Source organism: Euprymna scolopes, chromosome 8, assembly GCF_053919585.1.
Source record: "Euprymna scolopes isolate OS-2025 chromosome 8, ASM5391958v1, whole genome shotgun sequence".
Classification (NCBI taxonomy): Eukaryota; Metazoa; Mollusca; class Cephalopoda; order Sepiida; family Sepiolidae; genus Euprymna; species Euprymna scolopes.
Genome location: NC_136489.1, coordinates 168,016,849 through 168,161,027, shown reverse-complemented (window position 1 = coordinate 168,161,027; position 144,179 = coordinate 168,016,849).

Below are 144,179 nucleotides of genomic sequence, written 5' to 3'. Positions count from 1 at the left end.
CCTTATTTTCCACGACGACAATACCCGACCGGAAGTTGCTAAACTGACCTGCAGAAGTACAACTAATTGGGCTACGGAACTCTGTCTAATCTGCCATACTCTCCTACCCAATCACCAACCGACTACAACTTTTTCAAGCATCTCGATAGCATTACGCATAAGTAATGCTTCAAAAACCTAAGCAATATAAAAAAAAAGCATTAAACAACTTCATTGCCATCATAACGCAAGATTTTTACGTTACTGACATAAATACGTTTGTTTTACGTTGGCAAAAGTTTGTTGATTGTATAGTGCTTTATTTTATTAATAAATTCTTGTTTGAGCCGAAATATATTAATATAAATTTAAAGTGTAAAAGTGCAAGAACAGAGTTGTCACCCTGGTAGATTAGTTCTATCACAGTTAAGGGAACGTGTACAGTAGTTGTATATGTAATGATATCATGTGAGAATACGTCACAAAAATACTGAAGAAATGATGAATGTGAGAAGTGTGAAAGGCCAACGTTTCCTTCACATTTTCGCCAAGTTTCAGAAAAATCTACTGGATGGGGCAAAAGTTACGAGGGGCTAGCAATAAGTAATGCGCCTGGCCCAGCAACGAAACGGCACAGTTTTTAGTTTTTCTCGAAATAGGAACCACACCGAGTTATGCAATTATCCTATCGTTTGATGCAGCTCTGGAGACCGTTTTTGTAGAACACCCCAGATTAGCCTCCAACCACGACGTGACTTCAGAAATCAAGGCTGCATCATCTGGGAAACGCTTTCCTTTCAAAAACAACTTAATAGCTGGGAAGAGGTGAAAGTTAGAGAGTGCAAGGTCAGGAGAGTAGGGAGGATGGGGAAGGATTTCACAACCACACGCCCGTGCTTCTGTTCTAGCGATAAGCGAGTTGTGGACCGGAGCGTTGTCTGCAGGAGGAGAGTACCTTTGCTGATCTTGCCCCGCCTCTTGATTTTGATAGCTTCCCTTAATTTCCTCACAAATGAAGCATAATAGGCTCCTGTAATTGTGATACCCTTTGCCAGGAAATCTATTATCACTACTCAGTCCTGGTCCCAGAAGACTGTGAGCATGACCTTGCCAGCGGAGGGCTGCATCCTTGCCTTTTTTGGAGGAGGTGAGTAAAAGTGCTTCCACTGTATTGACTGGTTTTGGTCTCTGTATCATAGTGATGGACCCAGTTTTCATCCTGTGTAAACAATCTTTTGAAAAACTTTGACTCATCTTCTTGGCATATCTCGCTCTGGAATGGTGTGAGCAGCCTGGGAATCCATCTGCCAGACACCTTATGCATATGCAAATGGTCATGAATGATAGTTTCCACAGACCCTGTACTAATCTTGACATCTTTGGCTTTTTGGCGAATAGTAATACGTCGATCTTCCAAAATGGCAGCCTCAACTTGACGGACAGATGCATCATCACTGGCAGAAGGGGGGGACGACCAGGTCTGGGAGCTGTTTCCACAGACTTCGGGATATGTTTGAATTAACGATTCCAACATTTTACAAGGTCATATGACGGGGCATTATCACCATAAGTTTCTTTCATTTCATCAAAAGTCTTCTGTGGTGTGCGTCCTTTCAAATATAAAAACCGGATGACTGCTCGACATTCAACAGGCTCTATTTCACACCTGACTCAGTTCAAACGCCTATAAAACAGAAACCACAGTCAGTTCAGAACTGTAATTTGCCACATAACCTGTAGAGATATAAATCATTGCACATGCAAAATTTCAACTAGATCAGCCAACTAAAAGTGGGTAAGGGGTATTACTTATGCTATGAGGTAAAAAGTGTCATTTTCGCAATTCTAGGCAATTTGCGATTACTTCTGAGCTCCTGGGGAAGTCGAATTCGAGTGAAAATGGTCAAACATTGTAGTATAACGCCTAAAGACATGTATATTTGAATTCAACATAATGCAAAACCACTACATAGACATACATATCAACTTTTTGAGTAATATGAAAAAAGAGCTCTAAGTAGGCATGTTTTTAGCCCTAAAAGTCCTAGAATACTGAATGTATATTAAGAACAATGGGTTCCACAGATTGGTTAAGTTTCAGAAAAATCTAATCGATAGATCAAACGCTATGGGGCGAAACGTGTCATTTTGTGCCATTTTGGGCATTTTAAAAAAAAACTTTTTGGAGCCCTTAGGAACGCAACGAGAATTTTCGCAAAAAAAAAAAAATACTGTGCATATCTTTTTAAAGAAATACGATTCGTGGCAAAATTTCAGGAAAAACAAATGGACGGTTATCTGGTAATCTTCCGGAATAACGGACGCACGGACGCCATAGGTCCCTCCCTGATAAATAGGGAGACTAATATCGCCACCATCTTTATACAATATCACAACTCATGATTTGTTATGTGCATATAACATTTCCTAGATATTTTAGTTAGCGATATCAAAAGATGTGTTATATATTAAGAAAGACATGAGTTAATAACGATTCCATTATTATGGTATTAAAATAATTGCCCGAGTGTTAAGTAGGAAGGATCAAACCCGGAGTCATGAGTAAAAGTAGGAAAATAAAGTGTGAAAAAAAAACACATCTGCAACGTTAACAGTTCGGCCACCAAGAAAAGTCCATTCCAGTTGTTTAGGAAAAAAAACAAAAAAAAAAACGACTACGGTAGGTCGGCGCGAACGTGAAAATATAATGTGAATTGTCCAGCACGCTAACCACTACGCCACAGAGCACTGCAGCTTAGTTTAGTGATTTTAAATAACTTCACATGAAAGAACTACGAAGCCAAACCGGTGTTCTCTTCTCAACTGTTCCTTGTGAACGATCCCCAAACGGTGTTAAGTGGTGGCAGGGGGAGGAGGAATTTATTAGAGAGAACATATTTTACCACTTCCATTGATCTTAACCGATGTTGGCCGTGACTTCTCAGCAGAAAAAGTATAGAAATCTAAGATTATGGAGGAATTTGAGAAATAATAAGCCTATAACACACCTCAGATATTGTTCTGCCGTTTGTGCATATTATATTTGCATGAAATATCTTGATTTTTAATCCTATTAAGGTCAAAATCCGACTGGAAAAAATGAGTTAATTTTATTTATTTATAATAATTAATAATTAATAATTAATAATTAATTATTATAAAGTAAAAAGCTAATTTGAAGTCATTTTTTGTAAGTGTTTGGACTGGAAATTGTTGTAATGTTTTTAACGTTTAAAATCGACTATAAATGGAGGTAATTCGTTTCTCATTAATTGATTTTTGCGGTGATATTTTTTGTGACACTGGACTGTGGGGGACCCCGGGAGCTATTTAGTTACCGGTTATATGCTGGTGTTCCCACTTTGTAGGCTTATTATATTTGCAGGTGCATGAATACATTCTATAACGGCCCACATGTTCAATAGCTGCGTTTATCTTTTTCTGTATATTCGTGTACGTGTAAATTCGTGTATGCGTATGCGTCGTATCATTTAGTTGATCGTCTAGTGTGTATATTTTAACATTTATGCAACAGTTCTAACAGAAAACGATTGACGGGAACGTTTCGAAACAGTTGTAGACAACAGTTTCTTTTTAACAGATGTAAATAACACAACACATTCCTTAATTATTTATGAAATTTATTCTCATAATCTGGCCAGCATTTTCAGAGATTACACGTTCTTTACATCGGCGTAGGAACCCCCGAAATTGACATACATCACGTGTTTCTTTACGTCAAATAATTACGTGTCTCAGACCAACCTAATGTAACCCCAATCTAGTTATTTGTTTATGCAAACCCCAAAATAATGTTTCCATCTATTTTCTATTTTCACATTCCTTTTGCGATTTATTATATTATATGTCACTCATTTTTTTCCCTATTAAATTGTTTATTTTTCTAATCATAATCATTGATCCAACGACCCACCGTAACTCGAATTAAATAATAATAATAATAATAATAATAATAATAATAATAATAATAATAATAATAATGATGATGATAATAATAATAATAATAATAATAACAATAATAATAATAATAATAATGTTTTCACGCTTGACCCTGCTTGCCACAGTTAACACAGATAGTACGGTATGATCACAGTCAAAAGGGCCACAACATTACAGGCTGAGTTGAGGACCCAGTTATTGAGAAGGTTGTTCGATTACTAGGAGAGAAGAAGGTCGCTGTCTGCAGATCGTACAGCATAATGAAAAAAACAATCAACAAAATGGTCACGTGTTACAAGTTTCAGCGTGCTTCTTTTCAATGTCTTAAAGACATTGAAAAGAAGCACGCTGAAACAGGATCGTTATTATTACAGGGGGTGTTTGAATGGTGTGAGAAAGTTAATCTGTGTCCACAGTTAAATAATGTTCTTTTAATAACAGTTTACTTATTAATGGTGCTATGTTATAGAAACCTCCACGTTGTTTAATAATTAACACATAATCTCAATCAATAAATTACATAAAAAACACTCATTTCATTTCTGTTACAAACTTATATTTGAATTTCAACAGATATATCTTTTTCCCAATAGAATATAAACTTGCGTTCATAGTTTTAAATTAAATTAACGACTATATGACGTCACTAAAATTTCCTTCTCTTTAACAGCGCCAGCCCCCCTCCTTTTTGAATTTCCAACATCAATTTTCCGTTTCTTTGAAATAGAACTGCGTCACACTGTGCCCGTGAAACATTTTCAAATATTTTGTACTGGTATATTTTTTGGTTTCTTAATCTCATTCATCCAGAGGAAGTCTCGAAATAAAGACGAAACGTTGATGAACACATAATACGGTTTGTTCCTTTTTTAATTTTCTCTATTTTGTCGGAATACTATTTCCATTATTTTCATCATATATATATATGTATATATATACATATATATATAGCTACTTAATTTACTCACATAAAATGAATATACGAAAGTATAGATTTATGTGTAAACTGTAATTATTTACTTCAAAAGTGCTGAATACATAGGTAGAACTAGTTAGTAAGTTATAAAATGTATATGGCGATTAAGCTACACTGAATATTCCGCGTTTCATCCACTCTAGGATTTTTCAGGCATATGCGCATAAGCCTGAAGAATCGTAGAGTGGATGAAACGCGGAATATTCAGTTTAGCTTAATCGTCATATACATTTTATAACTTACTATATATATATATATATATATATATATATATATATATATATATATATATATATATGTGTGTGTGTGTGTGTGTGTGTGTGTGTTACTTCAGAATAATGTAATGAACATCTTGTGATTATCGGTGTTACGAACTATTATTGACAATTTGGATACGAAATTCAATATCCTTTTCAATTGGAGCCAATATATAATTTACCTTACTTTATGATTTAAAAACTCTAAACACTTTTAAGTATGACTTTCTATTTTTATTGTATTTGGCAAATTATGTATAAACCATTATAATATTTGCTAATATTTTTTCCTCTGAGGTGATGCGTATACATCGAAAACCTATTGTTAAGGATATATACTTATTGAAATGTATTCTTTGTCTTGCATATAATATAAATCCTAGATTTGAAATTTAACCATTTCACACCATAAAAATTTAAATAAGATATATATATATATATATATATATATATATATATATATATATATATATATATATATATATATATGTTGTCTCAATAAAATGTATGTACTCTTTAAATATATATATATATATAAGCAAAAGTACCCGTCATTGACTGGATTCAAAAACAGCCTACAGAAAATGGACTCTGATGTATGAAAGTATGATAGGTAAAGAGATAGCTTTGAATTAAAGGGTATCAAAATCAAAGCAAAATATTATGAAAGTAAAAACAAAATAGATAAACCCCATAATTTATTATACTATACCTGTTCACACTGAAACACTTATCACAATATTCTGTGGATCTATATTAAAAAAACAAAACCTTGTTAAACTGACCTATTTCCATTCTATGGAGGTCAGGCGCGAACGAACACCCCATAATTTTATTATACAATATTTCTTCAAACTGAAACATAATTATCAAAGTATACTTACGCAGATAGATATGAAAATTCTTTCGGAAAGTTTGTGCCTATTTCCATTCTATGGAGGCCAGGTACGAAAGCAGACCCCCACAATTTTATTATACCATCCCTATTTAAGTTAAAACATACTAGTATTATTATGTACATCTATATCAGAAACACTTGTAAACGTTTTTTTTTACTTTTAACTTTTTTTATTTCCATACTTTGTGGACCAGGCGCGTACGTAAACCCCACAATTTTAATGAATCATAATAATGCCAGATCAAACATACACATTCCTGTGTCTCGATACATCTTCTATCATTACATATCATCAGTTTTCTATAATAGTCAACCATACAGGAGCCTATTCGTGACCAGACACACAAAAACAGACGTTCAGCTTCATATATATACTAGCGGGGCTACCCGGCGTTGCTCGGGGCCGTATAATCAATGAGAAAATTGAATTTGGTTTTGTAATATATTTGTTATTCTTATGAGAGAGGGATTTTGTATGTTTATATATCATTTATGTATCATTTATTATTTCGAACAAAAGAATATTTTACCTACATAAGACGGGTATTACACATATGAAATAATTGTATCTTACCAAGGGTAGGTCATTTATAGCATGCATATGAAAGGACGGGTAATATACAACACATTAATCTAATCAAATCCCAAGCGATGCCAGGTATTTTACTAATATATATTCTCGCCTATTTCATTCAATCACGGGCAACACAGGGTGTTTTGCTAGTTTGCTCAATCAATCTCATTAAATCCTGGGTGACGCAAGTATTCTGTATTACATTTCAATCAATCTAATTCAATCCAAGGCAACGCCAAGTATTCTGCTAGTTTATATTTGCATCTAGCTCATTATATCCCAGGCGATCGTGTATTCTGCTTGCATACATTTGTATGTATCTCATTGAATCCAGTGTGACTCCGGATAATCTGTAAGTATATATGTGGACGTATCTCGTTATATCCCATAATTCTTGGATTGTTACAAATTTCGACAATTCAACCCACATTATTGCTCACTTGTCTAAAATAATAACTTTGAGACATTGTCTTGGCTGTTTTTTCATTACAAAGACATCATCCAAATAACTCACATTTCATCATTTTTTATAATTTTGTGATATGTTACTAATTTCAACAACCATGTCACGTGGTTTAACTTACATTATCGCCGCCACTCTTACTAAAATAAAAAACTTTGATACATAGGCTATGGTATGTTACTAATTTCGACTATCATTTTTCATGAGTAAATCCACATTATCACCCACATCTAATCTCCCAATTCTTACTAAAAGAATAAATTTATTACATTGACTGGGCTGTTTATTTCATTATAAACACAGCAATCAAATAGTTAAAACTTCATTTTTCATAATTCTTGGATATGTTACTAATTTTGACAATAATTTTTCATGAGTTAATCCACATTATCGCCATCTCCTATCACTAAAATGATAACTTCAGACATTGTATGGCTGTTTTTCCATTACAAACACACCTATCAAGTTACTCACAATTGACCATTTTTCATAATTCTTGGATATGTTACTAATTTCGACAATTATATTTAATGAAGTAACCCAAATAATCGCACCCTTCTCTAACCAACACGATCCCTTTCTTCTTGAAAATAACAACTTTGATACATCTTCTAGCCTCACACTTAATCATTTTTCATAATTCTTGGATACATTACTAATTTCAACAATTATTGTTTATAATTTAACCCACATAATCGACCCCCTCTTACTAAAATACTAACTTTGAGACAATATCTGGTCTGTTTATTTCATTATAAACGCACCAATCAAAAAACTAAAATTTCATGATTTCCCATAATTCTTGGATATGTTACTAATTTCGACAATCGTTTTTTATGATTTAACCCACATAATCCCCTCCCCTCTTGCTAAAATAATAACTTTGTAGACATTGTCTCTGGTTATTTCATGATAAACACACCAATCAAATAACTCACATTTTATCATTTTTCATAATTCTTGGATATGTTACTAATTTCGACAATCATGTTTCATGAGTAAACCCATATAATCTCCTTCCTCTTACTAAAATAATACATTTCAAACATTGCCTGTGCTGGTAATTTCATTACAAACACACCAATCACATAACTCACATTTCATCCTTTTTCACTTTTCTTGGATATGTTACTAATGTCTACAATCATTTTTAATGATGTAACCCGCATAATCGACCCCCTCTTACTAAAATATTAACTTTAAGACTATATCTGGGCTGTTCATTTCATTACAAACACACCAATCCAATAACCTACATTTAATCACTTTTCATAATTCTTGGATATGTTACTTATTTCGACAATGTTTTTTTTTAATTTAACCCACATAATATCCTTTCCTTTTGCTAAAATAATACTTTGTGACATTGTCTGGCGTGTTATTTCATTACAAACACACCAACAAATAACTCGCATTTCATCATTTTTCATAATTCTTGGATATGTTACTAATGTGACATCAATTTTTCATGATTTTACGACAGAATCGCACCATCTTCCTATATGGGGTATTCTGTTAGCACAAATATACACCTATCTGATCCGATCCCAGGTATTCTCCTAGGAAACATCCTACCTATTTAATCCAATCCCAGGCAACGTCGGGTATTTTGCTAGTACATATATCAGCTTTTCTTATAAAATCACGCTGAGTATTATGCTAGTACAAATATCCAGCAATGGAGCCATATCCAAGAACGTTCACTGGCATAATATTACACTGATTGCTTATTAATTTAATGGTATCCGACAACGAGGCTTGGCCAAGATCAAAGTGTAGTATCTGTTCCGGCAGATGCTGCAAGCTATGACTAGCTATGACTAGCAAAGACCAGATGTGGGGGCAACCCCACATGCCTGACAAATAACCAGCTCCCATTTCCCACCTCTCGGGAGCTGGTCCCCTTTTCCCCTTCCCCCTCCCTTCACTCCTCACATTAAAAATCGGCCTTGTGCCTAATTTGCGCGGTGAGGGAGCAAATAAACACCATCTGTTCCGGCAGATGCTGCAAGCTATGACTAGCTATGACTAGCCATGACTAGCAAAGACCAGATGTGGGGGCAACCCCACATGCCTGACCATTAACCAGCTCCCATTTCCCACCTCTCGGGAGGTGGTCCCCATTTTTCCCTTCCCCCTCCCTTCACTCCTCACATTAAAAATCGGCCTTGTGCCTAATTTGCTCGGTGGGGGAGCAAATAAATACCATCTGTTCCGGCAGATGCTACACTTAAGATGGTTTGTACCAGTCAATGGAGGGGAAACCCTCTATACTGGGACAATTATTATTTTTGGTAACCAGAGTGACCCCTTTTAGGGGAGCTGGTTTTTACCTCACATTAAAAACGGCCTTGTGCCTAATTTGCTCAGTGGGGGAGCAAATAAATACCATCTGTTCCGGCAGATACTGCAAGCTATGACTAGCTATGACTAGCAAAGACCAGATGTGGGGGCAACCCCACATGCCTGACCATTAACCAGCTCCCATTTCCCACCTCTCGGGAGCTGGTCCCCTTTTCCCCTTCCCCCTCCCTTCACTCCTCACATTAAAAATCGGCCTTGTGCCTAATTTGCGCGGTGAGGGAGCAAATAAACACCATCTGTTCCGGCAGATGCTGCAAGCTATGACTAGCTATGACTAGCCATGACTAGCAAAGACCAGATGTGGGGGCAACCCCACATGCCTGACCATTAACCAGCTCCCATTTCCCACCTCTCGGGAGGTGGTCCCCATTTTTCCCTTCCCCCTCCCTTCACTCCTCACATTAAAAATCGGCCTTGTGCCTAATTTGCTCGGTGGGGGAGCAAATAAATACCATCTGTTCCGGCAGATGCTACACTTAAGATGGTTTGTACCAGTCAATGGAGGGGAAACCCTCTATACTGGGACAATTATTATTTTTGGTAACCAGAGTGACCCCTTTTAGGGGAGCTGGTTTTTACCTCACATTAAAAACGGCCTTGTGCCTAATTTGCTCAGTGGGGGAGCAAATAAATACCATCTGTTCCGGCAGATACTGCAAGCTATGACTAGCTATGACTAGCAAAGACCAGATGTGGGGGCAACCCCACATGCCTGACCTTTAACCAGCTCCCATTTCCCACCTCTCGGGAGCTGGTCCCCTTTTTCCCTTCCCCCTCCCTTCACTCCTCACATTAAAAATCAGCCTTGTGCCTAATTTGCTCGGTGGGGGAGCAAATAAATACCATCTGTTCCGGCAGATACTGCACTTAAGATAATTTGTACCAGTCAATGGAGGGGAAACCCTCTATACTGGGACAATTATTATTTTTGGTAACCAGAGTGACCCCTTTTAGGGGAGCTGGTTTTTAAGTCACATTAAAAACGGCCTTGTGCCTAATTTGCTCAGTGGGGGAGCAAATAAATACCATCTGTTCCGGCAGATGCTGCACTTAAGATAATTTGTACCAGTCAATGGAGGGGAAACCCTCTATACTGGGACAATCGCCTGGGTAATACCTAGGAGGTCCACCCTCCCAGGCCTTGCCACCGGGCTTTCCGGTGGGGCAAGTTTATTGCTTGCTGCCTGAGGCGCCCTGACCGGGGAATGCCGACGGGGTTACTCAGGCAATTTTTAAAATTGCAGGAGTGCCCCTCCTTTAGGGGAGCCTGCGGGGTTCCCACTTTCCGGCCTTGTGCCACATTTTGCTGAGGTGGGCAGCAAATAAATATCAACCCTCTATACTGGGACAATTATTATTTTTGGTAACCAGAGTGCCCCCTTTTAGGGGAGCTGGTTTTTACCTCACATTAAAAACGGCCTTGTGCCTAATTTTCTCAGTGGGGGAGCAAATAAATACCATCTGTTCCGGCAGATGCTGCAAGCTATGACTAGCTATGACTAGCAAAGACCAGATGTGGGGGCAACCCCACATGCCTGACCTTTAACCAGCTCCCATTTCCCACCTCTCGGGAGCTGGTCCCCTTTTTCCCTTCCCCCTCCCTTCACTCCTCACATTAAAAATCGGCCTTGTGCCTAATTTGCTCGGTGGGGGAGCAAATAAATACCATCTGTTCCGGCAGATACTGCAAGCTATGACTAGCTATGACTAGCAAGGACCAGATGTGGGGGAAACCCCACATGCCTGACCTTTAACCAGCTCCCATTTCCCACCTCTCGGGAGCTGGCCCCCTTTTCCCTTCCCCCTCCCTTCATTCCTCACATTAGAAATTGGCCTTGTGCCTAATTTACTCGGTGAGGGAGCAAATAAATACCATCTGTTCCGCAGATACTGCACTTAAGATAATTTGTACCAGTCAATGGAGGGGAAACCCTCTATACTGGGACAATTATTATTTTTGGTAACCAGAGTGACACCTTTTAGGGGAGCTGGTTTTTACCTCACATTAAAAACGGCCTTGTGCCTAATTTGCTCAGTGGGGGAGCAAATAAACACCATCTGTTCCGGCAGATGCTGCACTTAAGATAATTTGTACCAGTCAATGGAGGGGAAACCCTCTATACTGGGACAATTATTATTTTTGGTAACCAGAGTGCCCCCTTTTTGCCTACTTTAAGGGGAGCTGGTTTTTACCTCACATTAAACACGGCCTTGTGCCTAATTTGCTCAGTGGGGGAGCAAATAAATACCATCTGTTCCGGCAGATGCTGCAAGCTATGACTAGCTATGACTAGCAAAGACCAGATGTGGGGGCAACCCCACATGCCTGACCTTTAACCAGCTCCCATTTCCCACCTCTCGTGAGCTGGTCCCCTTTTTCCCTTCCCCCTCCCTTCACTCCTCACATTAAAAATCGGCCTTGTGCCTAATTTGCTCGGTGGGGGAGCAAATAAATACCATCTGTTCCGGCAGATACTGCAAGCTATGACTAGCTATGACTAGCAAGGACCAGATGTGGGGGCAACCCCACATGCCTGACCTTTAACCAGCTCCCATTTCCCACCTCTCGGGAGCTGGTCCTCTTTTTCCCTTCCCCCTCCCTTCACTCCTCACATTAAAAATCGGCCTTGTGCCTAATTTGCTCGGTGGGGGAGCAAATAAATACAATCTGTTGCGGCAGATGCTGCACTTAAGATAATTTGTACCAGTCAATGGAGGGGAAACCCTCTATACTGGGACAATTATTATTTTTGGTAACCAGAGTGCCCCTTTTTTGCCTACTTTTAGGGGAGCTGGTTTTTACCTCACATTAAAAACGGCCTTGTGCCTAATTTGCACAGTGGGGGAGCAAATAAATACCATCTGTTCCGGCAGATGCTGCACTTAAGAAAATTTGTACCAGTCAATGGAGGGGAAACCCTCTATACTGGGACAATTATTATTTTTGGTAACCAGAGTGACCCCTTTTTACCTACTTTTAGGGGAGCTGGTTTTTACCTCACATTAAAAACGGCCTTGTGCCTAATTTGCTCAGTGGGGGAGCAAATAAATACCATCTGTTCCGGCAGATGCTGCATTTAAGATAATTTGTACCAGTCAATGGAGGGGAAACCCTCTATACTGGGACAATTATTATATTTCGTAACCAGAGTGCCCCCTTTTTGCCTACTTTTAGTGGAGTTGGTTTTTACCTCACATTAAAAACGGCCTTGTGCCTTATTTGCTTAGTGGGGGAGCAAATAAACACCATCTGTTCCGGCAGATACTGCACGCTATGACTAGCTATGACTAGCAAAGACCAGATGTGGGGGCAACCCCACATGCCTGACCTTTAACCAGCTCCCATTTCCCACCTCTTGGGAGCTGGGCCCCTTTTCCCTTCCCCCTCCCTTCACTCCTAACATAAAAAATTGGCCTTGTGCCTAATTTGCTCGGTGGGGGAGCAAATAAATACCATTTGTTCCGGCAGATGCTGCAGGCTATTACTAGCTATGACCTGCAAAGACCAGATGTGGGGGCAACCCCACATGCCTGACCTTTAACCAGCTCCCATTTCCCACATCTCGGGAGTTGGTCCCCTTTTTACCTTCCCCCTCCCTTCACTCCTCACATTAAAAATCGGCCTTGTGCCTAATTTGCTCGGTGGGGGAGCAAATAAATACCATATGTTGCGGCAGATGCTGCACTTAAGATAATTTGTACCAGTCAATGGAGGGGAAACCCTCTATACTGGGACAATTAATATTTTTGGTAACCAGATTGCGCCTTTTTTGCCTACTTTTAGGGGAGCTGGTTTTTACATCACATTAAAAACGGCCTTGTGCCTAATTTGCACAGTGGGGGAGCAAATAAATACCATCTGTTCCGGCAGATGCTGCACTTAAGATAATTTGTACCAGTCAATGGAGGGGAAACCCTCTATACTGGGACAATTATTATTTTTGGTAACCAGAATGCCCCCTTTTTACCTACTTTTATGGGAGCTGGTTTTTACCTCACATTAAAAACGGCCTTGTGCCTAATTTGCTCAGTGGGGGAGCAAATAAATACCATCTATTCCGGCAGATACTGCACGCAATGACTAGCTATGACTAGCAAAGACCAGATGTGGGGGCAACCCCACATGCCTGACCTTTAACCAGCTCCCATTTCCCACCTCTTGGGAGCTGGGCCCCTTTTTCCCTTCTCCGTCCCTTCACTCCTCACATTAAAAATCGGCCTTGTGCCTGATTTGCTCGGTGGGGGAGCAAATAAATACCATTTGTTCCGGCAGATGCTGCAGGCTATGACTAGCTATGACTAGCAAAGACCAGATGTGGGGGCAACCTCACATGCCTGCCCATTAACCAGCTCCCATTTCCCACCTCTCGGGAGCTGGTCCCCTTTTTACCTTCCCCCTCACTTAACCCCTACATGAACAATCGGCCTTGTGCCTAATTTGCTCGGTGGGGGAGCAAATAAATACCATCTGTTCCGGCAGATGTTGCACTTAAGATAATTTGTACCAGTCAATGGAGGGGAAACCCTCTATACTGGGAAAATTATTATTTTTTTTAACCAGAGTGCCCCCTTTTGGCCTACTTTTAGGGGAGCTGGTTTTTACCTCACATTAAAAACAGCCTTGTGCGTAATTTGCTCAGTGAGGGAGCAAATAAATACCATCTGTTCCGGCAGATACTGCACGCTATGACTAGCTATGACTAGCTATGACTAGCAAAGACAATATCTGGGGGAAACCCCACATGCCTGAACTTTAAACCAGCTCCCATTTCCCACCTCTTGGGAGCTGGGCCCCTTTTTCCCTTCTCCCTCCCTTCACTTCTCACATTAAAAATCGGCATTGTGCCTAATTTTCTCGGTGGGGGAGCAAATAAATACCATCTGTTTTGGCAGATGCTGCAAGCTATGACTAGCTATGACTAGCAAAGACCAGATGTGGGGGCAATCCCACATGCCTGACCATTAACCAGCTCCCATTTCCCACCTCTCGGGAGCTGGTCCCCTTTTTCCTTTCCCCCTCCCTTCACTCCTCACATTAAAAATCGGCCTTGTGCCTAATTGGCTCAGTGGGGGAGCAAATAAACACCATCTGTTCCGGCAGATACTGCACTTAAGATAATTTGTACCAGTCAATGGAGGGGAAACCCTCTATACTGGGACAATTATTATTTTTTGTAACCAGAGTGCCCCCTTTTTGCCTACTTTTAGGGGAGCTGTTTTTTACCTCACATTAAAAACGGCCTTGTGCCTTATTTGCTCAGTGGGGGAGCAAACAAACACCATCTGTTCCGGCAGATACTGCACTTAAGATAATTTCTACCAGTCAATGGAGGGGAAACCCTCTATACTGGGACAATTATTATTTTTGGTAACCAGAGTGCCCCCTTTTTGCCTACTTTTAGGGGAGCTGGTTTTTAAGTCACATTAAAACGGCCTTATGCCTAATTTGCTCAGTGGGGGAGCAAATAATTACCATCTGTTCCGGCAGATGCTGCAGTTAAGATTATTTGTACCAGTCAATGGAGGGGAAACCCTCTATACTGGAGCAATTATTATTTTATGTAACCAGAGTGCCCCCTTTTTGCCTACTTTTAGGGGAGCTGGTTTTTACCTCACATTAAAAACGGCCTTGTGCCTAATTTGCTCAGTGGGGGAGCAAATAAATATCATCTGTTCCGGCAGATGCTGCACTTAAGATAATTTGTACCAGTAAATGGAGGGGAAACCCTCTATAATGGGACAATTATTATTTTTCGTAACCAGAGTGCCCCCTTTTTGTCTACTTTTAGATGAACTGGTTTTTACCTCACATTAAAAACGGCCTTGTTCCTAATTTGCTCAGTGGGGGAGCAAATAAACACCATCTGTTCCGGCAGATACTGCACGCTATGACTAGCTATGACTAGCTATGACTAGCAAAGACCAGATGTGGGGGCAACCCCACATGCCTGACTTTTAACCAGCTCCCATTTCCCACCTCTTGGGAGTGGGCCCCTTTTTCCCTTCTCCCTCCCTTCACTCCTCACATTAAAAATCGGCCTTGGGCCTAATTTGCTCGGTGGGGAGCAAATAAATACCATCTGTTTTGGCAGATGCTGCAAGCTATGACTAGCTATGACTAGCAAAGACCAGATGTGGGGGCCATCCCACATGCCTTACCATTAACCAGCTCCCATTTCCCACCTCTCGGGAGCTGGCCCCCTGGTTCCCGTCCCCCTCCCGTCACTCCTCACATTAAAAATCGGCCTTGTGCCTAATTTGCTCGGTGGGGGAGCAAATAAACACCATCTGTTCCGGCAGATGCTGCACTTAAGATAATTTGTACCAGTCAATGGAGGGGAAACCCTCTATACTGGGACAATTATTATTTTTGGTAACCAGAGTGCCCCCTTTTTGCCTACTTTTAGGGGAGCTGGTTTTTAAGTCACATTAAAAACGGCCTTGTGCCTAATTTGCTCAGTGGGGGAGCAAATAAATACCATCTGTTCCGGCAGATGCTGCACTTAAGATAATTTGTACCAGTCAATGGAGGGGAAACCCTCTATACTGGGACAATTATTATTTTTGGGAACCAGAGTGCCCCCTTTTTGCCTACTTTTAGGGGAGCTGGTTTTTACCTCACATTAGAAACGGCCTTGTGCGTAATTTGCTCAGTGGGGGAGCAAATAAATTCCATCTGTTCCGGCAGATGCTGCACTTAAGATAATTTGTACCAGTCAATGGAGGGGAAACCCTCTATACTGGGACAATTATTATTTTTGGTAACCAGAGTGCCCCCTTTTTCCTACTTTTAAGGGAGCTGGTGTTTACCTCACATTAAAAACGGCCTTGTGCCTAATTTGCTCAGTGGAGGGAGCAAATAAATACCATCTGTTCCGGCAGATGCTGCACTTAAGATAATTTGTACCAGTCAATGGAGGGGAAACCCTCTATACTGGGACAATTATTATTTTTTGTAACCAGAGTGCCCCCTTATTGTCTACGTTTAGGGGAGCTTGTTTTTACCTCACATTAAAAACGGCCTTGTGCCTAATTTGCTCAGTGGGGGAGCAAATAAATACCATCGTTTCCGGCAGATGCTGAAAGCTATGACTAGCAAAGGCCAGATGTGGGGGCAACCCCACATACCTGACCTTTAACCAGCTCCCATTTCCCCCCTCTCGGGAGCTGGTCCCCTTTTTCCCTTTCCCTTCCCTTCACTCCTCACATTTAAAATTGGCCTTGTGCCTAATTTGCTAAGTGGGGGAGCAAATAAATACCATCTGTTCAGGCAGATACTGAAAGCTATGACTAGCTATGACTAGCAAAGACCAGATGTGGGGGCAACCCCACATGCCTGACCTTTAACCAGCTCCCATTTACCACCTCTCGGAAGCTGGCCCCTCATTTTTCCCTTCCCCCTCCCTTCACTCCTCACATTAAAAATCGGCCATGTGCCTAATTTGCTCGGTGGGGGAGCAAATAAATACCATCTGTTCCGGCAGATACTGAAAGCTATGACTAGCTATGACTAGCAAAGACCAGATGTGGGGGCAACCCCACATGCCTGACCTTTAACCAGCTCCCATTTCCCACCTCTCGGGAGCTGGTCCCTTTTTTCCCTTTCCCCTCCCTTCACTCCTCACATTAAAAATTGGCCTTGTGCCTAATTTGCTCGGTGGGGGAGCAAATAAATACCATCTGTTTTGGCAGATTCTGCAAGCTATGACTAGCTATGACTAGCAAAGACCAGATGTGGGGGCAACCCCACATGCCTAACCTTTAACCAGCTCCAATTTCCCACCTCTCAGGAGCTGGTCCCCTTTTTCCCTTCCCCCTCCCTTCACTCCTCACATTAAAAATCGGCCTTGTGCCTTATTTGCTCGGTGGGGGAGCAAATAAATACCATCTGTTCCGGCAGATACTGCAAGCTATGAATAGCTATGACTAGCTATGACTAGCAAAGACCAGATGTGGGGGCAACCCCACATGCCTGACCTTTAACCAGCTCCCATTTCCCACCTCTCGGGAGCTGGTCCCCATTTTCCCTTCCCCCTCCCTTCACTCCTCACATTAAAAATCGGCCTTGTGCCTAATTTGCTCGGTGGGAGAGCAAATAAATACCATCTGTTATTCAGATGCTGCACTTCTATTTCTTGTTCTCTTTCGGTGGAGGAGAAATCCTTCACGACTGAGACAATTTTTATTTTTGTACCTTTCCTCCACGTTAAAAAACGACCCTGGTGTCTAACTGGGTCCCGTGGGGAGGCATAGTAAATAGGTACATCCAAGTGATGTCACTTGCATATTATAACAATGATTGTATATTAATCCAATGGAATTCGACAACGAAGCTACACCCAAGGGAGGGCACTTGCATATTATAACAATGATTGTATAATTATCTAATACTATTTAGTCGACAATGAAGTTACATCAAAGCGTGGTCACTCGCATATTATAACAATGGTGGTATATCAATCTAATGGTATTCGACAATGAAGCTACATCATAGGTAGGTCACCTGTATATTATAACAATGATTGTATATTGATCTAATGAAATTCGACAATGAAGCTACATCCAAGGGAGGTGACTCGCATATTATAACAATGATTGTATATTATTTTAATGGTATTCGACAATGAAGCTACATCCAAGGGAGGAAACTTGCATATTATAACAATGACTGCATAATATTCTAATGGTATTCGACAACGAAGCTTCATCAAAGGAGGTCACTTGCATATTATAACAATTATTGTACATTAATCTAATGGTATTTGATAATGAAGCTACACCCAAGTGTGGTCACTCGCATATTGTAACAATGATTGTATATTATTCTAATGGTGTTCTACAACAAAACTACATCCAAGGGGGGTCACTTGCATATTATAACAATGATTGTATGTTATTCTTATGGTATTCGACAATGAAGCTACATCAAAGGGAGGTCACTTGCATATTATAACAATGATTGTATGTTATTCTTATGGTATTCGACAATGAAGCTACATCAAAGGGAGGTCACTTGCATATTATAACAATGATTGTATATTATTCTTATGGTATTCGACAATGAAGCTACATCAAAGGGAGGTCACTTGCATATTATAACAATGATTGTATGTTATTCTTATGGTATTCGACAATGAAGCTACATCAAAGGGAGGTCACTTGCATATTGTAACAATGATTGTATGTTATTCTTATGGTATTCGACAATGAAGCTACATCAAAGGGAGGTCACTTGCATATTATAACAATGATTGTATGTTATTCTTATGGTATTCGACAATGAAGCTACATCAAAGGGAGTTCACTTGCATATTATAACAATGATTGTATGTTATTCTTATGGTATTCGACAATGAAGCTACATCAAAGGGAGGTCACTTGCATATTATAACAATGATTGTATGTTATTCTTATGGTATTCGACAATGAAGCTACATCAAAGGGAGGTCACTTGCATATTATAACAATGATTGTATGTTATTCTTATGGTATTCGACAATGAAGCTACATCAAAGGGAGGTCACTTGCATATTATAACAATGATTGTATGTTATTCTTATGGTATTCGACAATGAAGCTACATCAAAGGGAGGTCACTTGCATATTATAACAATCTAGTGATTAGTGATCTGCATCGATCATTTCTAATCCCAAATAGTCACCCATCTTAAAATGACCAACCTCATTGTTGCTTAACTTTAGTGATCTACATACAGCATTTTGGTATTCCCAATTAGTCACCCATCTGATAATGACCAGATACGTATTGCTTAACTTTAGTGATCTGCATAAGTCATTTGGTAATCGCAAGTAATCACCCATCCTAGAATAACCAGACTACATATTGCTTAACTTCCGTGATCGGCATAAGTCATTTGGTAATCTCAAGTAATACCCATCCTAGAATGACTGGACAAAATATTGTTTACCGTCGGGATCTTCATAGGCATTGTGTAATCCCAAGTAGTCACCCATATTTGAATGACCAGACTAAATATTACTTACCTTCGGGATCTGCATAAGTAATTTGGTAATCCCAAGTAGTCATCCATCTTAGAATGACCAGACTATATATTGCTTAACTTTCGTGATCTGCATAATTAATTTGGTAATCCTCGGTAGTCACCCATCCTAGAATGAACAGAATACATATTGCTAAACTTTTATGATCTGTATAAGACATTTAGTAATCCTGAGTAGTACCCCATCCTAGAATGATCAGACTACATATTGCTTAACTTTTGTGATCTACATAAGCCATTTGGTAATCCTAAGTAGTCACTAATCCTAGAATGACCAGACTACATGTTTGTTAACTTTCGTGATCTGCCTAAGTCATTTGGTAATCGCGAGTAGTCACCCATCCTAGAATGACCGGTTACATATTGCTTAACTTTCGTGATCTGCATAAGTCATTTGGTAATCCCAAGTAGTCACCCATCCTAGAATGACCAGAATACATATATCTTAACTTTTGTGATACGCATAAGTCATTTGGTAATCCCAAGTAGTCACCCATCCTAGAATGACCGGTTACATATTGCTTAACTTTCGTGATCTGCATAAGTCATTTGGTAATCCCAAGTAGTCACCCATCCTAGAATAACCAGAATACATATATCTTAACTTTTGTGATATGCATAAGTCATTTGGTAATCCTAATAGTCACCCATCCTAGAATGATTAGACTACATATTGCTTAATTTTCGTGATCTGCATAAGTTATTTGGTAATCCCAAGTAGTCACCCATCTAGAATGAAAAGACTAGATATTGCTTACCTATGGGATCTGCATAAGTCATTTCGTAATCCCAAGTAGTCACCACTCTTAGAATGACCAGACTACATATTGCTTAACTTTTGTAGTCTACATAAGTCATTTGGTAATCACAAGTAATCAGCCATCCTAGAATGACTACGCTAAAGATTGCTTAACTTTCGTGGTCTGCATGAGTCATTTAGTCGAAAATAAAGAGGCGGTCATGCCTGGCATGTGTTGCTTTTAGTAATCTGAAGTAGTCACCCATCTGTGAATGACCAGAGTAAATATTACTTAACTTTCATGATCTGCATTTGGTAATCGCAAGTAGTCACCCATCCTAGATTTTGTGTATTTTCCGTTGGAAATTGCTAGGTTGATTGTGGAAGTCTAAGTAATCATCACATTATTACTACTTAAATACATAGGAAAAACGAAAAAATGTCACTTTGGGGGGGGGGCTGCAGAAAAACACCCAGCTAACCCCCTTAGACTAGTCATAATCGACCAAAAATTCGATATTTGTCGTCCGAAGGGTGGTGCTTTAATATGATACAAAGCTTGTTAATTTTTGTTCAGTCTGTCAAAGATTTTTGGCTGACATACAAACACACATACTCACACGCGCACATTTTGCTTTTTATACATATTATATATATATATATATATATATATATATATATATATATATACATATATATTATTGATAGTATTGTTTAGTTATTTAAACCAAAAACACAATGTGTCTATCAAAAAGTGTTCAATGTTTAGACAGAGCAATACGAATATGTTGAATATGAAAACTAAAGGCTCCACATATGCAAATATTTGCATATGTGTACCCACTAGTTTTCATATTCAACATATTCATATATATATATATACACTTGTGCCCGATATTATTCATACCCCCCCCTTGAAAATTGAGTTTATTAGGTGTAACTTTGTAAGAATTTATTGTTTACGTCCATATTGATACATATTCTTAATAAACCTCTTCTGATCATTTTCGTCATTTTAAAATCTCGGGATACTTGTAATAAAAGAAATATACAGCTATTTATAAAATCTGCAATGTTCCAAAATAATCATACCCCCTTATTTTTTCAGTATTAATCGAGTTTCTGACTGTTTGTTTCCTGCTTGATTCTTATTTTGAATGCTTTTATACAACCTTTGATTAATTTCATTTCGTTTTTTGCATTTTTCAGAAATTAAAATGATATCAACTGAAAACCAATAAAAGAATAAAAATTATTAGAATAGGGAAGAAAAAAGAGCTTAGTAATGATCTTAGGACTAAAATTGTGAATTCACATAAGGATGGTTTAGATTACAAGTCAATTTCCAAGAAATTTGAGGTCCCTACAGCAACAGTACAGAGCATCATCAAAAAATTCCAGAGCCACCACACAACAAACAACTTGATTGGTAGAGGAAGGAAAAGGAAACTGTCTGCTAGAGCCACCAGGAATATTGTAAGAAGTGTTAATGCAAATCCAACCACCACTACTAAGGACATTTTAGAAAATCTGGAGTCTTCTGGCATAAAAATATCAAGACAAACATTGCAAAGGACTCTGCATTAAAATGGTCTGAAAGGAAGAAGATCAAGAAGGACTCCATTGCACACCGGAAAACACCTTGCAGCACGTCTAAAGTTTGCTAGGACCCATGTGAATTTTCCAGAGTCCATTTTCTCAAGTATTTTGTGGACTGACGAAACAAAAATTGAATTGTTTGGCCATATGGATGCTTCTTACGTTTGGAGGAAGAAAGGAGAAGCTTACAACCCAAAGAACACCATACCCACGGTGAAACATGGTGGTGGTAGCCTAATGTTTTGGGGCTCCTTTTCGGCTAGTGGTCCAGGTAGTTTGGTCAAGATAGATGGAACCATGAAGAAGGAGCAATATTTGGAGATACTCCAGAAAAACATTAGACAGGATGCGGAGAAGCTCCATTTAGGACCAAACTGGGTCCTTCAACAGGATAATGATCCAAAACATACTGCCAAAATAGTCAAGAAATGGGTTGAGGATAATCAAATTAATGTTTTGGAATGGCCTAGCCAGAGTCCCGACCTGAACTCTATCGAAAACCTCTGGCACATATTGAAAACTGAGGTTAAAAAGCGGAAACCTAGAAATTTGAGGGATTTGGAGAACTACTGCATTGAAGAATGGTCAAAAATAAGTATTGATGCTTGTAAAAACCTTGTTGATAAATATCCAAAACGGTTACAGGCAGTTATTAAGAATAAAGGATATGCTATTGACTATTAGTAAGAGAGGTATGAATTATTTTGAACTAGTGCCATTATTGTTTTTCTTTGTATAATGTTTCAAACTTGCATAAATTATTTATTTGTTGAGTTTAAATTAAATGCTTATGCTTGAGTTATTGTTTGAAATCCCTTTAATATTGTCTACCTTCTGGTTTGAGCAATATTCTTATGGAAATCTCAAAGATCCGAGGGGTATGAATAATATCGGGCACAAGTGTATATATATATATATATATATATATATATATATATATATATATATATATATATATATATATATATATATATATATATGAATATATTTAATATATAAACTAGTGGATATACATATGCAAATAGTTGCATATGTATAGCCATTAGTTTTCATATTCAGCATATTAAGTTATAAAATATATATGGCGATTAAGATACACTGGATATTTCGCGTTTAATCCACTCTAGGGCTCTTCAGGATTATGCGCGAATGTTTTGGTTATCTGCGTTTTTATGTACGCACCTTCTATTTAGATTTTAGTAAGCCAATCAACTTTCTAGTATCCACCGCAACCTTCCTATCAGCCAATGAACATGCACCTACCGGACAAATTCCTATTTGACCTCTGGTTGACCTGTTCCTTTGTGTGTGCTCTATTTAACCTGGATATCTAGTTGCTTGAACTGTTTTAAATCTAGGTTAGTTTTTTTATGTTAGGTTATATATATATATGTACATATATACATATATATATATATATATATATATATATATATATATATATATATATGTGTGATAGTTTATGTATATTCATCTTTATTTAATTTATTTATTTGTTTATTATCTATTGTTTACGTTAGTCTTAAAACTTTTTTGTATCGCTATCCTAGAGTAAGTTTTATCTTGTGAACACATTTGTTTGCTATTTCTCTTCTACAGTTTAATAGGTGTTGTGGTTCTTTAAAGTACAGGATAGCAAATTTTTCATGAAGGCATAGTGTACATGCGTCATCTAGGTCTCTACATGTGGTAGCTTGTCTTATTATTTTCCATTCGACTCCCGGCGAATGTCCGCTTTCCTTGACTTCCCAGTATTTATTTGCTAGCGTTGTTTTCATACGGTGTTTTTTTTATTGTTGAATGTACTTTTGTGGTCATAATATCGAGTTTTGAAACCAAAGGAAGTCATAACTACGTAATATTTCTTGTTATTCGGGTTTTCTTCTGCAAATATTGTGGCCTGGTAAACTACGCTTTTGGTTTGACATGTATTTTGAAGTGCGCAAAGTGTGCGGTGTCTACAGTTTAAATTATCTTGTTCGTTATTAGTATTTTTATTTTTATTTCTAGTACGGTTGTTGTTGTCTGGGGTTGGTTTATTATTATTATTATTTCTGCTAGTGTTAGTTTTATTTTCGTCATGGTGTCTACTTTTTATTGTTTATTTTGTTGTTGTTTTCATTGATAGATATGGAAAGAATTAATTTCGAAACATCGCTAAAAAACATCCCCTCACCTAGCAAGCATAGCTATATTATTAAATTAATTAAAAAACAGATGAACTAACACGCCGAATGCGATGGCGTGCAAATTTCTTCCTTAAAAATGAAAACGTAAACAAAAAAGAAGCCTATGGTTTTAAAACACTTAAAAATGCGAAAACAGTAGACCTTTTGATATACTTTGAAATTGACCTTTTAAACGTAATTAAAAACTTAGAATTCAACAATCAACCTAACAATTTCCAACGGAAAATACACAAAATCGTTAGAAACATAAACAACTCTAATAAAATCTTTGTAAAAGCAGATAAAACCAGACACTTTTATAAAATAGATAAACAAAAATATACCCAGCTAATCACAGAAAACATTACAAGGAACAAAAAAAAATAGACACAAATGAATGCAACTACATAGATATAATAAATACTGAAAGTAAACGAATTACCGATAAATTAAAAATAAGCGATAACGTTGGCAAATTGAAACCTAGAGAGTCATACATCCTGCTTAAAGACCACAAATTGGACTTTAATAATAATCCCAGCACCCTCTTGATAAACCCAACTAAACCAGAATAAGGTAGAATTAGCAAAACAATACTTTCTAGAGAAAACAAACAAACTAAACAAAACCTAGAATTAAACCAGTGGGTAAATACTGCGGAAGCAATCACCTGGTTTAAAAATATAAAAAACAAAGATAAATGTACGTTTATACAGTTTGACATCATACTTTTATCCCTCGATATCCGAAGAACTTTTCAACATTGCCCTAGATTTGCCGGATTTAAAAAATATCAAAATTAGATAGATCTTTTGTAGATAAATGCAATACTACGAACTGTATACAACAAAGTTGGTTTTTTTTTTTACTTTTTAAATAAATATAAAAAATAGGTTATAATATGAATAATAAAACATAAAAACATATATTCATAGGAGTACTAGCAGAGAGACCTGGCGTTGCCCGGGATTGAATGATTATCCACGCATATTTCAAACTCCTATATTTTTATTGTAATCGAAATCCGCCTCAATGCAGTAACCTAGTTAAAAAATATATGTTATTCTACATTTCACTCTACTGTTTCTCGTATATTATTATTTTTATTAACTTCTTTCTAGTTAAGGAAAACGGACACATTAAGACATTTACGTGCGGGGTTTGAACCTACAGACCACGTCATGCCAAAAACAAAAAAAAAAACCATAAATTTTCAAGTCTCATAAAATTCTTTCAGTTAATAAAAAAAAATAAAGAAATTTACGCGCGGAGTTTGAACCTACAGACCATGTCACGCAAACAAAAAAGAACACGCTATGAACTAACCTACAGTAGAATTTTCACGTCCCGTTGTCTTATCAATGTTGCTAAGCGACGACATGGAAAAACTGGCTTTACCGATGATAAATAAATTAAAATAACGGTATCAATTATCGATTACCGGTAATTATCGGGGGTATTGCGTAGACCAAACTAAACTAAGATCAAGAAAATCTGTTCAGCCATTTCGGAGTCTATAATGAACGAACTCACACACACATACGAAGTTGCATTTATATATATATATATATATATATGTATATATATATATATGTGATGAAAATAATTGAAATAGTATTCCGACAAGATAGAGAAATAAAAAGGAACACACCGTATTATGTCTTCATCAACGTTCCGTCTTTATTTCATCCAGAGGAAGTCTCGAAATAAAGACGAAACCTTGATGAACACATACTATGGTTTGTTCCTTTTTATCTCTCTCTCTCTCTCTCTCTCTCTCTCTCTCTCTCTATATATATATATATATATATATATATATATATATATATATATATATATATATATATATATTAACCCCAAACAACGCGCTGGCACTTAGAATCATGGTAAAATTCGTGTCTGGAGAGTGGAAGATCGACATATCAGTTGATATTACATTTAAATTTCAGCAGGTTAGAAAGAGGGAAGCAAGGAGGAAGAATCATAGTCTAGAATTGTGTGTGTGTGTCTCTGTGTGTGTGTATGTGTGTATGTGTGTTTTGCTCTCTTCCTTTTCCTTCTTCTCATCCTCTTCTCTCGCTGTGGCGTCTTCTGCTATGTACTTGTTGCTGGCTTTCTCATCAAAGTTTTATTTCCTGTTAATAAACTACACGTCCGCTAGATGTTTTTTAAACGTTCTATTTAATCAAGAATGTTTGAATATATAAGCGAAAATTTCTGTGTGTGTGTGTGTGTCTGTCTGTCTGTCTGTGTACACTTCCCTACCAAATAACTATCAATTTTCGGTCTACAGACTCGAGATTTGAGATAAGGAGTATTGAGATTTGGGAAACTCGTTTTAATAGGGGTTCGGCCAGAAATTTGGCTGTTAAATCCTTTGACCTTTTAAAAACTCTACAAAACTCCTCTGCCAATTTTTGGTCCGAAATTTTAGATATACGTAAATTTTGACATGTATCTAACTTCATAATTTGATTTGAACCCAATACACTAAATCCTAAGTGGTCATAATTGTGGTCAAATTTTTAAAAAATTTGACTTCTGCGGTCTCTACCAAATTACTCAGCCAATGTTCCGTCTAAACATTTGAAATTCTACCAACTTTTCCTTATATAGAAAGATATTCTCGCACATATTCTCACTTTTAATATATACATATGCACATGAAGTTAGAAACAGTACATAGGGCCCGAGCAGAGCCGGGCGGAACTTCTAGCATATATAGCCCTTCTGTAATTTGACAGCCTGCAATCTTTTGGGAATTCTTTGAATCAGGTAGGAGCAATACTCTGGGGAAAAGACATCTCAGTTTTCTTTTATTTTTGTCCAAAGTTTTCCAAATAGGAAATTTTATCATTGCGTAGCTGTTACTTGATGTAATGCTATACGTTTTCCATAGGATTGAGGTCTAGAGATTGTGCAGGCCAATCCAAACACGGAATATCATGCTCTTCCAGGAACGTCTTGATATTGCCTATTGTGTGAATTGGGAGCATTATCTTACATGAAGATGGGGTTATCATCCTAATTCCGACCAAAATAGGGTAGAAAATGCTCAGTCAACATATTAATGTACTTGGTCGATTTAATTCGACGTTGCAAGCGAACTATAGGCTCTGGGCTATTGGTACAAATAATGCTCCACACCGAAACTGAACCTCCACTACCTTGCAGCGTTTAAACTAAGCATCTAGGATTAAATTATTCGTCTTTTCTCCGACGGACGTACTGCCTACGATCACTGCCTAGCCTATCGAACTTGTTTCGTTGTTGAGAAGCACTTTTGACCTATATGAAGAATCATGATCTTTATTGCAGCTGGCGAATCCAGACGGCGCTTCTGTTCTTTACAAAAATCATTGGCTTGCGTCTTGCAACATATCCTCGCAAATTTGTACATATATTAGGCACACGCACACACACACACACACACACACACACACACACACACACACACACACACACACACACACACACACACACATATATATATTTATGGTTCACATATACATGGTTCAACAATATATGGTACATAAATATATGGTTCAAATATATATGGTACATAAATATATGGTTCATAAATATATATATATATATGTGTGTGTTTGTGTGTGTGTGTGTGTTTATATGGTACTTGTTTAGTTTAAGCCAGACATAAAGAAAAATGAAATATATATATATATATATATATATATATATGTGTGTATGTGTTTGTTTGTGTGTTTGTTTGTGTGTGTGTTTGTATGGTACTTGTTTAGTTTCAGCCAGACATAAAGAAAAATGAAATATTGAAAAAAATGTTCGTGCTCATTATGGATTAAAGTTCTCATAAAAACCATTTCACATTTTTCGATCAAGTAGATTTCTTTTACAGGAAAATCAAATTTTAATGAGATCGGCCGTCTTGCGACCATCTTGCCTGTTTCACTGCTGAAGAGGGGGATGCCTTTAAATGAAATACGGATCAACAAATAACAAAAAGAAAAGAAAGGAATTAAAAAAGGCAGATAAATATCGTAAAACAAGAGAAAAAAGAATTCTGCTTTAAAATAATCTCATCATATTTTGACAAACTTTAAGCGTTGATGGAGTTATCGCCCTTGCTTGACACCCTCTCCTCCATCCCCAGTGAAATAGGCATAGCTGCGGCACAGTAAATCTCATTAAAATATGATTTTCCTATGTAAAAGAACTACTTGATTACATAAAGTAGAATTTTTATGAGAACCATCCCAATAACGCATACGTTCAATATAAATCTTTTTGAATGTTTCCATTTTTTAATATTTGTATTAAACATTAAACTAAATAAATAGTACACACACACATGCACACACATACACATATATATATAATTATAAAACACAAATGACCTTGTAACGATGTATGTAACCCACTTTCTGGTTTATGCCATCCGGTTGCGCATGCGCACATCACTTGCACACTGAAATAGTAAGGTTATTATTTCGAAATTAGAATACAGAAACGAAAGATGTAAAACAAAAAAGCAGACAGTATGAACAATTGTTTATTTGGATAATTTAAATACGAAAAAAAGTGAACAATTGAGACACTGAAATATTATCGTTTTGTTTCGAAATTATTATTTAACATGGGAAGAGTGGGGATTTAAATAAACAAAAAGAAAACAAAAGAACAATTGGGACGCTGAAATATTGACGTTATTATTTCGAAATTATTATTTAACATGGGAACAGTGGGGCTTAAAATAAACAAAATATCAATTGGGACGCTGAAATATTGACGTTATTATTTTGTAATTATTATTTAATATGAGAAGAGTGGGGTTTGAAATAAACAAAAAACAAAAGATCAATTGGGACGCTGCAATATTAAGGTTATTATTTTGAAATTATTATTTAACATGGGAAGAGTGGGGCTTAAAATAATCAAAAAAAAACAAAAGAACAATTGGGATGCTGAAATATTAACGTTATTATTTTGAAATTATTATTTAACATGGGAAGAGTGGGGTTTAAAATAACTTAAACGTAATACAGAAATAAACGATGTAAAAAAGAAAAGCCGATATATCAAAATTTGAATTTAACTATGATAAGTATTATGGTATCTGTTCAGGTCACATTTACCTATAAGTATGGCCGACCACTTATAATTCAGTAACTGTAATTTAAAAAAAAAATAATTAATTATAATAAGCAGAATGACTCAGAAATCTATCTATATTCGTTTTTCATTTGAATATACTTTCGTAGAAATGTTTCTGTTATGTAAAATAAACACTATTTTCTTTACTTTCTTTACTCTAATGAATCTTAGACCAAGCTCCTATCTCTACATCATAAACGCTCTGATCCCCATCTGGCATCAATTGAAATGGATGACTCCCGTCTAGGGGAGGCCCCATGTTTTGATAAGCTTCTGGGTTTGACTTTTACTCCTGATCTTTAATGGAACACATACATCAAGTCTGTGGCCAAGGTAGCTGGGAAAATGGTGGGATCCTTCTACCGCTCCAGAAGATATCTCACTGCTGATGCAATTCTCTATCTATATAAGAGCCAAGTACCTCCAAAGATGGAGTATTGCTGCCACATCTGGACGGGAGCTGCTAAAAACAGCCTATCCTGCCTTGACAGAGTACAAAATAGACTTCGTGGCTTGGTCGTGGATGCTCTTTTATCTACCCTGCAACCTCTTTCCCACAGAAGACACGTAGCGAGCCTGTCGTTGTTCTATCGTTATTTCCATGGCAAGTGCTCGTCTGAGCTCCATTCTCTGGTACCCCCTCGCCAATCCTTTTCAAAAAACACCCGACTAGCTGAAATCACCGTCAATAATTCTCCCCACTCCTTATCTGTGCCTAAATCAAAACGTAGATTCCATGAACAACGCTTCTATCTTAGAACTGCACGCCTGTGGAACGCTGTTCCGCTTGCCTGTTTCCCTCCCGACTTCAACCTGGATGTCTTCAAGTCCAACACAAACAAATTCCTGATGACCCCTAAGTAATGACACCTTACCAATTCTCCAATACTATTGCTACACTATCCCATTGATTACTGTACACACAATAACCCTTATCCCCGAGTGGCCATTGAGCCTTGATAAGTGGTGAAATCCATGTAAAAAAACGTCACAAGTGTCACGCTCATACATGAATTCCAAAGCTAACGGGTCACAGGTATTCTAGTATAATATAAAAAATACCAGCGATGGTTGACGTTATGTTTTTTTTTGGAAAAAGAAAAACCGAAAGAACTTATAAAATGGCGAAACGTTTTTCCCTATTGCAGGGGACATCCTCAGGATATTAAAAGGGAAAATTCAGAAGAAAATTATCATAGACCATACGTAAGTGAAAAAATAGGATTCTAAAACTGTTTCCTTTTCACTTACGAATGGTCTATGATCATTTTCTTCTTCTGAATTTTTCCTTTTAATATCCTAAGGATGTCCCCTGCAATAGGGACGAAACGTTGATCACCATTTTATAAATTCTTCCGATTTTTATTTTTTCAAAACAACATTCATACATATATATATATATATATATATATATTATATATATATTATATATATATATATATATATGTGTGTGTGTGTGTGTGTAAGAGAGATAGAGAGAGAGAGAGAGAGAGAGAGAGAGAGAGAGAGAGAGAAAGAGAAATCATGACTGTAAATAAAAATCACGAAGAAAAGTAATTCTTCGACAGAATTACCCTCCTCCATTTTTTTTCTGTCGGACAATAAATTTTCGTGTACATTTTTATATTATAGTCATGATTTTTGACAAACTCTACTTCCTATTGGGTGACACTGAGCATGTTTATCTTTTTTTACATAGGCATCACCACTTATGAAGGCCCAGAGACCACTCGAGGATAAGGGTAAAGAGTGTACATTAGTCAATTGGACGATATAGTAATTGTTAGTAACGGAAATTCGTAAATTATACTTAAGTAGAAGGGCTCGTTAAGAACTTGTTTACGTTGAACTTGAAGACAACCATATTGTAGTCAGCTGGAAAGCAGGAAAATGGAAAACAGTGCCACAGTTCTAAGAAAAAAGCTTTGTTCATGGAATCTACGTTTAGGTTTACGCACAGATCAAGAGTGGGAGAATTATTGATGGTGTTTTCAGCTAGACGGGTGTTTCTTGTGAAAGTTTGGCGAGGGGGTACCAGAGAGTGACACTCAGTCGAGCATTTGCCATGAAAAGTACTATAAAGCAGAGTCAAATTCGTAACATCTCTTCTGTGAGATAGAGGTTGCAGTGTACAGAAAAGGACATCTCCTACGAAGTCTGTTTTGGACTCTATCAAGGGAGTTAAGATCTTTCTAGCAGCCTCTTGACAGATGTGGAAACAATACTCTATGCTTGGACGTACCTGGCTCTTATATAGATAGAGAATTGCATCAGCGGTGACCTGTCTACTGGATTGATAGAAGGGTCCACCATTTTTCCAGCGGTTGGGATATATATATATATATATATATATATATATATATATATATATATATATACATGTAACTCTTGGTTTGTTCGTAATTAATAGTCTAAATAACCACTGGAATGACTGCTTCGGCATTTTAGTATAATATGTTTTCTGTACCCATGCGTGTTTTTATATATCTCTTTTTAATTCATTTTTCTATAATAAATATGTGGTTTTCTTTGTACGGATGGCCCATTTTTTTTGGGGGGGCGGACAATTATTTCACAGCGCGTGCCATCACGTGACACCATTTAACGGAACTTTTATATACCAAACTGACATTTTTCGTTTAAAAATGGAAGTATTTCTCTTTCGTTATTTATTTATTTTTTAATATTTCCTGTTTTATATATAAAGTACAATTGTTGAATGTTATTCCTTTGATTATATTCGTTTGGGAGAAGCACAATTAAAAAAAATATTAAAATGGAGCGAAATTTAAATTTCTATTCACTTTTTTACAAAAACTGTAAACAAGCGCATACTTCGCAAGTTTTATCATAAGTTAACGAGCAACCCATAAAAATCTGGTAGCTGAGTGTCAAATCTGCTTAAAATATTGTAATATATATATATATATATGTATATATATATATATATATATATATATATATATATATATATATATATAACCTCTCCCTAACATACTGGCAATAATTTGGTTTCGTCTTCCCCTTGAGTGTTCTAATAAGAGGGATTGATTTACTAGGATATATACTCATTTATGGATTCTTGTATGTTTAATTCAATTATATAGTAACTAGTTACTATATAATTAGTATATGTAGTAACTAGTTACTATATAATTGAATTAAAGATACAATAATTCATAAATGAGTATATATATACACTACATTACGAATTAAACAAAATACCCCCAGAATGATAATAATATCACTAAAAATAAAATAAATAAGCAAAAAAATAAATACATAAAAAAGCAATGCAACGTTATACATCTAACTGAGAAGAAATATCGGTAACGATTATCCCCCTTAGAACAACCCATCAAGTTGTCTCCCTTTACCAACCGATTTATTCTAAGTCTACGCTGCCACCACCTCAAACAGAACGCAGAAACACAAACAACAAGTAAATTAGTTAATTAAATCTCCTCAATCTAAACATAAACTACTATATAAAATAAATAAATGAATAAAATAAATAAATAAATTAGAAATAAAAATAAGTAAAAGAAAAACAAACAAACTCAATCATATCAAATTAAAAAAAGCCACCAAAAAGGTCCGGACAATTATTTAGCCCGATACTGTTACCGTTTACTATTTACAACAACACGTTTGAACCTAAGATAATCTATTATAAAAAAAAAACAAATAAATAAAATAAAATATAATATAAAATAAATAATTTAGCAATATAAAATAGAATTGAGAAAAAAAAACCTAACCATATACTACCCACAAGTTTCGAGCGATGATTTGCTGCGGTATAGTTACTGCTTCCAACAACACGTTTGCCAAAGTCAAGTAAATATCTGACGAAGAGATCTTTCTCGAAATATCATATTACATTAACATACCACCAGACCGACTTTCCCAGGTGACCACTGTGCAAATATAAATATACTGCGTATATGAAATATGAATATGTACACATGTATTTGTAAGTTGTATTAATAAATTTCTCACCTGCTTCAGCTTGTGTCTTTCCGTTACTTCTGCATTGTACCGCCTTCTACAATTCTATTTAACTATATATATATATATATATATATATATATATATGTATACACATATATAAATAAAATAATTAAGTTATTGACTTTGCGCTACGAAACAGATACTGTCTAGAATTGTATGAGTCAACTGAATTAAAGGAATAAATTATAAGTTGGTCAGCATCATGAATTTTGAAATATAATTTTTGTTATTCATTCTCTATATTTCTCTGTAATTACATTGAGCTTCTTAAATATGGATTAGTATACATTATAAGAATATATATATAGTGGGTGGGTGAAGCAGTAAGCATCCGATACACAGCAAAAAGCTGATTTAATTTTATTACACAAAAACAATAACAAAGTGCTATTCTAATGTATTTTTGTACAATTGATGATACGGGATTTGTATGTATCATACAAAAAAAATTACTTGATCTAAGAATAACGAAATATAATTTTTTAACGCGTATAAGATTCTCAAAACTACATCCGCTGAGATGAATACAGCGCCTTCTCTATCCCTCTATCTAAATTATTGAAAACCTATGTAAACTGGTTAAAACCTCTCATAAAATCTCGGATATGTATGTACATCAACGTTACTACAGGACAATCAATACTGACTATCAGCGCAAATGCTGGAAACTTTTCATGACTTTTTATTTACAGACTTGGTAAACAGGTTTCCATCGTCAACAATAGAGAGTTGTAAAAACAGTCGGTGAAAATACATTATCCGGATCAACGAGATAATCAATTAATCGATGAACAGTAAATACCATCACATATAAAAACTGACATGGTAGAAACTGATTCTGCTTTAGGATGTTCTGGACGGTAGAAGCAAGTCTAATCTAGTCATTTAACAGGGGCATGTATTCATTTGTTTTGTGGACTATCTTATTCAGTTTTATAAATGTTGTTGTTTCACCTTCTGATCCTCCGGCCTTCTTCAGGTGATTAACCGCGATGGCATAGTAATTATGAGTCTTGTGACTCCAGTAATCACTGCCTTCCATAGTTGTTGTTGTCTCGCCACGATTTGGCCAACAAATACTCTAACCTGCTTTTGGAAGGACTGAAACCGTAGTATTCAGAGAATGTTCACATGGAACTGTAGAAACTCACCGCCTCTATCTACGGCGCCATGGGCCCCGAAGAGTAAACAAATAGATACAGAAATTATGAAGACCCTATCTCCAAAAGATTTTTTAAAATGCAAATAAAAACAAGTGAAGCATACATGGGCACCCATGAGTGCACTGTGAACGATGCTTAAACATGACTAAGTTCAGCATTTTCCCCCCTATATAGCTCTAAATATCTCAGAGGACGTTAAATTCTGGTGAAAATTAACAAACGCTGACATTTTAGGCCTTAAGATATGTAAATTCGATTTCTGCATCATGCAAAAAAAGAAATGACCAAGTCAATCATTTGCCCGCCCATTTAGCCCCCAAAGTCTCCAAGGCCTAAACGTATGTAAATTTGAGTTCTGAACCATGCGAAAAAAGAAATGACTAAGTCCATCATGTGTTCGCCCATTTAGCTCCAAAAGTCCGCAAGGCATTAACGTATTTAAATTTGAGTTCAGCACCATGCAAAACTGCTATATTAACATGCACAGAAAGTTTTGGACAAATATAATAAAATTTCCCAAAAATCAAGTGTTTTTATTAGCCCTAAAAGAGCCCCTGGGGGCACACCCAAGAGTTATCGCGAAGTATAGACAAACAAAATTATATATAAATCATTAAGTTACAACTTTTTATATAGGGTTATCAAAATCCAAGGCATCAATTTTTTAATTAGCACAAAAGTGTCCATTTTAGCCATTTTTATACGAAAGGCACCCCTAGAAGGGCAATCAGAATTTTCCCGGAAAATCCGTTCAGTTACTTTTGTACTCGTATCATGTTTAATGTTTGGGCGAAATTTCAAAACATTTCAAGTCGTAGTTATTGAGAACAGTGCGGACAGACGAACGGAGAAAGTTGAATTTACAGCCCCCCCCCTTTGTCGGGGGATCAATAAAAGTGTATAAAAAAATAATAATAGGGATGCAACTATGAACATTTGTGATTGTTTTATTGTTTTCGTTATTCGGACAATTGTTCTCATCTTGAGTGTTATTAACACAACGTTTCGGTCGTTGTAACCTACGACTTTCCTCGGGTGTTAAATCTACGGTTTTTTTCTCTACTTAGGAATGAGGGGTTAGCTCTGCATTGCAAGAATTCGGAGCATGGGTTTGAGGATGTGTCCGTTAATCGTAAAGAAAGTTCAATCTTCAGGGGTCATTAAGATATTTTTTTAAATGAACTTTATCATTGCATGCTATAGTAGAAAATTGAGTTTTGATTTTTTTCTCAAATAGTTTTAAACGTGCCTTCTTAATATTAATATATACAGCGCTTAGTATAACGAAACTGCCACATATCTGGTACTGGCTAGGTTAATCGTTGTTATACTTACGTGATTTTACAACTGGGTTGTCAAAGTAATTATTACGTAAGGCTTATTTGAACTTCTATTAAGTACAATGTTTAGTAGTGTTTATATTTTTCCAATGAAGAGTAATTAATGCATTGTTAGTTCGTTCTCGTTCTTTCAAAAACCATTATTCGTTCTGTTTTTTCTGCTCTGCTCTAACATCTCTGCTGACTTTTTCCACATTTGTCTAGCATAAAAAATATGAAAAATGACAAGAAACAAAACAAGATTAAATCCAAAACTCGAGCTCCCAACACAGTCCACCACTATCAGGTCTCCTTCCTTAAAATCAGAAGACTAAGTTTCAAGCTTCCATGCGTTGAAATCCAATTATAGCAGACTAAGCTCGACCTATTGTCCCTGTGTGAAACTGGCGTAGGACCGACTGTTTTCAGTGGCGTCCGTGCGTCCGTGCGCCCGAGGAATTTCCAGATAACAGTCCGCTAGTTTATTTCCTGAAATTTTGCCACAAATTGGGCATTAAACTCATGCACAGTGATAAAACAAAAAACATTGCGAAAATTTCCGTTGCGTCCCCAACGGCTCAGAAGAGGTAAAAAAACGTCCCAAACGGGTCAAAAATTGCACGTTTAGCTCGATAACTTTTGATTCGTCCATTAGATTTTTCTGATAAACAAATGTGAAGCCCATTGTTCTTAATATAAATCCAATATAGGTAACTGTGGCAAAATTCTGGTTCGCTTCCCCGTGGACTTTTAGTGCTTAAAACGTCCCTTTTTGTGACTCTTGTTTCATATTTCTCAACAGAAACTTGATATGTCAGACTATATAGTGGTTTTTCAACTCAAATATACAGGTGTTAAGCCTGGAACTGCACTGTTATCCATTTATAATGGAATCCGGCGTCTCCAAGGACACAAAAGAGGTAAAAAATGCATAAATGCGGAGGCCATTGTTCTTAATATAAATTTAGTATTGGTCACCCTGACAAAATTCTGGTTCAAATCCCTCTGGGACTTTTAGACTTATTGGGGCTCTTTTTTCATATTACTCAAAAACTTGATATCTATATCTATGTAGTCGTTTTCCATGGTGCTTAATTCAAATATACATGTCAAAAGGTGTCGAACTACACAGTTTGTTAATTTTCACTGCCATTCGGCGTTCTCAGGAGCTCAAAAGGGGCAACAAATGCCCCCAAATTGCAAAAATTGACACTTTTTACCCCATAACTTTTTCCCCATGCATTAGATTTTTCTGAAACTTGAAAAAAATGTGAAAGCAACGTTCGCCCTTTAAATATCTCACATTCATCATTTCTTCACTATTTTTGTGGCGTCATCTCACAAGCAGTACCAGAGGAGGATCGACGTGATGGTGATTAAAAGATATTTAAACTTAACGTCAACATTTGACCCTTTGAATCGTCAATATGTGACTATATTACAGATGGAATTCCATTTGGTGGGGATATTTCCAGAGAAGTTCTTAATTAGCAGCAGATTTTATTCAGAGTAGACTTTTCCCAAAGCACTGCATTCATATTTTCTCTCTATCGCCCCCATAACAGCGGGGTTAATCATTATGAGTATCAACCTATAAATTAGCCACATTCTCTGTAACCATTTTTCGACTTACATTCACGTTTGCGGAGATTTCAATGATCACAATGTTGATTGGTTAGTTCACTCCACCAAGACGGATGAGAAGGGGAGGTACTGTCATGATTTCTCAATTGCCTAAAACAAATGGTTCACGAACCTACCGTATGCCCGACTCCAACAATTTTTCCTTTGTCCTTTTCCTTACAACCTGCCCTCTCAGTTATTAAACTCTTTCTGTCTGACAGACTTATAAGAGTAGTCGTTAGTATGCAGAAATCAGAAACGCATTGTATTAAGGCTGGCCTTCCTCAGATTTTCTTCCTGGTGCTAACCCTCTGACTGATCTTCATCAATGATCCCCCAAAATCACATTGCTAGATCTTCGTAGACATTTATGGAGACGAAACGACATTCTATGGCGACACTTCAAAAGTCAGCAATGGCTAAGGTCTTTCTGATTTTCTCTCCTCTGATCCTGATAACGATAGAATAGGAAAAGGGTGCTTGGTTAACTTTAACGCATCAAAAACCTCTTTCCTTTCATACTAATTGCTATGATTCCCATCATGTCCCATTCAAAATAAATGGCTCTTGTCTTAGGAAGCTGCTATGTCTTGACAAGTCTCTAGGAGTGACTTTCATTCCTGATCTAAAATGGAACACATACATCAAGTCTGTTCCTTAGATCGCTGGAAAAATGATTGTGTCAGTCTACCGCTCCAGTAAAAACCTCACTCCCGATACGATACTCTATCTGCATAAGAAAAAGGTTCGCACTAAAAGTACTGTTGCCACATCTATGTAGAAGCTGTTCGATGTGCTTCTCCTGCCTTGATAACGTACAAAACCGCCTTTGAAACCTCGAAGTTGATGTTTTTGTCCCTTCCCTGCGACCTCTTTCCCACAGACGTGACGTCGCGAGCTTGTATCTGCCCTTTCGCTATTTTCATGGCAAGTGCTCGACTGAACTCTAATCAATGGTGCATTTGCCAACTTTTCACAAAGCACACTCGATTAATTACAATTACTATATATGATTTCCACCACTCTGTGGCTAAATCGAAACGCAGATTCCATGAAAAAGGCTTCTTTCTTAAAACGCCCGCATGTGGAACACGCTTCCGTTAGACTGCTTCCCTGTTGAATACAACATGGTAGCCTTCAAATCCAATGTAAACCAGTTTTTAATCCGTTCTAATAAATAATAAAATTTTGCTGAATTTACACCATTACCAATTAGTACACTACAACCTTACATTCATTAACCTTTATCCTCGAGTGGCCTCATTGTCATGATAAGTGATGATACTCAAGTAATATATATATATATATATGCGTGTGTGTGTATAAAAGTGAAATTGTCTGTGTGTTTGGCTGTCTGTGTATATTTCCCTACTAAACTACTCTGTGAATTTTCAGTCTAGACTCGAGATTTGGCATAAGGGGTATTGAGATCTGGAAACATATTCCAATCGGATTTCCGACATAAAGTTGGCTATCAAGGGGTCAAAGTTCAACAATGTCACCTTCGAAAACTCTACCAAAATCCTCTGTCAACTTCGGGTGTAAAATCTTAAAATTTGACATGTGGGTTACTTGGACATGGACCAAACTTTTAATTTGATTTGAGCTCAAAACAATACATTTGAAGAGGTCAAAATTGGGGTCAAAGTTTAAAAAAATGAGTACTGGGGTCTCTACCAAATTACTAAGCCAATTTTTAGTCTAAACATTTGAAATTTTACATAAAATGTATTCAGACATGAAGGAAGCTTTTCAATCGTTTTTTAGCAAAACATTTGACTGCCAAGGGATCAAAGTTCCAAGGTTTTTAACTTTGCGGTGTCTAGTAAACTAATCAGCCAGATTTGGGGCTAAACATTTGGAATTTTACATAAAGGGTATTCAGACATGCAAAAAGCTGTTTAATCGTGTTTGGGGGAGATATTTGTCTGCCAAGTGATCAAAGTTGAAAGAGTTGACCTTTGAAGATTCTACCTAACTCCTCTGTCAATTGTGGGTCTAAACACTTGAAATTTTAGATTTAGGCTAGCTGGACATCAGTTATTTTTTAAATATATATATATATATATATATTTATTTATTAGTTTTACAGAAGTTCAGAAAAACATTGGTACCGTCGGTTTCCAGCCCAAAACAAAACGGGAAACCGTTAATGGTTTGGGCTTGAAACCGACAGTAACAATGTTTTTCTGAACTTCTGTAAAACTAATAAATAAATATTTAGCTCTTATATCGAAAAAGTTTTGCTTTCTAATCGAGCACTTTTTCGGAACTCTTTCCCCAAAATACAGTTAGAATATATATATATATATATATATGTATATATGAATACATATGCACATATGTTATGAACAGTAAATAGGCCCCCAGCAAAGCCAGACTGAACTGCTAATGTACATATATATTTTTTATTTCATTATATATCTATATAGACACACACACAAACACACACATACACGCGCATATATATATATATATATATATATATATATACATATATAAAGCTGAATGTGTGTGTGTGTGTGTGTGTGTCTGGTCACGACTAGGCTACTATATGGTTGACTATTTAAAAAAAAAAAACTGATTACATATAATGATAGAAGATGTATCGAGACAGAGGAATGGGTATGTTTGATCTGGCAGAGCGGTGGTTCATTAAAATTCTGGAGTCTACGTTCGCGCCTGGTCCACAAATATGGAAAAAAAAAATTTAAAATTAAAAAAAAAAGTTTACAAGTGTTTTGATATAGATGTACATAAGGATATTTGATAAGTATCTTTTAACTTAAATAGGGATGGTATGATAAAATTATGGGGTCTGCGTTCGCGCCTGGCCTCCATAGAATGGAAATAGGTACACACTTTAATAAAGACTTTTCATATCTATCTGCGTAAGTATACTTTGATAATTATGTTTCAGTTTGAAGAAATATGGTATAATAAAATTATGGGGTGTACGTTCGCGCCTGACCTCCATAGAATGGAAATATGTCACAAAGTTTAACAAGGTTTTTTTTATATATATCCACAGAATATTGTGATAAGTGTTTCAGTGTGAACAGGTATGGCATAATAAATTATGGGGTTAATCTATTTTATTTTTACTTTCATCATATTTTGCTTTGGTTTTGATACACCTAAATTCGAAGCTATCTCTTTACAACCCTTCCTTTTCATAACCTATCATACGTTCATAAATCAGAATCCATTTTCTGTAGGCTGTGTTTGAACCCAATCAACGACAGGTACTTTAGCTAGTATATATATATATATATATATATATATATATATATATATATATAACGGAGAGATATTTTGTAATTGTATTATTCTTTTTGGTCGAATTATTACTTCATCTGTTTCGTGTGAAAAGCAAACATGTCACACATGTACTCAGACCGTTTTCGCTGGATTCAGGAAATATTTTTATGTTTAATTTGAATAGTGTGCATAGCACATTAACGTGGAAAGGAATTAGTAGTATCAGTGAATAGTTAATAACGTGTTATAATAGTAAACGTGTTATTTGAACCGTTAGCTCTACAAATTCCGATGTGAGTTATTGAGCCGCATATGAGAGGTGGAAACTTTCTGAATATTGTGACTCTTTGAAAGATGGCGTAGAATATTTCACGGTGATATATATATATATATATATATATATATATATATATATATATATATATATATATATTCAGGTACATTTATTTAAGTATTTTTAACTTTTACAAAATCGGTTTCATTCTGTAACACACAATGATTTTTTTAACTTAGAAAAGGAACAACTATATTTGTTTAGTACGTACTTTATTTTTAGTTTCGTATATGCAAACATGCACACATGCATAATAGATCATAATTAATGGTTTTATTGTCATAAATATTGATACATTTATTACAATTAATTAATTAACTTATTAAATAGAATAATTTTGGCAAAATATACATAAACAAGCTGTTTAGTACGAATAGATAGGTTGAGTGACTTTATTTCTAAATTCAAGATGGCTAAATGGAAACAGATTATAAGATATTTACAGCTTATCTTCCAATTTTCAGATTTTAATCATGTCAAAACGCATTTTATTTTTTTTATTTATTTATTTTTTTATTACATTTTCACCCCAAACAAGGCACATTGCCACTTTGGTGTCGGGGGCTATTATCAGGGGAAACATCTTCTGGGGTACTATGTAGGGATTAGGGCAGCGAGATGTTGGTTCACGTTGCACTTGAACTTATGCATGTCAGTACAGTTGGGGAAGCAGTGACCTGGAATGGAATTCCTAAGTCTAGCAGTTCTTGGGAAGAAGCTACTGGAGTAGAAAGATCTTTTACACCTAGGGATCTCTACAGTGTGGGGTGGGATTTTGCAGCTTGTCGGGTCTGTCGAGGGTGTTCACGTCGTGGGGGCACAAGTGCTTGCAGTTCTTCAGAGCATTCACCATTATAATACTTGTAGAACAGGCAGAGGGATGCAACGTTTCGACGATGGGACAGAGGCTGAAGTTTAGATGCCAGTTTAGGGCCTATCAGATTTGCGACTCTCTTTTGAACCCTGTCAAGGAGCGAGAGACTAGTAGCCGATGCACCGGCCCAAATATGACAGCAATACTCCATACATGGGCGAATAGTGGCCTTATAGAGGTACAGGATACTTTCGGGTGTTAGAAATTTTCTAGCACGGTAGAGAGAGCCCACCTTCCTTGCAGCGGCCCTGGTCTCGATGTAATTGTTCCAACTCATGTTTCCTGTGAACGTTAGGCCAAGGAGCTTGAGAGACGTACTCTCAGATAAAGAGTCGTTGGCCATTGCTATAGGTGGTAGAGAAGGTTTCTTGTAATTATTGAATGAAACCAGTTTTGTCTTGGTGGCATTGAACGTTACCATCCATTTTTGTCCCCATTCCACTACTGATTGGAGGTCATCCTCTAGTGTTTCTGCCATTACTTTAGATATATGTTCATTTGTTTTCCTGTCGTGCCTGCTATAGAGTGTGGTGTCATCAGCATATATACCCATCTCAGAGGCAATTTTGTCGGGGAGGTCATTTATGAATATCAGGAACAGCAGAGGTCCAAGGATAGATCCCTGGGGCACTCCCGCATTTATATCATATTGTTTAGATGTACGACCGTCGAGGACAACCTGGATTTTTCTCTTATCTAAGAAGGATTTAATTATGTTAAGTATTCTACCAGTGATACCGTAAGATCTAATCTTCCTGAGGAGACCCTCATGCCATACCCTGTCAAAAGCCTTAGATATATCTAGAGCTACCGCTCTGCCCTCCCCCGCTTTGTCCAGTGAATGGTATATGCGTTCAGAGATTACAGTGAGGATGTCTGCTGTGGAACGGGCTTGTCTAAATCCATATTGATAGTCGGTCAGAAGTTTAGTATCTGTAAGGTGCTGGACTAGAGCATGGTTAATTAAAGTCTGAAATATTTTGGCAAAAAGTGGGAGGAGGCTAATAGGGCGATAATTTAATGGGTCAGTTCTTTCGCCAGAATTCTTGAATACTGGTACTACAGAAGCAGTTTTCCAACAGCTCGGAAAGCAAGATTCATTAAGGCATTTGTTGTAGAGTTTGGAGAGAACTGGAGCTACTTCGGCTGAGCACTTTTTTAATAGCACAGCTGGGATGAGGTCGGGTCCACATGCTTTGGAAGTGTCAAGGTTTTTTATGATAGCATGCACCTGAGCAGGGGTGATTTTCAGATCGTCTAGCGTGGCGTCTGTCCGCATAGGAAATTGAGGTAGGGGGTGGTTTAGAGGGTCCAGTGTGGAGTTTGAGGCAAACCGACTGGCAAGCATGTTAGCCTTCTCGGTTGCTGAGCAAAGAACCTCGTGATTGTTGGTTAGTGGGGGAATGGTTGATTGCCCATTATTTACTACACTGTTGTAGATTTTCCAGAAGTTACGAGTTCCTAGTTTTTGTGCTTCGATGCGTTTTTTAGTGGTTTCCGTAAATTCCCTCTTAGCTGTCGCTATTTCTTTCTTAACGTTACTTCTAGCTTCTATGTACTTCTGTCTGTTTGAACTGGACTTACGTCGGTTAAACCTGCGGAATGCATGCTGCCTTTGAGCAATGGCAGTTGCGCAAGTCGAAGTAAACCATTGGGGAGGGTGGGGCTTGCTATAGAATTTCCGCATGGGAACATGCGCTTCGATTGCAGTTTTGAACCATTCAGTGGTCTCGGTTGCACACTGTTCAGCAGGAAGAGAAAAAAATATTTCCCCATGGGGCGTCTCTGATAAGATCTCTGATAGCTTCCCAGTCAATAACTTAATTGTTATACCAATTAGTGAAACATTTTTTTCAGAAGAAATAGCAACAATAAATTCGTCAAAAGAAAAGCCAGTGCTCAAAACAACGAGATATTATAAAAAATATCTCGTTGTTTTGAGCACTGGCTTTTCTTTTGACGAATTTATTGTTGCTATTTCTTCTGAAAAAAATGTTTCACTAATTGGTATAACAATTAAGTTATTAATGTTGCACTACGAAACAGTTACTGTCAAAAATTATAAATCTTAATTAATTAAAAGAATAACTAATAAGATGGTCAACAAGGAATTTAGTTTTTTGTAATTTATTCACTACATTGCTCTGTAATTACATTGAGATTCTTAAATAAGGATTGGTATAATTATAAAGAAAATAAAACATATTTCTACAGAAATATATATATATATATATATATATATATATATATATATATATATGATCAGTTTTTTTGTTTGAAAAAGAATTCCAGCAGAGTGCTCAATTAAAAGGAAAATCCAAATTGTAAGGGCGTATTTATATTTTGGAGACGAATATTGGCTGAAGAGAGCTTGATAAGGATACCTTAAACGAGCCTTATTATCGGGCTTGAAACCGACGGTACCAATGATCTGTCTCAAATAACAACTTTCTGTACACAAAATATAAATATAAATATATATATATATATATATATATATATATATATATATATATATATATATATATATATATACTTATTCAGAATAATGAAATACAATAAATCTCCTGGTGTGCAAATTCAGTGATTATCAGTCTTATAAAATATTATTGGATGTATTATTTTATATAAGACTATGCCAGCTAAATCAAATTGCTCGATACACTAGATAGAGCAAATAAATGGCAATTTAAGAATATAAAATTTGTAATTTGAAAAAGTTAAGATTTCGGATAAAGAAATTTTCTTGTATGCAAGACAAAGAATACAGTATAGTAAAATATATTTCCTTAACCCATGAGTTGTCGATGTTTTACATCTCCTCGGGGGAAAATATTAGCAAATATTATAACAAGTTTGCACCTGAGCTAGAAAATTAAATTAAATGTTTTTTAAAGTCTTTTAAGGGGAATTGTATATTTATGCAGCAAAAAGGATATAGAACTGCAAATCGAAAGTGTATGCTATATATATATATATATATATATATATATATATATATATATATATATATATATATATATATATGTATGTATATATATATGATATGTGTATGTGTGTGTTAGTATATGTGTTTGTGTGTGTGTAAGTATATGTGTTTGCGTATACGTGTGAATGAACAGACAGGATATCAGTAAATTGTCACAATTTTTTAGTTTTTGATAATGTGTAATTGTTTGCGACCTTTTTACAAAATTTGCAATTTCTTAAGAAGCCCAGGTGGACACGTAAACAGATTCAGACATGTATATCATAATAATATATATAATAGATTATATTGGGATATTTAGACAGTCTGATTCCAGACATAATTTGAAAATATCCGCTCAAACGATATTACAAAAACATCTAGACACGCATTAAGCAGATGTTTATTTGCATTCGTTTTATTTCTGTTTTTAAATGAATAACATTTATATAAAAACAAAATGCCATTTCATTGTAAACAAAGCAATGAGAAAGAAGACGCGACATCAGACTGAATATGGGAGGGAAGAATCATTAATGGAAGAGAGTCTGAAAAACAAGTGGAGTATATTATAAAACCATGGCAAGTGATAAAGTAAGATAAATTAGAAGAATAGGAGGAGTTAAACTGTGCCTGCTGTCTTGAACGAAGAAGAGATTGCAAGAGAAAATATGGCTGAGAAATATATAGCTAGATTGATATCATGTACACTCGCAACCTAAGGATATTATTATATGTCAGACAGCGGTATATTAATTACTCTATATATTTTAATAGAAAAATTTATTTGGGGGTAGAACATTTATATATGACGGTGAAGAGAGTTCTTTTAGATTACAGACGTCTTTCATTATCCTCGTCAAAGACAAACAATGGGATTTTGCATTTTTTTAAAAAAGAAAATAAAAGGAGGAAGAAATTTGGAAGCCGATTGAGTAGTCATCTTAATGTTCTAGACTCCCTCTGTATTACGCGACTCGAACCCTCTCTATGCAGACAGAAAAGATCCGTTTATACCCTGGACCTTTCGGGTGATGTGAAGAGAAGTTCTCTCTCAATTTTCGTCCTTTCCCGTACATTTCGATGCGGAATAACATTCCTCACTCGTGTTATTTTCCTTTAATAAATATTATATATATATATATATATATACATGTATATATATACATATATATTATATATATACATATATACATATATATATACATATATATTATATATAATTACATATATATGCATATATGTATGCATATATATTATGCATATACATATATATATACATATATACATATATATTATATATATACATACATATATATACATATACATACATATATTATATATACACATATGCATACATATATATATACATGTACATAATATATTATATATATATATACGTTTATTCCACATTTTATTATTTTCTCTTCTCACATTTCTTTTCTCCTTTTCACATTTTTACGTAAATATGTCATTATCTCATTATCACCTTATTTTAAAATTCTTCCCCCTGTTTTCTTTTTTAAAAAAACAAAATGCCATTGTTTGTCCCCGACGAGGATAAAAGAACTCTTTTCTACGTCATATATATAATGTATATATTCATTCTACATATATCAATACGAGAGATAGATTAGTAGAGAGATATATCTATATCTATATCCATATCTCTCTCTCTCTCTCTCTCTATATATATATATATATATATATATATATATATATATATATATATATATATACATATAGTATAAAAAATTGTTGAAATTCAAAGATTTATTTATTTTTTTTTGTAACTTTTTTATTTCATCTTGGACTTCTTAATTACAGCCGTTTCGTAAATGGTATAGCAATTTTATGATTTTATGTGTTCAGAAAAGTCTCCTATCCTCATCAATTTGTCAGATCTTATTTCCAATCGATGTTACAAAAAAAGTTAATTTTGTACATGGTAAACCTTGTGTGTACGTTTGGCGAAAGGAAATTCCTTCCCAAATGTGTTGCAAGTCGACCATCTTAGGTACCGTGCAAGCCAAAATTTCTGTTATAACCCTAATTTCATTTATTTTAATTTTTGGATTTATTTTTAATTTCCAATTTTTTTCTATTATTTATTCTTTTCTATTTTTTTCATAATTTTTATTTACACTTTGATGCGTGTTTATTCTACCATCGTTTTGTTTGGTTTCGAATTCATTTTTATGAGTTAATGCCTTTGTTTCAAGGGGAGGTCACTCTCATGGAATATATTTTCATTACTAAAGTTACTTTCCTTTCATATTTTTCTTTACTTATATTATAGGTTTTGGTTTCTTTTATTTTCTCATTAACGTCATTCTTATATGATCGATTCTTTTTTATTTTCTTTATGATACTTTCTCTATATTTATCTTGTATTTAAATCTAGTCTAATGCGGTAAATTAAGTATCAGTTTCTGTGTAGACATCCGTGAATTACATCTTGTCGTTTCTTTAATATTTTTTCTGCTGATATTGATATATGGTATGCTTCTAGTATGCAAAGGTTGCATATTTTTAATTTGCGAAGTTTATATTTTTTCGCTCTATCTAATATGGAACATCTTAATTCATATTCAATTTTATTTATCTTAAATTCCTTAACCCATACTGTTAATATTTCTGAGTTTTTCTTAGTTTTATTGTTATTTTCGTTCTTATTCCCTTGCTACCTTCGTTATTGTTATTGTTTCTTTTATTGTTATCATCTCTTCTGTTGGTTTGATTTTTATTTAGATTCGTTACTTGTAGTGTTATTTGCTTTCTCAGTGCCTTCTTTAAACGATGTTAGGTGCTTCCTTAAAACAAGTTCTGGTGCTCCCTAGATATGTTTTAGTTTCTTTATTTGTTATAACTTTACATTTGTATACTACCTTTGGGGGTAGCAGTCCCCCCAATGGACATTCAGTAGGGTTCCAGCAGTTACATTCTTTTACCTTGTTAGATTAATTTTTGGTCTTATCTCTATTTTTTCAAAAATTTGTTTAATTTTGTGTTGTTGTAGCATATTTTTGTATTTGTTATGTTAGCAGATATTGAGAAGGATAGTTTCTCTGTGTTTCTATGAATTATCTTACTACCTTGCTGGAAGTTGTGTGTACAATTTTGTAAAGTTTCATCGGGGTGTTATTTTTATGTGGTGGCTATTTTTTTTTTACATCTCTGTCGGTTTCATTTTGGTCTATCTTTTCATTTTTCTTTTTAGTGTTTATTCTATGTTCCATCTATTAGTTAGTTTTTGCTCTGTTTTGCTTTTTTATATTTCTTCATAAGCACGTTGTCAGATATTACCTTTGCGTTGTTTGTTCTTATTACTATACTTATATTATTATTTCGAGTCTCTTTAACAAATTTTATTTGTTCTTTATATCCTCATCTAGCTTTGTTATACTATCCTTTATTTTTATCAAATAATCTTTCATTTTGTGATATTTTAGATATTCTTTTTGAGATAGTAGGTATAATTGCTTTTTTCATACTATTCGGATGGTTGGACTTGTGATCTATGTAGAATAACATTTGGCTAGGTTTATGGTAGGGTTCATAAATGTTGTCCAGGGTTATATCAAAGAAGTTTATACATTTATGGTGTGGGCCTATTTTTATATCTAGGTTAAGCTTACTGAAGAATTGTTTAATTTTTTTTTGATTTTTTTTTCATAAAACCTATTTGTGGATTTCATGTAAACAATGCATCATCCCAGTATAGCCCTCCTTTTAGTCCTGGACTTTTTTATGTAGTTCATTTAATACATAAAGCCAACAAGGACCGTTACTTGTTCACAGACCCGGCCCCCATTGTGACCTTAAAGTTGAGGTTCCTGTTTTTCCTTGTCCATAGTTTGTTATCATATTTAATTAGAGTTCTTCTTGCTTATCTTATGATGTCTAATTCTAATTTTTGTTTATCTTTGTTAGTTTTCTAGCTAGTTCTAATGCTTCGTCAAAGAGATTGGGTGAAATAGAGGGGTGATAGGAATCTATATCAAACATAAGGAATTTTCTATTTTTGCATTGGGGTAGTTTACTGAACGATCCAATGAACTCTTCGCATGATTTCCATAGGTGATGGTGAATTTTGGATTTTATGTTAGGTAGGATTTCCTCTAATATATTTTGCTAATGTTTCCCAAATGTAAAATACATGCAGAAATAAGTTTTATGTTATTTTTAAGGTTTCGGAATTTATACTATTCAGTTCTTCCTTACTTGCTACTCTGTAGTTTTTATTGAGTTCCTTCATAATTAGGTTGTTGTAGGTTTCAAAATTCATGCTGTACGGATTCATGGTTTTGTCTGTTGGAATCATGAAGTTTGGATTATCATTAATCTTTTTAAAAGTATCATTGGTTCTTTTAATTGTTGGGTTCATGTATTTGTGTTTATTCTTGATTTTTAGGTTTTTATTCCATTTTAATATAAATAAAGAAAGTGATAAGGAGAGAAATTAGACACGAGTTGGAAATAGACAACGGTAGATACTAAAATGTTTAAATTGTACACGTATTTATATTATTCATAGATATTATTTATATAGCATATATAACCTATAATATAAATCTCATCTGTCTGTTTACATGTATGTATGTAGGTATGTATGTATGTAGGTATGTATGTATGTCAGGTCATGCCATATGCTACTGGTACCATATAACCCAGTACTACCTGCCCATCGTCGGGTCACTGGCGACTAAACTGGTTCCCCCACCAGACTTGTTTGGTGAGGAGGGCGGATAGTCTCCCTGAAGGATTAAAAACAAGACCTTCCAAAGGGCGAATGAACTCTTTTTCTGGGTCAACGGCCAACTAGCACCGTGTATATTTGTGTGTGTGTATACATATACACACACACAAATATACACGGGGTAGAGAGGGCTCCCGTAAGCCGTGGTAAAGGCAACCTTTCTAGGAGAAGCAAATCTCTGATTTAAAAAAACCATAAAGCGAAGACCAGTACCCGCATTAAGCTGGTCTGCAGTTTAATTTGTTGCTGGCTATCTTGCTCTTGCTTGTTGCTGGATCTCAACATTTTGAACCGAGAGAGAGCCTTAGCTGTCGTGCAAAGCTAAGACTCTGTAACATCATATTTGTATAGATACTCCCTCAGACATTTGGGCTCATGGATTTTAAATTTCTGAGGGAGTGGCACTCGTCTGACAAGACGTTGCAATCATCATCATCAGGTATGTATGTAAAAGCAGTCTTGAGTTGCCAGAGTTAACCTGTGTACACTGCGGGCGAATGTACAAAACAACAGGCGGTTTGAAACGGCATTTGATCCTGCATAGAAAAGAACAGCAAGAACGTGCTGTTAGTGGTGCACATGTCTGTACAATGTGTGCCAAGGAATGCCAGAGTTTAGCAGGGCTTAAAAGCCACATTCATGCAGCCCATCACTGAATGTTTTCGTGTTTCTATATACCTTTTTTTTGTTGTACTATATCGAGTGATGGCAATGTTCGAAAGCGAATTTGCTGCCATCATGTCTGCCTAAAACTTTCGACCAAGCAGACGGATTTTTACGAGATCGGTATCGTCTTGGAGCCCGACCTATTCGGACGACAAATCTTAAATAATTGGCCAACAATATTAAATTACTTCACCCTCAACTAGGCATTTTCTACGGGAGGGATCGCTTTTTTTTCGAAAGTCTTTGCCCCTTTTTTCGATTGCCTTGCCTTATTTTAAACCTAGGTCATTTCATAAATCATATCCACAAAATATACTGAAATATATGTATTTTAGCTTTTACCTGGTTATATTTTCTTGGACAATTAGAGGGTTTGAACATGGCGGTAAACGTAAAATTTGGTAACTTTTACACTTTAGAATTTTTTTAACTCTTTATATTTACTCAGGTGTTGCACATGCGAAATAAATATTTCTTGCTTTATTTAATATTCTTCCATTGTGTTATTCCATGCCTGATCGTATTTATAGTATTTATTAGTTTCAGAGTATATCTAGACCAACGCCTCTATTCGCAAATGGCTACGTTGTTAGGGACAGAATCCTTAATTTTTGACCAACCCCTTTTACAAGTAAATTTATTTTTCTTTTCGTGTATTGTCATTTGTGGTTCACTTCAAACTGTTTAATATCTTTTTAATCTTTACACAGGCTAGTAAAACATTAGTAGGCATTCCATTATCTGTTGGAGTGTTTGAACTTGATAATTCTCAAGTATGTTAAGAATACCGTTCTTATTTCGGAGTCGGTTTTCGACAGCAATCTACGTTCAAATACGAGACATATGCAAATATTAGCCCTAAAAATTTGATAACAAAAATTCATAAGAGTGTTTATTTTTGTCTACGTAAATAATACAGTCCTTGCTATGTTTTCATAAGTTTAAATGCTTCGCTTAAAGAATGGAAATGAATTTGAAAATAAAACATTGTGTAAATAATTTCATTTCAGCAAATTTTTAGAAAAAGTTTGTTTACGTAGTTCATATGTTAAACTATCTTCAATGTCAATAACAGTAATTGAACTCGTTTGAAATCGGAACAGTTTATACGGTCCAAATTATACATGGCTTCATAACATATGGCGCAGTAGGCCAGAGGAATAGTTGTCTGAAACATCGTGAAACAACATCTAAGAAAGATGAGAATAATAATCCGCAAAATATTAATTAATAAATAATACTCATCTCAATAATGAATTCCAATTAAAATAATACAGGGTGAACCCCAAAAAACAGACCCAACTCTAATTATGCCCCGTTTCTATGTGTTTAGTCCGAATGAAATGAGACTTTGGTCATAACTAGTTTATTATATTCAAAACATCACATTAAAACACCAGAGTGTTTGGCCTTTTTTACTCCGTTCTACAGCATATGTTCTAGATATATATATATATATATATATATATATATATATATATATATATATATATATATATATATATATATATATATATATATATATTATGCTTTTTTTTTTTTGGTCACCCTGTATATATATATATATATGTATATATATGTGTGTATATATATATGTATATATATATGTATATATATGTATATATATACATATATATATACACACATATATACATATATATACATATATATACATATTCATATATATATACATATATATACATATATATATATGTATATATATATATACATATAAATATGCATATATATACATACATATACATATATATATACATATATATACATATATACATCTACATGTATATACATATATATACATATATATACATATATATATACATGTATATACATATATATATATGTATATATACATATATATACACATATATACATATATATACACATATATCATATATATACATATATGTACATATTCATATATATACATATATATATGTATATATATATACATATATATGCATATATACACACATATATATACATATACATATATATATACATATATATACATATATGCATATACATGTATATGCATATATATACATATATATACATATATATATACATGTATATACATATATATATATATATATATATATAAATTAAATAATAAAATAAACTTGGATTTATAAAACCAAAAAGTCCAACCTTGATCGGCCTTCGGGGCACGTGGCGCGGTGGATATATACGTTTAATCTCTACGGTTCCAGATGAGAATTGTCTGAAGAAAGCGGTTTCAATCCTGCCCAAAGCCTGCCAAAAAATAATTATGAATAGCAGTAATTGCTGAGAATGCACCCAGGAGACCCGGAGTTCCTATCCCGTCGCTGTTACCACCTGACAAAGGCCAGAGTAATAGTTGGCCAAAACGTTGTAGAAACAACATCTAAGAAAAATGAGGATAATAGTGCACAATAAAATAAATTAATAAATAATACTCATCTCAATAATGAATTCCAATTTAATGTTATATATAGTAGGCAAGTGTTAGCTTATTTTCTCAAATGTATACCACACTGTTTTGAAAGAACGCAAAATTGCATGTTCACAGTTTCTAGCTACACGATAATTTGAATCGTTTTATTGTGCGAGTGATCATTATTTTATATTTTATTTAGTGCGAAGTTTTCTTTACTGCAATTTAACTCTTCTGTTTCAATGCTAATTTTATAGACAGCTGGTCCTGATTTTTCTGCTTCGATATTTTTTCTAACTTCATTATTTCATTTAAATTATTTTCTGATAGGCAATTTATTCTGGCTGAAAACGTAGATGTCCATCGTTCTGCGATTTAAAATCCTATAATATTATCTCATCTATATATTACACCTGAAACACTGACGTATTTGTCTCTCTTTCTGTCTATCTATCTACCCCATTCCTTCTATAAATATGACTAGCAGGATTACTTGGCGTTAATAAAAATTAAGTTACTTTCGAACATTCCTATTATTCATAAGATAGAGGAATTTTTTTATGTCTATGTATCATTTGCTATCTCCAACAAAATAATATTTTACCTATCCTAGGACTGGCAGTACACATGTATGAAATAATTGCACCTTCCCTAGGATAGGTAATTTACAGCACGTATATGCAAGAATTTTACCTTCGCGAGGAATAGTAATGCACAACACATATTTAAAATAATTTTATCTACCCTACTACGGGTAATGTAAATACACATATGAAACTATTTAACCCTACCCCTAACACTCGACAAGTATTGTACAACATATATTAAGTTCTCTTCCCACCAAGGCCATCGTAATTTTAGGAAGATGGATCATTAGAATGTTCAAATTAATTCATAAATACATTGCCTTGGTATATCATTAGGTAACCCTTGCTTCACCAGAAATTTCAACATTACTGGATGCCTTTCTTTCCTCACTATCGATACTATTATTTCAAGAAAAATTATGTAATTTTTGGAAGAAGTCTCAGTAGGATTTTCAAATTAATGCATACATACATTGACATAGTTAGTGATTAGACAACACTTGCTTCCTTATAAAATTCCACACTACTGTGTTTCATTTTCTTTCCACACTAACGACACCAAATCTTTTTGAAAAAAAGGCGTCATTTTCGGAAGATTACTCAGCAGGTTTTAAAAATAAATACACAAATACGCTGAAAAGCTTGGTGATTAGGCAACCCGTACTTGACTAAAAAAATCCACATTACTGTGTTCGTTCCCTCCAGACTACCGACACAGCATTTTTAGTTAAATTATATCATTTCTTGAACATAGCACAGCAGGTTTTCCAAACAATTACATAAATGCATTGATACGGAGGTGATCAATCAACTTTTACTTTCCACAAATTTCAATATTAATGTAGTTCCTTCCTCCCTTCCACATAATAGTAAGAGAAATAATGCCATTTTGGGAATATGATTCTACAGGAATTCTATATTTTTGGAATATGACATTGTGAGAGAGTGCTTTAGAACCCCAAACCGGACATTACTTCTTCGAGGCCCACCCTAAAAAAAAGGTTTGGTAATCCCTAGAGAACTCCAGAGCACGTTTTAAAGGAAAACAATCAAGTTTCTTTCCACACACCACTTCAACATGACGTCATTCCTGGCTGATAGCATTGAAAATTCCGAAAAACATGGATAACCCCCTACAAAAACTGGCCTAGTTCATCTTCACAGTGTGGCACAATGACGTAGCCACTTTTAAGGGAGCTGGGGGGCTGCTACATTCATAACCCCTATATATAGCTTCTAACCTTGTGCCTGACTTTGTGATTAAGTTAAAAACGTTTCATGCAGGTGTTTTGTGGGTTTGAGAATGTTAGATCATGTCGGTTGGGTTTGAGTGACAGGTGTTATGAAACTTTTAAAGGTCAGACTTACACGCGGATATCTGAAGTTGAAAACTAAAACATTGTGTGAAACGCATATTTCTCTCTCTCTCATTCTCTCTCATTCTCTTACCTTCTCTATTTATCTTTTTCACTCCATTTTTCTCTCTTTCGATGGAGAAAGGAAGAAATGAAATAGACTTTCATTTTTTTAAACAGTTGAGGTTTGGTCCCTATACGCGATGGGTTGACAAAATATGTTTCCTACTCGTTAACTGTTTAATAAATTATATATATTTTTTGTATAAAAATGCATCCGTTCGCTGTTTTCATACAAGTGTTCGATTTCAGCATACCATTAATGCCGACGACAGAAAGATGCCTGCAATGACCACAAATAATGCGACCCATGCCAGACAGTTATAGCCGACGACGGATCGACCCGTTTTCGTTGATGTTTCCAGTATGTGTCTATCGTTTAGATATCGATGGATATCATGTATTCCCCGGGCAGCTGGTTCCGTTCCCAAGCCGTTCATCAACCAAGTAACCCTCCTGGGCAGCGATAGTACCACAACAGAACAACGAAAATACATATTAACATAAGTAATTTTGAGATTGTAAACGGTTTCAGCCATTTCCAGGACTGACTCCATATCTCCCCCCACAAAAATATTATGAAAATAAAGAGGAAATAAAGAAATATAGAGATCGAAAACTGATTCAGCCATTTCCGTGCCTGACTTTTTATTGTACCGCCCTCATTTAATCGCAACCGATGCCTGGTCTTCTGCTAGCATATAATTCCACCTATCTCATTCAATCCCAGGTGATGCAAGGTATCTTGCTAATATATATTTCCACGTATCTCATTCAATTCCGGGCGACGCATGGTATTCTGCTGGTATATATTTCCACCTACCTAATTCAATACTGCGCAGCTCTGACTCTTCTGACAGTATATCTTTCCACATATCTAATTCAATCCTGGGCGATACCGAGTCTTTTACTACTATATATTTTGATCTATCTGATCTAATCCCATGCAATGCTACGTCTTCTGCTACTATATATTTAAACCTTATTCCCGGGCGATGCCTTCTACTTGTGTATATTTCCACCTATTTTATTTAATCATGGGTGAGGCCAGGTCTTCTACTAGTATATGTTTCCATCTATCTCATTCAATCCCGAGCGATGCTGAGTCATCTGCTAGTATAAATTTCCGTCTATATAATTCAATCCAGGGCAACGCCGAGTGTTCTACTATCGTGTTTCCACTTTTTTTTAAGTCAATGCCGGTGACGCCGGGTTTTCTGCTAGTAGATATTTTCACCTATTAGATTTAATCCCAGGTGATGCTGGACCTCCTGGTGATGCTGGACCTCCTGGTGATGCTGGGTCTTCAGCCAGTATAATATTCACCTTTCTAATTCAATTCCACGCGACCTCAAGCCTTCAGTTTGTATATATTTCCACCTATCTCAAACCCCAGGCGATGTCAGATCTGCTGATAGTATATATTTTCAGTTATCTATTTCAATCCCGGGCTATGTCTAGTCTTCTGCTGATATATATTGCCATCTGTCCCATACAACCCTGGACGACACATATACGATAAATATTTAGCTATCGTATTAAATACGTGCGATGCTGGCCTTTCCACTAGTATTTATTTCAACCTATGTCTTTCAATCCCAGGCAAGGTCATGTTTTATACTACTATTTGTTTCCACCTATCTCATTCTATCCAGGGCAATGCCTGGCCTTCTGCGTGTATATATTTACACCAATCTTATTCAATCCCGGGCCACATAGGGTCTTCTGCTAGTACATATTTCTACCTACTTCATTAAAACTCGGGTGACGCCGGGTCTTCTACTAGTATATATTTTCGCCTGTCAAATTCAATATCGGGAAATGCCATAGCCTGTTGCTAGTATAAATTTAAACCTATTCAATAACCGACACCAGGTCGTCTGCTAGTATATATTTTTATCTATCAGATGAAATCCTGGTCGACTCCCTGTCGTCTGTTAGTATATATTTCCACCTATCTAATTTAATCTTGGACAGCTCTAGGTCTTCTTTCGGTATATATTTTCTCCTATTTCATTAAATCTAGGGCGACACTAATATGTATTTTCACCTATCTTATTCAATCTCGCGCAAGGTGTGATTTCTGCTAGTATATATCTCTACCTATTTCATCCAATCCCAGGCAACACCGGGTCTTCTGCTAGTCAATATTTCCACCTATCTCTACCAATCCCGGGTATTTCGCGATAAACCCGAAGAAACCAATTTTGTACTTGAAAATCAGTATTTCATTCTGTGTTATACTGCAAAAACACCATCAATCAGTCTTTCATTTAAAGTATAAAACGATTGCCATTAAAGAGTACTGACGTCATTTACGGCGGCATATCCGTATTTTTTTAATTATGTATAAAAATACATAAAAATAACATTGTTTATTTTCGTAAAATTTAGACCCTAAATGTAAAAAAAAACGGCTAGTTTACCAGCTTAGAATTAATAATTTTGGCTAATTTTTCGATATTTTTCCGAGAGTCTGATCTCTCTATTGATACCAAGTGTGTCATTGTTTGATGCACCTGTGAAAACCTTTTAGCAGACATACAAACAAACACACTGACACATAGGCTCTTACCCTTTATATAATAGACTAGCCTGGGTGCTCGACGTTGCTCGGGTGTTTGGAGGTGGGTCTTTAGCTAAAAATAAGTGGTAGTAGGGAGGCAGGCAGTCTCGAACCTGTACCGTGAATGAGGAAAAGAATGTGAAAAAATGACTTCTTTGCCGTTGCGTCTATCGCCAAACCAAAAGTGGCGAAGGTTTAAATTACGGCTAATCAATCGAAAAGAGAGGATGACTTTCGAAACTATCGGCGAGAAAAGCGACCCCTCCTCGTACAGAAGTGCACAGTTGAGGGTGATGAAATTAATGTTTTTAGTAAATTATTCAATATTTGTCGTCCGAATGGATCTAGCTTCTCAACGATATCGATCTCGTGAAAATCGGCCGCCTATATCAAAAGTTTTAAGCAGATATACATGCAAACACACATACATACATTTAACCAGACAGATAAGATTTATATGATAGAAGACCAACAAATATAGTTTTTGATAGACAATATATAAAGGTATGCGTTAATGAACAAATGTATGAGGATTAAGATAGTTGTTCAAAGGCACATATATAAATATATAATATTGATAGATAGATGTATCAAGATAGATTAAAAAATAGTTGCTGATGGTAAGATTTGTAAAGAAAGATAGTGATAGTTGTTAATGGACAAATGTATTAAACAGATATTCTCAACGACGTCGTCTATTAATTTTCTCCTGCCGACCAAAACGGATGTCGATTATAGAGTAGAAGGATAAAATTGTCGCGCTAAAGAAAACAACACCACAGCTTTGTTTTAAAGCGTTTATTACAAGAATCAATTCATGTAAATTGATTATGTAGTAGAGCTGACATATTCAATGGAGCAGCCTTCAGCATCAATTGCCGCCTCGAAACTAGGGAGCATGCCTTTTCCACAAGCGTCGGCGGAAGCTCAGTTAATACTTGACGGATAGTGGCGATCAGACTGGCTTTGGTGTTGTGCATGGTCATGTTGGTAATGTTCTTGACGTATGGCTAAACGAAATGGTCCAGCGGGATCAGGTCCGTAAGTGAGAGGGGGGCAGTAAGAGAAGGACACAAAGCTGTAACACTTTTTCTGAAGCCTAGTTTGGGGCTCCCTTGATTTATAGGCCGGCGCCCAGTCCTGCTGCAACATCCAAGGTCTGCCAGCGGTCACTTGATTGCACGATAAGATCCATACACGATTCAGTACACTTTTGTGTTGACTTTACAGCCGACTTCAGAACATTTTAGCTACCATGATGTGACCCTCATTTGAAACCACCCCAAACATCATAACCGTGGTCGAAAACTTTGTTTTTTATACACGTTCCTGTTATTTGTGGCGATACAGTGATGCATTTGGAGAGTAGTGGCAATGGTCATGTTGTCATACCTTGGATCGATAGATACATTCTTCCGTACTAACTACTGGTTCGATTATTTTCAGATTGCTGCTTTTTTTTTTTTTTTTTACACGGTGGTCACCTCTTATCAAGGTCCGGAAGCCACTCAAGGATAAGGGTTATTGCAAGTACATTACGTTAGTGTGGAGATTTGATGAAGTGTTTACTTAAGGGGGCGGTTCATTAGGAATTTGTTAACGTTGGACTTGAACACATCCAAGTTGTAGTCAGGTGGGAAGCAGGCAGACGGAACAGAGTTCCACAGGTGTGCAGTTCTAAGAAAGAAGCTTTGTTCATGGAATCCACGTTTTGATTTAGGCACAGATAAAGAGTGGGGGAAATTTTTCACAGTGGATTCAGCTACTAACACAGCATCAGCGGCTTTGTTACACTTTTAGTGAGACATGCAAGCAAACATACACACAGACAACTACACTTTATAGTCAATAAATACCTGCCGCACGAATGTGAATGGATCAAACATCGTTATCTATTCTTTCCTAGCAATGTCCCTTAATCCAAAATCTTATTAAGCATTATCCTCGAGTGGCTTTTCGTTCTGATAAATAGTGAATCCTTCGTAATCAACAAAGGAAAAGTGAATTCTTTAGTGTTGAAGCTATTAAAGCAGATTTGGTTGCAATTTAAAACTTTGTTTTTTATACACGTTCCTGTTATTTGTGGCGATACAGTGATGCATTTGGAGAGTAGTGGCAATGGTCATGTTGTTATAACTTGGATCGATAGAGAGCATGAGTTCTCCAGCGGCACATCTCCGATCTTGCTCGTTGAACATTGTGTAACTTTAAGACATGAGAGAAGGATCCTATCGCTCCTGGGATTTGTACACATATGACTAACTAGTAGATGGTCTACAACAAAAAAAAAATCGGTTTTCATCGATCGGAAATAGAATCATATCGTCTTTTCTAGGATGCCAATTTTCTCGTCCAATCCTGCATATATCTTTGATTGATATTCAGTTTAAGCCAATGATATTATTGCAGATAATACAGCGGTTTATGGCAGTATTTAAAATATCATTTGTGATTAATATTTCGTTGATTTACACCTGCCTAGTTTTAACTTTTAACTCACCGCGTCCTATACTACATCCTTCTCTTTATAAATCAACACCATTTTTTAATATCTTTTGTTCAAAATAAAACAATTATCCTCTAAAGAAGCTCTATTTTCAATATTTTCTGATTTTCGCGGTCAACGCAGATGGGAATGAGTTTTAATACAAATTCATTGCTATGAGGGGCGTGCAATAAGTAACGACCCTGACTCACTTACCATACCAGTAAAGCAACGAAGCTTGATACAGTACAGATACTTGATATTATTATTCTCTACATAGGAACCACCAAGACTTATGCATTCCTCCCATCGTTGGATGCAGCTCCGGAGACCGTTTTTGTAGCACACCTCAGACTGGTCCTTCAACCACAACATGACTTCAGAAATCAAGGCTGCATCATCTGGGAAACCCTTTCCTTTCAAAAACAACTTCATGGCTGGGAAGAGGTGAAAGTCAGAGGGTGCAAGGTCAGGAGAGTAGGGAGGATAGAGAAGGATTCCATAACCACACGCCCGTGCTTCTGATCTTGCAACATGCGAGTTGTGGACCAGAGCGTTGTCCTGCAGGAGGAGGGTACCTTTGCTGATCTCGCCCCGCCTCTTGATTTTGATAGCTTCCCTTAATTTCCTCAAAAGTGAAGCATAATAGGCTCCTGTAATTGTGGTACTATTTGATAGGAATGCCATCACTACTCCGTCCTGGTCTCAGAAGACTTGCGAGCGGAGGGTTGCAACATTGCATTCTTTGGAGATGGTGAGTCCAAGTGCATTGGCTGGGCTTTGGTCTCTGGATCATAGTGATGGACCCAGTTTTCATCCTGTGTAATCAGTCTTTTGAAAAAAAATTTACTTATCTTTTGGCACATCTCCAAATTCATCCTCGAGCACTCGACGCGTTCTTGCGTCCGGAATGGTGTGAGCAACCTGGAAATCTGGCAGACACCTTATGCATATGCAAATGGTTATGAATGATAGTTTCCAAAGACCCTGTACTAATCTTGACATCTTGGGCTATTTGGCGTATAGTAATGCGCCGATCTTCCAAAATGGCAGCCTCGACTTGACGGACAGATGCCTCATAAATGGCAGAAAGGGGGCGACCTGGTCTGGGAGCTGTTTCCCTCGTAAACATTGTTTCTAGAAAAAATGGTCACATGATTTTATCGCTCCAGATATTGACTGATTTTTCATATTATTCTCGTTTCACTGCACAGTTTTACACTGGTCCAATTCCCGTTTCATATGCTGAGAGAATACGAAATCAAATCTGTTATTATGGTGGGAATCGATATAGTATTTGCCTAACGGAAGACAATGTGCTAATTTATTTTAGGTCATTCGGAATTGGGAATGGATTATCATTCGCTCGTTCCTTTTAATAACTGTATAGCAAATGGCTTAGAACAACTTGCAATTCATATAAACAGATTTTGTTTCAAAATTTATCCCAACATTAAAAATGTCCATAGTGTATAAGATTGATGTGCAAACAAATAAGAAGTCAAAGGTTTTATGATAATCTTGACACGTGTAATAAGAAATATAAAATAATTTTATTTAAAAACTTTACAAGATCACATAAGTAAGGTAATAAAGTTGATACATTTTTTAACACGCAAACAATTTTTTGCAAAACCAAAAACTTCTCTATTAGGTGGAGCTGCTGATTTGCTGTATATTTTTATCAACAATTTAGGCCTGTAACTTCTGAACATCAAACCCAAACGACAGTGCAATTTCATAATACTTATGCAAGTTGCATATAATTAAAAACATACATCATTTGGAATTTGGCTCATTCGGCGAAATTGTACAGATAGAACGATCTTACCTGAATATAAAGTGGTTTTCATCAACTTGCATTATATAAAAAACAAGTAGAGGTGCAGCAGGAATACTTTATTATCAGTTGTGTTTTAAAAAAATAACTAAAACCACCGTTTATGCGATGTCAGATATAAAGACGGACTAAAAAAATTATGTCCTTCTTCGTCTGGGTAGATTTTTCACGCTCCAATGCATTCTTTTCGACCGAGTCATTCTAACTCCAATTTTGCGACCGTCTGAATATTTCAAATCCTCTTCGTGTGCCACTACTCTTTTCCTCCATTTTATGTTTTCGTCTGTTGTGCTGAATGGCTTTCTCATCTGTTTTCTATTTCTAATCGTGTTTCTAAGAACTATAAAAGATTTTTCTGCAGTTCCATCTGAAATTGGCAGATGCTCAATACGATCCTCATCTTCTTGTCTCTTAACTCGATTGATGTCTAAGTAGAAAATGTGAAATAAATAAAAAAATGTTTTATAGACCAAAACATATGTAGAGATCATATTCAGTTTCGTCCATTATCATTCACTTAATGCATAAAAGACAGAATGCATATCGACATTCACAATTGTCTGGCAAAGAAATTATACGCATTATATAATTCGTATGCATTGGTTATAATGAACATTTCGAATAGCAATGTCTACAAACTCACATCTATAATATTAAATGCTAACATCCAAAAGTTAATAACGCGTATTTTATAACTAATATATTAATTCTCGTATCAATACATGCTACAGTTATTTAAGAACATTAATTGATCTGTTAAATGTTAACGAAAGCTGCAGGCGATCACTGTGTCCAGGCCAATAGAAACAACATAATGGAAATCCCAGGCGATCAAAGGAGCTATGGGTCACTCCCAGAAAAGGTCAACTAGGCTGTATCCAGGCAAGCAGTAAGGACACAATGGAAATCCCAGGCGATCGCAATAAAAAAGTAGTTGGTCCCATGGAAGGTGACTTAGATATACTCAGGCAAACAAAAAGAAAAACAATGGGAAATCTCGGGATTACGAACGACCTAGATCCATGACATCAATAGGTCATGGGTCAGACCAAAACCAGCAAAGGTGCAATACACAAGCTGGCGAGAAAAAAGGTTAATAGGTCGAAGTGATAACAATAAAAAAGGAGAGAGAAAGAAATCAGGAGAAAGACAGACAGACGCAAGTCACAGATTGACACACCATTCTGCGACCCATCCTCGGCCACTAAACTCCACTGCCGTCATTTTTTAAAATGCATGTAGTAAACATATTACAGGTCCTATACACTCGATATATATATATATAAATTTATACAAATTTTCTCCAATTTTGTAAGTTGTCTTCTCTGATGGTCGCCTTATACGCCGAAATATACGGTATATATATATATATATATATATATATATATATACATATATATATATATATATATATATATATGAACAAATGATTAATAAAACATGTTAAAAGACATCTTGAAAAAGAGGTAAAAACATATTTAATTCAAAAAAAGGAAGCACAAGATAAGTGGATAGTCCTTAATCCGCGGAGTTTCGAAGAAATACTCTCCTTACTCTTCTTTTTTATATATAAACTCTTCTTTATATATATATATATATATATATATATATATATATATATATATATATATATATATATACTATCATTTCAACCCGGCCTTTCCCGGGTGTTTCGATGTGTATGTTGAGCAAAAAAAATTAAAAAAAATTAAGTGGTAGTAGGAAGGCGGGCTCGAACCCGTACCGCAAATGGTGGGAAACGGGGGAAAACATTACATCTAATCTGTTACGACCACCGCCAAACCGAAAGTGACATTTAAAAAAGTTTAGGCTAGACAATCAAGAAGAGAGGATGACTTGCAAAAATATCGGCGAAAAAAGCGACCTCCTGTAGAATAGTGCCCAGTTGTTGGTTCAGATATTAATGTTTTAAGCCAATTTTTCGCTATTTGTCACCTGAAAGGTGGAACTTCAAAACGATACGGATCTTGAGAAAATCCGTCGCCTCTGTCTAAAGTGTTGGGCAGACATGCAAACATACAAACATACATACATTTACATATTGGTAACTAAAACTTTTCGACCCAAGTCGATGAAAAAGCTTGCCCTATCTCTGAATAGTCTTTATGTAAACTTTCGAATGTTTAGACCAGAAATTGTCTGAGTAATTTGGTAGAGACCGCAGAGGTCACATTTTTTAAAACTTTGAGCCCTATTATGGCTCCTATAACATTATTTCTTTTGGGCTCACAGTAAGTTAGTAAGTTAGATCCATGTCCAAGGTACCTATATCTAAAATTTAAACTGTGTAGACCCAAAATTGTCGAAGGAATTTGGTAGATTTCTGAAAGGTCAAATTGTTTTGAAGCTTGACCCTTCAGACGACAAACGCCGAAAAATTGGCTAAAAACGTTAATTTCTTTACCCTCAATTTGAACACTTTTCTACAGGGAGAGGTTGCTTTTTCCGCCGATACTTTTGAAAATCATCCCCTCTTTTCGATTGTCTAGCCCTATTTATAAATTACGTCACTTCCCGTTTAACGGTGGTCGTAACAGCAAATACGTTTTGTTCTTTCCCGTTCTTTTTCTCCTTCCAGTACTATATCTATCTATCTATCTATCTATCTATCTCTCTCCCTATATATATATATATATATATATATATATATATATATATATATATATATATAATAAGATGTATATATATATATATATATATATATACATACATCTTATTATAACCTTATATTTAACCATATTCAGCTTCATAATTTTATTCTAATTTTTATTCTCAACTTATCTTACTTTGTTTATTAACATAAAAAAAGTAACGATTTTCCTTTATAATTTAATATTTTCCAGATACATCTGTCTTACTTAAAAAAATGATAGGTTTATTTATGGTGTCTTTTATTTAAAAAAAAAAACACCCAATATTTTTACAGATGAGGAGACTTTGTTTTTTAAAAAAATTATATGTTAAAATTATTGTCCATGAGTTAATGTCTCTCTCAATAAAAACATCGTTTCCGAAACGATCGTACAATTTATTGACTTTGTTGTGTTTCTTCTTATGAAACAGATTTTTAATTTCGAATTTGAATTGTAATTATAAATTATCAATCATCTTATAATATATAAATATATAAGATTATAAACGTATTCCATATTCCTAATATATAAAATTAGGGAGAAAAATGTTATTGTTGAACGAAAATAATATAAATGTTATAATAATGTTAGGGGGATATATAATTTATTCGTAAAATTTTTAACACGTAAAATTATACACAGTTAAATTATTTTAAATATATAAACTGCCATTTAATGGTAATACACTTACATTTCTTGTAAAAAATAATTTTACCAAGAATTCTTTCTAAGTTTTGGTTTCGGTTTCGATTATAGCTGATGCCACTCAAGTCATTTATTTTTTTATAAAAAAATTTACCAAGAATTCATCAATAATTTTAATTTCGATTTCGATTATAACTGAAGGTTCTCAAGTTATATATATATATATATGTGTGTGTGTGTGTGTGTGTGTGTGCTAGCAGAAGTGCCCGTCATTGAGTGGGTTCAAAAACAGTCTACAGAAAATGGACTGTGATTGATGAAAGTATGATAGGTTATGAAAAGAAGGGGTTGTAAAGAGATAGGTTTTGATACTCAGAGATTTTACCCTAAGCAAAATATGATTAAAGTAAAGATAATTTTCGCGAAAATGTATTATTTTATATAACTTTGTTTCCACTCGTAGCCAAGAGTGACCAACAAAATGATGTTTCCTTACAAAGAGAAAATGTTATATATATATATATATATATATATATATATATATATATATATATATATATATATATATATAATATAAATATACAAGAAATAAATGTTACCATAGTCAATAAAAGTTACTTTTAATGTAGAAAAGTTCATTGGTTTGTATTTTTATGTAGTTCGTAAAAAAATATTTTTTAATTCACGGACCGGTTAAAAAAATCAAAATGGCAGCAACTTTGAAATGGAGAGCCCCGTTCTCAATTTGAAGGAGGAACACATGAGCATTCTGTGTTAACAATTTAAGAGAATTTCGTCAACGTAAAGAATATTTATAAACATATTTTGTTTTCTGTTATTTTGTGCTTGGGGAATATACGATTATCTTGTGTAGTTTATATAAACATCCATGTAAGTAGTTATTGCCTCAAATTTCGTTTTAATTTCGGTTCGCTGAAATTATTTCAAGTAAAAACCATTAAAAACTATTTCCAAACAAAAAATAAAACATGAACTGAACTGTTATTGACTATGGTAACATTTATTTCTTGTAAGTTCGTTTTTTCGGGTAGTCGTTTGTTGGCTTTTCTGCTAAACGCCCTTACTAAATAATATTTACGAAATATCGAAAAACAAAGATATATTATATATTATATATATATTTTATTGAAAAACTGTTTTGAAAAATAATGAAGCTTTACTTACTTTAGTAAAATAATCCGAAACAGCAAAATGGGATATTAAAAAAGTAAACACATAATTACTTTAATTACTTAAAGCAAAGAATCGATATAAATATGAATATGAAGAAAATGGCGCCCTTTTCAAGCAGAACAGCTATGTTTACGTTTTGCAGTATTGAACGGTGTGGTATTGCGCCGTCGGATTCAGGGTTGTACTGTTGTAATGTAAAGAACACGCAGAAAGGGTTGTAATCAACTGAATTCTTTCTAATACACTGACAAAAAAACTTAAACAGATATATAAATAAAAATAAAACGTTGATGTAAATGTTTTTAAAAAGACACGTAATCACGTGATCTGATGTTTCGTCTTCTTTTGACACGATAACAGGTAACGTTCTTATTTTTTTATTATTTATCTATTTAACTATTTTCGAAAGCGTTCCACGTGCAAGTGGAGAAGGAAAAAAACAGAGTCATGAAAAATTTGTGTCGAGTATTGTCTAAAGTTCCGACTTTTTTGCGTGGGGGGGCTCTCACTTTAATAAGAACGTGAATTTATGAGGTGAATTTATTCGACACAATCTGATTCAACTCCAAAAAATGAATAAAAGCTAACGTGAATTAAGATTAAAGTTAAGGTGTTATTTTGGACTCTCACCCCTTTTAATAAACCTTGTTAAACTTTGGGACATATTTACATTCTATGGAGATCAGGCACGAACGAACACCCAATTATTTTATTATACCATATTTCTTCAAACTGAAACATAATTATCAAAGTATACTTACGCAAATAGATATGAAAAGACTTTGTTAAAGTTTGTGCCATATTTCTATGGAGTACAGGCGCGAACGAAGACTCCAAAATTTTATTATCCCATTCCTATTTAAGTTAAAACATACTTATCAAAAAATTCTTATGTACATCTATATAAAAAAAAAAACCTTGTAAACGTTTTTATTTTTCATTTTTTATTTCCATACTTTGGGGACGAAGCGCGAACGCAGACCCCACGATTTTTATAACCACCGTTCTGCGAGACCAAAAATATCCACTCCTGATCCTCGATACATATTCTATCATTATATGTAATAAGTTTTTTTTAAAAATAGTTACCATTTAGGAACCTATTCGTGACCAGACACACATACACACAGACGTTCAGCTTTATATTTTAGATATATTCGGTTTCAAATCAAGCTGGTGCACCAAAGTCATGTGAATATGTCTAGTTTTTTTTTTACATGAGGGTCACCATTTATCAAGGCCCGAAGGCCACTCAGGGATAAAGGTTAAAGAGTGTACAGTAGAAATTGGACAATATAGTAATCATTAGTAATGAAAATTTGGTAAATTTGATAACTTATATGGAACGGCTCATCAAGAACTTATTTACGTTAGACTTGAAGACAATCATATTGTAGTCAGCCGGAGAGTAGGAAAACGGAAGACAATTCCACAGGCATGCAGTTCTAAGAAAGAAGCTTTGTTCATGGAATCTACGTTTAGGTTTAGGCACAGATAAAGAGTGGGGAGAATTATTGATAGTGTTTACAGCTAGACGAGTGTTTCTTGTGAAAGTTTGGCGAGGGGGGACCATAGATTGAAGCTCAGTCGAACACTTTCCATGAAAATAACGATACATCAGAGACAAACTCGCAACATTTCTTCTGTGAGATAGAGGTTGCAAGGAAGAGAAAAGGACATCTCCTACGAGGCTACAAAGTCTATTTTGAACTCTATCAAGGCAGGCCAAGTCCTTTCTAGCAGCTCCTGCCCAGATGTGGCAACAGTATTCCATCCTTGGACGTACCTGGCTCTTATATAGATAGAGAATAGCATCAGCAGTGAGATATCTACCGGATCGATAGAAAGATCCAACCATTTTTCCAGCGGCCTTGGCAACAGATTTGATGTACGTGTTCCATTTAAGATCAGGAGTAATGGTCAAGCCAAGAAGCTTGTCAAAACTAAGAAATCGCAAGTGTATAATATATAAAAATCGATTGAACATTAACTCTATAATAATATGCACGACATCTGCAAGAATTAAAATATCATATTAACGCGTACTTTACGACCGAGCTACGCCGGACGTCTCTGTTAGCGTATGTAAATACTTTTGCAGTTTTAACAAAAGAGCTACAAGAATCTTAGAGCATCTTTTTTTTTTACACAGTGATCACAACTTATCAAGGCACGGAAGCCACTCAGGGATAAGGGTTATTGCAAGTACATTACGTTAGTGTGGAGATTTGATGTAGTATTTACTTAAGGGGGCGGTTCATTAGGAATTTGTTAGCATTGGACTTGAAAACATCCAAGTTGTAGTCCGGTGGGAAGCAGGCAGACGGAACATGCTGAACATCTACAGAATGTAAACATCAATATATTCCATATGAATCAGTGCCCTGTGGTATTTCCAGAGATCCCGGTAGTTATTATTATTTGTAGTAAAACCGACAGTATTATCATACGTACAGGTTAAAACATATGTCGTAGGAGTAGTAATAGTCGTTTTAGAATTCTCTCTAGTAGTTCTTGTTAGCAGTAAAATGTGTAGTAGTGCTATTGATAATAGTGTTAGTATTAGAGAGCTATGTTACATTAGCGTTCTCAATTTTTATATAATTTAAAGCAATATTTTATTGATAACTAGTGGCTACGCAGCGTCGACACACACAACGCCGAGGCAAACACAAAATCGCGTATACTCTATATCAATCAAGTACACTCAACTTCGTCTTACCATCCACCCTTACCCTGTGAACTCGGAGTATGGGCAATTTCTATATGCACAAAACAAAATCACTGAAAAAAAAAAAAATACCCTAAGGGTAAGGATAATGAGTAAACATTGAATAAAACGATGGTTAAAATCATTACGAACTTGCCAGGATTCGAACCTGGAATATCCTCATCCATATCTGACGTGTTATCCATTTTGCCACAAGTTCTGTCCGTATGCCAGAAGATGTTACCGCGACTCTATACAAGCAGTGCTAAATTTCGTTGACATGGGCAGATAACTTTTTCGATAAGTTTACAAAACGGCCCCAAAACCCTTATTTCGGGCTTTTTGTGCGACTCGGCGTTGTTCGATTACGAACCATATATAAATGAGGACAATCTAAGGACTCACACCTTTCAAGGAGAAAAAATTATTTCAATCCAGTGCATCCGTTCGGAAGTTTCATTGGTATATATACACACATAAATATTTATTGGTATATGCACACACATAAATAAATAAACGTTTAGAATTTTATTAATAGTGTTGATTTTCTAAACAGCTATTGAATGCTGCAATTCACAAATAGCTCATTAATCTTAATAAATGTTGGATCTTATATGTCACCAACAGAAAGATAAACAGATGATTAATCATGACTTGTTAGCATTGTCAGCGAACATTAAATGATGTGTACGAGTGGGGTCTATCAGACATATAAAATTTTACCATCAGGATGAAACGATAAAATTGTAGCTCTAAAGAAAACAATACTACAGCTTTATTTTAATACTTTTATTGAAAAAAATCAATGTAAAAATCAAGGTAACTTTAGTATGTGGTAGAGCTGACATCTATTCAATGTAGCCGCCTTCAGTCTCAATCATCGCCTCGATAGAGGTCCGGAACTGGGAGTATGCCTTTTCTACAAGCGCCGGCTGGAGCCCAGCGGATACTCGATAGATGGTGGCGATCAGGCGGTTTTAGTGTCGTGGGAGGTCATGTTGGTAATATACTTGATGTATAACCAAACGAAGTAGTCCAAGGGAATGAGATTTGTGTGAAGGGCAGAGAGAAGAATACAAAGTTGTAGCATTCTTTCTAAAGCCGACTCAGTATTTTTGGAGTTGTAAGCCAGCGCCGAGTCCTGCTGCTACATCCAGAGTATTCCAACGACCACCTGATTGCCCAAAGGATCACCACACTCTTCAGCACATCCACGTACACTTTGGTGTTGACGTTCAAGCCGACTTCGAAAATGTGACGTGGCATGATATGCCCCTAACTTGAAACCACACTGAAGTCCATAACCTGGCCGGAGTTTCGCTGAGCTGTGACATCGAACATTGAACCGTTCGGATTTGCATTTTGAAGGTGCTGGCAATTGTTCTGTCCTTATCACTTGGATCGGTAGAGAGCATGAGTTGTACAGTGGTGCATCTCCGATTTCGCTCGTTGAACATAGTGTCATGATAAAAGCTTGTATCGATTTGTAAACAACTGGCTAACCAATAAATTATGTGCAACAAAAAACTAAAGCAGCCTAGATTACTATGCAATGGGCATATTTCTCACAATATTTCTTATTTATTTCGAAATATATAAATATATATTGCATCTGTTTTGACAATTAAATATACCTGTTTATCTATCGCTTTTAAATTCCTTACGGTTCAAGATTTCGTTTTTGTCTTGCATTTGTATTTTTAGTGATTCAACACATCACACAAGCTCAATGTCTAATGGAGATGGTAATATTCTATAATATAAATCTCTCCTTTCTGTTTAAATGTATGTATGTGTGTATGTATGTATGCATATCCCGCAAAAAACTTTCGATATAGGCAACAGATTTTCACGAGATCTATATCGTTTTGAGACTCAACCCTTCGGACGACAAATATCGAAAATTGGCCAAAGAAATTAATTCCTTCACCCTCAACTGGGCACTTTCTTACATGGAAGGGTTGCCTTTTTCGCCGATATATTCGGAAGACATCACCTCTTTTCGATTTTCTAGCCTTAATTTGAATATATGTCACTTCCGATTTGACGATTTGCGCAGCAGCTGTAACGTGTCGCGTTTTTTAATTTTTTTAATTTTTTCACTTCCTTCCGGATTCGGGTCTGCCTGTCTACCAGCACTTTTTTTTTTTGGCTAAACACACACCTACAAACACCCGGGTAACACCGGGCACTCAGGCTAGTCTATAATATACATCTGAAACTCAAACGTCTTTAGTGTGTGTGTATGTATGTGTGTATGTCTCATTAAAACTTTCGACACAAACGAATAACACTGACAAAATTGATATAGTTTAAACGTTTAGTCTATGGGCCGACAAATATACAAGAATTAACCAGAAACATATCTTCTTTCACCGTCAACTGTGCTGTGTTTTACAAGGAAGGGTCAATATTTTTGCAAAGGGATCATACGCCTTGCAATGACTACGCTTAATTTGAACGGCGGCGACGTCGTATGACACGGTGGGCGCGGCGACTATAATGTTAGCTTTTTAAAAAAAATATTTTTCATCTTAGGATTACAGGATAGAGCCTAACTGCCAAGCTGCTTACTACGATTGTGCCGGCACTGGTACTCGCTGCTATTTACATTTTTAGGGGGTTGATTAAATTATTTTAGTTTGAAACTTTTTTTCTAGAGCTCCGTTTATCCATAGCCTTACGATAAAATCTCTCCACGCCCGGGCAACGCCAGATACCCCCGCTAATTTTCCATAGACGAAAAATGTTACTTTATGTTAGTTTCGTTTATATAATTAAACAGAATCCTTAAGATCAAACTATCTAACAAACTCTGACTTCAATGAAAAATATATCAACCGTTTATCGATGTTTGTAGTAAGTATGGAGCTGTAATTAGCCAACTCAAAAAAAAATACACCATTAAAAATCGTAAAGGTTAATTTCTTTGCAAGATATTTTTGCTAAAAAACTATAATTTTTAACATCTTTTGACATCAAAATGAGGTAATAAAATTACAACAAAATTAGAATAACGAGAAAGGAGATGGGTTCACATAACAGTATATTTAGATTTTTATCTTCGCAACAAGAGTAAATTGGTGAAACAAGTTCAAGCTGCTTTAACGTATTATGTATAAAACAGTGTTTGATAGTTTGCTTCATCTATCAACTTATAAAATTATTATTGGCACACTAAGGGTAGTCACATAAACCGCCCTCAAAGATTGCTCTCTGAGAAAAACTTGTGGTGTTTCCTGTAGTCTGAGTTACAGCAAGTCTCCACAGATTTCTAGTACTCTCCACCTCTTTTGATAATATTTGCAAAATAATTTGCGTTATCACAACAGTCGATTACTATTGATTTCTCGTTGGCGGCGACCATTGGTCTTCACAAGAATTTGGGTGGAAATAAACCTCCCTAAAGTCCCAATCCACAGCGTATCTCCTATATAGCTCGTTAGACATTGTGTCTCTTTTAGACAGAATAGAAGGCTTATCGCTCGTGGGATTTATACACAAATGACCAACTTGTAAATTGTATTTTAAAAAGCAAGTAAAGTATTTCTCGTTTAACGGAAATGGAATAACGTCGTCTTTTCTAGGGCGACAATTTTATCGTTCCACCTTGTAAACAGATTGGGAAGAGCGAACATTCGTTGTGCTTACTAAGCAATATCTGATAACGGAAAATTATTTTTAAAATTAGGTGATCTCTATAAAGAACGAAATAAATAAGAGAAGTAACCAAATTAATGACTTGGGCTGATTTTCTATTGAATCAGGGAATATGACGTGATACTTTTTAGTTCATCTGGCATCCGTTAATTAATATCACGCGAATGCGATATTCGATAGTTGAAATATTCATGCTAGCAGTAATAGCACACCTGCAGACATTGCCACCAATACACTTCTGTGTTAAGAAATCCTGTTTGTAACTTTCATAAAAGAAAATATATTTCAATATATTTCAAGCGTTCGATCATCGGAGGCAAACTATGTCAGTTTCAAAACCAAATGCACTTTCGTCTATTCCATATTAAGATGCCACACTTTGTTGTGTCCATTCGTTTTTTGACAATTTATTTTGAGACCAAATATCATGATTCATCACTTCCAAAACAAACTTTTCAAACATTTGGTCGAGATAAAAATGCATAGCATTTTAAACTTTCTTTTCCCACAAATTGCTCTTATATATTTAATCACCCTTAAACTTTAGAATATTGTACATTTGACTTTTCATAATGCAGTCACTATTAAGCAGTGTACTATGACTTCATATATGGGGAGACGATTTTTTTCCGGAAGATTTCTAGTGCTGAGATAGATACAAACGTATATATATATATATATATATATATATATATATATATATATATATATATATATATATATATATATATATATACATACATACATATATATATATATACATATATATACATATATAGATATATGCATACATCTTGCATTCTTAGATAAAGTGGCATGTGTGTATTCGACACATTATACATACCATATATATTTGAGAATTTTCTCCGTCTGATATACATTTTATAAAATATTAAAAAATTAACACTTTTAAAAAGTGCTTCAGTCCCCATAGCACCATAAAGTTAGAAAAAACACAGATTCGGACCACTTCCTTTATTTATCCAAGAAAATACTATGAAAAGCATGTTAAAAACCAAATGAATTTTTGCCTATTCCATATTAAGATGGCATAATTTGTTGTGTCCATTCGTGTTTTGACATTTTACTTTGAGACAAAATATCGTGATTCATCATTTTCAAATTACACTTTTCAAGCGTTTCAAAATGTATAGTGTTTTAAACTTTCTTTCCCACAAATGGATCTTATATATTTAATCAGATTAAACTTTACAATATTATAAATTTAACTTTTTATAATGCAGTCACTACTAAGCATTCATTCATTTATACGACCTGTGTACTATGACTTGTTATTCATTGAGACGATTTTTTCCAGAACATGTTTTTTTTTAGATGAGGATAATAGCCCAAATAATGAAATAATAGCATATAATATAAAATATGAAATAAAATAAATCATAAAAGTAAAAACGAATAGAAGGAAAGAAATTAAAATGAATTAAAACAAAGAGCTAATTTTTTATTAAAAGATATAAAAAAGATTAACAGCATATGATATAAAATCTAAATATTCATAAATAAAAAACATCGTAACAGTAAAAAAGAAAGGAAAAATAGGAAAAATTTAGAAAGACGGCTATCAGATGATTAATAACGAAGAAACATATCGGCAGTGGTGGTAGGGGCAGATAGAGCCTTGACAGAGTACAAAATAGACTTCGTGGTTTAGTGGGGGATGCCCTTTTCTCTACCCTGCAACCCCATTCCCACAGAAGAGACGTTGCGAGCCTATCCTTGTTTTATCGTTATTTTCATGGCAGGTGCTCGTCTGAACTCCAATCCCTGGTCCCGCCTCGCCAATCTTTCACGAAAAACACCCGTCTAGCTGAATCCACTGTGAAAAATTTCCCCCACTCTATATCTGTGCCTAAATCAAAACGCGGATTTCATGAACAAAGCTTCTTTCTTAGAACTGCACGCCTGTGGAACTCTGTTCCGTCTGCCTGCTTCCCTCCGGACTACAACTTGGATGTCTTCAAGTCTAATGTTAACAAATTCCTAATGAACCGCCCCCTTAAGTAAACACTTCATCAAATCTCCTCACTTACGTAATGTACTTGCAATAACCCTTATTCCTGAGTGGCTTCCGGGCCTTGATAAGTGGTGATCTCTGTGTAAAAAAAACAAAAAAAAAACGTATGTCTAAACGTGTCAAGAGAAAACAACAGATGTTTCCAGGTGTCAACAAAGTCACAATTCAGTTAGAGTCCCTGCAGTCTTCGGCAACGGCAGTGGTGGTAGGGGCAGATAGAGCAAAGATACGTCCAGTTTCAAAAGTAAATACATGCGTCCAATAAATTTAATACACGTTTTTTTATATAAATGAAATGGAAAATATTTATAGATTTATAATTATAAACGTAAAAGTTGTCAAATAAATATGAAGCTGTAATATATGTATTGGGTAGTTATGGAGTTTTAGTTATGTTTAGGGAGGAGGAAGGGATGTAAAAATTCGTAGTGTTTAAATTTTATTTCGGAATAATTAGAGTTTTGATTTGTTTTAAGGAACCCTGGTAAGGTAAATTCATATGAGAGATATATAAATATTATTTTATAATTATTACGAAGGGAATAAAATATAGATAACTATTATCATTGTTATTATTAGTATTACTACTGTAATAAATAATAGATAACTATTATTATTATTATTACTAATGTAATAAAATATAAATAACTAATATTTCATAATTATTACTCATTGAATAAAAGATACAAATCTGTTATTATTACTAATGGAATAAAATAAAATAGATATGGTTTTATACTTTTTACTAAAAGATTGAAAAGAAAGTAACGATTATTATTATTAACACTAATGGAATAAAAATGAATAACTATTATTTTATAATTACTCCAACTGGAATAAAAGATAAATAACTATAATTATTATTACTAATGAAATAAAAAATAGATACCTAATATTTTATATTATTACTAATAGAACAAAAGATAAATAACTATTACTATTATTATCATTGACGGTAAAATAAAAGGAATGGCTATAATTTAATAATTTTTACTAACGGAATAAGTGATAATTAACTATTACTATTACTAATAAAATAGATGGTAAGTAACTGTTTTATTTTAATAATTATAATAAATGATGAATAACTATAATTATTATTATTATTATTAATATTATTACTAATTGAATAAAATATAAATGAGTATTTATTATATTAATTACTAACAGAATAAAAAATAACTAACAATTATTTCATACTAATGGAATAAAAGATTAATAGCTATTTTATTATTATTATTATTATTATTATTATTAGTAGTAGTAGTAGTAGTAGTATTAGTAGTTATATTAGTAGTATTATTACTAATAAAATAAAAGCTGAATAACTGTTTTTTATAATTATAATAAATGAACTTAAAGATAAATAACTATAATTATTATTATTATTAATTATAAAAAAAAATAATAATAATTCTAATGCAATAAAGTTAAGGTAATCTGCTTGAGTGAGATGGTGTTTGATGAAAGTGCTTCAGATGTGTGTAATGTTTAAAAACAATTAACAATTCATTTCTAATATTAAATATTTTTTTTTCATGCCGACAAAGAAGGCAAGGGGAATATAGCAATTTACAAGTTTTAGAATTTTCGAGAATTCACCATTTTATGGTGGGTGTGATTATTTTGAACCATACTTAAATAGTTTTTTGAAGAAAAAAAGGTTTTGTTTGGGTTAGTAAAGAAGTATTTGTAGACTTTAAACCGTATTTAAACGAAGTTCCAGCAAGCCCGATATAATATTTTTTTCATTTATATTTTCTATTGGTGAAGTAGTGGTCTTGTAAACAACTTCTGATTGTAAGCACTGTTGTCGAAGTGGGTGTTCTGCCATATTTATGCAGTTGCAGTTTTCGTTGTTATTATAATTTTAGTTGTTATTTTTAAGTATTCTATTTATTCCATTAGTAGTAGTAGTAATAATAATAAATATAATAATAATAATAATAATAATAATAATAATAATAATAATTTAGCCAATAATAATAATAATAATAATAATAATAATAATAATAATTATTATTATTATTATTATTATTATTATTATTATTATTATTTATCTTATATTCTTTTTAGCGAATCTCTCGACGGAGGTTTCCTTTCTAGTACAATTGCTCTTGACATATAGAAGACATTTGATAAGGTATGACATAAAGTCTAGTTCATAAAATCTCCAGCTATGGTCTAGCGGGAAATGCCCTCTCAATTATTAAATCATTTCTCTCTGATAGGTTGGTAAGGGTAGTTGTTGATTGGCAAAAACTAGACGCTCTCAGTATGTATGCTGGAGTCCCTCAAGGGTCAATCCTGTATCCAACTCTTTTCCTGATATATATTAATAATCTTCCAAATCAAATCCTTACATCATTCGTAGACATTTATGCTGACGACACTACAATATCTGGTAGCACGCCAAAGACTGTAAACGAGCAAGTTTTCTCTGATTCTATTTTCTCTGATCTTGAGTATGTGGCACAACGGGGAAAGAGATGGCTGGTTGGTTTTAAGGCATCTAAAACCAAGCATCTATCTCTACATAATCTACGCTCTGATACCAATCTGTAATCTATTGAAATGAATGGCTCGTGTCTTGAGGAGGCTTCATGTTTTAACAAGCTTCTGGGATTGACCTTTACTCTTGACCTGAAATGGAGTACGTTTATCAAATCTATTGCCAAAGTCGCTGGAAAAATGGTGGGGTCCTACTACCGCGCCAGTTGATATATCACGTCTGATGCAATTCTCTACCTATATAAAAGCCTGGTACAGGCAACGATGGAGTACTGTTGCCACATCTGGGCAGGAGATGCTAGAAGCCGCTTATCATGCCTTTACAGAGATCAAAATAGACTTCGAACCTCTTTCCCACAGAAGAGACGTTGGGAGCCTGTCTCTGGTTTATCGTTATTTATATTACAAGTGCTCATCTGAGCTTCAATGTATACCCCCCCTTTCCAAACTTTCACGAAAAACATTCGTCTAGCCGAAACAACTATCAATAATTTCCCACACTCTTTGAACTGCACACATATGGAACTCTCTTCCGATTGCCTGCTTTCCGGTTTACTAAACTCTGATTCTCTTTAAGTCCAACATAAAGTCTCAATACTTATGTTTACTACGCTATTATCCCATTGACTAATGCATACCATAAACCCTTATCCTCGAGTCGCCTCAATGCATTGATAAGTGGTGATTCCTATGTAAAAATATAAAATAAAAGTTATTTATATTTTATTCTATTAGTAATATTAATAATAGCTATTTATCTATTAGTAATTATAGTTATTTTTACTTTTATTTCATTAGTAATAATAATAATAATGATAATAATAATAATAATAATAATAATAATAATAATAATAATAATAATTCTGATTTCGTTTATTATTTCGTTTATTAAAGTCTCTCTGGAACGGGATGAGATTCACTTCCAGAGGATTCCCCTTGATCCCAGCTACAAACCAGGAGCTTCAAAGATCAAGGGGTTCCCTAAGGATGTTGGTGGTACCTACAATTGCAGAGGTCTGAAGGCCGCCTAAAACATCTGGGATTTGTAGTTTTTGCAATTGTCATTCCGGACGACTTGATACTACTTCTAGTGTACCAACTACGACCGGGATTATTTGTGTTTTAACACCGTGTATACGCCTTATCTCCAAGGCCAATGGAGCATAATTGCTCCACTTCTCATTCTCATTCTCTCTCACATTCCTGTCCCAGGGTACTGAGAAGTCTACAATCTGCCGGTTTTTTTAGACCTTGTCAATGACGACCAAATCCGGATGATTATGTTCTAATTGTTTGGTCGTTATGACACTTTTGTCCCACCATACCTCTACCTTGCCATCCTCACTTGTTCTCACTTCTTCAAGCCATTTTCCAGCACACTTCACCCAACCCTCATACACACCTCCCGATATATCCGGAGTCCCATGCGATCATGTCTTTTGCGGTAATCTCTCTGGGCCAGTCCTCTACACCCTGCTGGAAGGTGCATAATTGACTATATTTTGCCGCAACTTCCTCTCCTAAAACCACTTTTTTGAACAATCGTGTTCCTAATGCCTGCTCTTGTACTGCACAAACAAAAGCTTCAGTACTCTTAGTCATATACCCAGCTCTAAGCCATTGGCATGATCTTTCATCAGCCACTTCTGCTATATCCTGGATGAACCTTCCAGGCATTTTCTTCCAAGCCAGTTCCTCTGCCCTTTCTCTATCCATACGTTTAACATAATCAGCCTTGGTCTCACATACCTCCACTTCATTAGCCACAACCTTAAGCACCAACTCCTCACTTACTCCTTCAACGACATCTCCTTGAATAATATTTGTTTTACCTTTTATTCCATTACTAATAAAGATAACATATAAGTTAGTTATCTTTTTTCCATTAATAATAATAATAATAATAATAATAATAATAATGATGATAATAATAATAATAATAATAATAATAATGTAATTAATAATAATAATAATAGTTATGTTTTATTTCAATAGTAAAAATTATAAAATAATAATTATATATCTCTCATATGTACCCCTTACCCTGGTTTCCTTTAATAAAATCACTTAACCTTGTTTAATTAAAACCCTATATGTTACAAAAATAAATTTTAAAAAACTAGGAATCTTTACACCCCTTTCCTCCTAAGCTTAACTAAAATTCCATAACTACGCAATAAATATATTACACCTTCCTGTTTATTTGCCCCCCCTCTACGTTTATAATTATAAATCTATAACTATTTTCCATTTCATTTATATAAAAGACCTCATATTAATTTTATTAGACGCTTGTACTTACTTTTTGAAGTGGACGTATCTTTGTCCTATCAAATCTCTATCAATCCCTACCACAACTAGCGTAACCGGAGACTGTAGGAACTCTAAGCGAATTATGACTTTGTTGACACGTAAATTACTGTTTCTTTCTCTTGACAGATTTTAGACATACTTTTCTGATTTATTCATCTATTTCTATTACTTTTTTCTAAATTCATCATATTTTCTTTTTTTTTACTCATGTGAATTTATTTTTATCTTATTTTATATTTTATGTCATTAATTCTTTTTATCTATTTTAATGAACAATTAACTCTTTTCATTTTAATTTCTTTCCGTCTAATCTTAATTTTTTAATTTCAATTCTAATTATAAATATAATCTACATTTCTCCCCCCCCCATCCTTTTTCCTTTTCTCTTCACTCCTTCATCTCCCCTCTCTATCAAGCACTTCGACTCTTGGTTTTTGATAACCATACGTAATTTAAGAGAATCTTTTCCTTCTAATTTATTATGGCTTTGATTTTCTGACGAGATCAGTAGCATAATATACTGTTCTGTCTATCGAAACTACCTGTAATGATTTAAGTAAAAATCCCCGGGATTGAAATAATATATATATATATATATATATATATATATATATATATATATATATATATATATATATAAGAGCTAACAGTTAAAAAACATGTAAAACACAGTTCGAAAAAGAGTTAAAAAATATTTAATCTTAAAAGAAAACACTTGATGAGTGGATAGTCCTTAATTCGCGGATTTTCGAAGAAATACTTTTCTTCTCATAAGAGGGTAGAAATTAGTAAAATGCGGGATCGGATTTTGCATACAAAAATATTTGATGAAACTGCAAGTAAGTCAAAGATCTTTCTTGAAGTGAAGCAGAGGGAATATGGCGAAGAAAAAGGTGATTACACGTGAATGGATAGTCTGGTGAAAGGTAAATTATCCAATGACGGTAAAATCCAAATATATAAATCCAAGAAAGTTAATAAAATTTCCATTTACACAAGGTAAAATCCAAGGAAATCACGTAATATTAAGATGGTCCAAAATAATCGGAAAGGCCGAAATCCATGGAATAATTCACACATATGTACAAGGAAAAGGGGAAAATTCCAATAATATTAATAAAAGAAAAATAAGATATGCGTTTGACACGGCTGCCGAGACATAATGATATAATTTTATTTTATATATATATATATATATATATATATATATATATATATATATATATGTGTGTGTGTGTGTGTGTGTGTGTGTGCTAACAGGAAGGGCAACTATCTTAACGGGTGTATATGTTTCGTGTTTGTTTGTGGCGGGTCCTTAATGTGTTAGCCATGCCTTTAGTGTTTCTTCACATTCTGAACTGTGTTCGTTTATTAATGGTGTGTGATGTATATATACACGTTTTATGTTCCGTTATCTTCTAAATTCATATGCGTGAGTGTGTGTATCTGTGTGGGTGTTATATATCCGACATACGTTATATACACTGCTCCGTCCGGAATTCATCATCTTGAAGGGGCTGGAACCTGTCGTATGAAAGGCATTAACTATAACACGATGATTGGTGTTAGTTTTTTTTATGGAAAATGACTTTTTTTCTGGTGGTCTTTAACAGTCTCCTCTCTCCCAAGGAGGAGAGTAGACAATAATTAACCAACCGCCGTTCATCGTGCGCAAATTCCAACTCTAAGTCATCCCCAGTTTACTTGATCCATATGAATCACACGTAGATCAGCTGATAAGATGATTCCGGTAAACTTGTCTATGATCTAGCTTTGTTCTATTTTGACAGGTTTTATCAAAACATAATCATATCCATCTCTTGACTACCTCTCCAGTTAGATAGATAGATAGGTAGATAGATAAATAGATACATAGCTACAAAATAAGACAGATAGCTTATTGTGTTCTCCCTAGTTCATAATTATATATACACACACACACACACACACACACACACATATATATATATATATATATATATAGTAAGTTATAAAATATATATGGCGATGAAGCTTCACTGAATATTCCGCGTTCCATCCACTCTAGTACTCTTCAGGTTTCTGTGTAGCTTAATCGCTATATATATATTATAACTTACTAGCTCTACTTACGTATTAAGCACCTTTGAAGTACATACTTAGAGTTTACGCATAAATTTATACTTTTCTATATTAATTTTATGTGAGTAAATAAAGTATATATATATATATATATATATATATATATATATATATATATATATATATATATATATATATATATTAACACTACTGTTTTCTTCTTTTTTAGGGTTTTGTTGGAAAACTTTTCAATTCGCCGAGTGGTCTTTTTATTTCGGCTGGTATATTGTATGTTATGGCGCCCAGTACTTGTTGTTCAGCCATACTCTTCTCAAGCGCTGTCAATCGGACATTCGATTGCTGTTTTGTTCTTATTTTCCTTATTGATGTTTGGTTTATAGTTCTATTTCTTATTATTGGTTATAAAGGCTTGTGCAGGAAAAATAGGGGCGGATTTTCAATTTTTAATTTTGATTTTCTTGTTTTATATTTTATTGAAATAAAAAAGGACCGCCCGGCGATTTGAAAAAAAAAAAAACTCAGTCGTATTTAATATATATATATATATATATATATATATATATATATATATATATATATGTATGTATATATATATATATATATAAGTAATGAAATCCAAAGGATGTAGTGTTTCCCTGATATACACAATGGTAAACCTCGAACTAATATAAATAACAGTATTTCGATATAGAATATGTAATCTTAACCGAAGCAAAGAAGCTCGATACGCAACAGAGAGTAGAGATTATTATAAGGCAAAGAAAATTAAAACTGTAAGTTGAACTTTACAATTAAAATTTATTGTTCGACTCAATACACCAAAAACAATTTACAAAGTCCTTATTCCGCGGAGTTTCAAAGAATGATATTCATGCTGTTTTTCACACCAGAGGACAGAAAGAAATCAGCAAATTATATTTGTAGCAATGCTAGAATTTGCTAGTTATGCCATTAAGTGTATTCGCAATTTATTGTAGTCAGAAATTGCCAAGAAAAACAAGTGAAAAAATGTTGGATATGTAAAAAATGTTAAATCAAACCGCGCCTAATATTTCAGCTTGCATGAAAATTCTTTCAAGGTACTCCGATAGGTGAAAATAGTTCATTAGAGAGAATGGAGTCCAAAATTTAGCCCAGTGTAATGATGCATATAGTCCAGTTGGAAAGTTTTAAAAGCAGCTGAAATAATGGAAATTGTTTTTTTCCGGATAAGTGCAGTAGCCCAAAGAGAAGTTGATCTCCAGTCAAATTCTCTGCCTGTTCTACAAATACTTTAATGATGACGAACTGCAAACAGATGTACCTTTTCGACGTGACTACCCCGACAAACCTGACAAGCAACTAAGTCGCCACCTTTAGAGTAGAGATCCCTTGGTGTAAGGAAGCCTTTTAATTCGATAGTTTCTTCTCCAGAACTGCGGGTCTTTGGAACTCCCTTCCGGGATTCTGCTTTCCCAACTGTACTGATATGCAGACGTTTAAGTGTAATGTGAACAAACATCTTGCTACTCATCTCCCTTTATAATTATGTCCCCGATAGTAGCCCCTACTTCAAAGTTGAACTGTGCCTTGTTTGAGGTTAAAATTGAATAAAAACAAATGGGATAAAAAAATGAAGAGAAAAAGAAGAGACAAACAGTATCTATTTATTGCCAGTCTTTTCCCTTCTTTTTCTCTTCTTTCTATTTCTTATTATTTAGTGTGTGCGTGTGTGTTTGTGTGTGTGTGTGTGCGTGTGTGTGTATTGGAGATTTTCTTAATTTCATTTTGATATTCAATTATACTAACTGATGTCCCCCCTACTAAAGATGATTTCAATGTGTGAACCGTTTTTATATTGTAGTAAATTAGTAACTATGTCTATTGTGAAAATATTTAATGTAAATAAATGAAAGTCAGCACTGTATCGGTTGAATTACAGTTTAACGAAATTTTTATGCACAAATTGTCTTTATAATAATAATAATAATAATAATAATAATAATAATAATAATAATTTTTTTACAAAAACAGGTTTTCTTTATTTGCTGACGACATTTCTTGTTTGTTAAACAATGATTTGGAAGCATGTGTTATTTTTATTACGATCCTCGACAATATTGATTCAGCTCTCAAATTTACTTAAAATAATGCAATGCTTATTTCATATTTATTAATGTGATAATTTGAAAGCCTCGCCTGATTTTCATAATTCAATTTACTGGAAATAATTGTTCCTCGTCTCTTACGACTCATTCAATCACGTTCAAATTAATTGAAACGCTTACTCATAGAAGATAATTTGTTCAAAAACAAAGCAAAATGAGGAAATTAATTTATAATAACTGAGATCCTCTGGAAGAATAGCTATGATTCAGATATTATTGAATCAAGTACAAAAATAAAATTGTATGACGATTGATGGTTCGATGAATCGAATCCTGCGTGTACATTGTCAAAAATCAATACGGTTCACTGTCACCAATAACAAAAACATTTACGATTATATTTTCATGACTAAATTACTTTTCATTCTTTTTAACTCTAGCCGTAATCGAAAATTCTAACATTTTTAAAGATCATGATAGGGTATATCTATATATCTATGAACATACGGATGCATATGAGGACATTTCTCAACCTATATACTCAACTGATTTTTTATCTACAAACTTGAAACTTAATATATATGATATTCAGCCAAGTGACAATATTTCCACGCGGTTTTCATCCAGTACAACATGCAGCAAACGGGTCAAAATTAATCAAAATAAGTACGTGTGGGTTCTCGGATTGTTATCTATTTGCTAACTGTTTCATGAATGCGCATGCTTAAATGGCTGACGTGTCAGAAACCATTACGTTTGCAGTTAAATGTGCTGGTAAACAGCAAAACAAAATAAAATAAATTCAATGAACAAAAGTTCAACTAGAATTTGTGACTGTCAACTTTCTCTCAACTTCATGCAGGTATCTGATGACTTTCTGTACAAAATATATCTAAGAACACTGCCAGACATATAAATAAGCTTTGTATGAAATTTGTAAAAGATAGGCTCAGCTGTTTCGGAACATATAAGAAAGGAACTCGTACACACAGTTATTTTTATGTAATAGTAGAGAAAGAGCATACGAGATTAAAGAAAGAAATGTGCTATTGTACGCAACCTTCTGATTCAGCCATATTTGAATGCACTCTAAGACGAAAAATCTAACCAAAGATAAAGTTGTCTGCTTTTAAAGTACCTAACAAATGTCCTCTGGTAAATCTACACACTCGAACAAATGGACGAACATAAAAAAATAAACGTATGATTTCGTAACTTTAAGCAATCTACCACGTCGTACTTGCCCACCTTCACATCTTTATCTACTTTTTATTTTAACTGAGAGAGAGTAAAAGTCGAACTTGCTGAGTCAGCATTCTCTTCTTGTTATGATAGAGAAACGCATTGTTTGTTGTTTAAACCGAAGCCGTGTGACTGTCAAATACTCAGCATGTTTCGACTTCGCTTGTATTCCTTTATGTATCTTTTATTTCCCATTAGAAAAGAAATGCTTTTGTTCAAAAAGTTCCTGGAGCGTAAGTGGCATAATAAATGTGACCTCTGACTATGGATCCGAGTGCAAATTCCAATAAGCATTATTACTTCTAACTATAGAAGACATAAAGAACAATTGAAAGTTATCTATAATGAATGTAGCGGAACCTGCAGTTAAATGGGCTGGTAAACAGCAAAACAAAATAAAATAAATATATTAAGCAAAAGTTAAGCTAGAATTCGTCACTGTCAACTTTTTCTCAACTTCCAGCACGTGTTCCTCAACCACCTCTTCCAACAGGCATTTTATTAGAAAATTGACGCCATTCCATTTGCATACGTGTGCAGTTGAAGATGAGATCTCGTGAGATTCCCCGAGACTACACCTTAAAAATCCATGGCTGCCATCTTTAATTTCTTTTTTCCAGATCCCATCCGAAGGTAAGTTGTATAACCGCACAATACACACGCACGCAGGCGCTTTCGTCTTTGATTATTACATTCAACCCTACAATGTTAAAAATAAATTGGTTCGAAAACAGTTTTCAAAGTCATATCACGCCAGTCTAAGGGTTATCGTACTTGACTCATTGTCGTTAGGTTTTAGTTTCGATCTCAGCTCGAGTACTTTTTCCTGGATTTGAACTGTTTAGATAGAACAGCATACTCCCATGCAGATGATTCATTTTCTGTATGAATTAAAATATAATTTTTATGCGTATTTTACGACCGGGCAATGCCGAGCGACATGCTACTTTATTATCAAATATTTTTCTTATGCTATTTTGAGTGCATTGCTGAGCATTCTTATATGATGCTGGTAGTACATTTCAGAAGGTTTATTAAAGAAACAAGTTGGTTGGTTGGTTGTTTTTGTTTTACGGCATATCAACCCTTTTCAGGTTATTTAATGCCGAATCCAGTATTTTAAAGAATTTTTTTATAGAATATATATATATATATATATATATATATATATATATATATATATATTAATTTATAAAATATATATGGCGATTAAGCTACACTGAATATTCTGCGTTTCATCCAACTATAGGATTCGTCAGGCATAAGCTTAATCGCCATATATATTCTATAAATTACTAACTAGCTCTACCTACGTATTGAGCACTTTTGAAGTAAATACTTAAAGTTTACGCATAAATCTATACTTTCATATATTAAATTTATGCGAATAAATGAAGTAGTTATATATATATATATATATATATTCAAGTCGGTTTCTATTTAACTTATAGTTGGGACCCTAGCAGGTACTACCACTTCGTGTCAGAGTGGACCTGGGAGCAATGGCAATTAAAGGGTGGCTCCCCAAAACCTGCAAACTTGGACCTAACCATCGAATATACTTAAAGATCATATCTAGGAGCTAACGAAACAGGAAATTGAGTATCTAATATTACTCTCTGAATTTATATACAATATATTTACCAATGCGATCTCTTTAATACGCTTTATTGTATAAAACTAAAGTGGAAAATTAATGCAGTTAATTGACACTTAAATTTATTATCATTACGAATACAAAATGTGTTTAAATGAAGTTGAAAAAGCAAATGTTTTCAATGCGATTTTATCTTTACTTTGTCTTCTTTTCAAGTCTTGATTGACCTTTATTCAGAAAAAAATACTCTAAAACAACGGAGATACTCTGGAACAATAGCTATGACTCGAGTATTGTTGAATTTAGTACAAAAGTAAAAATTTATCGCGATTGCTGGCTGGATGAATCGAATCCTGCGTGAGCATCGTCACAAATCAACACAATTCACTGTCAAAAAACATTTCCGTTATATTTTCATGTATAAATTACTGGTCATTCTTTTTAACTTTAGCCGTAATAAAAAATTCTAACATTTTTAAACATCGTGATAGAGTATATCTATATATCTATTAAAGTTTAGATGTGTATGAGGACACTTCTCAACCTATATACTCAACTGATTTTGATCCGCTAACTCGAAATTTAATCGATATATTAATACGATAGCGTGCTCTTTTGTGTGTCCCGCTTACATCCGGGTCGTTTAATGGTTATGTTCTATTCCTTGTTATAAATAATTTTACCAAGAATTCTTCATAAGGTTTGGTTTCGATCTCGGCTATAGCTGATGCCACTTACATCATCTATGTTTTTTTCTTATAAATAATTTTATCAAGAATTTTTTCATAAGTTTTGGTTTCGGTTTCGATTATGGCTGAAGGAACTCAAGTTATATATATATAAATATACATATTTTTTTTCATAAGTTTTTATTTCAGTTCTAATTCAAGCTAATGCACTTTAAAATCGCAACTTAATAACATAAAAAATCTATAGAACATTAACTCTATAATAATATATATGAAATCTGCAAGAATCAAAATATCATATTTAAGCCTACTTTACGACCGGTGTTACATGATAAGGGCTGTCCCCTTTTCATGTAAGTATAAAAATGGAGAATTTAGTTTAAAATGAAACTGAAATGGCATAGGCGAAATTCGAACCTCGTAATCTAGTTTAGAAATAGATTACGTGTGAGAATTTAAAAATGTAAAACAAAACATTTGTTTAGAATATAGATAAATATTTCAAGAAAAGAATGTGAGCTGTCAAGTTTATTATGAAATTTTAAATTGAAAGAATGCAGCTTATAAGATAATGTTTTTAACATATTGAATATAGGTTAAAATTCCTTTTGAGAAATAGGAAAAGTTTTGGACACGTATGTCCAGGACACGTGAAAGAATGCACATGTTTTAACATGTGTATGACGTCACGGAAAATAGAAAATTCGAGGGATAGAGAAAAACTTTAGAGTTAGAAGACAGACAGTCAGTGAGAAAACTCAGGGACAGTCAGACGTCTGGAAGCGAGACGTCACTTCAAGAAAAAATGTGAAACTTTGAATTCTTGATGATGGAATCACGGCCGTGTGAAGAATAAACCATCAAGTGTTTTTTGTAAAGCTCGTCTTGTGTCTTATGATTCTTAAACAAGGTAAAGTCCAATTGTATTATATATTTGTGTTATATGTCTTTACATACACATCTCAACATCATCATGTCTACACAATGTCCGAACTGTCTGAACACTATATCCTCACTCAAAGAGCTTCTCCTTCCTCTTCTAATTTTCACAAGCAAAGAATGAACATTTAATATATAAGAATCTCTCCTGACATGAACAATATCTATCTAAGTCTCTTACAACAACTTCTCTCTCTCACTGAGTCTTCCAACATCCCTCACTGTAATAAGACTCTTTCGAAGCATCTCTCTACGACAAGAACTCTCACTAAGACTCGTATCTTTACTAATAAGACTCTTCTAAGACTGCGCGTATAATAAGACTCTCTTAATGAAACCTATATGTAACACCGGGCCTTACCGGGCGTTCGTGCTAGCTAGGATAAAATTTTGCTGTTTTAACAAAAAAGCTACAATAATATCAGAGCGTCTCCATTTTCACGGAACATCTACAGAATGTCAGCATCAATAAAAGATGGCCGTAATTTTTCACCTGCTAACACAATTAACGTTTTTTTTAATAGTTCAGTAATATTCAGGTAATTTCGACCGCATAATTTGGAAGCAAACATTGTAATTTATTAGAACTGATGAAAAATCGGTAGATATTTTTTTTTAAATCTGAAAACCCAATTTATCGACTACAAAATTTCGTTCCGATAGTGTAAAAGCGCCATTTTTTTGTCATTCAAAAAAACATTCCGCTAAGGGTTCATAATTTTAAAAAAATAGGACGCGTGGGTCGTGGGATTGTTATCTATTTGCTAACTACTCCACAAATGAGCATCCTTGAATGGATTACGTTCAAAATAAGTAGGTTTGAAAATAATTTTAAAGATCATGTAAAAAAAAAAGCCAATGTTTATCGTACTTGATTAACTGTCTTTAAATTTTGGTTTCGATCTCATACCAGTATTTTTTACTTACAAGAAGTGAACTGTTTCGATAAAAAAAATACTCGCATGCAGGTGTCTCTGTTTCTCTATGCATTAAAATATATACACAGAGCTCCCGTCGGCACTTGTAGAAAAGGGATCCTTCCAGTTCTGACGACGATTGAGGCTGAAAACAGGTACATTGAATGGATGTCAGTTCTACTACATAATTGAGTTAACTGTATTGATTTTAAGAAAAAGTCTAAAATAAAGCTGTAGTATTGTTTTTTAGGGCGAAACTTTTTTCGTTCAACCCTTTTTATTCCACATAACATTTATCTGTAGTCTCGACGCTGTAGTTCTATTCATATCAGTATGACTAGCTTTGTGAATCCCTGTAGGTTTTTATAACTAAGTTTGTATATTATAATTATTTTACAGTGTCGGCATTTTTACACTACCACAATCTCATTTTACTAAATAGCAGATACCCGTCATCTCAATATTCTTCATATTAATGTTTGTACAATATTTTCGTATAATTTACCATTTAAGACAAACAGACGGTGACGAATGGGCACGTATTTGTTATATATATATATATATATATATATATATATATATTTTCAATAGAACAGGAGCATATAAAAACGACAAACAACCACAGAATTCGTGCATAAGCCTGAAGAATCCTAAAGTGGATGAAACGCGGAATATTCAGTGTAGCCGAATCGCCATATACATTTTATAACTTACTAACTAGCTCTACCTACGTATTGAGCACTTTTGAAGTAAATACTTAAAGCTTACGCATAAATCTATACTTTCGTATATTAATTTTATGTGAGTAAATTAACAATTATATATATATATATATATATATATATATATATATATATATATATATGCATATATATAAGCTTGGATGTCTTCAAGTCAAGCATAAAAAAAATTTCTGACAAACTGCCCCCTTAAGTAAGACACTTTATCAAATCTCCAATACTAACGATTACTACGATACTATCCCATTGATTACTGTACACGCAATGACACTTATCCTCGAGTGGCTTCCGGTCCTTGATAAGTGGTGACTCCCATGTAGAAAAAAATAATCACATCAATTCATAATTCATATTTTATTATTATTTGTAGGGAAATCACGATATTAATTATACCGAGATTGATCAACAATCTACTTTTAGGCTACATGTTTCTCCAGTAAAAAAAGAGGCTTGCCTTTTTTCTGTTGTTCTTGGCCTTCGGGTCGAGATCAAAGTGTAGTATCTGTTCCGACAGATGTTGCACTTAAGATGATTTGTACCAGTCAATGGAGGGGAAACCCTCTATACTGGGACAATTATTATTTTTGGTAACCAGAGTGCCCCCTTTTTGCCTACTTTTAGGGGAGCTGGTTTTTACCTCACATTAAAAACGGCCTTGTGCCTAATTTGCTCAGTGGGGGAGCAAATAAACACCATCTGCTCCGGCAGATGCTGCACTTAAGATAATTTGTACCAGTCAATGGAGGGGAAACCCTCTATACTGGGACAATTATTATTTTTGGTAACCAGAGTGCCCCCTTTTTGCCTACTTTTAGGGGAGCTGGTTTTACCTCACATTAAAAACGGCCTTGTGCCTAATTTGCTCAGTGGGGGAGCAAATAAATACCATCTGCTCCGGCAGATACTGCAAGCAAAGACCATATGTGGGGGCGACCCCACATATAAGACCTTGGTTAATGTAGGGGTAACCCTTCATACCAATTGTCACTATCCAGCTCCCCTACTCCCCGGGGAGTTGTTCCCCATTTCCCTTTCAGTCCTCACATTAAAAATCCGCCTTGTGCCTAATTTGCTCGGTGGGGGAGCAAATAAATACCATCTGTTCCGGCAGATACTGCAAGCAAAGACCAGATGTGGGGGCAACCCCACATGCCTGACCTTTAACCAGTTCCCATTTTCTACCTCTCGGGAGCTGGTCCCCTTTTTGCCTTCCCCCTCCCTTTACTCCTCACATTAAAAATCGGCCTTGTGCCTAATTTGCTCAGTGGGGGAGCAAATAAATACCTCAAAGTGTAGTATCTGTTCTCAACATCATGCACTAAAGGTAATTTGTCCCAGTCAAAAGCAGGCAAACCCTCTATACTGGGACAATTATTATTTTTGGTAACCAGAGTGCCCCCTTTTTGCCTACTTTTAGGGGAGCTGGTTTTTACCCCACATTAAAAACGGCCTTGTGCCTAATTTGCTTTGGTGGGGAAGCAAATAAATACAGTAAAAGAGGAAATAGTTTAAAGTAAGGGTAAACTCAAGAACGTCATTCGTGATAATGTTAAACGAAGTAGTGATTGAAAACCTCAATATCTGCCCTCGTGTCAATAAAATATGTTGAAAGTCGTGCCATTTAATATCCTGTTCTCACGTCAAAATAGAAAACATATTTATAATCGTTCGCAGCGAGTGAATATCTGTTTTTTTTTCCTAAAAGGCTGATCAAGATATAGTTGAAGCGTTGGTCCTTGGGACTTCATTGTCAATCGGAATTCACCTCAAAGTCACGAAAGCCGATGAAACAGATAAAGGATGAAAATAAATTGAGGAAGAAAGTCGAATGAAAATAAAAGCTGAATAAGCATTAACTGATATTTCTAGTTGAACTTTTGTGTGTGTGTGTGTGTGTGTGTGTGTGTGTGTGTGTATAGGAAATAGTTTTCTTTGTATAATGTCGTGTCTACAAATTCTACGCATAATTGAAGAAATGCGCAGATATTTTTACGTATATTAATCAAACTATATATATATGTATATGTATATATATATATATATATATATATATATATATATATAGCAAAATGGTAATTAGTAATAACCTGAGCAAAGTGCTCATTACTATTGCAGAGCAAATATATGTTCTATTTTTATTACCGTGTCTAACTAAGCAGATAAAACGCAATAAGAAAGCACCTATATATATATATATATATATATATATATATATATATATATATATATATATATATATATATATATATATATATATATATAGGTGCTTTTTTATTGCCGTTTTATAAATATATATATATATATATATATATATATATATATATATATATATATGGATTCTTTTTAATAAATATTATAATATTGATACTAATATTTATATGGTCTTTAATTTTATATTATTATACATTCTTCAATTTGAATGTATTTCCAAATTTCAGTAAGTATATGAATATATATGTATATATATATGTGCGTGTGTGTGTGTGTGTGTGTGTGTGTGTGTGTGTGTGTGTGTGTGTGTGTGTGTGTGTGTGTGGAGACGCCCACTAATTCGCGTACGTGAGTGAACAAGATACAGATAAAGTATCAAGTCAGCAAGACCGGAGACCTGTGTTTTAACGTCGGACAGGCAAAACGCATGTGCCGGTTGCTCCATGAAAGACTTTAACACGCCCTCTACCGGACGATCTTCCAACTGCAGTACAACTGCATTACAACTGCACCTTTGTAAATATGTATTATCTTTTCGTCTTAATATATTTGTTTTACCTTTACTTTCTGCGTTTGTGTTGTTATTGATACAGACACAACAGTGGCGGCGGGATTTCGAAAAAAAGATTTACGCGTGAGAAAATACACTATCAAACTCAACAATGGTATTCGGGAAATACTTACTCGTCAAAGATGAAAAAAAACCACTCAGTAATTCAATGTTTAAAACGCAGCAACTACGAAACTGTCGAACGCGATATTCAAGCGCTGGATACTTGCAAAACACAAAGACTTTTTTGTGTGACTACTTGAAATGAAATTCAAAATCCGGGACACTTGAAAAAAAAAACAGCAAGAACTTTATTTCAAAGTGCATACGAAAAAAAAAAAACTTGAAAGTTACAGTAACCATTTCTGCAAAGTGCACACAAAAAAATAAAATAAAAAAAGTGTTTCGCTAGGATACCGTGAACTTATTAGGTAGACTGTTTTGAAAGAAAAAATGATGTTTTTTCTCAGGGTACTAAGAAGTTTTTTTTTTCTTTCTTGTACATAATTAATAACGTAACAAAAGGAATTGGTTGTTTGTAATTATTAAAGAAAGGAAATTGTAAAAGTGACTGGTTTACTAATTTGAAAAACAAAATGGAGGATCTTATCAAGTTATTCACGGAAATGCAAATGCGTCAACAACAAAGAGACGAATTACAGAAAAAAAGAACTACAAGAAAAAGACGAATGACAACAAGAAAGAGACGAAAAACAGAATGCAACTTGGTCAAAAAGAGTTGTTTGAAAGATTAACGACTAATTCTGCACAGGAAAGCAATACGACTTTTTTCCAACGCAACAAATGTGAATAGCATAGATGTGTTTACGTACCTACCAGAAGAGGATAAAACTTTTGAGACATACTTCAAGAGGTATGAAGATATTTTCGAAACAGATTGCGAAAGCTGGTCAAACGCAAAGAAAGTAAGTTTATTACTTCGAAAGCTTGGTACCAGTGAACATTGCAAATTTGTTGATTTCATATTGCCAAGGAGAACGAATCAGTTAGACTTCGCTGAGACCGTAAATCTTCATAAGGAGTTATTCGGATCGAAGATGTTTCTTTTTCTATAGCTGACGTGCAGGAATACAAAATATTATTATACAACAAACATTTAAACCGGTCTTCATCAGTGTAATAAAAATACGGCGCTATATATATATATATATATATATATATATATATATATATGTATATATGTATGTATATATATATATATATAGAGAGAGAGAGAGAATAAATGACAAAAAGTTATATTCCAAAATTCATGATGTTGACCATTTTATAATTTATTCCTTTAATTCAGTTGACTTATACAATTCTTTACAGTATCTGTTTCGTAGCACAAAATCAATCATTTAATGATTATATCAATCAGTTAATCTATTATGTCCTTTACTCATCAGAAGAAATAGCAACAATCGATCCATCAATAGGAAATGAAGTGTGATTTGATATGACTAAAATCCTAAAATTGGAAGAGAAGCTGCAAATACCTTTATATTGCTCTATATTACTCTGTAATTACATTGAGCTTCTTAAATAAAGATTGGTATATATTATAAGAATATATATTTCTACAGATATATATATATATATATATATATATATATAAACGATAATATACCTATATAAGATGACTTATATTTTATCACATTTATACATGACGTCATCCTCATGACGTTATATGACATCATGTATATGCCGTCATGTATGGCGTCATAACTATGATGTCATACATATAAATTGTATATAGAATACATTAGTGTGTCTTTACCTACTAAATCTTGAAAGACCTGCATATGTACTGAACAAGGCTGGAAAATTCTGAATGATAAGCAGAAAATAATAAATAATAGTTATAGCTTCAAAAATAAGGATCCTTTACAATATAAACTGCAATGAGGGAAGGAAAACAGCCTGTGCAGTAATTACATGTTCGGTTACACAAAGGAAGGCATTTGGCAGAGACAGTTAACCCATCTTGGAGCAAATAAATTCTAGAAATTAGTAAAATACCAACTGATAACTAGGGCTATGACAACAAAATATTGTTTGACACTCAGTATATATCCGACGCATTAGACACAGTTAATCAACTGAGAACCATATCACGCTATATAAAATCATATCAAATATCACCGGATATACATTCGAGAGCCAAAACAATCACCAGAATATCCTGTTGTCCTATCCCTATTGAAAACTGGCATTGCCCATCATGAAACCAAAGATATTAACTTATGTGAACATTCTTAGATAGAAACATCATCGTTCCTCATGTCCAAAATCTAGTGGAATGGTAATGAATAAACGTCTCGCAGTTGATATTTTTCTATCGCTTCCGCATTATTAATAAGGAAGGGTTAATCTGGTCGCATAAGTTTTTCATTTGTAATTCTATATTGTTTGCGACTGTTCCAATTATCGACGTCTCCAATGATTTATATGCTTTTTTTATAGAAAAATGTTTTTCGTTTTATTATGTAAACCATTTTCCTCATTGCTATTAAGACTATATTGTTACCCCCTCCAAGATTTGTTGGCGATAGTTCTTTAAAATATTTTGTTTGTGTCTTTACATGTTTTATACTTTTCCTTATCATTAGTAATATTTCTGCAAATAACTTGGTAATATCCTATCGAACACTGAACGCATCTTTCTTACAAACATTATTTAAGCCAGTAATACATTTGCGTTAGTATTTTGATTTGGTTTTATGCTGTAAATCGTTTAAATTTTGAGAATGCTTTTGTCAACCGTGTCGATATTGCACTGCAGTGCTGAAGCTATCGACAAACTTTTCAACCAATTCTTTTAAAGCGACAATTGCACATTAATGCGGTTACGTGGTCACTGAACAATCACATACTGTGGTCTATACATTCTTGTTTACGAAATGGAATTTTGTCGCTTGGAATTGTATTTTGTTTTTCAAAACGACGAAAGAGTTCCTAAAACACTTTTACGGCGTCTGAAACTGTTGATTAAATGAATAGTGTTTGAAGCTGTTTGGTTAATGACTAGAGTGTGAAGCTTTTAGGTGAATGAATAGTGTGTGAAGCCTTTGGGTAAATGAATAGTGTTTGAAGCTGTTTGTTGAATGAATCGTATTTGAAGCTGTTTGTTGAATGAATCGTATTCGAAGCTGTTTGTTGAATGAATCGTATTCGAAGCTGTTTGTTGAATGAATCGTATTTGAAGGTGTTTGTTGAATGAATAGTATTTGGAGCTATTTGTTGAATGAATCGTATTTGAAGCTGTTTGTTGAATGAATAGTATTTGAAGCTGTTTGTTGAATGGATCGTATTTGAAGCTGTTTGTTGAATGAATCGTATTTGAAGCTGTTTGTTGAATGAATCCTATTTGAAGATGTTTGTTGAATGAATCGTATTTGAAGCTGTTTGTTGAATGAATCGTATTTGAAGCTGTTGGGTGAATGAATAGTATTTGAAGCTGTTTGGTGAATATATCGTGTGTGAAGCTGTTGTGTTAATGGATAGTATTTGAATCTGTTTGGTGAATGAATAGAGTTTTCAACAGTTAGGCGCATGAATAGCGTTTTAACTTTTGGATGAATAAATAGTGTTTGTAGCTATTGAGTAAATTTCTAGTGTTTGAAGATGTTGAATGAATGTATAGTGTTTGAAGTTTTGAGGCGAATGAATAATGTTTTAAGCTGGTGAGTGAATAAATAGTATTTGAAGCAGTTAGGGGAATAAACAGTGTTAGAAGCTGTTTGGTGAATGGATTTATCAATTTTAGGGCATTTTTAAAACAATCCACGATTACTACTTAATAGTACTTACAGTAATCCGGCGTATTAAAATGAATATGTGTCCAGTGAACGTGTTTATCCATTAGGACTTTGTCATTGGTGAAGCTTTTAATGCTAATAAGCAGTCATTGCATCGTTATAAAAGATTTAAAACGTTTTAGATTTATGCTAGTCAACCTATTGTACCATCTCATTACTGTCTTTATTTTTCAGATTTTAGGATACTTCATATGGATTTCATCCACAAGTATCTTTAGTATAAATCGGGATAATATGACTCTATATGAATACATCAGCAATTCGTCAGAAAACGAAACATATTTTATTATTTCTTTTTTTATTCCATTCTACTTGTGTCATTGCCCTGTTTATATATATATCCCCTTTGTTGCTGTTTTTATTTTTACATTTTCTTAGTCTCGCCGTTATTTCTCCAATTATAATTAAGCAAATAATGCTTCATCTCTGTGATTGATTTACGGGTTGACACGATATTTTGCATTAAAATCAACAGAGGTTGTGTGTCGTCCTTTTATAAAACGAATGATCTACTATGACCTGAACTGTGAAATTTTTAATGGCAAATAATACAATTGCGGAAATGCTTTCCATCTGACTATAATTTCTTTTCGTTGGTATAAAGAACCTTGAAAATTGGGCAATTGGTTTAGTTCATTGATTTACTGTGGCTTGAGGAAGGAAGAAACGGAAAATTGTTATTGTACGCGATACTACGACTGCGGCAACTGTCAAGTAGACAATAAACGAAAATCGAATTCTTCTGTTTACATCACTCCACACAGAAAATACCGTCGATTCGACCTGCCACTGAACCAAACACTTCGGTGGACACCATCCTGTACAGTCCCAAACAATTCCGTCGACACGACTCGACATGATCCTGAAAAGTTCCAGTGATACAATCTTGCATACCTGTGTCGAAACGAAACGATCCCGAACAACTTTGTCAAAAAAAAAAACCTGATTTAATCTCGAACAAGTTCTAGAAGGAACTCATATTTTGCCGAACGAAGGCTCGACTAATACACTGACAAGCAATTCCTGAGCGCTTCCGCGCATGCTCGTCACACTCTTCCTTGATCTCGAGATCACACACACGGCAATATTTGACATCGCGACCTTCTGTGACTTTTTGCATAAAGGGTGCAGATTTAGGAACTTCCTCAGTGACTTTTTCAAATGTTGCATCATTGAACTCTTCCTGCTTTCGAAACTTTAGTACCTCACTCTCATCTTTTTGTTCGGTTCTGAGGAGGTTGTCATGATTCGAACAATTATTCTGACACACTTTACGCACATCTATTCTTGTGAAGTGAGACTTAGTGTTTGCAATTAATTTTCGTCTCAGTAACCGTGCTGAACTGCATCGTACTTCTTGCCTGCAGATTCTTCACCCAAACTATATCTCTGTCCTTGTATAAACTAACTACTACATTGTCGTCATCGCCAATTCATTGATACCTTTAACAGATCATATCGGTATAGAATACGTCCGTAGGTACATGCGTTGCCGTATTGTCTTTAGGCGTAACGTTGTGTCAGTACATTGCCTCCAAAATCAAACAGTGTGTGCTTGCGGCAATGTGCTTTATTGTACGATCGGCGCTCTCGATTATTCTGTTTCTCGATTATAGAAAAGCGCACTGAAATTATATGTGAACGCCTCACATTCGTGTAAACTCAGCTAATCTTTTTCCGAAAACCGCTGCACCATTGTCGCTAAGCACATCAAAACACAATTTCCAACCGCTTGATAACGCTAGCAAATTCTTGGCGGTTCAGCGGACTTCAGATTTCGAAACGGTTAGAGCTATATGCTAACAACATCAGGTACGGTTGGGTGCCTCAATTGGCTATATCCGTAGCAAACCTTCTCGTGTTTTGCGTGACATCAACTCTACCTAGCTTCTAATGCACTGGGGCTGGATCCATGGATTGGCATACTTTGTAATTCCTAATCTGTGGAGAAAGAAGTGGCTTACCATTAAAACGGCTGCGCGTTTGTGCATGCAAAGCACAAATTGAGAATAAAGATGGCGCCCGCATGCGTTTATGTGGAAAAAAAGTCTCGTGGAATCTCTGTGAATCTCGAAGAATCTCGTTCCCTGATTCCATAAATAACGAGGAAAGGAAAGCGGGAGGACGTACGATTTTTAGTCACTAAAGCGAACGGACGTGTGTAAAAGAAGAGTTAGAAGAAAAGAGTGTGGTGAACGAAACAAACAACGACTCGGTTGAAAGTAGAGTTGTAACGAACACAAGCTATTCTGGCATGACGTCAGGATTTGACCCCAAGCTAATTCCCCTCTTTGATGGTAGTAGCACTGATCACTCAGTGCAGGAATGGGTGGAAAAAGCAGAATTAATATGTCAGCTCAGTGGGGTGAAGCGTATGGAAGGCGTGGTCCCAATGCGCCTCACTGGGGGAACATATGCAGTATACCAGCAGTTGGCTGATGAGAAGAACACAGATTTTGCCTGCATCAAACGCGCCCTTTTTACACCATTTGCGTTAGATCCAGTTACTGCATGGAAGGAATTCATGGCCCGAAAATTACATCCTGGGGAAACGGTGGATATGTATCTGGCTGAGCTAAAAAAGCTATCGGTACTTTTTGGATGGATGTCAGACAAAGGCTTGGTGTGCGCCTCTGTTGCAGGATTACCTAAGAGTGTGAAAGATCTGCTCCGTGCCTCATTCCAAGTGGACGAGATGGACATATCGGAAGTATTGGCGCGTGCACGAGCAATACTAAAAAAAGCCCTAACACTATAGACCAAGCGGCAGCTGTACAACCATCACAGGTTGGATTGCAGGACCTGGACGCAGCTACAAACTGCTATAAGTGTGGAGGACCTAACCATTTGGCCCGTGATTGTCTTTCGTCACGTCAATCAACTCGGAAACTTGACGGGCCGCAGTGCTATAAGTGCAAAAAACGCGGACACCTGGTCCGCACCTGTTCGGGAAACGGGCAAGGGGAAGAAGCTACAGCGCCAGTCTTCTCCCAAGATCGTCATTGAGCAGGGCGCTACCCACTGTAAGCATACACATTAATGGAAGCAAGCGCCTCGCACTTGTGGACACTGGGTGCACCCAGACTCTCGTAAGCAAGATATGCTGTGCCACTTGGAAAGCAGAGAGAATTCCGGTACTAACTGTAGGCGGAGGTTCACTAGCCTCTTCTGGGGTGAGCATTATCCGCGCAAGCATCAACGACGGGCCTGCAGTAGCCGTGCGAGCCCTGGTTGTGGAGGGAGAGCTTCTCGGGTACGACCTACTCCTGGGTATGGACTTGATTACACAAGTGGGTGGAATTACTGTGGACAGAACCGGCAAGGTACAGTTCTCCCGATGTTTGTACTGCCATAACTCTCGACGAGTTTGACTTTCATGCAGAGTATGATAGAAACACCAATGCATGGACGGCGTCTTGGAAGTGGTAAAACGATCAGCCACCATAATCCTTGCGGAACCGGTTATCAAAATATACCCCACCCATGTCCATGTGGCTAAGGGAACAGTATGAAGAAGAACTGCAAACGTGGATCGACAATGGCTGGCTTCCTCCATACCCAGAGGATGAACTTGCCCCCCCCCCGCGAGGGCTGATTCCCTTGATGGCCGTCGTACAAGAGACCAAACAAAAGGTCCGCCCCGTCCTAGACTACCGTGAGCTCAATGAGCATGTCGACCCATATACGGCAAGGGCTGATGTGTAGGCACTCAAATTAAGGGAGTGGCGACAGTAGGGATCGAACGTGGCAACTCTGGACCTACGCAGGGCCTATCTGCAAATACGCATTGTGAAGAAATTGTGGTCATTTCAGACTGTGGAAATTGGAGGAACCTGATATTGCCTAACCAGGCCAGGGTTCGGTCTAAATGTGGCACCAGGCATTATGACAGCAATCATGCATGCTATCCGGCAGCAAGATGAGGCAGTGCAACAACCAACATCCTCATATATCGATGATATATTCGTCAATGAGAGCCTCATGTCAGCGCAATCGGTTAGAATGCACGTTGAGAGCTTTGGACTGACATGCAAGGAACAAGAGCGTCTGTGCGATGGAGCAAAAGTTCTCGGCCTGCACGTGCGCAATAGCAAGGAGGGACTTTGCTGGAGAACAGGAAGTCGCTTCCCCAAGGTCCCATTAAACATCAACAGTGTTTTCGCTTTGTGGAAAGATGGTAGGCCATTTCCCTGTGTGCGGTTGGCTCAGGGTGGCCGTGGCGGCCATAAAGAGACGTGCAACAGCTGTGTCATCGGGATGGGTCGATGCAGTACACGATGTCACCCTAAGGAGCATGCGGACAGAGACTGTGTCCAGGGTGACCAGTGATGACCCCGTTCAGGGAAAGTGGTGCGTCAGCGGGTATGAGTTCACGGTTTGGGTAGATGCTAGTTCACTGGCCCTTGGAGTTGGCCTGGCAGTTAATGATTCCATTATTGAAGATGCCTGTTGGCTTCGGCCAGAGAATGATTCGAGGCATATAAACCTGGCCGAACTTGATGCCACATTGAAGGGCGTTAACTTGGCGCTTCAATGACAAGCCAAGGTTCTACATATCATGACTGACTCGGCATGCACTCATCGGTGGATAACCATTAAGTGGAAGAGCACGGCTGACGACACGAGCATCGAGTGAGATGTTAATTCGAAGACGGCTTGCCACCTTGGTCGACACCATCACAGAGTACGACCTGACTGTGGACGTAGTGTTGATCAGGTCTGCGCTCAACAGAGCAGATGCTCTGACAAGAGTCCCTCAACGATGGCTTCTGGCTGGTGCTCGGAGAGATTCTGATAATCTGCAAAACACATGTGCAGCAGTTGTGTCTAATGTGGATGCAGCGCGCATCATGGACATTCATCGACAGTGTGGACATCCTGGCATCAAGCGGACACTGTACTTTGTCAAGATGATTGATCCAGGAGTAGAAAAAAAGATATCCGAAGAGTGGTGGAAAGTTGCGAGGCCTCACAATCCATCGACCCAGCTCCAGCACGATGGAAGAAAGGGGAGTTGGGAGTGAGTGGTAAGTGACAGAGAGTGGTCATGGACATCACACACTACGGTGGGTCATCGACTGTGGGCCTACACGTTTCGCAGTCTGGAGACTCCTCGGGCGCCAGGACTCTTGCAACATTATTCGCCAGCTGTCATCCGTGTTCTGTTAAAGAGGTGCGCCCGATGAAGTGCTGATGGACAACGACCCAGCCTTTTGCAGCCATCAGATGAGGCAGTTCTTACAAGAATGGACTGTGCGGCTGCAGCTTAGATGTGTTTATGTGCCTTCTAGCAATGTTATAGCTGAGAGAAGCCATCGCAGCATCAAAACAATTGCAGCCAAGAAGCAGTGCACCATCTCAGAAGCTGTGTACTGGTATAATCTCATGCCAAAGGATGGCGTCTCTCCAGGAACGGTGCCTGCAAACGCAATCTATGAGTACCGTGTCCAAGAAAAAGGAATCCACCCCGGTATAACTGTGGCCACTGAGATAGAACGGAATCGATATGCCAAAGGGGATGCTGCCTGGGTGAAGCCGCCAGGAAACCGATGTACTGACAAGTATAAACGGGGCACAGTGACCGATGTGGTGAGTCAGCAGTGTGCCCAGGTTGATAGCGTAACCCGTCACGTTAGGGACCTACGGCCGGCGACACATGTACCACCTCCAGTGGACGATGAGAGTGACGCTGACTCTGAGACGAGTGGGCCAAACGCCGTCGCCACACATAACCAGCAAATCCCAACGCGCATGAAAAAAGTTCCAGCTGTTCTGGTATTTTTCTTGCCAGACCAAACATCTCCAAATATTCTTTGGCACAGGTTGAAGAATACCTATTCTAATTCACAAAAATGTCGTCAATGCAAAAATACGGAACCGCGTTTATGATCTTCAGCCTGACTGAGGACGGCATTAAAAATTGTCTGCATTATAAAAGGCAGAGCATTAAGCCAAAATCCGAGGCAGATAATACAATATCGTTGTCCCATTATCTCCGCTGTTTATAACAAACAAAGAGATTTATGGACATGTACTTGTAAATAGTCTCGGTTTACATCTAGCACGGCAACGTTTCGCACCTTGCTGTCGCCATTCCATTGATTGTTGCAAGCAAACATTAGCATTGGCTGTATACACGTCCTCGTACGTATTTAGCTCCGGATGGTCAATGGCGTGCAGAAACGTTCTGTTTGTATTCCTTCACACAGTCAGAAAGGGGATTTGACCCTTTGGGGACCGATTCCATCCACTGAATAAGGCAGTACCTGGTCGTTATTTATCCACATTTGCATATCAAGATCATATTCCTCATGAATTTGTCCTGGGGCTGGATAACATGCAAGTATACGTTTCAACGAAATTTGAAATTTATTGCACTGTTATGTTATTGAAAATGGCTATGTTATTGGATATTGCAAGGGAAATTAATCTGTAAATAATATGCTATCTTTACTTTCTGATTATGACTACAAATTAAAGGGACGAAACTCTAGTATTAAATAGTAAACCAAGTATCGGGATTACTGTAGGAAAATGCGTGACTTACCTAACTAGAACGAGTGCATAATTCAACGGGTCGGTCGTGAAACGAAATGAAGGAAGAAAAAGAAACAAAAATGGCTGCCTATTCTCTTTATATATTGTTACCGTCTGATCTGATATGCAGATGAGATGCTCCTGATTGGAATTAAAAGAGGGTTGATTTTACGGAGAGGAGTTGCGTTTGGAAGTTGGATGTTCGGACAACAGTGTCGAACTTAACCAAGAAATTGGTGATGTGAAGGCCAGAAGAAATAACACGTGGGTTATTTCAATTATAATTACTTATATGTATTTTTGCATTATGGGCTTGTACTTGTGCCAAACACAAATATTTGTGTCGGTAACTTTCCATAAAACCTAAACTGAGCTAATAAAGCACGTTCAACTCTTTGTTGATGGTGGTAGCTTATTTATAAATCTCGTTTAAAAGTAGAAACTCTATATTATATTTAATAAAGTAGTAATTTTTCTTGTCTGGTATCATTGGGTTGTTTTTCTTTATTTTCTCTTGTGGTTTTATCATTAATGTGTTAAGGAAAGATAATTTGCCTCGTGTTAATGACTGTCTATTTTCTATTGTTGTCCTCGTTGTTTTGATTGGTATTCATCATGATATGCCGATGAGTAATATATTCTCATAATAAAAATGTTCACCCTCGCAAACGACCTCGTGTTTGCTTAGCCGGTAAAATGATGACAGAAAACGCAGGAAGGAAAAGAAAATAATAATTTAGCATGCCGTTCATTGGTGAACGTATGCCATCAATTTAACATGAGAAAGATGGTAGGCTTATAATCAGGTAATGATTCTGGAGAACTACTTGAAGTAGAATCAATAATATATCAAACAAAACGTCCTGTATGAATGTTGTGGTCTCAATTATTTTATTAAAGAGAATAAAATTGAACAGATACACAATATATATATATATATATATATATATATATATATATATATATATATTACGAAATATTCTTACGTGCATACTTTTATGCCCGTAAAAATATTTGCATAATAAAAAAATAAAAAAAATATTTGCATAATAAAAATAAATACGTCCCATAAAAATAAGGGCGATCAATATATATATATATATATATATATATATATATATATATATATATATATATATATATATCCTGGCTTGAGGCAGTTGCCTGTCTAGCCACACTGATGAGCTGTGAAACAGCGTAACAGTACTGCATGTGGGTTACTATATATATATATGTATGTATATATTTATATATACGCATAAAAGTGAGACCTTATAGTTTTTTTTTAAACTGCTAAGGTAGCGAAAAAAAAACAGCGTTTGGAAGTTATTAATATCGCTAAAATGCAATAACAAAATCGTATATATATATACATATATATATATATATATATATATATATATAAGCTACAACATACACCCACAAACACCTCTTTAACAAATGAGATTCGGTCGTATGTAATTTTCGTCTGGTTTCCCACCCACGGCGAATAAGATTATTAGGTATAAACATGAATTAGGTAATATTAACAAATTTGCGATTCTCACAAAAAGTACACCTACACATAATTTCTCGAATTGATGCGTTATAAGAAACCATTTTACATCATTTATCTGATTCGCTACGAAATATATTGCTTGCGAAATACTACACTGTTAAACGTTTAAATAATCCTTCATGAAGACAGGCCTGATTGATATTTCTAGAAGTTATTTATTATTTCAGCATTTTTCAATATCATGCTTGAATTAATTTTTCAAATTGTAGCTGTCTTTTCAGCATTCTTCAGTTGCAACCTTAATACCTGTGCTGAAAATTATACCGATTCTAAAATTAAAATCAACACTGAGTTGCTAACGTTTCATAGAAAATACGTTTTTTTTTTCTAGAATCATGAGCAACACTGATCAACTTTCTATGATATCCTTTGATTCTGGCAGATATTTTGATGAATATGACAATAAAAACAGAAGTATATCTGGTGTGTTAGTGTGCGCATTAATACATAGGCATATATTTATTTATCTTACTGTGGTCCTGACCTCTATCCCCAAACAAAGCACATCGCCATCTTGAATATACTTTTGTTTTCTTTTTGAAAAGGGGGGAGGTGTTTTTCTCCCGAAATTAATAAAAGTTCCATACCACCAACTGACTTTATATACACCGGAAAACAACTTGGTTGAAAAATAATTACACAACGAGGTGAGGAATGATAGAGAAATAAACAGTTAGACATTTCTCTACTAAAACATACCCGTCTATTTGTTTGTTTGTTTTTCTTTTCTTTACTCTCATGATTCTGGTCCTTTCCGCATTGCTTTTGGCTTTTAAAACTTCCATATGAGCAAATAGTTAATAAAACATGTTAAAATACACTTCGAAAAAGAGTTTAAAACATATTTAATCTGGAAAGGAAACACTTAATAAGTGGATAGTCCTTAATCCTCGGAGTTTCGAAGAAATACTTTCCTTCTCGTCAGAGGGAAGGAATTAGCAAAATGCGGGATCGAAAATTGTCGATTTCGGGGTGAAAAAATTAACGTTTATCTCTCTCTCTCTCTCTGTTTGCGTCTCTCTCTCTCTGTTTGCGTCTCTCTCTCTCTGTTTGCGTCACTCTCTCTCTCTATCTCTCTCACACTTCGTCTTCCTTACTCTAAAGAGTGTTTCTAAAAAAGAAAATGGACTCTGGGTCTGTTTTTTTTTTGTAAACGTTAACATTTTTTATAAGCGTATTTTTTTAACTTCACATTTTTGGCTTGTTATTTTTCGTTTAACTATCGTATCTAACGATTTTTAACGTGCTAATTACTTTGGTAACGTTGTCATAGCGTACAAGTTCATAGTTTAGCTTGTGTGAGGGTTACATTTTTTTTACCGATAACAGCAATGTTTTTAAATTCAGACTGCCATTACAGCTTGCTGACGTCAAGATCACGTGACATGACTCAGCGGGTTTTAAATACAAGTTGACCCAAAATAAAAGGCCCCGTGTATACTTTATGTAGAAAAGTTGGCGTCCGTATTTTTTAGGGCAGTTATAAATCGATTTAAAAATACGTAATGTTTAACATTAAAATGTCACTTTTTTGGCCCCCCTGCAGAAAATCGATCAGTTGACGCATTTCTGATGGTCCTTCTGGGCCAATTTTTCGAGATTTGTCGTCCGGAGGGTGGGGCTTTGATATGAGACTAAGTTTGTGAAGTTTTGTTCCGTCGGTCTAAAGTTTTTAGCAGACACACAAACACACATACATACATTGTCGCTTATATATATATATATATATATATATATATATATATATATATATATTATATAAATGAATGTGTTATGTAATGGATGGCTGGAACCATCCGATACATACCTGAAAGAAAAACTTCTTTAAAAAAAGATAATAAAAGATTAGAAAGGTGGGCATCGAATAATCGATTGTCCACCAGTCGAAACGAAAAAATAATTACGTCGTAAACAGAGAGATCGGAAGACGATTTTTGTTGTTTACAAAACAAGGAAACGTGACATCTTTGTAAAATTGGAATGTATATGAAGTTATCATGAGAAATGGATTCACGTGTATAAATAAAGTCAATAGTCGGTCAGCTGATGTCTCTAGGTAAGATGCGGTGAAAAAATTGTCAAAACGTGACCAGCAGACGCGTGCTCCCTTATCGATAGCAGTGTGATCGACAGGTTGCATGACGTAGAAAAAACCAAGCAAAAAACACATGCCAATATAAGAGGTGATTTTTGGAGTCCAACAGAAGCAGAAGAGAGGAGAAACAGAAGACGATGTAGAGAAGGAGGGAGGCAGAGAAGAGAGAAACGCCGATAGGAAACGTGCGTTGTCGAGAGCATAACGTTTTCACCCCCCTCTCCATCACTGAAACGACAGTAAGCCCCACTGTTAAATTTTGAACTATTAAAGATCTCGATGTACAAGAACGAGAAAAAATAATTTCAAAACAAAATATATTTTTATATAAAAGGCCAGCGTGTCTTACGTCTTGATTTGGTATGCTGAGTTACGTTTGATCTTTGTGTGCATGTTAATTCTCTTTCAGTCGGAATCGTTATTATGACAAGCGAATGACAGCTGAAGAACCCCGAGAGAGAAAAATGCACAGTCAAGGGGGAAATAACTCTACCGTCTTGGCCGTTACCATAACAACCAGAAAACTAAACAAAATAGACGATCAATAAAAGACGGCTACTTGGTTTTGTTGCAGCGGGGAACTTGCTAACTACGACCGTTCCCAACTTAGGGGTCCTGGCGCTATATAACAAATGTTTATGTGTTTTTGTGTGTGAACACGTGTCTTCTATTTTTAATACATTTTTTATTTAGCATACAGATAATGACGAATTCGACCAGAGACAAGTATAAAAAACACAGTCATTTAAATTTGATAAACATAACGATACAAACACACACATATGCATATATCTGTGCGTGTGTTTGTGTTGAAATAATTATATATATATATATATATATATATATATCATTAAAACGCTTGGTCCTGTATATGACCTTAAACTATAACCGATGGTGAGGCCCCAGCTTGCTAACTTTCGGGAGTGTTGTGCCAATCTTTAATTGCCATTGATCCGGACTGGTAGTACCTATTATGGTCCCAACTATGGAGTAAATAGAAACCGACAAAACAAAACAGAAAAAAACATATACTCTATTTAAAAAATTGTTCTTCAAAATCACTGGATTTGGCATTAAATAATCTGAAAACGGGTTGATATGCCGTAAACCAAAACCAACCAATCAACATTAAAACACTACCGTGTTTTAATATATGGTTAAGTATCAGTTTTAGTCATTAAGAACTGCTTTAAAGCTTTACCTCTCCCACATATATCGACCAAATTTTAAAAATATATATTGCAGTCTACAGATCATCTACTCAGCTATACTGTGAAAAATCTTTTTTTCAATTTAAAATAAAACAAAAGAAACAAAAGATATGATGAATTTATTGATATTCAAAATCGCAAAAAACGTAAGGAGGTGAGCGAACGTTTTTCTGACTGATTTCCATAGCAACTCTGTCGCCTCACCGACTAATGTTGCTACTAATTCACCGCTCTCACGTAAAGAGAAGTAACAAGTGAAACAGAGATAATGAATACAGACGGCTGCCGTCCATTGTTTTACATATGTGTATGTTATGTTTATAGGGGGCAAAAAATATGACTGAAACTACAAAGAGAGCAATGAATTCATTAGACGCCTGGAAAAAATCATGGATTACAATAGGAAAATGCAAGCATGACAAGTAATATAGTTAAGATTAAACATGGAAAATAAACGGACAAGATATTCTAGTAAAAAATATAATAAATTTATAACTTAAAATATTCCAGCATAAAGATTTTATTACATTCAATTTAACATTATATAATCAATTCTTAATGCTGCAATATTTTAAATAATAAATTTATCATGTTTTTTACTAGAATATTTGTGTTTTTATTTTCCATGTTTAAGGTTAACTATATTACTTTTATGTTCGCATTTTTCTATCGTAATATATATATATACATATATATATATACGTGTGTGTGTGTGTATAAGTGCATCTTTTTGTGTTAGTGTGTGTGCGCATGGCCCTTCTATTTCTATAGCGTACGGATAATACGAAACAAAAACCCAACAAATTAGAACAGAGACATATATAGAGAAGGCAGGGATTTAAATATTAATAGTCGATAATTCCGGAAAGATACTATTGCAATATACGAAGCAAGTCTTAAATTAGCATGGAAAATTCTTCTGTTATTTGATGTGTCATTAAGTATATTAATTGTAATTTGGAAATTAAATCAATATTAATGCATGTTGCTTTTTAAAAGTCTATTTACTTTTCTAGGTTCAGTATTATTTTAGTATAAACCATCTCTTGCAATATCATTGTAAATATATATCATTATATGTTCTATAATTTAAATATGGACAAAATCAAGAGGTGCGCCATAATTAAAAAAACAAGATACACTTTTACTTGCATGTATATTGCATTTTCATATTTTTCTGACGGCAATTCTATACTTGTCACAATGTTCACCGATGTAATATCCGTCTTATATAGACTACATTTGAAACAATAGCACTTAAAATTGCTGACAAATTAGCTAGAAACAAAATGTAACTACTAATAGGATGCGTACTACTACTACTACTACTACTGCTACTACTACTACTACTAATAATAATAATGATAATAATAACATTAATAATAAATACAGACTCTGTTGACAACGACACTAAACAATAAACCACATAATAAGCGAATGCGGCAAACTAGCAAAAAAAGAATTAAGAAAATAGACGCATCAAGTGGGAAAGGCAGTGCGAGGGGCGTGCAATAAGTAAGGCCCCTGACCCAGTAGAGCAACGAAACTTCTATTAGTCTTTCTCTACATAGGAAGCAAGCAGAGTTATGCATTTCTCCCATCCTTTGATGTAGTTCTGGAGACCGTTTTTGTAGAACACCCCAGGTTGGTCCTCCAACCACGAGGTGACTTCAGAAATCAAGGCTGCATCATCTTGGAAACGCTTTCTTTTCAAAAAGAACTTCTTGGCTGGGAAGAGGTGAAAGTCAGAAGGTGCCAGGTCAGGAGAGTAGGGAAGATGGGAGAGGATTTCATACACACACGCCCGTGTTTCTGATCTGGCGATATGCGAGTTGTGGACCGGAGCGTTGTCCTGCAGGAGGAGGGTACCTTTGCTGATCTTGTCCCGCCTCTTGATTTTGACAGCTTCCCTTAATTTCCTCAAAAGTGAAGCATAATAGGCTCCTGTAGTTGTGATAGCCTTTTGCCGGGAAATCTGTCATCACTACTCCGTCCTGGTCCCAGAAGACTGTGAGCATGACCTTGACAGCGGAGGGCTGCACCCTTGCCTTCTTTGGAAGTGGTAAGTCCAAGTTCTTCCACTACATTGACTGGGCTTTGGTCTCTGGGTCATAGTGATGGACCCAGTGTTCATCCTGTGCAATCAGTCTTTTGAAAAACTTTGACTCATCTTCTTGGCACATCTCCAAATTCATCCTCGAGCACTCGACGCGTTCTCGCTTCTGGAATGATGTGAGCAACCTAGGAATCTATCTAGCAGACACCTTATGCATATGCAAATGGTCATGAATGATAGTTTCCACAGACTCTGTACTAATTTTGATATCTTGGGCTATTTGGAGAATAGTAATGCGCCGATCTTCCAAAATGGCAGCCTCAGCTTGACGGACAGATGCCTCATCAATAGCAGAAGGGAGTGGGGCGACCAGACCAGGTCTGGGAGCTGTTTCCACAACTTTCGGCCATGTTTGAATACACGATGCCAGCGTTTTACAAGGTTATATGATGGGGCATTATCACTATAAGTTTCTTTCATTTCATCAAAAGTATCCTGTGGTGTGCGTCCTTTCAAATACAAAAACCGGACTACTGCTCGACATTCAACAGGCTCCATTTCACATCTGACTCAGTTCAAACACCTGTAAAACAGAACCCACAATTAGTTCAGACCTGTAATTTGCCACATAATCCGTAGAGATATAAATCATTGCACATGCAAAAGTTCAGCTAGATCAGACAATTGGAAGTTGGTCAGGGACATTTCTTATTGCACGTCCCTCGTACATTGGTAATTATGCAAACGATTGCATCTTGAACACACAGAAAAATGGCACAAATACAAATCGGGAGCAGAACTATAAATGAAAGACACAAGATCCTATGGACATGGATAGACAAACAGATAAATGCGGATATGGTTATAGTTAACAAGACGGGAAAATCTTACAGATGTAAAACACAAAGGCACTTCACATTGAAATCATGAAAACTGAAACTGTATAATTGAAAATTATCTCCTCCATTTTTTCTGTTAGTGTCACAATAAACCGGTCCAACATAAACAGGTCCCACACCAAATAATGAAGGTTAAGAGGATGGAAAGACCGAGGAGAGAAAGCAGTAGCCAGACTTTCACTGAATGAGTGCAAAGAGGACTAGGACCTTGATGAGGCTTATTGCCACCCAAACTCCAGTGAAGACCAATGGTGGCCGACAACGAGAAATCAATGGTAAGCAGCTGTTGCGATGACGCAAATTCCTGTGCAAAATTTATTGAAAGAGGAGGAGGGTCCTGGAGATCCGGGGAGAATTTTTAGCACTCAGAACACAGGGAACAGCACAAGTTGGTCTAAAAAAGCAGTATTTGATAAGAGCGTGTGTGACTTACTCCAGTGGGTAAACAATAATAGTAATAATAATAATAATAATAATAATAATAATAATAATAATAAGAAGAAGAAGAAGAAGAAGAAGAAAGAAAAGTCCTGTCAAATCGTACACTTTGCTGTTCCAGCTGACCATAGGTAGAATATCAAGAAAAAGGAGAAACGGAACAAATGCACAGAGCTAGCAGGAGAGCTGAAAAGGAATGTGGAAGATGAAGAAATTCAAAATAATACTTGTAATAGTAGGAGCAATCCGGAAAAAAAACTTTGGAAAAAGAATGTGAGAAATTGGAATCAAAGGAATGACTGGAAAAATACAACGAACAACAATAATGAAACAGCTGAAATATTAAGAAAACCCCTTGAATGTGGAAACTGACACACAGGAGCAACAAGCCAGAACCAGACAAACTTCTGCAATAGCAAAAACTGAAACACTGCATGGAAATAATAACACTGAAGCCGCATATCTATAAGTTCTTAGACCCAACCCTAACCCATCCTCCCATTGCCATATCACTACCCCCCTCAAAAAAGAGTGAAACCAAATAACCAAGTCGAGTAGAAGAGGAAGGAAAGACCGATGAACTGGCCAGGCCTCCGCCGTATGAGTGCAAAGAGAACTGGGGCGTTGGGGAGGCTTATTGCCACCCAAATTCCAGTAAAGACCATTAGATGCTGCCAACGAGAAATCAATGGCAAGCAACTGTGACGACAATGCAAATTAATTTGCAGATGATATAGAAAGAGGTGGAGAGTACTGGAAACCTGGGGAGATTTTTTGTCACTCACCTTCCAGGGGAAACAACAGGCTGTTTTCAAGGTGAGATCTTTGATGAACTGCGTGAAAGTTCCTTGTGAGCCAATAATAATAATAATAATAATAATAATAATAATAATAATAATAATAATAATAATAATAATGTAAATAATAATATAAATGATGATGATGATAATAATAATAATAATAATAATAATAATAATAATAATAATAATAATAATGACAATACGAGAAAATAGAAGTGGGAAGAGAAACAACTCCACGGAAGATTCATAAGGATGACAAAAGATGAAAATAACGAAGACACCTGGACATGGATGCGAAAAGGACATATAAACCGAGAAACTGAATCTCTAATAACTGCAGCACAAGAAAACTCGATAAGAACCAAACATATCAAAGCAAGAATCGATAAAACACGAGAAAACAGCAAATGCAGACTCTGTGGACAAAGAGACGAAACGATAAACCATATAGTTAGTGAATGCAGCTAACTGGCGCAAAAGGAATACAAAAACAGGCATGACCAAGTGGGGAGGGTGGTACACTAGGAATCGTGCAAACGATTGCATTTTGAGCGTACAGACAAATGGTACAAGCATAAACCCGCAACAGCACTCGAAAACGAGAACCACTAAATCCTATGGGGCATGGACATACAGACGGACAAACCCATCCAAGCAAGAAGACCAGATGTCGTAATAATTATCAAGAAAGAAAAAATCCTGTCAAATCGTAAATTTTGCTGTCCCAGCTTACCACAGGGTGAGTATGAAAGAAAAGGAGAAAGGAAGCAAATACACAGAGCTTGCCAGAGAGTTAAAAGGGATTTGGATGATGAAGAAAATCAAAATAGTACCGATAATAGAAGGAGCACTAGGAACAATTCCGAAAAACTTCGAAAAAAGAATGTCAGAAATTGGAATCAGAGGAATCACTGCAAAAGTACAACGACTAACGATAATGAAAACGACTGAAATATTAAGGAAAACCCTTGAATACGGAGAATAATACAAGAAGACAATATAACGAATAAGGGTTACAAGGAATGAAGAACACCGAAGCTGCATATCTACAAGTTCTACACCCCCATCATGCATCCCCCATAGTTTCACCACCGCTCCTCCCAATAAAAAAGTGACCAAAGAGCTGAGAAGGGTCAAGATGGAATGAAAGACCGAGGAGAGAGTGCCAGCCAGACCTCGGTTGGATAAGCGCAAAGAGAACTGGGACTTTGGGGAGGCTTAGTGCCACTCAAATTCCAGTATAAACCAATGGCCACTGCCGGCGAGAAATCAATTGTAACAGGCTGTTGCGATGATGAAAATTCATTTGCAAATACTATCGAAGGAGGTGGAGATAACTGGACGTCTCGGGAGACTTGTTGTCACTCAACCTCCAGAGAACACCACAGGTTTCCAATCAGATCGTTTGTTGACTTGTATGAAAGCTCCATGTGAGGCAATAATAATAATAATAATAATAATAATAATAATAATAATAAATAATAATAATAATAATAACAACGACAATAATAATAATAATAATAATAATAATAACAACGACAATAATAATAATAATAATAATAATAATAATAATAATAACAACGACAATAATAATAATAATAATAATAAAAATAATAACAACGACAATAATAATAATAATAATAATAATAATAATAAATAATAATAATAATAATAACAACGACAATAATAATAATAATAATAATAATAATAATAACAACGACAATAATAATAATAATAATAATAATAATAATAATAATAACAACAACGACAATAACAATAATAATAATAATAATAATAACGACAATAATAATAATAATAACAACAACGACAATAATAATAATAATAATAATAACAACAACAATAATAATAATAATAATAATAATAATAATAATAATAACAACAACGACAATAATAATAATAATAATAATAATAATAATAACAACAACGACAATAATAATAATAATAATAACAACAACGACAATAATAATAATAACAACAACGACAATAATAATAATAATAATAATAATAATAACAACAACGACAATAATAATAATAATAATAATAACAACGACAATAATAATAATAATAATAATAATAACAACAACGACAATAATAATAATAACAATAATAATAATAACAACAACGACAATAATAATAATAATAATAATAATAATAATAACAACAACGACAATAATAATAACAACAACGACAATAAAAAAAAAATAATAATAATAACAATAATAATAATAATAACAACAACGACAATAATAATAATAACAATAATAATAATAATAACAACAACGACAATAATAATAATAATAACAATAATAATAATAATAACAACAACAACAACGACAATAATAATAATAATAATAACAATGATAATAATAACAACGACAATAATAATAATAATAATAATAACAATAACAATAATAATAATAATGATAATAATAATAATAATAATAATAATAATACTAATAATAATAATAATAATAATGATAATAATAATAATAAGGAGAAGAAGAAGAAGAAGAAGAAGAAGAAAGAAACCAAGTAGAAAAATAAGAGGAAACATAAGAAAACAAAAAAAGAGGAAAGCATGTATTATTTAAGAATTAAAATGTAATATACTATAGAATATAACCCAGAGTTTAGAATTATGAAATGATAATTGACGAGAGAAAACTGATTTGGACTTTTTTTTATCTCTAAACAAATACTATTCTGCTAAAATAAAACACGTTAGATATCTAGAAAAAAACTTTTACTTTTACAAACATATTTTAAATAACCAAACTTAATTTACCAGAACAAAGTTGTTCGAGTGGTGGATGCAATAAAATAAACCAAATTTCAAAAGCACATACTTCAATAGCATTTACATACGAATGTAATATATTGTTTTCTGATATTCTGACTATCCACAACATTGTATGAAAAAAAGAGTCACAAATGTCAGGCGAACTGTTTTATGATAATTCTATAGAGTACATTATCATTTCTTTAACTTTTTGCCATTTGACCTGCAAATGAATATAACGACTCTTTTTGACAAAACGTATAGCCTTAAGCAAGCACTGAATGAATGTCTAAATATTCAAGAAATAATGGAAGGTTTTGTGTAAATATAGAATACGAATCTGTGATAGTTTAATGTTTTAAGGCAGTGAATACATTATCAATATATCCAGCTGTGTAAGTGTATGCTAATTTCATAAATCAAGCTTAATCTCTTTATGTATATATGTATATATATATATATATATATATATATATATATATATATATATATGTATATATATATATATATATATATATATATGAATGAAAATGTATAAAAAAGAATACGAAAAGTATAAAAGCTTATAACTTTTCTTTATTCGTTTTCAATTGGTGACGTGCAGGAATACAAAATAATATGAAAAAATATTCAAAAAACTTTTTTTACTGGTAAATTATTTTCGACCGATCCTTCAGTCTTCATCGGTGTAGTGAAAGTATATCTATCTATCTATCTATCTATATCTATCTATATCTATCTATCTATCTATCTCTCTCTCTTACTCTCTCTCTCTCTCTCTCTATATATATATATATATATATACATATATATATTATGAGAATAACGGAAAAAGTGTGCTTACAAAATAGATAAATAAACAGGAACAAAGCGAGTTATGTGTTCATCAACGTTTCATCTGTATTTCGAGACCTCCATCTAGTAGTATATAAATGTTTCTTGTGGCTTTAGATACGTGTTTACATAGATTCATACAGAGTTCACGTAACATGAACAACGTACCAGTCATTAACTCAGGTTCAACACACATGCCACATAAGTACACTTATGGTTGTGGCGTATTTCGTCTTTTGGATAGTGCAACAAACATTTCAATGTGAAGCCGTAACAGCAGAACCTTTTTGTCTTTTCTTAATTTTAATCTTATTTTAACAGTTAGGTCAGAGATTAACATAACAATTTTAGTTACACATTTCTTTCTTTCTAAACATTCTCTCTGCATATTTTTTCTACATAACAGTTAACAAACTAATAATAATAATTGTACAGGCCGTTTGCAATGCCCTCCACTACATAACACAAATACTATGCTGTGATCATAGACAAAAATCTCACCAAAACAGAGGGTCTAAACTTTGTCGTTAGAAAAGGAAGTGACAATGACCACAATTTTTCAAATACACTCGAAAGACGTATGAATGCAAAACCTCTGCTGAGTGACTTAGAGGTAAAAGAAGGTTCGTATGCATTTCTTTGCCACAGATTCTTGTAGAAAAGAAAATTCTTAGAAACGTAAGTTCTTTTTTGTTAATCAAAGATAACGTGCCGATGGTATTATTACTCCATGCAATGTGGATGTTAAATGCTGGGATGGGAGTATTGCAGCTTATGTCTTAGCCTTGCCTGACATGGTTTTGCGACACTAAAGGACATCTTTTAGCCATCTATAAAATTAATATATATATATATATATATATATATATATATATATATATATATATATATATATATATATATATGAGAAAAAAGTGAACCATAATCGAATGTTTTTTTTAACATTCGATTATGGTTCACTTTTTTCTCATATATATATATATATATATATATATATATATATATATATATATATATATATAATAAGTCGATTAAAAAAATCACGAAGTGTAATACAACCCAAGATAAAAAGTGAACACTATTCGGAATTTTATAAAATAAATAATCGATTGAGAAAAATTTAAAAAAAGTCACGAAATGTCAAAAGAACGAAAACCCAAAGCGCTTTTCGTACAGACGGACTTTTTCAAGATATACGTCTGTAAAGAGGAATAGCATTTTTGTTGTAGAATTGTTGTAATAAAAAAGAACTTAAGATGGGATGTGCCCCGCGAAATAGTTCCAACTGCCAGCGAAGGTTTGACTGCTTAGTAGGGGCGGGGCTGAAATGTAGGACAAGCGGCTAGAGGACAGACGTGTGGAACCTAGTGCGTCCTCTGTGTAAAACAGAAAAAAAAAACAATCTGAAAAGAATGTAGAAGCACGATCTTTTTCATCTACTAAGTGTTGTCCAATAGACGATTCTTGTAAGTGGGAACTCCTGGAAATAAGCTGATGATCTCGGATGTAACGCGGTACATGCTGCGCGATTCTAAATCTAAGACACTGGGTCGTCTTGCCTATATAGACGGCACCACACCGACATTCATAAAAAATATTACTTGGCTACGAGATTCGTGATTTTTCTTCTTTTTTTCTTAATCGTCTTATTTATTTTAAAAAATTCCGAATAGTGTTCACTTTTTCTTGGGTTGTATTACATTTCATGATATTTTTTTAATCGATTAACGTATTATTTATTAACATCCGATTATGGCTCACTTCTTTCTCATTTGTTTAAAATTTTGTTATTCTAATAAAGTTATATATATATATATAATTATATATATATATATACATATATATAAGTATATATATATGTATATATATCTATATATATATAAAAGCGAAAATGTGTGTATGTATGTATGTATGTATGTATGTTTGTATGTGTGTTTGTATGTCTCACAAAAACTTTCGACTCAGACCACGGATTGTAACGAGATTGGTATCCTTTTAAATCTCAATCGTTCGCGCGACAAATATCGAAAAATTGACCCTAGACATTAATTCCTTCACCCTAAAATCATCAGTTTTCTACAGGGAGGGGTCAGAAAAAACCTTCACATCATGACAAATTCGCTTCTACGCATGCGACAATGACGTCGGTACATGATTTAGTCTAAATATTAAAAAAAACGTCCTAATTTTGTCAACGTTGTATTAGCTCAGTTCGTTCGATCGCGGCCTCATTATCTAAAGTTTTGGGTTTGAATAGTGGTGTGAAATGTATTTTTTCCGATTTTTCACGTTCTATGTTTTATTTTGTTTTTATTTTTCAGAGTTTTTAAAGAAGTTTTAACGTTCGTTTTTCTGTTTTCTTTTTCCATCACATTCGCGTTTTCTTTTTTTTGTTTTTGTTTTTCCGATTTTTACATTTAACATCGTTCGTTTGCCTTACGTTAGTTTTTTTTGTGTTTTGTCGATTTTTTAAAAAGTTTTTATATAAAATATTTAATAACATAATATTTGATATTTACAAATATTTACTTCGCTTATACTTATGTTTTGGTTAAGCACACACAACTCTAAGAACCCAGGCAACGCCGGGTACCCCCTGCTAATATATATATATATACATATATATATATATATATATATATATTAGTGATGGGAGGATCCAATATTTTCCCGATTCCAATACAATTACCGATTCCGTACTAAATTCCCAATATCGATACAATTACCGATTTTGAATCTTTAGAATATATAAATAATTAATTGTATAGTTGATTTTGTTAGTGATTACCGTAAAAGCACACATGTTAAATGTGCAAATATTTCCTTAAACGTACAAACATATACTTGTGGGGGATGATCTTTCGATTTTAGCTTCACTGCTGTTTTGTAGTATGTGGGACGAGTTTTGAGGAAATTAGGATGTGTTTTAAGTTTTTGGGTTGGCGTTTGCTTTTTGTTATTTTTGTTGTTTTAAGTATGTTGTTTAGTTTGTCGTTCTGATTGAGGAGGATAAGGTTTTTTGTTACCTGTATTAATAGTTCTGTGTTGTTTGTGTTGTGTGTAGAGACGTATGCTAAAATTTGTTCTTTGTTGTGTTCTTTTAGGGTTCTTAGTTGGTCTATTGGAATTTTTTTCAGCCAGTTGAATACCTTTCTGTATTAGTGGTAGTGGATATCCTCTTTTCCGCAGTGTTATTTGTAGTTCATTCAGTCTAGTTGAACGGAGGTGTCTGTCTGTTACTATGGTGCAGACTCTACGTGCTAAGGAGTAGGGTATTGATTTTAGACAGTTTTTAGGATGGTGGATTTTGAAGTGGAGGTATTGTTGAGTGTATGTGGGTGTGTGGTAGATGTCTGTGATTATATTGTTGTTTTTGATTGTTACTAGGATGTCTAGGAAAGGTAGTTCTGTGGGGCTTTGTTCTAGTGTGAAGTTTATTTTTGGGTGTAGATTTTGTAGCAAAGTGTGGAGTTCTTTGATATCCCCCATGAGGTTCTCCAGAGGATAAAGCAGTCGTCTAGGTATATTTTCCAAGATTTTATGAAGAGTATTTTTATATTGTGCCCGTACTTTTGCTCTATCCTTTCATAAAGGGTTTTTCTAGGAAGGCGAATGTAAAAGTGGCATATGGTACCCATTTTGGTACCCATTGTTGTGCCTAGTATTTGGATGTAGTTGTCTTTATTGAATTGGAAGTAGTTGTTATTGAGGATTATGTCGATGCTATCAATCACGAATTGTTTATTGAATCTGGGGTGTAAAGTCTGTGTATGTGTGTCAATCCAATATGCGATAGCTTCTTTTCCTAGATTGTGTGGGATATTGCTATATAGGCTGCTAACTATATATATATATATATATATATATATATATATATATATATATATAAATGTATATATATATATATATTCTCAACTCGGATTAAGGTAAACCCCACTTTCGTATAATAAAAGTATCGCAAAAACGACAACTACAATAAACACACAAACAACTACCATCAAACAATAAACACACAAAGAAACACCATGCAAGGTAGCATAGTGATAAAGGTTTACGCTTCTTTACATTTTCCCCCATTTTTATAAATACAGATCGTGCAGCAAATCGTAAATTTTAGATGTTAAGAGAAATGCCAACGTCTTTCCCTTAAAATATCCGGGTAACATTATAAATAGCATCGTAAGGTGGGGCAAACACCGTAACCAGGGGCAAGAAAATATATCCTATTCTACATGGTAATCTGAAAAAAAAAGTAACCTATGGCCATCATATCCCGAAGTTCTACTATATTTTAATTATTCCATGCAGTCTTTTTATAGTTTTATATTATTCTTTAAGCCTTTAACTCTTGAATTACGTTGCGACTTTGCCAGGCATGTCAATTCATTTTTAATCCACACGTTCAATATCAGTACTCAATAATATTTGGCCACTAATTATTATTCTTGACTCCAGAACTAAACATAACAGAATCGTTTATAGAAACACTGCCAATCAAGGTTAGAACTGAGATGAAAACGTTCAGTATCAGTACTTATATTTCGCCACTAATAATTATTCTTGACTCCAGAACTAAACATAACAGAATCGTTTATAGAAACACTGCCAATCAAGGTTAGAACTGAAATCGAAACGTTCAGTATTAGTACTTAATAATATTTGGCCACTAATAATTATTCTTGACTCCAGAACTAAACATAACAAAATCGTTAATAGAAACACTGCCAATCAAGGTTAGAACTGAAATGAAAACGTTCAGTATCAGTACTTAATAATATTTGGCCACTAATGATTATTCTTGACTCCAGAACTAAACATAACATAATCGTTAATAGAAACACTGCCAATCAAGGTTAGAACTGAAATGAAAACGTTCAGTATTAGTACTTAATAATATTTGGCCACTAATGATTATTCTTGACTCCAGAACTAAACATAACATAATCGTTAATAGAAACACTGCCAATCAAGGTTAGAACTGAAATGAAAACGTTCAGTATTAGTACTTCATAATATTTGGCCACTAATTATTATTCTTGGCTCCAGAACTAAACATAACAAAATCGTTAATAGAAACACTGCCAATCAAGGTTAGAACTGAGATGAAAACGTTCAGTATCAGTACTTAAAAATATTTGGCCACTAATTATTATTCTTGGCTCCAGAACTAAACATAACAAAATCGTTAATAGAAACACTGCCAATCAAGGTTAGAACTGAGATGAAAACGTTCAGTATCAGTACTTAATAATATTTGGCCACTAATGATTATTCTTGACTCCAGAACTAAATATAACAGAATCGTTTATAGAAACTCTGCCAATCAAGGTTAGAACTGAGATGAAAACGTTCAGTATCAGTACTTAAAAATATTTGGCCACTAATAATTATTCTTGACTCCAGAACTAAACATAACAGGGTCGTTTATAGAAACACTGCCAATCAAGGTTAGAACTGAGATGAAAACGTTCAGTATCAGTACTTAAACATATTTGGCCACTAATAATTATTCTTGACTCCAGAACTAAACATAACAGAATCGTTTATAGAAACACTGCCAATCAAGGTTAGAACTGAGATGAAAACGTTCAGTATCAGTACTTAAACATATTTGGCCACTAATAATTATTCTTGACTCCAGAACTAAACATAACAGGGTCGTTTATAGAAACACTGCCAATCAAGGTTAGAACTGAGATGAAAACGTTCAGTATCAGTACTTAAACATATTTGGCCACTAATAATTATTCTTGACTCCAGAACTAAACATAACAGGGTCGTTTATAGAAACACTGCCAATCAAGGTAAGAACTGAGATGAAAACGTTCAGTATCAGTACTTAAACATATTTGGCCACTAATAATTATTCTTGACTCCAGAACTAAACATAACAGGGTCGTTTATAGAAACACTGCCAATCAAGGTTAGAACTGAGATGAAAACGTTCAGTATCAGTACTTAATAATATTTGGCCACTAATTATTATTCTTGACTCCAGAACTAAACATAACAGAATCGTTTATAGAAACTCTGCCAATCAAGGTTAGAACTGAGATGAAAACGTTCAGTATCAGTACTTAAAAATATTTGGCCACTAATAATTATTCTTGACTCCAGAACTAAACATAACAGGGTCGTTTATAGAAACACTGCCAATCAAGGTTAGAACTGAGGTGAAAACGTTCAGTATCAGTACTTAAACATATTTGGCCACTAATAATTATTCTTGACTCCAGAACTAAACATAACAGAATCGTTTATAGAAACACTGCCAATCAAGGTTAGAACTGAGATGAAAACGTTCAGTATCAGTACTTAAAAATATTTGGCCACTAATAATTATTCTTGACTCCAGAACTAAACATAACAGGGTCGTTTATAGAAACACTGCCAATCAAGGTTAGAACTGAGATGAAAACGTTCAGTATCAGTACTTAAACATATTTGGCCACTAATAATTATTCTTGACTCCAGAACTAAACATAACAGAATCGTTTATAGAAACACTGCCAATCAAGGTTAGAACTGAGATGAAAACGTTCAGTATCAGTACTTAAACATATTTGGCCACTAATAATTATTCTTGACTCCAGAACTAAACATAACAAGGTCGTTTATAGAAACACTGCCAATCAAGGTTAGAACTGAGATGAAAACGTTCAGTATCAGTACTTAATAATATTTGGCCACTAATTATTATTCTTGACTCCAGAACTAAATATAACAGAATCGTTTATAGAAACTCTGCCAATCAAGGTTAGAACTGAGATGAAAACGTTCAGTATCAGTACTTAAACATATTTGGCCACTAATAATTATTCTTGACTCCAGAACTAAACATAACAGGGTCGTTTATAGAAACACTGCCAATCAAGGTTAGAACTGAGATGAAAACGTTCAGTATCAGTACTTAAACATATTTGGCCACTAATAATTATTCTTGACTCCAGAACTAAATATAACAGAGTCGTTTATAGAAACACTGCCAATCAAAGTTAGAACTGAAATGAAAACGTTCAGTATCAGTACTTAATAATATTTGGCCACTAATTATTATTCTTGACTCCAGAACTAAACATAACATAATCGTTTATAGAAACACTGCCAACCTACATAAGCATATAAATGAAAATGTTCAGATTAAGACATGGTAAATAATTGAACATTATTCCCTGCTAAGATTTGTTATGTTTTATATAAGGTTGCGGGTAAAATGGTTGGTGTCCAAGGAAACTCAAAAATGGAAAGTTTACACGATGCAAAGCAATGTTGTTATTTATGCGAGATTTTGCTTATCAATGAGTTTTTTTTTTCATTCTTATAAATGCAGATCGTGCAGCAATTCGTAAATGTTAGATGTTAAGGGAAATGCCAAAGTCTTCCCCTGGAAATGGCAAAATGTTTTGAATCTATAGTCTGAATAATTCTTAACGTACTGTCCTTTTCAATTAAACGATTTAGTTCACCATAAAAGTACACTCATTTTAGTAGCGTGTGTATTTCTCACAATAAGGTTAAGCAATGTATGAGTCAACTAACTTTACTGGTGCTATTATACTTTGGAACATTAAATTTATATGATTTACTAAAAAAGCGTCAATAACCTATGAACCTAGAACGTTTTGTCACGTTAGGAATGTCGCTCATATCTGCATAGTTGTATAAAGCGGGTCAGTTGTGTATAAAAATTTTTTTGGCCATATTAAATGCAGAGATAAAGAAGAGAAAACAAAAAGGCAGAAGGACCGAAAGAGGCAGATGTTTATCCAGGTTAACAAGTTTGTTCTTATTGCTGTAGGTGTTGGTGCTTGTTTTCCTATTATTCTCTTACTAGCATTTTTCCCACAAGTCATCATCAGAGATTTCTCACTGACAAAGACCGGTGCTGATCCCTGGAGTCTGGGTGATAAAAAGCCTCACCCAGATTTCTAGTAATCCTAACCTCTTTCGACAACGTTGGCAAATAAACTTGTATCAGGGCAATAATAGCTTGCTGTGTATTCCCGCTGAAAACCAACATCGGTTTTCACGGAGACTTGGGTTTCAATAAGCTTCCTCAACGTCCCAGTCTCATCCGTACTGATCCAGTGGATGGTATGTAAATGGTTTTCCTCATCGGTCTTTTCCTCCTCCTCTTCCGCCTCCTCCTCCTCCTCCTCATAATCATTTTTTTAACGCACCCTGAGCTTTCACGCAGGTACCATAAGAGATTCAATCATAAAGTTGGTTAGGTGTTTTCGTTTTACCGCATATCAACCCTTTTCAGGTTATTTAGTGCCGAATCCAAAGATTTTGAAGAAAAAATTTTAATAGAATATATTTGTTTTTTTTTTCAAGTCGGTTTCTATTTAACCCGTAGTTGGGACCCTAACAGGTACTTCCACTCCGAGTCAGAGTGGACCTGAGAGCAATGACAATTAAAGGGTGGTTCCTCACTCCCCAAAACCCGCAAGCTGGGGCCTCACCATCGGATATAGTTTAAGGTCATATCCAAGACCTTTAAGTTAGGAAGCCATTAGATAGTGGGAGTGTAGAAAAAAAGGGGGAAGGGTAGGAGACTATTGTTTTTGTTTTGGGCTTTGCAAAACATGCCTTAGTTGTGCAAATAATTAAAAAGAAAAACAAAAACAGAAAGGTGTTAATGTAGGTGCATTTGTGTTAGGGAGTCATCTTCCGACAACCTGATCTGGTTTCACCAGTTATTCATAAAGTATGAGTGACAACAACTGGTCTTCACTGGAACTTGAGTGGCAATAAGCCTCCCACGTCTCAGTCCCCTCCGCACTAATTCAGTAAAGGTATGGTAAATGGTTTCTCTCATCGGTAGTATTACAAATATTATTATTATTATTATTATTATTATCATTATTATTATTATTATCATCATCATCATCATCATCATCATCATTATCATCATCATCATCATCATCATCATTATTATTATTATTATTATTTTATTATTATTATTATTATTATTATTATTTTATTATTATTATTATTATTATTATTATTATTATTATTATTATTATTATTATTATTATTATTATTGGCGGCTTACAAGGAGCTTTCACGCAGGTCTTCGGAGATCTCTCCCTGAAAACAGCTTGTGGTGTTCCCTGAAGGAGGAGTGACAACAAGTCTCCCCAGGTTTCCAGAACTCTCCGCCTCTTTCGATAGCATTTGCAAATGAAATTGCGTTATCGCAACAGCTGCTTGCCATTGATTTCTCGTTAGCAGCGGCTGGTGATCTTTGCTGGGATTTGAGTGGGAATAAACCTCCCCAAGGTCCCAGTTGTCTTCGCACTTATTTGGCTGAGATCTGATCAGATCTTCAGTCTTTCCTTCCTCCTTGACTTGGTTATTTAATCTCGCTCATTTTTAGGGGAAAAGGCAGTGATGAGGCAATGGAAGGTTGGGTTGGGCTAGAGAACTTATAGATATGCAGCGTCAATGTTCCTGTTGCCATCTAACGCTTCTCCATGTATTGCGTTTGCAGCAGTTTGTCTGGCCCACACTCGTTGCTCTTGTCTTTTAGTTTCCACATTCAAGGGGGTTTCTTAATATTTCATCTGTTTTTATCATTGCTGTTCGTTGTATTTTTCCAAACAGTCCTTTGATTCCAATTCCTCCCATTCTTTTTTCAAAGTTTTGTGGGATTGTTCCTAGTGATCCTAATATTATAGGTATTATTTTGATTTTCTTCATCTGCCATATCCTTTTCATCTCTCTGGTTATCTCTGTATATTATTATTATTGTAATTGTTGTTGTTATTATTATTATTATTATTATTATTGCCATGAACTTTCAAGTTATAGCAGAAGTGGCTGATGAAAGATCATGGCAATGGCTTAGAGCTGGGTATCTTGCTAAGAGTACTGAAGCTTTTGTTTGTGTAGCACAAGAGCAGGCATTAGGAGGAGATTCAAACAATTGCACTTAAAGGGACGGTTAGAATCTTAAAAAGATCTCTCGGTTGGAGTGTCTAAAATAGCAGGTGTATGTTTGGCATCTGGTAGGATGCCCCATCCCTGGCTTAAACAAAATGATAAGAAAAATGAAAAAATAGAGAGAAACACGATTGTTCAAAAAAGTATTTCTAGGAGAGGAAGCTGATGCAGAATACCGGATTTGTGGTAAGATCTCAGACTCAATTGCGCACTTGCAGCAGGTTGTAGTGGACTGGCCTAGAGAGAGTACCGCAAAAGACACGATCGCATGGGACTCCGGATATATTGGAAGGTGTGTAAGAAAGTTGGGGTGAAGTCTGCTGGAAAATTGTTTGAGGAGGTGCCTGTTGGACTGAGAACTAGTGAGGATGGCAAGGTAGAGGTATGGTGGGAAAAAAGTGCCATGACGACCAAGTAATTGGAACATAATCGTCCAGATTTGGTCGGCATTGACAAGCCCTCAAAAATCTGGCAGATTGTAGACATTTTAGTACCCTGGGACAGGAATGTGAGAGAGAAGGAGAAGGAGAAGTGGATTAATTATGCTCCATTGGCCTTGGAGATAAGGCGTATACACGGGATTAAAACACAAATAATCCACACTAGGAGTAGTATCAAGTCCTCTGGGAGGATAATTAAAAAAAAAACTACAAATCCCAGATGTTTAGGCGGCCTTCAGACCTCTGCAATTAAAGGTACCATCAACATCCTTAGAAAAATCATTGATCTTTGAAGCTCCTGGTTTGAAGCCGGAATTAAAGGAAATCCTCTGGAAATGAATCACATTCCTTTCCACAGAGACGCTGATAAACGAAATGATGATGATGATGATGATGATGATGATGATGATGATCATCATCATCATCATCATCATCATTATTGAACCCCCGTTGTGCCACACGTTCGTTAATGCTTCCGGGGCCAAACGCATCATTGACATCACGAGTTGCTTCGGCAGGTGTTCGGCCTAGTTTTAATAGGAACAAGACAATCGTGCGAATTTGAATTATGTCAATGCTGTTGAAAAGCCTGCAAGAATTCAATAAAGAAATTTAGAACAGTAAGCAATAACACGATTCGATAGAGCAGAAACCGCGTTTCAAATGATATATAACATGGTTATATACATATATATCAATCAATTAATTCAGAAATCATGCATAAATATATGTGAAAAAAACTATACTGTTCCTTGATTTCCATTTAATTTCATTTGTTGCATAGAGGGTGTTCATATTGGATATATATATATATATATATATATATATATATATATATATATATATATATATATATCGGTTACATTTTAAAGAGAGACGGGGGACATGTAATACATTTTGATGAAGAAGATGAGAAGAGAGCTAGACATTTATACCTTTTACAGCTTCTTATAATATATATTTAGAGATAAGTGTTATCATTACATTTATAACATATATTAGAGAGGAGGAGACCAGGGGGTACACAGTTCTTATAACAAGAATCAGTACTTATGATGGAGGACGGGGAAACATTTCTTTGAAGATGGAGAGACACATTACTTAAGGATGGGGTTTATACATAAAGTTCATTATACAGATGAGTGGGAACAAAGTTCATTAAGATAAGAGGACTCAAAGTTCATATTAATGATTATTTCACGTTACCTTCAATTTGGTAGAAAGACGAAGTGAAGACAGCAGTTACAAAATATGATGTGTTCTTTTATTACATTCGGCAGGTTGCAATGATGATGGTTCCAGGAATTCCAAGTCGACTACATGATTCAAACTTTCTAACCTTTCGCTTTCAAAAGGGGGACCCTCCTCTCAGCTCTGTCTGTTCGACTCTCTGTCTCTGTCTGTCCGACTCTGACTGTCTGTCTCTTCACTAAACCTAGCAAACTATATTGAGAATTCATTTCCTGCCATAACGTCATACGCATGGGCAAAAACGTGCTCGACCTCATGGCCTGAACATGCGTGATTCGCACATGTCTCAAGACAAGAATTCTTACTAACCTATTTTTTGACCTAACTTATTTGTCAATATGTTTTTAATGTTCTATTGTTCGCTTTCTAGATGATCTTATTTTAATTCAGTTTTCATAAAAAGAATTGAATAATAAAATTCCTTTTCAAACAACATAGCTAAACTATTTTATGTGAAAACTAAAAAACTGGGTAATTATACATTCCATTTTCCGAATCCATTTCTGAACCTATTTCTGAACCTTTCTTACCAAGTTCAAATCTCGGTCTATCCTATCTTATTTTTACTTACTTGATGTTTTTCTTACTTACAAGAAAAGAGAAACCTTTCTTGTAACACATTATTTTCTCCTGTTCAACTTAACAGAATCATGTTTATAGGTACGATCGTTTCGGAAACGGTATGTTTTTATTCCTTCGATATTTACAAATAAAACCATCGAGAAATAAGTAAATTATTTCTGGATACCGTCTCCTAATCAGCATATATAGGAGAGAGAAGACACCAAACCTTAACCAGCTTATTCACGTAATCATCGTTTTCGAACCGAGAATTAAAAACACATTTTTTGAAGTGGAATTTTATTCCTTTGTTTATATCATCACTATATATATATATATATATATATATATATATATATATATATATATATATATATATATGTGTGTGTGTGTGTGTGTGTGTGTGTGTGATACAATTAGATTATTGTGAAATGATTGAATGTTAAAAAAGCGGGATAGTAGGCAAAATAGTAATTATATTTTTATTTTATACTTGGTAATTCTACCAATAAATTATCTTAATTGTAACTTCTCCCCTCCCCTTCCATATATGCTGATGAGGAGACGATCTCCAGAAATACTTTACTTATTTCACGATGGTTTTATTTGTAAATATCGAATAAATAAAAGGACTTGATTTTCGAAACGATCGTGCATATAAACGTGATTTGACTATATTGTCTCCTATGAAAAATTGATTGATTATTTTACATCTGTCACCCTTTCTATTTATATTGCTCTAGGTAATTACACCTATTGAGCTTATCATAACTGAAATACTTAGAGCACAGCACCGTTAAATATATTTTAATGAGACTTTTCACGTGTCTTCCACACTCTACAGTATATATATATATATATATATATATATATATATATATATATATATATATATATATATTGTAGACTGTGATAGACATGAGCAAAGTCTCAGTAAAATATATTTAACGATGCTGTTCTCTGAGTATTTTCATTATGATAACCTCAATAGGTGTAATTACACACACACACACACACACACACACACACATATATATATATATATATATATATATATATATATATATATATACTAGTTGGAGACTAAGAGTTGCCGGGTCGTATAAGAAAAAACAAAGCGTCACTAAGATAAAGAAACCCGAAAACGGCTGAAATATTTAGAAAAATCTTGAACGCCGATGCTAATACACATGAGTTGCATGTAAGGTCGAATATATTGAAACTGCACAAGAAGTAAAATAAAAGAAGAGAGAATCCCAAATTCGAAACAAGAAAACTGAAACATTTTCTCCCGTGAATAGATTTTTAGATCAACATAAACTCTCCTCAAAACCGTTGGGGATGGTCAGAAGGGAACATCTAAGAGAATATCATTAATCAGAAATTTACCGGACTAGTGGGAAGAGTGCTGCAACATCAGCAAGGAATGTTACCACCCAAATTCACGTTAAGGTTTATGATCATTGCTGGCGCTAAATCAATGGTAAACGGCTGTTGTGATTACGCTACTCATTTGACAACTTTATCGTAGAGATGTAGAGTAATAACAATTTAGAGAGACTTTTAAGTTCGATTTCAGAATATACTGAAATTTGTTGCCCGAGATTTGATTATAGCCTGTGTTAAAATCCTAGAGATTACAAAGAATAATACTTACCTGATTCATCCACATAATTTCAGCCTATCTCTCCGGTTCCTGCCTCGAACTTTAAAGTTCTAAGTTAACCTACAACTCCAGCGCATTCGTTCAGCTCCAACTTCCTGGTCCGGCTCTAGCTCACTTTTGATCCTTTCAGCTCTGACTGCGCAAGAATGTTCCAGCTGTTACGTCTTAAGAGCCTGTAGTAGGTCGAAAGCTATAAAGTGTCGATCTAACTAATTATCTATCTCTCTAACCGGAGAGATTAATGGGAGATGAAGGTGAAGAATGTTGAAAGACTTCCCAAATATGGCAAATCATATTGTAGACAAGTTTACCGGAAGAGCTGGTCAACTGATCGGATCTACATGCATGTTACGTTAATCAGGTTAGCTGGAGATCTTTGAGAGTTGTAGTTTGGACGTTGGACAGAGCGGACGGTTTAACAGATCGTCCTCCTTCATTGGGGAAAGGGCCGACGTGTCTTAAAATGAGAACTTAGAATTAACAACGCAAGCAGATATTCACTTTCTATTCTTCTGCGATCGATACCTGAAAATTGAATAAAATATATATAAAACTTACCAGCGTTCTTGGTAGTGAATGATTGTTCGTCAGAACAGGTTTTAGTCTCCTCTCCAAGAAAAAGATGAATTCCAGGTGGAAAAGATCAACGACACATGAAAATCTGTCCGAAATACATGTATCACACACACACTCACACACACTCACACACGCATATGAACAATTAGATATGAATATATCATAAATAGACAGCAACAACACCAGGTAGGGTTCAAATAGTGAAGACTCACCAACAATAAACATTTAGTGACACGTATACACATCAGGATAAACCCTTTCGTCCCAATAACACATATCAACATTTACACGATTACACAACACGTCGTCCAGTAACTTTCGGTGTCGCATTTCAGCAGAATCTGTACCAGGTACTGCAAATTGAAATAAGGAAGATGGACAATTTAATAAATATGAAGAAATATAAAAATGATAATTTTATTCCTTCCAAACGCGGTGTTGACATACAACTGTCACTACATCATATACTCGATAAGGTTGAAAATGGGATTGAAAGACCGAGGAAAAAAGTACTTAGCTGACATCCTTTGGATTATTATGAAGAGGACTGGGACTTTTGAAAAGCTTATGTCCACAAAAATTGCAATGATAATCGATGGTCATCACAAGTGAAGAAACGGCAGTTTTGACGATGCAAAATTAATTGTAAACTCTATAGGAAGATGAAGTACTGGACACCTAGAGATAGTTGTAATCACCCACACTTTAGCAGTTAATCTCTAATAATACCTGTGTGAAAGCTCCCGGTAGGTTTAAATAATAATAATAATAATAATAATAATAATAATAATAATAATAATAAATAAAAATTAAATTAAAAAAAGTGTGAAACCAAATAGCCGAGAAGGGTTAAGGAGGAGGAAAAGATCTAGGAGAGAACGCTGGCCAGACCCTTGCTGGACAAGAGCGAAAACAACTGGGGCCTTGGGGAGGCTTATTGCAAATCAAATTCTAGTGAAGACCAATGGCCGCTGCCAGCGAGATATCAATGTAAGTGGATGTTGCGATAACGCAAATTCATTTGACAATGCTATCGAAGAAGGTGAAGAGTACTGGAAAGCTGGAAAGACTTGCTGTCACTTACCTTCTAGGGAACACTACAAGCTGTTTTCAAAAATAGATCTTTGTATGTGAGAAAGCGCTTTGTAAACCAATAATAATAATAATAATAATAATAATAATAATAATAATAATGATAATAATAATAATAATAATAATAACTAGCGGGACTTGTGGAAATTCCACAGGGGACATTCATATATAACATATTGATGTTGGCATTCTGTAGATGTTCAGTGTAAATGGAGACACTGGCATTGTTTTAGCTTTTTTGTTAAAACTGCAAAAGTATTTATCTAAGCTAGAACGTTCGTAAAGTACGCTTAAATATATTTTAATTCTTGAAGATTTCGTATATATTATTATAGAGTTAATGTTTTATCGAGTTTTATATGTGATAAAGTTGCGATTTCAAAAAAGTAAAAGTATATATATCTACCCATATGACTTGGGTGCATTAGCTTTAATCGAAACCGAAATAAAAAATTATGAAATATATATATATATATATATATATATATATATATATATATATATATATATATATATATATATATATATATATATATAAACTTGAGTTCCTTCAGTAATAATCGAAATCGAAACCAAAACTTATGAAGAGTTCTTGATGAAATTATTTATAAAAAAAGCGGCATAAGCTATAATCGAAATCGAAACGAAAACTTATGAAGAATTATTGGTAAAATTATTTATGGCTAGAAATGGAAATATATAATTAAACGACCCGTATGTAAGCGTTACACACAAAAGAACACACACGCTATTGTATTTATATATATAGATGATGATGATGATGATGATGATAATAATAATAATGATAATAATAATAATAATAATAATGATAATAATAATAATAATGATGATAATAATAATAATAATAATAATGATAATATTAATGATAATAATAATAATAATAATAATGATAATAATAATAATAATAATAATAATGATAATAATAATAATAATAATAATAATAATGAAAATAATAATAATAATAATGATAATAATAATAATAATAATCATAATAATAATAATAATAATAATAATAATAATAATGATAATGATAATAACATTAATAATAATGATAATAATAATAATAATGATAATGATAATAATAATAATAATAATAATAATGGAGAGACCGAGAAGGAAACCCACTTGCCATACATCCACTGGATTGGTACAGAGGGGACTGGGACGTTGGGAACTTATTGCCACTCAAGTTTCAGTGAAGACCAGTGGTCATTTTTAGCGACAAATTAACAGCATGATATTATTGCACTAACGCAAATTTGTTTGTAAAGGGTGTCGAAAGAGGTGAGGGTTACTGGAAACCTGGAGAGACTTGTTATCACCCAGACTCCAGGCATCAACATCGATTTTTGTCTGTGAGCAATCGCTGATGATTACCTGTGTGAGTACTGCTAGTGAGAGAACAAAAGAAAAACAAGCACCTACAACTACACCAATAAGAACAGACTCATTTACATGGAGAAACATGCCTCTCTTTATGCTTTTATGTTCCCTCTTCTTTATCTCTAGATTTAATATGGCCTCATGAATTATCGTACATATCACCTGATCCGCTTAATTCAACTCGCAAATATGAACGAATTTCCCAAGGTTGTGAACGTTTTTGGTCCATATGTTCTTTACCGCTTTTTAATAAATTATATTCAAATGTCTAATAGCATCAGTGTAAATAGCCGACTCAAACATTGCTTAACCTTATTTGTGAGAAATACACACGCTACTAAAATGAGTGTATTTTATGGTGAACTAAATCGTCAATTTGCAAAGGACAGTAGGTTAAGAATTATTCAGACTGTAGATTCAAAATATTTTGCCATTTCCGAGGGAAGACTTTGGCATTTCTCTTAACATCTAACATTTACGAATTGCTGCACGATCTGCATTTATAAGAACGAAAAAAAACTCATTGATAAGCAAAATCTCGCATAAATAACAACATTGCTTTGCATCGTGTAAACTTTCCATTTTTTTAGTTTCCTTGGACACCAACCATTTTACCAGAAACCTAATATAGCAGGGAATAATGTTCAATTATTTACCATGTCTTAGTCTGAACATTTTCATTTCAATTCTTATGTAGGTTGGCAGTGTTTCTATAAACGATTATGTTATGTTTAGTTCTGGAGTCAAGAATAATAATTAGTGGCCAAATATTATTAAGTACTGATACTGAACGTTTTCATTTCACTTCTAACCTTGATTGGCAGTGTTTCTATAAACGATTATGTTATATTTAGTTCTGGAGTCAAGAATAATAATTAGTGGCCAAATATTATTAAGTACTGATACTGAACGTTTTCATTTCACTTCTAACCTTGATTGGCAGTGTTTCTATAAACGATTATGTTATATTTAGTTCTGGAGTCAAGAATAATAATTAGTGGCAAAATATTATTAAGTACTGATACTGAACGTTTTCATTTCACTTCTAACCTTGATTGGCAGTGTTTCTATAAACGATTATGTTATATTTAGTTCTGGAGTCAAGAATAATAATTAGTGGCCAAATATTATTAAGTACTGATACTGAACGTTTTCATTTCACTTCTAACCTTGATTGGCAGTGTTTCTATAAACGATTATGTTATATTTAGTTCTGGAGTCAAGAATAATAATTAGTGGCCAAATATTATTAAGTACTGATACTGAACGTTTTCATTTCACTTCTAACCTTGATTGGCAGTGTCTCTATAAACGACTCTGTTATATTTAGTTCTGGAGTCAAGAATAATAATTAGTGGCCAAATATTATTAAGTACTGATACTGAACGTTTTCATTTCACTTCTAACCTTGATTGGCAGTGTTTCTATAAACGACTCTGTTATATTTAGTTCTGGAGTCAAGAATAATAATTAGTGGCCAAATATTATTAAGTACTGATACTGAACGTTTTCATTTCACTTCTAACCTTGATTGGCAGTGTTTCTATAAACGATTATGTTATATTTAGTTCTGGAGTCAAGAATAATAATTAGTGGCCAAATATTATTAAGTACTGATACTGAACGTTTTCATTTCACTTCTAACCTTGATTGGCAGTGTTTCTATAAACGACTCTGTTATATTTAGTTCTGGAGTCAAGAATAATAATTAGTGGCCAAATATTATTAAGTACTGATACTGAACGTTTTCATTTCACTTCTAACCTTGATTGGCAGTGTTTCTATAAACGACTCTGTTATATTTAGTTCTGGAGTCAAGAATAATAATTAGTGGCCAAATATTATTAAGTACTGATACTGAACGTTTTCATTTCACTTCTAACCTTGATTGGCAGTGTTTCTATAAACGATTATGTTATGTTTAGTTCTGGAGTCAAGAATAATAATTAGTGGCCAAATATTATTAAGTACTGATACTGAACGTTTTCATTTCACTTCAAACCTTGATTGGCAGTGTTTCTATAAACGACTCTGTTATATTTAGTTCTGGAGTCAAGAATAATAATTAGTGGCCAAATATTATTAAGTACTGATACTGAACGTTTTCATTTCACTTCTAACCTTGATTGGCAGTGTTTCTATAAACGATTATGTTATATTTAGTTCTGGAGTCAAGAATAATAATTAGTGGCCAAATATTATTAAGTACTGATACTGAACGTTTTCATTTCACTTCTAACCTTGATTGGCAGTGTTTCTATTAACGATTATGTTATATTTAGTTCTGGAGTCAAGAATAATAATTAGTGGCCAAATATTATTAAGTACTGATACTGAACGTTTTCATTTCACTTCTAACCTTGATTGGCAGTGTTTCTATAAACGATTATGTTATGTTTAGTTCTGGAGTCAAGAATAATAATTAGTGGCCAAATATTATTAAGTACTGATACTGAACGTTTTCATTTCACTTCTAACCTTGATTGGCAGTGTTTCTATAAACGATTCTGTTATATTTAGTTCTGGAGTCAAGAATAATAATTAGTGGCCAAATATTATTAAGTACTGATACTGAACGTTTTCATTTCACTTCTAACCTTGATTGGCAGTGTTTCTATAAACGACTCTGTTATATTTAGTTCTGGAGTCAAGAATAATAATTAGTGGCCAAATATTATTAAGTACTGATACTGAACGTTTTCATTTCACTTCTAACCTTGATTGGCAGTGTTTCTATAAACGATTATGTTATATTTAGTTCTGGAGTCAAGAATAATAATTAGTGGCCAAATATTATTAAGTACTGATACTGAACGTTTTCATTTCACTTCTAACCTTGATTGGCAGTGTTTCTATAAACGATTTTGTTATGTTTAGTTCTGGAGTCAAGAATAATAATTAGTGGCCAAATATTATGAAGTACTGATACTGAACGTTTTCATTTCACTTCTAACCTTGATTGGCAGTGTTTCTATAAACGATTTTGTTATGTTTAGTTCTGGAGTCAAGAATAATAATTAGTGGCCAAATATTATGAAGTACTGATACTGAACGTTTTCATTTCACTTCTAACCTTGATTGGCAGTGTTTCTATAAACGATTTTGTTATGTTTAGTTCTGGAGTCAAGAATAATAATTAGTGGCCAAATATTATGAAGTACTGATACTGAACGTTTTCATTTCACTTCTAACCTTGATTGGCAGTGTTTCTATAAACGATTATGTTATATTTAGTTCTGGAGTCAAGAATAATAATTAGTGGCCAAATATTATTAAGTACTGATACTGAACGTTTTCTATTCACTTCTAACCTTGATTGGCAGTGTTTCTATAAACGATTATGTTATGTTTAGTTCTGGAGTCAAGAATAATAATTAGTGGCCAAATATTATTAAGTACTGATACTGAACGTTTTCATTTCACTTCTAACCTTGATTTGCAGTGTTTCTATAAACGATTATGTTATATTTAGTTCTGGAGTCAAGAATAATAATTAGTGGCCAAATATTATTAAGTACTGATACTGAACGTTTTCATTTCACTTCTAACCTTGATTGGCAGTGTTTCTATAAACGATTATGTTATATTTAGTTCTGGAGTCAAGAATAATAATTAGTGGCCAAATATTATTAAGTACTGATACTGAACGTTTTCATTTCACTTCTAACCTTGATTGGCAGTGTTTCTATAAACGATTATATTATATTTAGTTCTGGAGTCAAGAATAATAATTAGTGGCCAAATATTATTAAGTACCGATACTGAACGTTTTCATTTCACTTCTAACCTTGATTGGCAGTGTTTCTATAAACGATTATGTTATATTTAGTTCTGGAGTCAAGAATAATAATTAGTGGCCAAATATTATTAAGTACTGATACTGAACGTTTTCATTTCACTTCTAACCTTGATTGGCAGTGTTTCTATAAACGATTTTGTTATGTTTAGTTCTGGAGTCAAGAATAATAATTAGTGGCCAAATATTATTAAGTACTGATACTGAACGTTTTCATTTCACTTCTAACCTTGATTGGCAGTGTTTCTATAAACGACTCTGTTATATTTAGTTCTGGAGTCAAGAATAATAATTAGTGGCCAAATATTATTAAGTACTGATACTGAACGTTTTCATTTCACTTCTAACCTTGATTGGCAGTGTTTCTATAAACGATTTTGTTATGTTTAGTTCTGGAGTCAAGAATAATAATTAGTGGCCAAATATTATTAAGTACTGATACTGAACGTTTTCATTTCACTTCTAACCTTGATTGGCAGTGTTTCTATAAACGATTTTGTTATGTTTAGTTCTGGAGTCAAGAATAATAATTAGTGGCCAAATATTATTAAGTACTGATACTGAACGTTTTCATCTCAGTTCTAACCTTGATTGGCAGTGTTTCTATTAACGATTTTGTTATGTTTAGTTCTGGAGTCAAGAATAATAATTAGTGGCCAAATATTATTAAGTACTGATACTGAACGTTTTCATTTCACTTCTAACCTTGATTGGCAGTGTTTCTATAAACGATTTTGTTATGTTTAGTTCTGGAGTCAAGAATAATAATTAGTGGCCAAATATTATTAAGTACTGATACTGAACGTTTTCATTTCACTTCTAACCTTGATTGGCAGTGTTTCTATAAACGATTTTGTTATGTTTAGTTCTGGAGTCAAGAATAATAATTAGTGGCCAAATATTATTAAGTACTGATACTGAACGTTTTCATTTCACTTCTAACCTTGATTGGCAGTGTTTCTATAAACGATTTTGTTATGTTTAGTTCTGGAGTCAAGAATAATAATTAGTGGCCAAATATTATTAAGTACTGATACTGAACGTTTTCATTTCACTTCAAACCTTGATTGGCAGTGTTTCTATAAACGATTCTGTTATGTTTAGTTCTGGAGTCAAGAATAATAATTAGTGGCCAAATATTATTAAGTACTGATACTGAACGTTTTCATTTCCGTTCTAACCTTGATTGGCAGTGTTTCTATTAACGATTTTATTATATTTAGTTCTGGAGTCAAGAATAATAATTAGTGGCCAAATATTATTAAGTACTAATACTGAACGTTTTCATTTCAGTTCTAACCTTGATTGGCAGTGTTTCTATTAACGATTTTGTTATGTTTAGTTCTGGAGTCAAGAATAATAATTAGTGGCCAAATATTATTAAGTACTAATACTGAACGTTTTCATTTCAGTTCTAACCTTGATTGGCAGTGTTTCTATAAATACTCTCTTCGACTCTGTAATATTCTCCACTCTGGTTTTGTTCTGCAGTAAAAATTAATAATTCGTGGCTAAATATCATTTAGTACTCTTATTGAATATGCGGATTAAAATTGATTTTCTATGCCTGACAAAGACACAGGGTAATTCAAAAGATAAGAGCTTAATAGAATCAAATAAAACTATAAAAACGCTGCAGGAAATAATAAATACAGTATAACCACGTGATAAAAAGGCTATAGGATACGTTTTTTCAGTTTACGATGTGAAATCCGATATGTTTCCGGTCCCTGGTTACGGTAGTTGCCTCGCCTTACGGTTTTATTTATAATGTTATTTGATAATATACAGTGTTACCCGGATATAAGTATACCGGATATAAGTGTAATCCGGATATAAGAGAGGTGTATGGACGTGAGAAGAACTCTCTAATACCAGGGTTACACTGCACATGTGTATTATATACTGTTCTGTCTTTTGTTACTAATTTTTTGATGCTGTATCTCAGTTGTCTTCTGTAATTTTCACTTCAATTATTGTAGGAGCAGAAGAGGTTGCAAAATTAGAATCTAGCAGAAATGAGCTTATTTCCGATTAAAAAGATAAGTAAATTATGAAATCAACAAGTATTACCAGTTCATACTGAACAACTCTGTTGTAATGGCGTGTCCACCCTACGGATAAATATAAACTCTTCCACTTATTGTAAAGGCCGGAAGAATAGATCATTCGGCGTTAGAATCCAAGTCTTGGTTTTGTTCGCTGTGCTCAATCGGTCAATTTATCAATATATTAATAGGATAACGCATGTGTTATTTATTTTGTGTGTCACGCTTACACCGAGTGACTGTCGTTTAATTGTTATGGACTTCCATTTCTTGTAATAAATAAGTTTACCAAGATTTCTTCATAAGTTTTAGTTTCGGTTTCGAATATAGCTGATGGCATTCCACTAATCTATTTCTTTATAAATGATTTTAGCAAAAAATTCTTCATAAGTTTTGGTTTCAGTTTCCATTATAGCTAAAGGAACCTAAGTATGCATATATACATATATATTTTTCATAAGTTTTGGTTTCGGTTTCGTTTCAAGCTCATGTCCCCAAATCTATATATCTATAAAATTGAACGTGCCTGTGTGTCTGTCTGTGTATCTGTCTATGTGTGTGTGTACATTTCCCTACGCAATAACTCTGTCAATTTTTAGTCTACAGATTCGAAATTTGATATACAAAGTACTGAGATTTGGGAAAATTGATGTAATTGGTTTTCGGCCAGAAGTTTGGCTGTTAATGGATCAAAGTTCAACGATTTGACCTTTGAGAACTCTACCAAACTCCTTCAATAATTTTGGATCTAAAAAACATAAAATTTTCGATATAGGTTTCTTGGACAATAGATCTAACTTAATAACTTGATTTGAGCCAAAAACTATAAATTTTAAGAGGTCATAATATGGATCAAAGTTTAAAAAATTGACCTTTTTTTTGCTTAGCACACACCTCCAAACACCCGGGCAACGCTGTGCACCCATGCTAGTATAGATATATATTTTTTAATTTTGAAATCGCAACGTAGTAATATATATAAAAAACCGACAGAACATTAACTCTATTATAATATATACGAAATCTGCAATAATAAAAAAATATCACATTTAAGCGTACTTTACGACCGGTTTACGAGGGGCGTCCATGCTGGCTTGGATAACTACATTTGTAGTTTTAGCAAAAAAGCTACAATATCAGAGCGTCTCCATTTACACTGAATATCTAAAGAATGGCAACATCAATATATTATATATAAAAGAGTCGTATGTGAGATTTCCACAGGTCTCGCTAGTGTCGTACTAATATCTTTATTTTTAGTGTTATTTTTAGATTTATTTATTTCTATTTTGATTGTGTAATTTATTGTTGTGCTTATGTACTTCAGTCATTATTTGTTCGATTGGACTTTGATTATTTGTATACGTAGGCAATGCTGTATGGCATCTGTGAGCCCTCGAAAGATGTTACCATAAAAGAAAGCACTAAAACGCTTTCTCAAAAAAACTGCCGAAAAATCGGATTAGATCAAACTACATATGGTAAAGCTAAGCGTCGAAGAATTCCTTGCAAAGACTCGGCGATGTCCATATTGCATTGACAAGAAATGAAGTTTAGACCGATTAAGATTACAACTATTTTCTTAATCGTTATTGGTCGAAATGAAAAAAAAAATGATAAGATGTACAAAAACCAAGAAACACAGTTGCTACTGTAGGCATGAAACCAAAAAAAATGATATATTATTTGTTCTTTCTTAAGACATCAGAAGACTATAATTCTCTAAAAAGAACCCAGATACTTAAGTATTCGTATTGAGAATGCATTTTATGAAAGATTCGTATTAATGATGGACTACATTAAGCGGAGAAAAACAACTCTCTCAGTTTTTGAGGCCGCAGAAGTATTCCCAGCAGAATGTTTCTGCACTTTTTATTTACAATACGGGCACATTACAGGAAGAAACATAGACAAATTACCCTCCGTCTGATCGTTTGGCATTTATTTTTAAATAAAGCATTATTCACGAGGATACTATACTATATTGAAAGGGCCAAGAGAAATTGCCGATCGTAGTATGATGACCGAACCTATGCATTCATAACCTGAAAATTTCATCTCTCCGTTGAAGATATTGATGGTGTGAGACTCTAAGAAAGCAATCCCTGTTATGGATGTGCGTCAGAAACAGATGCGTCATTGAATTCCTGGCAAAATATGGAGGATGGCAGTGGCTATGTAGACAAATAAATTCTGGAACAGAAAAGGTCACTCGTTTTAATGGTATCACTCCAGTTTTTGTAGTCCAAACTTTGGATTAAAAAAAGGACGCACTACTTGCTGTATCTGGGAGGCAGTGAATGTGTTTCAAGTGCCCCACCAGACTTCAAGCTAAACCAACCCCAATCCAACACGAAAATAGGGTTCAGAAGCACCTTAGCTCTACAATAGGGACGTCTTTTAAATATAAGACAACACCACCAATCATTCCCACAAAACTTCGTTGCCAACTGCCTCCAAAGATAACACCTGATAAATTTAAGAATGAGTTTAATTCTTCTAAACCCCCCCTCCCCGAAGACAAGATGCATGTAAAAATGAATCCACCCAACCCGTACGTGCAGATAGGTTTAAAAGAAAGAATAACAGAATTAGGATGGGCAAAGATCTTGGAGGGTGATCTGTTGAAGGAGTGCTTAAACCAAAAAATATGAATTACACCAACATATTGAGGAAAGGCGGAGAAAAAAAAAACTAATTCTTTGTTTCCGGGCGCAAATAAAACAAGTAAACCCGCCCTACAAGAAAATGCCTCCCTATTATAATAGTTGCTACCTCCGTTAAATCTACCCTCCACGTACTTTTCATTAGTTTTTGTGCGTAGAATATATATTTTAAAAAGATTGACTCTTATCCAGGTAACCTAAATTTAAAATTTCAAGTGTTTGGATCCAAAATTGGCGGAGGAGTTTGGTAGAGTCTGTAAAAGTAAACTCTTTGAATTTCGACCTCTGGGCAGCCAAATTTTTGCCCAAAACTGATTAAAAAGTTTGCTGCATGTATGAATACGCTGTATGTAAAATTTCCAATGATTAGACCCAAAATTGGCTGAATAGTTTGCTAGAGACAGCAAGGAAAAATCTTTTGCAGTTTGACCCCTTGGTAGCCAAATGTCAAATGTTTAGACCTTACATAAGCTGAATAGTTTTCTAGAGACAGCAAAGATAAAATCTTTTTAACTTTGCCCCCATTTTGTTGAGACGTATCATTTTTTCTAAACATTTGACCCCATTTCGACCACTTAACATTTTTTCAAACTTTTTCCGATCAAATCAAGTTACAAAGTTTGATCTATGGCCAATTAATCTACATATAAAATTTCAGGTGTTTAAACTAAAAAATGGCGGAGGAGTTTGGTAAAGTTTTCAAAGATAAAATCGTTGAACTTTGACTCCTTGACAGCCAAATTTCCTGGCTGAAAACTGTATTTCTAACGTGACGTAATTGCGCGTTTATTTAATATTCATGGTTTGACAATACATTTAACATGTGTTTAGCGTTTCTATTCCATATGTGTAAGTGGAGTTAATTTAGCTCATTAAAGCTTTGCCAGAGGTTAAAGTTGTTTCTTAAAACAAAAACTTAATGACAAAATTTCTTTGATGAGCCGTGGACAATTACTGAGGCCGGACAGACTTGAGACAAATTTAAGTTCGCTGAAGGCGGTACAGGAGTGGCAACATTGGCTGAAACTATTTCAGAACTTCTTTCATTGGGTGATACAGAATCACACCACCAAATGAGATGTAGCAACACCTAGTGTTGATAGACGAGGTATCCTAATTCATTACATATCCTCGAAAATATATATGTCCGTCCTGTGAAGCAGCCAGGAAAACCTTGGAAGAAGTCTAAAGAATAAAGTGTTTACACGTCCCTTGCAAGGATACTTACACCAGAATTCCTATAAATTATTTGCTGTCTCGAATTCTCTTAACAATGTCCCAAATAACCTTCAGGAATTCGAAGCAAATGAAAACATATCAACAACCAAATCGTTTCCATTCAAATGTAGTAAAATTACAGCGAATCAAGAAAATGTCAAAATGTCTACGGCTGACATTTAAGTTTGTCTTTAAGCTACCAATAGCCTTAAATATTCATAGAAAGGAAATCTTTAGGTTGCAATGTTATCGGCACACGCAAAAAACGACATTTTCTTCCTTTTCACGTTCGTAGAAAATTCGTCTTTTTTTTCAGCTAAAAGAATGAACAATGCAAATTAAATTATATTGTTTAAAATAGGTTAGATAGAATTGAGGATTCTTTTGTTGTCAAAATTGTGTTGGACAAACATATGTAAAGCCACGTGAAATTGCTTACGTTGGAAAAACACACTTCTGACGTCATAGACAAAAGACAATTCTCCATATTATGGGTTCGGATTTTAGTCAGTCGGAAGAGAGGAAGTCAGTCAGAGAGTTGATCAGCCAAGCGTTGACATAGTCAGAGGAGAGTCCCCTTAGAGGCGAAGGGTAGAAGATTAAACATGTAGATACAAGTGAGTTCCTGACGTCAATCGACCGGTCGATCAGATGAATAAAGGCGTCATCATTAGGTTTTGGAACTGTTGTCTCGCGTCGTCATTCAGTTACAACAAAAAAGGTAATTGTGTTGATCATGTTATAATGAACATTGTGAAATCCCTCCAAGTTATGTGAGCCATCTCCCCCATCACAAGTAATGTCTATAAATTATCCCCTCCTCTGTGTTAATAACTGTACATCATATCGCCCTCTCTTCTTATATGTGTTAAAAGAACTGCAATATTAATGTCTTCTCTCCCTCATCATCACTATCGTTATATCTGTATTACATGAGTCCTGTTATATATGTGCCCAAATATGGAACCTCTACTATTCCACATTACTACCTAGCTCTACCTATGTATCGAGCACTGTTGAAATAAATACTGAAATAATAACATGTGTTAAAAGAACTGTAATACCAATGTCTTCTCTTCGTCATCATCACTATCGTTATGTCTGTATACATGAGTCCTGTTATATATGTGCCCAAATATGAACTCCGTGGCATCCTTTCCCTCGTGTATACGAGTTAATAGCTTAACTGAACGTAACTCTTTTTCTGGATACGACACCAAACATCTATCTTCAGATTCAGTAGGAGCGCATCTCCCTCACAATAGGACAGTAACCGGCTTCTACACAATCCCTTTACTTTTGGAGCCAGGCTACCGCGTCTCCATCGTCGTCGAGGTTTTATCATATCTCTATTGAGCTTTACCTTTTCCATTTCAAGAAAAGCAAAAGCAACGTGAAAAAAAATCAATAAAAAAATCAACGAAAATAAAATTAAGAAAAATTAGTAATCAATATTCGTCAATATTTCTTGCCTACTTCTGACTTCCAGTCACCATCTGTTCTTTCTCTATTTCTACCATCAAACAGTGATCTGTCCTTTTCCATTCGTCATTTTCCCAACCGTCACTCCCCTCGTATACAAATCACTGCCATATGTATATTAATAAACCGTTAAAAGACGAACGTTTTTCTTTGCTCTTTTCCTTCCTTGGTTCTGACATCCAACAGAATAGACATAATAATGTAACAGCATAAACGTGTAGTTTTTAAGGTTAAATTTAGTTCTCATGGTCCACATATTGAATGTTATATTTGATCAACTTAAACCAAGATATTATTAAAAATATAAATAGCAATATAGGATCGACAACGTATAATAAATAATGTTTGTTTTTACATAGGAATCACCACATATCAAGGTCCATAGCCCACTCGAGGATAAGGGTTTAGAGTGTACAGTAGTCAATTGGACAATATAATAATCGTTAGTAATAGAAATCTGATTGTCTTCAAGTCGAACGTAAACAAGTTCTTGATGAGCCGTTCCATTTAAGTTAACAAATTTACCAAGTTTCAATTAATAACGATTATTGTTCAATTTACTACTGTACACTCTTAACCCTTATCCTCGACTGGTATCTGGCCTTCATAAGTGGTTATGCCTATGTAAAAAAATCCATGCTGTATTTTATACTTTACTCCAACATCCATGATTACTTCGGACTTATACTCTGACTTATTCGATAGTTATTGGATATCCATTTGACTCTCATATTTATTAATCTATATTTTATTTTTTATTCTTGAT